We start from the raw sequence: 144,179 nt of genomic DNA on the forward strand, positions 1-144,179 counted from the left end.
GCACCCAGACATGTATATGCACGGCTATGGACCTGAATCCAGATGTAAATACATCCATGTGACCAGCAGAAGTACATTCTCACAGATATGCCAACAGATGGATCTGCAGACATGAGCCAACATGTAGACACACAGCAGACAGACTCAGTCACACACAAACTGCTCCATCTTTAACCCCTCATTTATCACAGCTCACTCACCTACAACTTGACTCCGTGAATTTCATGGCGCTGTTGAGCTGGCGAGGCATTCAGCACATGCCACCCTGGTGCTATACACCTCTCTCCCACAACTCGCTCTCCCTCTGTCTCCTTTTCTCTTTCGATATTGTGTGCCATTAAGCTTCAGCATTTTGTAACTGGAGACTGACTGTCTGGCTAGTATAAGCTAATGGAGAAGAGCGAGTGTATAGAGAGGCTATAGGAGAGACAGTCTTGCCTCCTCGCATGCTGCTGTCAGAAAGCATACGGCCCTGATTAACGACAACAGCCACAATAGCTCTTTATGCATTCTCTCCCCACTGCTGGCCCGCTGCCAACTCACCCTCAGGGAAGGAAAGGTATACACACTGTGAGAAGTGCGTGCACACATGTGTGTGTATGTGTGCACGCAACAGAGACAGAGCGGGGAAGGTGAGGTATGTTTAATGTTCTGGTTTTGTGTGAGTATGAGAGATATAAGTGCAAAAGGGACCATTCAAAAAGTCCTAAAGAGAATAATCCGACCCTGCAAATCTGCTTCACAACTCTTTTGTCTCCCATCCTCGCTGCGAAATAACATAAAAAATAAAGAGCTACTTGCTGCAGCATATTATATCTAATGTCTATCAACAACTCTCAAAACAACCTTAATGTAACCCTTGTTCTAAGCAGTAAAACGAGAAGGGACTGTTGTACCAAATATAATTGGGAGTCAGATGAAAATAGCCCTAAAACTTTACATCTCTTTTAGGTTGTGTTTTGGGTCTCAAGTCTACACAAATGCTGAATACTTGTGGGTGCGTGTGCTCACTTGTGCATGTGTAAATGCATGTGTGGCTAGCTAACAGCTATCTCCCCTCGCTCCTAACACAGAAAGGTTGAGAAGAGCCATCTTTCATCTCCTCTGCATCATCACAGCGTCTGCATTATTAATGGCCCTGATTACTGTAATCAAAAATTCTTATTTATTTGGAGGAGTCGGAGGAGGGGGAGGAGGAAGCGAGGCCTGGGCTTCTCTCTCCAGACAAAAAACCTTTGGTCTCTAGCTTTAATTTTTCAGAAATAGGAGATGCTGCAGTGCCCTATCTTCCCCAAGTTCGGAGCTAAGCTAGTTAGGCGCACATAAACATGCAAATACGGAGGCGCAGACATTCAAACTTTTCTCTCTCAGTCTTTGAGCATCACGTACATTTAGACACACAAACACGCAGCCACGCTGAGATGCATATAAGCGCACACACAGAGAAGTAACTGTCAATAATAGCGTCTTAACGAAGACAATCATCTAGACCTCTAGACAGCCACCACGATAAAAAGAAGAATGCACTCATCCCTGCCTTTCATGTGGTTTCTCTCCTTCAGTAGAGTCTGCCTGTCTCCTTGCTTTCTTCATTCTCCTCCTCCTCCTCCTCCCTTGCTTCCTCCACCATTCACTCCACCCTGTCTAATCTTTCCAGGCACTGCCATTTGCATGCAAATAGTCCATTACCCAGTGGCAGGGAGACACAGCCAGGAGCTCACTACGAGGTAATCAAGGACAAAAGAAGTGCAGGGGAGATGCAGGAAAAAAGGGGGGAAAGAGAGAAAGACAGCGCGGAGAGAGCAGTGAAAGATCACAGGTGAATTAACATTAAGAAAGAAAGGCATTGAGAATGAGGGAAAGAAAGAAAGGAAAGAGTGGTGAGGCAAGGAGAGAAAAAATACAGTGAAACCAGCAGTGAGGTGATATGTTTGAAGAGGCGATTGGAGGCGAGGATCTTTGTAATGTAAAAGTTACAAGTTGATGACTAAAATGAGTGCAGCAGCAGAAGGATCAAAGAACACTTTATTGCAGCTTGTCAGCCTGTCAATCTTTTGTAGGTTTATGAAAAAAAGTCTGTTACCCTGAAGTAAGCATCCAGAGGAAAGGTTTCCCCGTACATGTTTTGTCTGCTTTTTTAAAAGCAACTTCCAACAAACAGTTTGTCACTTTGGCAGTGCCCATAAAAGGGCAAATTTGTAACGTTTGAAAAAGGTACATTGGAAAGCAATTAAAGTCATACCTTGACATTTTGAATATGTTTGGTTATTTTTGTCAGCAGATATTTTTCACATTGAGGAACCACGCTGCAGTTTCTGCAAATGGTGTTCACACTGTTAACATTCATACAATCTTTTTAACAGGTTTTTTTTTTTTTTTTTTTTTTTTAGCAGGCTCAATTCGTGATGATCCTCAAGGACAAACGTAGAGACATTTATTCATGTTGGGCCAACTGTTGCTGAAAACATCTGTCTAAAATGTCAATGTCAAATAATGTCAACCCATCCCTTTAAAGTACAAATTTGTCCCTTTAGGTTAAGTATCTCTAATGACATTCCAGTATTATGGATACAATATGTACTCCAGGTTGATGAATGTTTAAACCCAAAGATACTTAGATTATTATCATTTAATCTCAGGAAAAGCACAAATACTCTCAGAAGCAAATGTTTGCATTTTTGCTAAAAACAATTATAATTATAAGTGATAAATGCATAACATGAAATTGAAAATCTGTTTTATTCAAAAGACTAAGGACCGGATTTACAGAGGGTTAAAATTGGAGTAATATTGCAATTCCAAAAATCCAGAGCGGAAGGTTTTTGGGATGATCCACTGACAAGAGGTTAATTCATAAACACAGAAGCCAGTTCATTTTTTATCATGACCAATGCAATCTACCATGATCAGTGTAAATTAGCAGTTCAAAAGCAAGCAGACCAGATTAGATGAGTAATCAGCTAACAAAAATACAGTGTAAGTTTTATGCATGTGTTTCTCTCTGAAATCAGCGTGGCATTTCAACTCAATGGGAGGCAAATCATGGAGCATTAATATTTTCTGATATAAGGGCGAACCCCTCTTAAAAATTTCTGGGGATTGTCTGGGGTCTTGGATAGGTGCCCTATGGATAAACCTAACATCGAAGACAGATCGCAAGATTTATCCAGAGGAAGGCTGCCTTATTACAGACCAAAAATCTGTGTACAACAGCTATCCTATGGGATGTGCAATAGACATTTACCATCAGATACCAACCCAACTGCATGTTAAAAAAAATGTACTTTTACTGTGCAATGTGTTTAAATGTGCTCATAGCTCTTATTTTTTTTCCTGCAAGTTGTATAAAGTCAATTTTTGCAACATTCAGAAATTGATCGTCCACACTTCAGATGTCTGTTCATTTGATAGCTCTAATAATATGTAATATTTTTAATATTACAGACAAAAAATATCTACAAGTCTTTTTGTGATGTCTCAATTTGTGCAGAGCTCTGTGTGAATGTGTGCTGATGAGGAAAAGTTTCACAGATGCTTTTGCGCTCTCATTAGTTTTCTTTCTGCACTAGTATCTGTGTGCAAACCTTAGTAAATCACATATGTATAATTTATTCAAATACTCTCCTCCCAAAAATTTGCACTGTGAAAGGGCAACTCAAGGTTTCTAGGGAAACTAGAAATATTTATACAATGACGCCAACCACAAAAGTACTGTGCATTTAACTAGTGCCTCTTACGGACAGCAGTTTTGTTTTAGTTTTGACCCTGACCCTAAAACTGTATCACTAAACTAGCATCTTTGGGGTAGCAGTTTGCTAACCTTAGCAGGTGAATATAATCACAATGACAACTCTAGCCTTTTGATTTATAGAAGGTGTAATACTTAACTTGTTATTTTTGCCTGTTAGACTTAATTTTAAGACATTTCAGGATGAATCAGAACAACGCGGCCAATCCTAGAGCTATGCAGTACTTACAGGTTCCAGGATTTGCTATATTTCTCTATTTTATGCTATCTGCCTGACTGTTTAATCTCTGCTATGTCTGACAAACTTCTGCACAGTGTGCACTCACACGTACATGCACAAAACTGGAAGATATTTAGGGTTCAGTGTCTTACCCAAGGACTGTTCAGCACATAGATGGAACTGCCAAACCTGGACAAACTGCTCTAGGCTTCCCACTGTGCCACAGGTATTGGAGTTCTGCTGTTTTTTCCTTCTTGCTTTTCACACATTTTAAATGGTAAAATAATAAAACTTATTAGGAGATCCAGATAGCGACCATGTTTTCCCGTTTTTCCTAAGTGTATAAATTTTTTCTTCTTGTCACTGAATTTGAAACTATTCCAAAATAGCACAAGAAGCTTTCCCACCAGAACAGCTCCACTTGCAGGGTCGCTGCAACAAAAGCTCCTTGAATCCAAAACCAAAATCACTCTAGCTTGTCACTTGCACGGAAAATAAGATTGCCTTCTAATTATGAAAATGCTGCAAAGAGATGATGACATCTCAGGGAAATATCTTAAAAAGTTGAGGATTTCAGTCTGCTGCCCCGCATGGTCCGTACTTCCGTCCTTCTAATTTACCGGCAATCACAACCTATGTAGCCCCTCCAGGCTTTTGTTTCGTTTGCATATATCTTTATCACCCAACACCTTGTCTGGCATTCAGTGCTTCTTTTTCTCTCAATAGATGCTTAAAGTACCTAAACTTCTTCTTATGAGTGAAGAAGAAGTGCATGAACGTCAAAGGAAATGAGCCCCCACTGCCGGCACCACCTCGGAGCCCCTCCTGCCCCCCCATTCCTCCTCCTCACTGCGAAGCGGTTGATTGCGGCCCGTTTGATGTCCTAAACGCAGCGTGCTAAGATTTGCTCTCTGTTCCTCGCCGAGCCCGTTTGAAGCTCTGCATGAGCGACACACATTTTCAACGTTACACTCTGCTAAAACGGGCAATTATTTTTTTCCCCCTTTTTTTATGTTCGGCTTTGGAATCGCAGCGCATAAGGAGGTGGTAGAGGAGAGAGACAGGGAGCGATGACTTGCACCCACACATTCCTCTAACTAAGACGTAAATATGCATGGTGCAAAGACCTTTCTTCTAAGACAGGCACTTCACCGTTTTCTAAACTTTTTTGCTTTTTTCTGTTACAAGTATTACTGAAATTACACCTCCTGCAGATTTCACCAGCATGCACCTATTAAGACCCATATATTACTGTCAGTAGTGCTTGGTTGAACCTGCCTCAACCACTTCTCAGCATCTCTGCGCACTTTCATAAGCTTCCTGTGTCAGTCGTGGGAATATAAAAGATTTCTCCGTGATACAAGTTGTTGTAAAGGGGTTTATTCAATGTACGAAGCGCTGCTGAAGCCGCCCCAGGCTCGGTTCTTTCTACACCCACTACAGCAGCTCCAAGACAGTGGCTTGGAAAAAAAAAAGCTCTAGCCTTGGACCTGCTCCTCACCCACCCACTCATCTCCATGTGAAGCAAGGTTACCATTTATGTATCTTTATCAATTTACAGACTTGCATTTAACACATAGTTGATCCACAGCACTTTCAGACTGTGATATCACCTTGGTTGGAAATTCAGCTTGACATATTGTGGCACACTGGTAACATATGCCAACACACACACGCTCATGCGCACGCACCCAAGAATGCATACACTGAGACACACAATTCTCTCAGCGCTTGGCCATTGCCCAGCATTGCACTCCCCTTTTATGACCTTGCTTTATGGTTTATTTAAAAAGTAACAGTCCCTTTATAGGTCATTAAAGACAAAATAAAAGACAGCAGACGGCTTGCAGTGGATAGAGGAATGAGCAGACGCCAGTCGGATTGGCTTGAAACACACTCACACTCATAAACACACAAAAACAAGTGTATACAAGGGTGCATCCAAGGCCGAGGGTTGTGACCCTCTTGGTGAGAGTGAAAGGCTGAACATCACTACTTTGCACATCATTACCCTGGTCTAATATTGTGTCATGATAAAGTGCAGTACAGACACACATGCAGAATTACATATATCACCGGCACTTTTTTAAAAATGGATAAGTACAGCAAATAATATACAAGAGGCTGCTAACAGAAGACATCGTGGCTGGCACTCACAATTCACATGCAGTTTCATCCTTTTAGGTTGTATCTCTCTCTCATTCTCCCTCTCTTGCCCTCTTCTCATTCACACACACTTTGACCTGTACGTGATGGCAAAATGGGCATGATTAACTGTACAGAAATGTCAGCCGAGAATAATGGCTGAAATGTAATTACTGAGTGAATACGGTCCGTGGAGAGATGAGTAAGACGCAGAGGAAAGCAGAGACAGAGAGCGAGAGAAATACAGAGGAAAAAAAAAATAATGCAATTGCATTCATTGAGTATATTAGGTCTGTGAGTGAGTCTCTTTGTTAGAACAAAGTTATTAATACATGGTTAAACCCAATTTTGTGATCATTTTTGCTTCATTCAAGGTTTATGTGCTAGGAAATACATATATTAATGTATTCATACATAAAATCGGTAACATTTATTTATGCTCACGCATTCTGCTGCTTTGTGTATTTCCAAACAAGCATGAGCACTTGTTTGAATGAGTTACAGAGATCTGTTTGAACTGCTCCCTATATCCAATCAACTACATCATTGAGGGTGACTCAGCAGTGTTGTTAGAACAACTTAAGTTTCTTTCTGCCATTGTTAATTATAATGCATATGCTCAGTGATATACACATATACTAAAGTGATTCGCCACTTATAAGGGATTATCAAGCACAGTGCACTTTTGACAGTAAGTAGGGAAAATAATTGTGCTGGTTTGTATGGAAAACGTTAGTGCTGCCTCAGATATCTTTGTGACTATATATAAATCTCTGTCTCATTAAGTGTAATGTAGTGAGATTGATGTGTGAAGAATGGTGGTGTGTATACATGCGTATCTGTCTGAGGCAAACACGTGCGAACGTTTTTGTATGCATTTCACATTGTAAGTTTGTGTAATAGTGCACCGTTTAATGTGCAGTATTGTATGTGTGACAGTGATGAGAAAGTAAAGGAGAAAGAAAGAAAGGCTTAATTGCAGAGGTGATTATAAAAAAAATCATCTATACATGAGAAACTGCATAATTCAATCAATCTCCTTTTGAGACCTTTTTAGAGTGACAGTGTGAAGTGAAGCTTTGCTATTGGTGTTTAACGGTTGACATTTGTGTGTGTTGTATCAACATGTGTCAACGCATGCACATGTGGACCTTTTTTTTTTTTAATCGTTTGCATTCAGGTGCAGAGCTCTCTGCCGCTCTCTCCCTCTCGCGCACTCTCACTCTCTCTGATCACCTCTCTCTCATTTAACCGACCATAGAGAGATGGGGGCGGGGGCGGGGGTTGGTGGTGGGTGGAAGCAGGGAGCAAGGCCATAGTCTTATTAGTGATAATGAGAGAGAGCCACTCTGCCAATTTACATCCGTAATCTGATATTAGCTGCTGCCACCCGCACTAAGGGAGCACATACACACATAAGCACACAGATGTACACAGGCGTGCACACATTTGTAGGCAGACACAGAGGCGCACATTCTCACACATTTGGAATTAGTTATTCATATTTATGAAAAAAAAAAGAGCAGAATAGCTTTTAAGTGAACACTACAGTGCAGAGGACAAAGGAAATATGCTCCAACTTCTGAAATACACCAAAACTACACACACAAACACACATATATATAGATATATATATAGATATACGATTATGATATGGTCTCCTTTTCAGTTATGATGCCAGCAAGGCTAAAATCATTGCTTTCCACTACAGGTTCTCTATTGCCGCATCATTTCAATAGAGATTTCATACTCCAGTCATGCCTAGCTGTCTGCTTTAAGTGCCATATGGATCTACAAATGGCAGTGCACAGCATTATCCTATAACAGCACATCTTGCTCTGATATAATCTACTTAGTTCCTCGGCACATCTTTCTTAATGCAAATGAAGTGGAATGATGACTGTCATGTAACTGTGCAGGTTTCAGTTTATTTTATTGAACAGACTGTCACCTGTTTGCAGTTCTTCAAAAAGTGCAAATGAGGTGACAAATATACAATTCTAATATGATTTTGTTTATATTTGATCATTCCTACTGAATAAAGAAACTGTGACAACTCTTAAACGATGATAGCAAGCAATTAACAGTAAGGATGTCTAATGTGCACAAAAGCTGTCTGCCTTTTGTACTTGGTACGCACATCTTATTGATGTTGTGCATCTGTGCATTGAAATCTAAATTTAGTGTAGTTATTTTGGCATGGAAAGCATAAATGCCTGGTCTGGTTATTAAAATGTTGATATTGATCAGGAGTCTGTATGGAAAGGAGGAGATCTCACTTTTTGAAATGTGTAAATTAAATGTGGTTTTATTTATAAATGTGTAAAATATGCCTAGTATAGCCACTAAATATGTGTTCCTCTGAGATAAAGACTAATTCCCCTTTTAGTTATACCTGCCTTTTATGTGTGATGAAGAGTTGATTGAACAGAAATTTTCTGATTTCTGCTGTAATAATCGAAAAGTGTTAAAAATTCTTTGGCTTAAAAATACAGGAGGAGAAATCTCGTAGGAATCATGTAGGAATCTACATAATTTATTTAACTTCTGTCCGAGTGTTACAGTAATATGCAAAGGTCTTAGAAAATTATACAAAAACTGCACTGACAGTCAGTGGCAACAGGCCAGACTTGAATGTTTTTGATTGTCAGTATGTGTGGAGGAGATTAGGAGAGATACAACAATGAGTGCTACAGCCTAAAGCCTGGAGAGCTGTTCCTGAAGACATGACATGAGAGTTCAGGACGAGCATTGAAGCTCTGTTGAAGAATAAAGGTGTTTTATATATATATATATATATATATATATATATATATATATATATATATATATATATATATATATATATATATATATATATATATGTATATATATAGATATATGTATATATGAAGAAATGAGGGGTACTGTATTTTTAATTAATTAATTAATTTTTAAGTACACGTGATAACCCTAGTTTTCTTTATTTATGTGTAACTAGTAAATATTTTTAGGTTGCGGTTAGAGAAAATAAGCAATATGAGGAAATCTGAGCTATAACAGGCTAATTGTGCCATAGTTTTGTAAAATTTTATAGCTCAACATGCTTGGTATGTCTTTAAAACAAAACAAAACAGAAAAAACAACAACAAAACAATTTCCTTAATATCTTTCTTTTTTGTTAATGTATTGGTAAATTTAACCAGATCAGTGTTTCCCTTGGTAATCTCATGAAGCAAAACCATTATTTTTTATTTCAGTGATGATGTTATATATAATGGAAAAACCTTTTGATCCAAAAGAGCACGCGTCTTGGAGGCTTTCCAGTCTCCTGTCAGCTTTCATCTCACTGCATTTATTTTGGACCATATGTAAATATGATATATGTGGATAAAGATGTCTAGTCTTCTGTCAGGGTGCTGAGTCAGAATCTGGCTCCAAATTGGGAAATCTATCATGTAAGAGAGAAAAACACATTAATTGGATTTAAAACAAATATGGTACAGTTTGAAGGATAGTAAATAACTTAAAGGCTCTTTCCTGAGCAAAAGACAACAACCAGCTAAACTTTAATTGCATTCCAGCTATTCAGGCGGTATTTTTTTTCCTCTAATATAGGGACCGCATTTTGGAATAATCCCTGAGACCTTTAAGCCATTTAGTTTTCCCTCTATCGCCTCAGAATTTGTCTCAATCTAACAGTATCTTTTTTACATTTTCCTTTTAGCACCGACTCTGGCTGCATTAACATTACTTAGTGGCTAAACCCTCTTACCTTTGAGTGTGGCGAAAAATACAGCCAGTCTGAGCATTGTGGTTGTTTGTGCGCTGCATTTTCTATTTGACTAAGAGTGACTTCTACTTCTCCTTTTCAATATTGTGTGTATCGTCTCCCCTGCACACTGCCAATGTACTGTACTCTTTCTCACCAATTACCTGTCTGTATCTCACAGTCTGCGCCGTGTGATTGAGAGAGGGTGTGAGGTGAGGAGAAAGTGAGAATGTGTGTGTGTGTACCTGCATAAGAGAGTGAATTCACGTGCATGTGTGTGCGTTAATGTGTAAGAATGTGTGTCCACGTCTCATTCTTCTGCCTCTTTCCCCTCCGGATCTCATGTATAATTTATGGAACCTCTCATGAATATGCTAATTAGCCGACGTGCAGAGAGAGGTGAGAGGGCTTCCCCTGTTCTATTCTTACATTCCTCTGATGAGAGAGGGGGGGAAAGAGGGATGGAAAAGATGGAGAGGGAGATAGAAATGGGGGAGAAGCTAAGAAAGAGCGTGTTGCATCTATAGAGAAAAGGAAATAAGCGAAAGAGGGGAAAAGACAAAGGGCAAAGGAGGAAAATGCTGGGAGGAGAGAGTGTGGAAATACATTTATGAAATCCTCAGCATTCAACAAATAAGTATTGTGACAATATGGACTGCGGCGAGCCCATGTTGTGCTATATTGTGTTGGAGACAAATGAATCACCCATGCTGAGGGGACGTGGCGAGGCGAGATTGGAAGAAGTAGTGAGAGAAACGGGGAGATGAGAGGGGGGGAGAAAAAGGGAGAAATAGTTGTCATTGTTCCATCAGCATTTCAGTCGTGTTTTTGAAAGGCTAGACAGGCGGGCAAATAGCAGCGTTATTCCAGTTTCAATTGCTTCTCCCATAAATAGATGATAGGTGCCAAGTTTCTGAAGAGACACTGAAAAACACCCTTCCGTGTATCATTCTAGACAAAGGCAAAGAGAGGGTGACGCAAGCTCCGAGCACTAATCAGATAAATTGCAGGGAAAGAGAGGTAGATGGTAGAGAGATTAATCCAATAGCTAACAAACTAGCAAACTAAACATCAAACGCTTCATCTTCAAAGTTGCATAACATGAAAAGCCCTTTAAACCACATCTAAACCTTCACAGACAGCTGAGGGAAGATCTCACTCTTCTTTCTTCTCTCTCCTTTTCTCTTGAACTCTCTGTCAGTCTATCTGTAAGCCTGTCTTTCTTTTTGTGTCACTCTCAACCTCTCTCACACTTCATCACTCTCTCTCTCGTCCCTCTATTTCACTTCGTCTCACTCTCTCTCTCTTTTACATCTTCCCTCTGGAGTTGAGGACTGACTCCCATGTGAAATAGTGCATGACACACAGTATGTGTGTGTGTGTGTTTGTACACGCATGCCATTGTGTGCACAGTTTTTGCATGAATGCGGACAGATAGCCAAGTGTATGTATGTGCATTTTTCAGTAGTGTGTGTGTGTGTGTCTGTGTGCGTGCACGAGTGCATGTGTGCATGTGTGTTGCCTTTCCTCCTGGCACCCTCTGGGTAGAGAAAGCATTCCAGCGGGCAGCTGATGATTCAGCATCTGTCGCCCTCCTTATGTAAGAGAGCAGACACGGCCAGGATGGCTGACTAGCCAAGTTAGCTGACTGACTGGATGAATGGCTAAGTTATTGACTGATTGACCAACTGACTCAGTAATATGCTGGCTGATTTACTGACTTATAAAAACTCCCTGACTCAAGTAACTGACTACCTGTCTGGTTTCGGATGGGAATAAATGTCAAGATTTAACTTTGAGATATCAATTTCCATGAACAAGCACATAGTTTTAAATCTTAACAGTTAGAAGGCAAAACATATTAAGAATACAAAAGTAAAGATAATAACACAAGATAGATTTATTATGTGTTTAGACAGAACTTCAGGCTTATTTTACCAGCTTGGCAGCACCATTACATTAGACACTAATGCACTCAGAACAGTGTTAAAGTGAAGTAACAATGTTTTATCTTGACTGCAAAATGAGTTATTTTTCCAGTGCTAAAAGGAGACATTAGACAGAAATAACAGAAATACATCAGTAATGATAAAGAGCTAGTGTACACTGGTCGAATGGAGTATCTAAACATAGGCAATCCTTTACTTTCTCTGCCATCCTGCAAAAAAACCAAAAAACTAAGTGCACCTTGAATGGTTCATAGGAACTGAGAGGGCAAGTACTGCTAATCATTTCCATTTGATTAATTGATCACCAGCAAGTGCTGGCCCTCTATAATAGCCAAAGTGTCAAAAGCGAAAATCATCCCAAGAGGCGATGTACCAGCAAATTCAACCCAAGATCAGACTGTGCAATATGCAGAGAAACTGCAAAAAGCCAAAGAGCTACTCAGACTCTACAGGCCTCAGTTAGCATGTTAAATGTTAAACCTCGTACCAGGAAAATAAGAAAAAGACCAAACAAGTATAGTTCGTTTGTCAGGCAGAATCCTCTTGTCTCTGAAAGAACATGGCAGCACAGTTTAGGTTTGCAAAGTTGCATCTGAGCAAATTCCACTACAAATGCGGAGATGTTCGGTCATAATGCAAAGAAAACCAAACACAGCGTATCAGCACAAACACCTCATACCAACTGTTAATCACGATGGTGCAGAGGTGATGATTTGGGGTCACAAGACATGGGCACCTTGTAGTCCCTAAGTCAAACATGAACTCGAACAAAGTATTCTAGAGTCAAATGTCAATCTGTCTGACAGCTAACGCTCAGCTGGGTCATGCAACTTGACAATGACTAGAATGACTGAAAGTGAAAAGAATCTAATGTAATGTAGGGTTCTAAGTCTAGAATCATGAGGCGCATTTATTTTTTCATAAGACTGCTTAAAAAACTTTCTTTCCACATGACTGTATAGCTTGTCTGTCTTTGTACTGCATTAGCTTAGTTACACAGAACATACATTAAAATTATGATCAATTTAATCTGGGATTTGTTTCATAGCATGTTCATTGTTTTATCTGTGAAATGTCAGAAAACAGTGAAAATGCATATTGTTCTGATAATGCTCAGTATTCAGTTCAGTCCCATCAGAAACACAAAGAAAAACAGAAATTAGCAAAGAAAATTAACCAAAATCTTCTGCTGCTGATTAATGTGATCACTTAATAATCATCCTTATTAGCCAGCTAATTGTTGCTGCGTACCACGTAAACTCTACGTTTGTTTTCATTCCAATGCAGACCAATCCTGTATTTTATTCCTCTATTTTTTTCTGCTGCTTGTTTATTGTAAAATCATCAAATCTCAACTAAAAAATGGAGAGAATGTAAGGAAAAAAGTTACAGACAAAATTCTGTAACTTGTGATTCAGTAAAAAAAAAAATAAATAAAAAATGGACATTTGTGGAAAACAAAGTTTTTGCCCAACTTTATGCTAATGTTTGCAAGAGGTGGTAAGAAAATTAAGGTAAACTCTGCAGAGAGACTCACCGGGGAGAGGACTTTATAAAACAGCACAGATGAAGTGATGGCTCTGCAGTGAAATCCTTACCTGATTATAAAATAATACATTCTCCCTTGTGAAAAGTAACATTTTTTTATAGTTTCCAATCGAGATTTTTTTTCCCCCACTGCATTTCCAATTCCAGTACTTTAAAATGAATGTGTAAAATGTACTCACTAAGTAGTATTAAAGATGCTTCTTTTCAAACACCATACACTGCAGTATTTATTTTCCCCACAGTCAACACCAAGTCCAAGACTTAATCTATAACTGAATGAACAATTACACCCATCTAGTGAATTAATCAGCTTGGTATTTCTGACCAAATATCTACCCTTACTCCTGGCATGATAGTTGGCCAACTGACACTGCACAGTGGTTGCATAGGTGTCTGATTAAATGACTGATTGGCTGGTTGCCTGGTGCTTGGAGTCAGGCGATGAGTAAGAGAGAGGCGGAAGAGAAGAAGGGGGAGCACAGAGGCAAACCTGAGTTCATTACAGTAAACTTGGAGAGGCAGCGGTGACAGGCTGAGAGAGAGTGCAGAGACGGGAAGAAATTGAGAGTGACATGAATACTCTGAGCCCCCATGCAAATAGATGCAGTTACCTAGATGGCCTGCTCCTTATACAGCAGAAGAATCACAAACATGCACACACAATGGAAAGCAGCTGGCAAACAAACACATGGAGGAAAACATCTACGGTGCAGGGGCATGTGTGAGGCTTGATTCTTAGGTTGGAGGTTTCTTCTTTTTTTGGTGGCCAGAGGTGGAGGGCATGGCACTGTGTGTGTTTAAGGATGATAAAAAAGAAAGATCAACAAGAAGCAGAGAAAAGGGAAAGAGCATGAACAGAGGAGATGCTGTTCAGCAATGTGACCTTCAGTGTTGGGCTGTGGGGAGGATCAACCTCTGGGAGACATGGGCTGCTTGGCAAAGTCACTCCCACACAGGGCTAACTGGCAGACAGGGTCAGGACAAACAAACATGCAGTACACATAATCTCACAGAACAACCTGACACCCAGATCCAGCTTGTAGCAGACACCCGGCCAATAGATATGAGGTGCAATAACACCCAATGTGAGTGGGCTCCTCTCATTACCTTAAAAATAAAAAGAAAGAAAGAAAGAAAGGAAAAAAACACACACACCTCCAACAACACATCCACACATGTACACTTTGCAGTTTTCAACTCACACATCTCACTTTAGTGGCCACAGACAGAGGGAGAAGGGGGACTAAAAGTAGAGGATGAGGAGGAGGGGTGACAGCGGGAGTGAGAGAGGAAGAGAGAGAGAGGGAGAAAGCAGGAGAGGTGTCGCCTCTCCTCACTGATCCCTTATGCTAAGAGGGATTTGCATACATTTTTAATCAAAGCAAATTAGATCATAACCAAATTAAATCACGCTTTCCAGCCGCCCCCTTCTCTGTCTGCCTCCTGTTCCATCCACCCACCTATTCCTCATCACTTAATTATAGTCACTAATAGGTATGGTTAGACAAAAAGGAGAAAAAATACCCACACATATAGAGCTAATCAACTATATATATACATATATATATATGTGAAATGTGTCTCTGTGGCTTTTAAGTGAATAACATCAGAACTTTATTTCCACACTCAGTGGGCAAAACTCATTTCACGTTGACTGCAGGTTTACGTTTGTCTTGGCAACAGGCTTTGCTACTGTAACTGTCAAATGTGTAACAACAAATTCATAGCAATAAATCAAATAAAAACACACAAAGCGACCACGCACGTTGGCTAACAAAACTGTCACCCACAATAGAAACTAGACACCTCCTCCTACATTCCACTCCACACCCTATGTTGCTGAACAGATTGATATCAGCCCCCAGTGCTAGCCCATTACACAATGGCTGCTGTTAAATACACACATTTTTTTCATGATTTTTATGATCTAAATCAGTCTAGTTTGATATTTAGGGTCAACATGGGGTGAGATTTTAGCATTTTTGCTTGTGCCAAGATATTTAATTCAGCATTTAGTTTGATATCCATTTATCTCTTTGGTAAGTGTTTGGTAATGTCAGTGAAGGTGGGTATTTATTGTCTGTTTAGTTGTATAGTTGCCATCATTCTGGCATTTTAAATTGAAAAATTAAAAAAAATGTCAGAATGCAACCAGTTGAAATTTCAGTCAGTCTGTGCTCTGTTTATTCTGATTAAGGCATTTATTGGGGGCAGTGTTATTGTCTTTGGACATTAAAACCGATTATAATTGGAAAAACAGGCTTCATGTAAACGTAGCCAGAGACTTTCCCACAGGAAATCATGTGGTCCAACTCTTCATTCCACCAAACATGCCATGTCACAAACATAATCTATCATGATGTCATAATCATTTTATGATATGTGATGAAATTAGTTCTTCCACCTACGCTAAATGAACAGTAACTGGCTACCTACACATACGCCTACAGGAGCTGCTGCTGGAAACCAATGCCACGAGGCTCCCGGTGAACGGTTTTTGTGCTGATGTTAATGTCGGAGGGGGTTATTGAGTCACCAGAGCATTGGCGTCCTTTAAGTGCTCAAAACACAGCAACCCTGCCCTGTAACTTAATGTGGTCTCACACAGACACGCACAAAGGTACCTATTTCTGCACCAAAAATTCAATAAGCTCTTTAAAACAACACATTCTCTAACAAATGTTTGTAAAGACAGCTGTATGGGTAGGTGCTTGATTTGCATCTGTCACAGTGGGATCAAAAACACCTGAATTCAAAGATTAAGAAGTGTTGCCCCATCCTTTTTTCCATTTTGTGTATGTGTAAATGCACATGTAGCAGTGCATACACGCAGACCTTCTCTCATTAACACATAAAAGTTGTGTCTGTGTGTTTAAGTGCATTCGGCTTGTTACTCTGTCACATATATATGCATGCTAGCAGACTGAGGCAACACGATGAAGCAATCACCACAGCAAGAAGGTTCCTGGTTTGAATCTCAATGTGTCTTCACCTGTCTGTGTGTAGTTTGCATGTTCTCTTTGTGGGTTTCCTCAGGGTACTCTAGATTCCGCCCTGCATTCCAAAAACATGGATGTTAGTTTAACTGCTGATTTTAAATTATCAGTGAATGTGAGTGCAAATATTTATCTGTCCCGCTGTGATAGCCCTGCTATAGATTGGTAACTTGTTCATGGTGTACCCCGCTATTCACCCTATGACAGATGGGATAGGCTACAGCGACTCTTAATTGGATAAGTGGTTAAAAAATGGATGGATGGGTGTTCTCACCACCTCTGTGATCTATGGTTCTTGCCTAGCTTTAGTACTGCCAGTGACAGAATTTTAATGCGGATAACCAGACATGATCAAAATGCACCACAGGAATCCTTGTTCGCCTTGGATTTGTCTTTACTTTTAATTATATGGTTTAGAAATTTAAAGACAAAAGTCCAAGATGATGTCTAAAAAGTTTTTTCTTAGTCCAAACTTCAGTGATATTCAGTTCAGTTTGCTGTTGCGTGTGATAAAAGCAGCACATTCTCACACGTTAGAAGCAGAAAACAATTACATGTTAATAATAGTTCAAAAATTTATTCTGACAGATGATTAAAATATGTATTGATCAGACAACAAAGTGATTACATGCATTTCAGCCATGGTTTAAACTCACCTCAACTATATGGTTGTAACATCACTCATACTGCTGGATTAGCTGGATAAAAAAAAACACTGTGTCAAGGACACGCTAAGTAACTTTGGCCTTACAGTATACATGACCATCTGTTTTTTTTACAATGAAGATGGAGCATCACACATTATGATTCCCCAGCATGAAATATCACAAAGGCAAAACTGCAAAAGTTAAAACAACAGACATTCTAGCAGAAATATATAGAAAATGTCTTCAGATTTTCCCCTTTAAGATCTTTGAAACGGCAGATTTAACAGTTAAAAAGCAAAATTGCCCCATAATGTACAGCAAAATAGTTACATTCAAGAGAGTAAAGTAAAAACTAGTAACAGTATAATATCAAAGCGAAACATTTATGAGTCAAGCCTCAGAACAAAGCAAGAACTCGCTTTGTGTAGCTTACCATTAGGATCGTCATTAGCAGGTGAAACTCACCTGGAGTTGTCACCTGCTGCCTTAAGCCATCTGGATTCCATTAAGATGAAGCTCAGTTCTGGACTCATTTCAGTTCTGACCCGAGGGATCAATATGAGACAGAAATCCGTAGGGCATAAACTGTGATTTTCACATCATATTTAAAGCAGTACAAGCACTCAGAAGACCTGGTAGATATTTTTTAATGCTCACATCAAGGCACTTTAAATGTATGTAATACACCCATGGTGATAATCATAAATTATTTTTTTTCCTCTTAGTATCTAGCAGGTATGCGAACTTACAAAGATGACTAGAAGCTTTATCTATGGATGTACACTCACCTGTCACTTTATTAGGTACATCATTCCAGTTTTTTACGTTCATAGTTGCCTTAATACTTCATGGCATTGATTAAATAAAGTGCAGCAAACAATTCTCAGAAATGTTGGCACATATTAACATGATAGCGTCACATAGTTGATGCAGATTTGTCAGCTGCTCATCCATAAGGGGCTACCACATGCCAAAAGTGCTCTATTGGATTCAGATTTGGTGACTGTAGAGGCCGTTTGGGTACAGTGAACTCACTGTCATGTTCAAGAAACCAGTCTGAGATGCTCTTAGCTTTGTGAGATGGTGCATTACCTTGCTTGAAGCAGCCATCAGAAGCTGGGTTCACTGTGGTCATGGTCAGCATGTCCATCCCTCAGGTAGACTTGATGCGTTGTGCATTGAGAGATGCTCTTATGCATACCTTGGTTGTAATAAGTCGTTATCTGAATTGCTGTTCCCTTCCTATCAGCTTCCTATCAGTCTGGCCTTTCTGCTCTGATCTCACATCAGCAAGGCATTTTTGCCCAGAGAGCTGTGGCTTTCTGGATATTTTCTTTTTCAGACCATTCTCTGTAAACCCTGGAGATTATTGTGTGGGAAAATCCCAGCAGATCAGCAATTTATGAAATACTCAACAACTATGCTACGCTCAAAGTCACTAAAAACACATTTCTTACCCATTCGGATGTTGCTCAGTTGGAACTTCAGCAGGTTGTCTTGACCATGCCTGCATGCCTAAATTCACTGGGTTGCTGCCATGTGATTGGCTGATATTTGAGCAGTTGAGCAGGAATATATGCAGTCAGCAGTCTGGAGTAAAGTCCAAAAATATAACCAACAGTTTTTTTTTAAAAAAAAGCCCTGCAGCTTCTCAGCCTTTTTTGTCTTAAACGATCTTGAGCTGAATTCTTGACAAGCAATTTCAAGATGTTATAGAAGAATAAAATAACCAACAGACAAAATGATCAACAAATTCATTAATTGGAAAATGTATTTTTTTTCCCAGCCATTCCTCAAACAGTGTTTCCTGGCAATCAGCAGCAGCACAAACTCCCGACCAATCCATCGCATCATGGCTACTTTCCTCACAGAGGCAGTAATTATTACTTTGTACAACTTTAACCCTGTGACTGGAAGAACTATGTAACCCGAGAAGGTTTGTATGTAATATACACCTCCCAGATATACACCCTACTTCAGGAAAACAATCATTTAAATATAATAATGTGCTGGCAACCAAGTTATTTTTAGCTGTAAGAGAAAACCTCATGTGTTCCTAAATTTAGCTCTGGTTTCATCTTTAATTTCTGCACGTACTGAGTGTTAGAAGAAAAGAGAAAAGTCTCCTTCAAATATAATTACCAACCAGATTGCTTCATGATTTTGCTGAAGCAGTCACTAGTTGTCTTCCGTGGTAACAATAGTCAATCAGCTTTTGGTTATAGGTGAATATCTTTTAAAGAAAAGTAAAGGTGTTGCAGCTAGAGTTCAACAATGATCTAATCTGAAAAAAGCCTAAACGACTCGTGAATCTATGAAATGCTTTCATGTATATATATGAGTATATCGAATTATAAATGGGCTGCCTTTAAATTTCAGTTATTCACATCCTGTCTTTTTGTCAAATGTAAATTTACTCAAACTGTAGTAAATCTTTTATATCCAGCTCTTTGTGATTTCTGCAGTTTGTTGAAATCGCAAAACTGATTTCACAAAACTGCAGAGGTCTTTTTCAGAGGTCGTGAAGCTGTCAAGAGGAAATATATTGTTTAGCTATAATAATATAGTGTCCACTCCAGGCCAGTTATGAAAATAATATTTAAAAGACATTTCCTGGTTTGCTGTTGCTGGAGGAACTGACTCTAGGGGTAATATATCAAGCACCCAGTGAAACACTGTCTGATTTTGCATGTTTCATTATCCTGTAATAAGGTTTGTATTATATGAGTTCTGGTCTGAAATCCTTTTGGTTGCTTTTATGAAATGACTTCTTTCCTCTTTCACATGTGTGGTACTTAGTGAACCATCATTTGTTTATTCCAGCTATAAATCAGGACAGTATAGGGATGTAGGGCAAGTATTTGGCAAAGTGCAACATGTCCGAGATCAGCTTTTATATGTAACAGTTACAGGATCTTGCAGCAAATATCTGAGAGTTTTTACAATGAGTTTGTGAGAAGAAGTGAAGGGGTTCCACTGGGAGATATGTGTACTCTTTGCTGAGGTGAGTGTGCGCGTGTGTGTGTGTGTGTGTGTGTGTGTGTGTGTAGAAGAGAGAAGTGTGTTGAGTGGCGGAGAGAGAGCAGGGAGTTGGCTGATGGGCAAAGGCACGCTGCCTGCAGGTTCAATCTGCCCGCGAGTCAGGCATCAAACTTTCACATCCACACATCAATTATTCAGTGCCCTGCATTGTCAGAGTGTTAGCATGCCACAGTGGCAGACGACAAACCTGGATGAGGGGAGAGAGAGAGAAGGAAATTGGAGAACTGGGATTGGAGAGAAAAAGAAAGGGGGATCGGTGAAGGAAGAAACTGATAATCTGAGAGATGCAGGGTTAAACTGTGAACCATCTGAATGCAGGCATTGCAGAAAAGTATAGAAGAATGACTGTTTATTGTATAATTTACATTTTGGATGAGAATATATACCCTAATTTACAACATAAGACGGAGTCTAATTAATTTAATATTGAAAGACTGTGTTAAAGAAAATATTAGTAGCATGATTTAACACAAAAAGGGTAAAATACACTAAAGTTTGCTGTGAAGTTAGCCAAAATATAAACTGTCCAATCTACTAACTCAGCACCAGGACTTGGATGTGCAAAATATCCAATATTTCTAGTGAAAATAGCAGCAAAGGGTGTGAATCTGTCAGAAGGGCAGAATGAGCAGGTGAAAAGTTATAATAAAGGACATCATTTACAGATGCTTTTCTTGCTATGCAATGCTTATTATGCTTTGACAAGTCAGAGTGACCATTTAGCAGGAAAACATGGGGACTTTGCAACTGACACCAATGCTCCTTTGAATTTTATCAGACGGTATCATCGGAATGCAAATTACAACTCCAAAGAGCCTGCAAAACCCTTTAATAGTGCATTGTAAAAAAATAACAACAAAAAAACCATATATATCAAGAAAACTAAAAAACACATTTCTCCTGTTTACTCAAGAAAACAAGAGAAATATCGTTAGGTTTAAGGGTAACTGGAATATGGCAAGTGCAAAGTATGTGCTAAATTCATGTATGGTAACTTAACAGATCTGGCCATTTACAGAGTAATTAGCTAATTTAATATATATGGTCTAATCATAGTCCCTTCAACTGTATGTGATTTAATTAGATCTTGGATTGTGTTGTTGGTATGTGAAAGCTGGTCTTCATTTGCCTCTGCTTCTTTCTTCTTTTTACACATATACACTGTTATCATCCCTAATGGTTCATAGTTTTATTTCACATGAAGTATTTCCCAGCACAGATCCGCCCAGCTTTGACCTAACTAGAGGTCTAATCAGCAGGGTAATTGAAAGCACTTGTGTGGTAGTGCATGGCCTTTAAAGCAGATGTAGTTTAATTTCTACACTCTGTTCTCTGGGTATTTTCCACCCTAAGCATGTTGAGATCCTAAATAAATGAGGAAAAGACGTTAATGATATAGTGGCTTGCATGAGATTTATTATATTTGTTTTTATTATTGCAGTAGAGAGTTACAGCATATGGAAACATATGCAGCAAAGACACGACAACATATATATTTTTTAAAAAGCAATGAAGCTTCCACACAGTATACAGAAAAGCTGATAATACAACAACAACAACAACAAAGATGAAGAAAAAAGGTATTGGACAGTGACACCAAGCACTCTCTACTATCCATCTGTTTCCTTTCGGCCACAGCCCGACTTTCTCCTGGAGCTCACTACATTAATTTTCTCACACTTACCTGTAAAGAAAAGTATGACTGATCTGGATTCTTACAAATTATAATGTGACATTTGGTGGAAAATGCACTGCAGATTCCGATGAGGGAGATAATGAGATTTAAAGGGGCTTAACACTGCTGGAGTGGGCCAGAATGGCTTTCCACAGCTCCACAATTGACTGCATGGCTGACCTCAGTGTCAGCTTATGTCACTTATCATCTGTAAAAGGGCAAAATTGAGCATGGGTATTCCATCTAAAGTAAGATCTCTTATTCCCTGACAGAGTGAGCTCTTTCACCGAGCTACACACAGAATTGTTCCATTGTACCGGTTCCACAATGACGCTCAGCTTTTTCAGCTGATCATGCACAAACACACATGTGCTCCAACAGTCAAGTACATCTGCACACGAGAGCTGAGAAACACACACTCGTGCACACAATAACACACAGGCATGATTTCCCACTTGCGTGTGAGCCCGCCATCGGAGCGAGCAGGGAGACGACTGACAGCCAAGGCAAAGTGCTGATGGTAAGCAACATTTGCCAGGAATGCTCGAAAGCTGGGACAGTAGGTCATGTGTATGCACTGGAGATACCCACTTTAGGACAGCTTTACAAGTCTAATGCTTAATTGTACTTTTTGAAAAGATATTTGTTTATATATGGAATCTATCAGAATCACTTGATTTGAAATGAAGTAAAGGAAATTATTCGAAAATTTGATTATTTGAGAAAGATAGATGGATTAAAAGAGCAGAGGAAAGGACAGAAGAGTTAAGGTTATATTGCAATTGCCCAGTAAATGTTATGTAGGCGTGTTTTGTGTGGAGTTCACGGTGGAAGCTGTCCTACATCCGTCCCCTAACACTGGCCTTAAAGCAGCTCTTTTGTGTGTTAGTGAACTCTTCATCCTTCTCTGTCCTCAGACAAGCACATACATAAAAACACCTTTACAGACTAACTTCCACTTGTAACACAGCAAACTCAGCTGTAGGGCCTTGAACTACAAAACTCACCCCACACAAGCATTCTGAATCCACACATAGGCATTGAATCTAGTGAATCCACAGAATGATGACTTGTTACCCATGTTTGTGTACTGGCTCTCTCGTGCTTTTGAAAATGACCGTTTGATGTGATTTCCACCCAATCTGGACCATGCTTTGTAAAGATGATTTAAATTTTGCACTAAATGTCACAAGAGAAATGTGTCTGACCAAAAAAATAATAATAATAAGCAACATTCATTGGACACCTGTCCTAAAGCTGACTGTACAATAAAGTTACAGCTAAAAGCTGATTAGCTTGACAAAGGACAAAGGCTGAAAGCAGGGAAAATAGCTCGGCCGGCTCTGAACAAAATAAAGGTAACATCTGCCTTCCAGCACTTTGAAACTCACTTATTAACACCTTATATTAAATTTGTTTCATAAGTGAAGTGTAAAATTGGCCCAGTGGAGTCATACGCACTCCTTAGCAGCGCAATATGCCAGTTTTGAGCTGTTTGTGCTAATATAACTGGCTGCTGCTCTCATAAAGCTTTCAAGAAACCAAATAAGCAAGTAATATCTCCAAAATGTTACACTATTAGTTAAAGTTTGAAAGAGAAGTCGGAAATGCTACATGCCCATCCACTAAACTCACCTTTTTATCCTCTCGGCTAGATAACTCTGTGCCAGCAGTAAAATTAACAACTGCATATTCATTCAACATCAAAATCATTCTTAGTATACTGCGGCACTGTGTGCATCCAAAATCCATCCGCTACCAAAACGATGCAGTGTATTTGACCTCGACTGAGACTGCCAGTCAGAACTTCTCAACATTTTCCCACAGCCTCGTTTGCCACCCACTAGTACAGTGGGTGGCAAGTGCAGTGTCACCCAAATTTGTCAACAACACTGTGAGAATTTGTGTGTGCGCATCCTTTTGGGTCATATGTTTCCAGTTTACTACATTTCATCCCATCACATTCTTGCCCACGATAACTTCTTGGTGGTAAAGATGCTCCTTCTGATGTGGACAGTGTTAGACAACATTCAGAATAAATAAAAAAAAAAATTTTTTAAACACACAACCTCAACTTAGATCTAAAATTGTATGCAAAGAAATTTTGACTAAGTAGGAACACACAAGCAGATATCCTTAGACACTTAAAAAAATATTCTCTCCTTTCCTCAAGTCCCTTATTACTGTCTACTGCAGTCATGCAAGACTACTTTCTTCCTTTCTGTCCATTTCTTTGCCTCACACACTGACCATCTAGCCTGGCTGATCATGCCCATTGGACCATCCCTGATATACCTAGTGTGAAGCGGGGCATGCACATGCCAACACGGCGTCTGCATGCAATCTTGATCTCGAGTCACTGAAGCGGGCAGACGGAGGACATGAGGAACACTGGAACAGAGGTAGAGAGGGAGGCCGAGGGGTGGCCACTGTAGAGATGATCTATATTTTATGGACCTCTCAATTAGTGTCAGTGTTCATGGGTGAGAGGTTAGGGAGCAGTCCCTGTCTACTCGGCCCGCTTGTCTGCTCACCCTTAGCCTGTACTGTGGAACCCCTTACCTTTTCCCTCCCCCAGCCCCCCTGTACACAATAGGATTTCTGATTTTAATTCACCTCGGGGCTTTTTCAAATCTTAATGAATGAGATGCCGCTGCAGACCCCTGACAGCACTTTGAGGTAATAAAATTTCTTATACAGTATGTTATAATGGTGTTATTGTAAATGTGAGAACAAGAAGAATAAGTAAAGATGTAGTGGGATGCCTCATTCTGCACAGATGGCACTGAAGACTTAGATACATGAAAAAATAACAGTACCAGATTAGCCCTTTTGTGTGATTTCAGCTATTGTTTCAAACTGAATCATCTTAACACATAAGTGGTGTGCAAATGTATATCTCAAGGCATAAAAAGCAGCATATTTTTGGTTATCTGTATCAACATGCCTCATCTTAACCTTTAAAAGTATACCCATAGTCACCATATCATCACATGTACAAGATACATAGTTTCTCCAGCTTCGTCAGCAGAGTGATCGAGTCATTCACTGGTTCAGTCCTGCACAATTTGTTCATACCGTATGACTAACATATTCTATTATTTCTTCCAATTATTAGATTTTTACTGAAGAACAGTTATATAGTGCAAATGACAGCTTTAGGCTACACTGAAATGCAGGGATGTGCTATCATGCTGAAGTTAATAGCTTTTTGTGATTTCAAATATAACCATCCCCAAATGTGTTTCAAATTAAAGTAGTAATTGGAAGCTAATAAGATGACATATGACTTTAAGAAATTGTATCTGGGAATCTGTCATCAGCTTAATTTCCATCAGGTTAGGAGACACAACAAGAACTATGAGGAAGTCTGTTCACATATATTAGGTATGCCTTTGGTGTGGTTCAGGGACCTGTCTCATGCAACCGCTTTGTAAGCAGTGCAGTCAAAGGGACTATTTTTGACACATGTGCACAATTTGTGCAAAATAATAGACGGAGTAAATCCCTGGATATGGTCCTTGCTTGTCATGTGGTCACACCCTGATGGGATTAGAAGTGATTTTTTAAGTTTCCAGGGAACCGGTGAACAAGCAGAACAAAGTACATATAACAGAAAAGGCCGCAATGAGAGTTTAGGTTCCGGGAATACGAATTAATAAGTCTATTATTTGCTTCTCCGTATACCTTACTATTTTATAATCCCCGTTAATGCATGCGGTCAGTGAAGAAGTATTTTCTACACAAGACAAACAGACTGTAGCTTTAAGGTTTATTAGTACTGATGCATCTAATCCCACTGATGGGTTTAGTTTCTTTTTTTCCCAGTAAAAGATGCAACAAGTGAGACCCAGCTTATCCTTTGTATTTCCAGTATAAGGCTCTACTTTTGCCTCAGCATGTAGATTACTATTACAAGATTCTGTCTAATTCTGTCTGGATTCTGACTAATCTGTTTTTTCAGACAGGTACCAGACACCTAGATAATGTGTTTCCTCTCCACAGCATTGTGGTTTGTATCGGAGTACTACAGCTCATATATTTGGGTGTTCTAAAACTGTGAAAGACTGGTATAGAAAACTGTAAACATGGTCTATGACATACTACGAAAGGTGTACAAACATATTTGACTTTAAAGATAAGGACCTTTTCTTGTGAGCCCTTCTTTGCACTATCTGTACAATTACAAGGTATGGTTTCTCTCTTTCTCCTTCTAACCCAGCTGGAAGCTCCATCTGCTAGGTTAAGGCTTGTCTGATGCTCCCCTGTGGCTCATTTAACCAGGGAAGGAAGCAGAGGATAGAGCAGAGGAGAGGAGAAGTGGATATAGAGGCTGAAGTAATAGACAAATAATTAAAGGGAGGTTGTATAAGGTTCTGTTAGTGAAATAAAAAAATAAAAAAACAACCACCAATCAAAACACAATTGTCTAAAGCAAGCTGGATAGGACAAGATCTGGTCAAATGGAGAGAATGAGTACACTTACATGCACAAAGGAAACCCAATTATAGAGCGAAATCTGGTTATTGTGTGCATGGATGTGAATGTTACAAACGGTTTACTGTTAAGCAGTGGAAAGAGACGTATATAAACTTTTCACTTTTACTCAGACTTTGAATTGAAGGACACATTACCCTGATTAATGATCCTTCCTTTCCTACAAACAGAGCTGCTACAGTGTATTCTTTGTGTCTGATGTTTTTGTCTAAATCCAGTCCAATATAGACGAAACCACAGTCTAGAAATTTGTAATAAAAACACGTTAACTATCTTTGTCTTCACCGCTCATTCCACCTTAGCAGTGCAGGTTTCTCGCAATGTGGCATTTAAGATAATCAGGTTACTGCTCAAAGCCGAGAATATCCATGCAAATCAAATGCACTCACTGGGATAGATAGGCCAGGTGGTCTCTAAGGGGAGCGATAAACATTGTGAGTGTGGATACCTTATAGGAATTACTACGTGGCCCACTTGGTGGTCACAGGGGTTAAAGGTGAAACCTAAAGGCCAATAGTGATTAGTTCCCCAAGGAAGGATGTAATACACGGATGGCCTTGAGCTCATCCAAGCATTTTTCCTCCTCTGTCTCCCTTTTACACACATCGTGGAGCGACCTTGAGAATGCCTGCTGAATTTCTTGCTTTTTTTGTTGCTTTCTTTGGCCCGACCAAGCTTCCTCAAACTCACTGAACAATTACTGCTATAGGAAGCACAGAAATGAAGGAATCTCTTTATCTCTATTTCTGCTGTGGGAAGAGACCTGGTGCTCAGGGGTACAAGATAGACTGTGTGTGTGAGAGAGTGTGGGTGGATGATGGTAAACCTTGGGTCAGGGCCCGTTCTCTCTTCTTAATGCTTAAGGAAGCTAGCAGGAATAGCTTCAGTGAGCACTTAAGGGTATGCCCTGGGCTAGGATTACCATGGGCTGGGAATTAGGGAGGAAGGCAAAGGTCGGAGGGCTAAGTGTGTATGGGGGTGTGTGTGTGTGCGCTCGTGTTTGTGTTTAGATGCTGATGTAAGGAGAGATTAAGTGTATTTTGTCATTAGAGTGCAACGGGTTCAAGGAGTAATTCATTTTATTACAACCTGGTTGTTAGTGTAGTAGTTTTATATTATTCCATTTTGTATTGACTGTGAAACCATGACAAAGTCTGCTGCTAAAACTGGGAAAACAGCGACACTGGAAAGAGACACAAACGTATGATTGGACAGGCTGCGCACAAACCAGCAGTTTACTTAGATTATCTATACCACTTCATTTAGAGGGAAAAAAAACAGTAAATGAGCACATGTAAACAACATCCACATCCAAATTACACATAAAAACTGAATGTGTGCATAATTAGTACACCATACACAGTCAATGTTGATTATTGGAGTCAGTCTGTAAGATGTGGTAGAAGTACACTAGCAAATTCTAATCATGGGGTTTATGCACTTAAAGATAAAAGGGATGATAAAGCAAAATGCACGTGGATTACACTCCTCAACCTTAGCAGGAGAAAGCGCCGTATAATTTGTCTTTCATTCATGCACAGCTGACTGTAGCTCAGGTGCTGCCTGGATGTCATTGTCTCATTTAAAAACAAATTTCTTTGTTATGAAATACCTGACACTCTCTCTTCATATAAGAGCTATAAGCTTGGATTAGAGACCTGCAAGGGATCACTAATGTATACGAGGAATGGTGTGGGCTGTATTTTAAAGTATGTCCATCTGAGTGCTCCTGTTGTTCAATAAAATCTTGAATTTAACTTAAAAGAAGGATTTCCCAGTTATAATTAAGCAGAATAATCCTTTAATATCCACCAACATTCAGTTGCTTTCGTTTCTAAGTGAGGTAGTTTAAGAGGCATTTTGTAAAAGTTTGTTTCTTGTGGAATTTCCTTGGATTTCTTCGCATCAGGTCTGGCACACAGATGAGGTGGGTGGCACTGGATCAGACTTGGAAAACAATCTGATTTGAGTTCAGGTCATTTGAATTTGCCACACACTAAACAGAGCATCAGCTGACCTCCGTAAAGCCACAGCGCCAGGTCTAACAGTAATTTATGCAACTGAAACTGATCTAAGTGTAGATCTATACCTCGTGGCAATGTCACAGAGTGGGCCTACCTTCAGCAATAATTTGAGGCCTAACAAAGTATAAGCAGAGATGAGCTGCTGTAGCTCCAAGGCAATGGAAGTGCTGATCTGAGAGCAGTCTCGGAGGCCGGCTGAGGAGAGCTACAGCTTTGGGCTCTGGTGAGTAGTGAGAAATTAATTAAGAGTGAAACAGCAGCAGGAGGGAAGATAGGAGGGAGGGTAGCAGAGGGATTGAAGGAGAGAAAAAGCATGAGAGAGACAGAAAGAGAAGGAGAGAGAGAGAGGGAGAAAAGGAGCCTCTGGGAGTGGGCTTCCTGGAGGATCAAGACTATTATTGCTATTATCATTGTCTAATTTCCCCTCCTTTGCTCCCTCCTCCCATCTTCCTCATTTCATTTGCCTCTCCCTCCTTTCTTTCCATTACAATTTTTTTTCTCCTTGTCTCCTTTTCTCTCCAACCTTTCCTCTCCTCCACCATCCTTCTCCTTCTTTCTCTCTCCTTTCCTCTCTTTTCTGGCCTTCAGTGTGAGGACAGGCTGCTAGCCAACGGGTGCTTCAGAGGAGAGAGAGAGCAAGCGAGAGCCTAATGAGATGTCTATCGCCTCCGTCTAGACTGGACCAATCCTCTCAGCAAAGAATCACCACCACCACCACACCGCACTCCACTGTACGAGACACCGTATCCTGTCTGCCTGCCTGGTGCTGCTGCTGCTGCTCCAGCTCAGGGAATAGCAAAAGGCAAGGTTTGTGTGTGTGGACAGCGTGTGACTGAAGGGTGCATATGAGGCAGTGTGTCTAGGAGGTGTGTGGAAGCAGTATGGAAAGGCATTGGTATACCCACTGGTATATGTGTGTTTCTGAGGGGTACTTGTGGGGAATGACTGTGTGTTTCTCCTGTTTGTGAGTGACAGTGTGTGCCGCTGTCAGTGTGCTATCCCTGTAATTCAAGTGTGTGAGAAACTGGCCCTTAGGTAGACAATATTATGATGGATGCCCTCATACACACACCCTCCTCTGCTGTGATTGCCTGTTAGGGCTCTACTCTCACAGACTGAAAAAAAAATCTGCCCTCCAAATCCACAAGAATACCCACTCTGCTTGCAGAGGCCCCATTTCATGTCCTGATAGGCAGGCCTATGGCAGATCTCCAACACAGGAACCTCTAACACCAGGGGGGCCGCTGTTGTTTTGAAGAGACCTCTCCACTGGCAAAGTCACTAGAAATACCCAGTTTGCGTGTTTGCTAATATGCATTTCCACTATGTTTTAGTTATCCTATAGGATGCTTCAGCATTTCCCAAATTAAAAGTAAACATCCACCAACTACACGTGTTAGATATCCATATTTGACTCCCCAAGTTCCCACACTGAAAATTAGTTCAATCATTTCAATAAAATGATTGGATAAATGAGAGATTTATTCATATGGAGCTTATTATAGATCAGCTCAAAGACCGTCACTGTTTAAATCTGTACAAGTGTACATTCTTTTAAATTTATTATTTGTCTTTTTTTATTTGTTGTTGCCAGTGTCAGTTACAGTCTTCTAGGGATCTGCAGCTCAGGGCATAGTTTTTATTTCTATTTTTTTCTCCCTTTTTTTGGTAAAGAAAATAATAATTCTGTGATGAATAGTGCTCTTAAACCCATATTCACAATGAATATATAAAAAAGATGCATTGTCAACAAGACAGCTTGATAGAATTCAGCAGACAGACTCAGTAGTTTCCATTCATGATAACAACATAAGTGAAAACATGTAACCCATGTCGTGAATTAGCATATTTTTGCGAATGCTCGGTTGCGTCTCTACATAACATGAAGTAGATTTATTTTTTCCCAGTGACACTCTTAAAATTAAATAAATAAATAAATCGTGTCATATTTTAATTGTATCATATTTGCTAGTAAGGTGGGGCCTTTTTTTTGCAGTTTATAGCTTAAAAATGCTTTCTGCAATTTATTTGAGTTTTTTAGGGGAAAACAAATCACACTGATGACGCAGAAGTCTCAAAAACTCATAAAAACTGATGTATCAACTATGATACACTTGGCGTTAACAGGTTAAGGAGCCACTGAAGGGGCAGCTGTTAGCGTCTAGCATGCTCCTATGGAGGCAGCGGGCTTCATATCGCCTGTCAGCTCGGTTCCCTGTGGGGTTGAGCTGTGAAAAGCGGTAGCTTATCTCACCAGAGGCCTTCCTCTTACTCTTTCTTTGTCTCTTTACATAGGTTTTATAATAAGAAGCTCTTGTCAGGCATCTCTTATGGTAACCTGGTCACTGAATGCACACTCTCTGTTCATTAAAGTGCCACTTTGGAAAGGTCAAAGAAACGAAGGGGTAACGAGAGAGAGAGAAATGAAAGGGAGCTGTGGGTGAGAAAGGGAGAGAGTGGAAGAGAGACAGAGAGCTTGTTAGCAGCCATGCTGAAAGTCTGCTCCAGTTATTCAGCTGACTGAGAGGCGCCGCCTTTTTTTTTTTTCCAAAAACTCTTCCTCACTGTCTCCGTTTTATCCCCAACACCCTCCCTCCCGCCCTCTCTTCTCCAAGGCCCGTTGGTTCCAGGTGACAGGATGACTGAGGGTCAAGCAAGACTGCACATTGGGTAACTCACCTCGCTCACATGAGAACACACACATTTACTGTCTCTATCTCTCTGCGAGACACACATACACACACAACGTGCTCGCTCACTGGGCTTTCGACTGCAGGCCTCATTAACTACACTACAGCTGCCCCTGTTTTAGAGACGCTCCTCAGCACGCTGTCTCTCTCTCTCTCTCTCTCTCTCTCTCTCTCTCTCTCTCTCTATCCCTGTCTCCCACAACCACACACATATTTAAGCTTCCTCTGTCTTTGTCTCCTGCAGCTAAATACACACACACTGCCAAAAGCACAGATATTGTCCTTCACAGCATCGCTCTCCTCCCTCAACTTTCTCTCATAAAGCTACAAGTAAAATAACGAATAACAGTAATAACAAAATTCATGATGTTAGTTTTGCTACAGATTTTCAGATTATCAGAAGAAAAACAAAATACATGCTCTAAACAAAATGCTTCCAAGTTTCAATAATGGTGGGAAATTGTGAACCACAAATAAAATCTTCAAATCAATTTGATGGAAAAGCAAATTTTCAACAGACATAACATCACAGACTCCTCAGCTACCATACCAAACCATGCTAAATATATGTGATGATTATTAGACCAGTCTTAGTATACTTATGGGTTCGTTTCTTGTCATCTAAGTTATTTAATAGACTTGTTTGTCTTGAGGGGGTTAGCTAAAGTAAAGAATATGTTTTGTACACAAACTGCATTGACGGCTGCATTGAACTACTGGGGTGTCCTCTATGTGTGAATGGTCCATTTGATGTTGAAGTCCAGGTTTTACGTATCTGGATAAACGCTTTTTATTCACCACATTCAGTCTGAAATAAATGTAAAGAGTCTTATATTCAGTTTTTATCTGGGCAGGTTTATGCCACTATAGCCTTAAAGTAAAAGAAAGAAAAACATTCAAAAGCAGTCCCAAACCTCATAAACTGGAGTGAATTCTTCCATCCATGTTTTTATTGTACTTTTTTTTTTTTGTCCAAAGTACTGCATGTGATGTTCACCTGCAAATAGTGCCAAAATAAGCTTAAAATGGCAATGAAATTGTGTAAAAATAATAGGCTACAACTTGTGACCTTCAGGTGATGAGGTTCTTCACACACTGGGAATGCTTTCCAACATCTGGTTTGAACTAAAAGCTATCAACTATCCAGCACTGTAAAGCAGGGCTGTACACTGAGTGCTTAAAACTTACCACACATTAATTTTTCACTCCTCCTTGGTGATTGGTTCAGAAAAGGACATCGTAAGATATGTTATTTATCCAGAAATCAACTCAGCATCGTGCTCCGTGAATACATTAACAGTTTGCATCTGTGCGTGACTGTGTGCCTGTATCTATGCTTGTCCCCTGGGATCTCGCATGGCCTCAGCAGAAACAGCGCTTATCTCCTGCGATCGAGTCTGAAGCTCTAAAGCTGCTGCCATCAGCCACAAACTCATTAATTACTCTTTAGTATCAAGCCATAATTAGAGACACCAATCAGGCCCCCGCTCTGCCAGACCTCCCCCCCTCCCCCCAACGCCTTCCATTCCCTATTAGCACTCCACACCTTACTGTGTGCAAGTGAGTTAAGCTAGTTGCTGCGCAGTAGCACAATGCTGCAATGAGCTCCCCCATGTGTAAGATTAGGCCGCATGCGGTTAGATAGGAGAAGAAGAGGGAGGATGGATGAATCAGGCTCGATGTGTGTTGGCAGGAAATAACGAAGTAAGAGAGGAAGGAAAGCCAGAGATAGTGAGGTGAAGGTGAGAAGAAATACAAGAGGGAGATGAGGTGATGTTGGTGCTCAGGTGGAGCATTAATTTGCCATTAATTATGTCATCATCGCTTTGGGTCACCCCCCTGCTGCACACGCACAGCTCTCCTTGTCTCCCACTCCTGATGAGTGGATCACGGCAGAGGGGAAGAGAAAACATCTGATTAAATCTGTCTTGTCTGTCTCTGCACTTGGAAGAGGGTAAAATGGGGACAAGAGCTAAGAGTTAGGAGGGTGATGGTTGGGAGTTTTAAGGACGGTGATAGGTTTAATAATGTGTGAAGGAGAGCGACAGGAGGATTTCCTGGTAGGTCATTTTCCTTTCATCACACAAAAAAAAAAAAATCTGTAGTCTAAGACACCCAAGGGATGTTTGACGTGTTACATAATCAGTTTTATTTTTAAAGGCACTTTGAAATTAATTTATGGAGGCTATTTTTGAGATATAACTAATGGCAATGTGGCCTTTGAGAGAGATTGGAGTCAAAGTGGAGAACTGCTGTTATTATTTGAGTGATTTGCACTTTTTAGTAAGATTGTAGGTCTTCTGCTTACACGATGGGTACAGCTTTAGATGGATGGCCATGCAGCAAACTAAAAACATTTCCAATGATGAAAGTGACTGGAAGAGAATTTCAACAAACTAGACTGGCGTCGCCTTTTTAAACACAATAGCGAAAGTAGAGAAGTATACAGTATAATGGCTGCACTCGACTTAGTGGCGATCCTGGTTTTTTTGCATCACTATCATGGCGTACAGGGACCCTTAATGAAACTGAGCCATCATTAATTACACCTGTAATTTATTTCTTTTCGTACTGTGACACGACAAAATAAAGTATCTGCTGTGTTAAAAGGTCTATTAGCACAGAAACAAGGAAACACAGATCATCCAGCTTGATGACGATATGGGACAACTTGTGTAAGTGTTCCTGAAATGAATGTACAAGTGTGTTTGTTTGCTCTTTAACAGTATACTTGGAAAGTAGCTGTTAAACTTTTTTTTTACTGATCATTGAACCCAGAGCCCACCCATGCCCTACAGCAATCATAGAGAGGTGAGCAAGTCTTCAGGGATCCTGTAGCTTTTAGGAAGTCAGGATCTTAGTTATGGACACTCTCGCGAGGGGAATCTTAGACTTTGAAGTTTAATGCAGATTGTCAGCTCTCTAAGCCACACATTAAACCTTTACTTGAAGACTTCTGGAACCTCTTATGCACACAATGTTTCATATTCATCCTTTTGGATTTAATCCAAACTGCAGCAGACTTCTTATACAAGCCTTCAAGCAACGGTTGAAGTAGTTTGCACACTGCCAAAATGAATTTAGAAAAGACAATATCCTGTTTTAGAATGAGATGTCATTTGTTTCTCATTAAAGATAAACACTGTTATCAAGCTGTTTCAAGATAATTGGTCTTGAGATATCTTAGAACACTATTCAATTTATTTTTTTAGCTTGAGGCCGTTTATTTGGTGGTCAACACTGTGATATCCTAAAATATCTGATCTTGAGACTTACTTCAAGAAAAAGTTCATTACCTGTACAGATTTAGTCTTTGTGGTTATTGCTGAAACATAAAAGAAGAAGTAGATCCATAGCCAAAAGCACAAGCACTGAAAAGTCCCATTAAAACTCCCAAATTGATTGACAGGTCTTTTAATACAGGGACCAACATTAGTCAACAACTGAATCCAAGTTATTAATGTTTGCTGGTGCTGAAAGGTTTGTTTACATCAGTATGAGGAAAATTGAAGCCATCCCAAGTAATGCAAAGACCCCTCTGCAATGTAGTTTATAGAGCCTAAAAACTAAACGGTGAATCATTGCATGATTTCTGTGAGACAAGCTGGACTAAAATGACTTCATATTTATTGCATTAAAAGACGTCCACCTTATCACCTTTAACATGTTGTCTTACTTTTGTCCAGGTCTCTTCAGCACCAGAGCTGTTAACTGTCCTTTCAGTAGTAAATCCAAGGACTTACTTAGAACTTCTGACAACACTAACCTTTTGCCTTTGCTCAGCCCCAGAGATGTCTCTTTTTGGTGAACACCTGTTCTTTGACTGCACACTTTGATCCTCTGCTTGCATCTTGTAACAGCTAATACACATTTCCAGTGCATATTATAACCTTTCAGGCATCACCCCCTTGTGAAAACATTGAGTACTGAGGCATCTTATGGCCTAATCATTAGCGTTCAGCAGACCTTGTTGGATCTGCTCTTGGTTCCTGTATCTCTGTAGACCAATACAGACAAAAATGCGACTTTTTTTAAAAAAAAAGAAAGGACCATGTCTCAAACCTTTGATCCTTTGAATGGTGGTTGTCTCGAAAATGTCTTACAGTAGTGCTTAAACTTAAGGGCAAATCATAGCTTTCAGAAGGATCTTAGAAATACAGAGCACAAAGACTGCTTTTGGCTATAGCTTACCAACACATTCAAGCAAAATGCTTCCATTTTAATTCCTTAATATCAATGTACCTTACAACTGTCCTTGCTCTTCACTTTGTCTGGGGTGAAACATGATGCTAACAAAACTTAATGGTTTGTCCTTTCAGATTTTCATCAGTTTTACCCCTCAGTTTAACAGCTCTGCAAGCAGCAACGTTGGTTTGGTGACCTTTTGGAGGTGTTTTTTTTTTTTTTTTGCTGAACAGTCTTTGGTCACCTTCAGGACAACACTACTACTGACCAGCAAGATGTCACAAGATGTGTTTTAATCCTGTCTTTGCGGATCATTCATCGACACGTTATGCAATCTGTATACTTTCAAAAGGTTTAACCTTTGAATTAAGCATCATTTTATGTATTTTTGGAGCCTAGCTACATCCTAAAATGTTATAAGTATAAATGAATTAACTGACCCTTTTTTTTCGAACAAATTTGAACTCATATTTGGAAAAGTGAAGTCCTAGTAATGGCTAATGATAAAATTGATGTGGTTGGGGTGGCTAATAATAGGTCTTATTCTGGAGGCATCGCATAAAACTTCACACTAGTGGAAAATTAATCATTTCAGTGACCAACTGAAATTTGGAGATATAGCAGTTTTCTTTTTCTTTTTTTCTCACTTTGCAGCTCAGCCAGAAAGTGAGAAGTGCTGAATCCTCATAAGCACTCAAGGACATCTCTACCCTGGAGCTTTGCCTGGGTGGGTCTGTCTGTTAGCAGTTAGTAGTGTCCCCAGCCAGCCTTTAGCTCCAAGGGCGGTCTCTACAACGATATCACTACTCCAAGTAAGGAAGGACCTGCTCCCAGATGCCTGAGTGGATGAATAATGACACTGTAACACAGTTTCGCTCTCCCCCTCTCTGATAATGAGGAACAGAAGAGCAGAACCTCCCCGAGGCGCCGCACCTGGACTGGACTGCCTTCCTGTCTGCCCTAGCCGCCATCCCTCTCAGGAGATATGCAGAGAACAGTGAGACACTGGCCTTCTGCCAGGTTCTCAGTCTTAGTTACACTCAATCACACTCAGTTTAGGCTAATTGTGAAATTATGAAACATCCTATAAGGATACCAAACTGTGTTGGACTGCTGTTTTAAAACGAAATAATTTTTGTGGGTCTTTTTGTCCTTTTTCTTGCACATTTAGCTTTTATATAAGCTGTCTGACTTCCTCACCTCCACACCTATATTTTTCTCGTTCTCTCTACTTCTCACATTTTTCCCTCCAGAGAAGCTTTGCCAAGTGGAGTCAATTAAAACTGTACATCTAAGTGAGAATTGTCTAAGTGTGTATGTGTCTGTGTGTATGGTTTCATAACTGTGCTGTGTGCTTCTTTGTATAAAAGTGTGAATCTGTGGTATTTTCAAATTTGTGTGTGTGAATGTGCATGTCTGTGTGTGTGTGTGTGTGTGTGTGTGAGAGTGTGTGTGTGTGTAAAAGAGTATGTGTAGAGGTAGAGGCTCCCTTGGGGCCTGGCAGTATGGCGCTGTAGCGCTGCACACTCCTCCTGTGAAAACGCCTCCAATGGGACCAGGACAGCTGTGGCCAACCTATACTGCTTTGTGGGCCATAACAAGCATTATGACACACAAACACACACATACACGCACACACACACACCTATTACTCCAATCCTGGCAACTCTGTCTGGCTGCCTGGGTGCCTCCTTGTTTTGTCTGTCAGGAACTATCTTTCTCTCTCTGTGTTTCGTTCTGTCTCTCACTCACACACACACACACACACACACACACACACACACACACACACACACACACACACACACACACACACACACACACACACACACACACACACACACACACACACACACACACACACACACACACACACACACACACACACAAACCTTCACCCTATCTCTCGCTTTCTCATCCATTCTCTACCACAAGTGATGCTTCCCTGCAATTGTGATTTTACATTTCCCCCCCCCCCATTTTTGATTCATGGTGCCCACTTCCCACACACAGTGACTCGTGTCCTGGTCAAATCCTGCCAACCGGGGTTGTCACCCCTTTGTGAAAAGAGTTGTATGTTAATAACAAAATAAGGAAACAAGGAAAAAATGAATTTGCAAGCAGCTCACACATATTCGACTTGTCAGTTACTGCACAGAAGCAACTGACAAACAGAAGTAGCTCAGGAAAATCCTCCTTCAGACTCACTAAATTGCAAGGAAAAGGTCACTTTGTTGTGTTTTTGTGGGGGGGAAAAAAATCATTCTACATGGTCATATTTAAACAAATGTGACAACAGAGACATTGTTTTCTTCGCATTTCATTTATTTAACAGTCACCAGATGATGAGATACATTCTTTTAAAAAAAGAAATAGACAACAAAACTGATATTATTTTGAGATTTTAAAAACTATTATACAATTTTTTTTAATATATAGATTTTGTACAAAATAAAAGTCAGTAAAAGGGTCAGAGGGAGTGACATCTTAAAAAACAGACAAAAAGAGGAAGGGACAGGCGTTGACTCAAACGATTACCACATTTAGGAGTGACAAAGACCAATCTCTTTCATAAATAAATAGAGGAAAATTAGACATCATATATAGCTATCTTTCCAATAGCAGGGCATTGATAAACGTCTGTAGCATAGGATATAACATAACCGCTTTGTGAGGCCCAGTTGCTTATAAAATTTCACGCATTTTCCGCTCAGAGATTAAATGGAACCAGTGCGCTAAAAGCCCTGAAATAAAGGTATTTACCTCAATAATGGGTCTGATAGTCTGTGCCATGCTTGACCTTTGGCTCTAACAATAACCCCCCCCACCCCCACCCCTGCACTCCTTCTTTTCCTTTGTGTGCCGTACTTTGTACAGACCCAGTGCAGAGAGTCTCCTTGAGGGAATTAGAGAATAGGGGTGTCCTCTTTTCTTCTCTCTCTCAAGGCCAGTGAGAAATTAACTGCAGACTCCCCCACTCACAAACGCAGAAACAACTGAGCAGAGCAGAGCACATACGGGAGGGGTGCACGCTGTTGAAGCTTTGGAAGGTCATACTGCGCTACCAAAATAATTTCACCAGTGGATTCCACCCTTACACTATGGATATTTCAGCACTGTCTTCATCAGTCCTTACAATTTCAACAGTACAACAACAACTACAAGACAACAGAATAAACACACAAAAAGTGGATGCGGATGGCTGTGAAGCATTACAACCCTATCAGACACAGACTCATGCCACTGAGATTGGCTGATTGTTTTCTCCTTAAACATCCCCCTTTTTACCTGTTTGAATATTTGAAGTGCAGGGTATAAGCACTGAAAACATGGGAACTAAATGGAGACAATGGAAACGATTTACAATAGGAGTACATGACCTGTTTTGAGACGCACACATCCAAGAGGAATGGAAACTAAGGCTGATGATTGATCCCACTGCAACAACAGGCTTTTGTTCTATCCTTGTCTCCGTCTTTTCTTTTTGTTTACCCATTTTGAGCAGGCATGTGGCCAGTGACATTGGCCCTTCTCAGAGCAGGACAGCAGGCAGAGTGACTTGGCGTTAATCACCATTTTGTCTCACTTTCTTGGCGCATTAAGCTGAAGAAGAAAGAGGTGGCCCGGGCAGCCGAGGTGAGAGATGGGAGGACAACACGTTAGCCTCTCAATAATGACACATCTCTGCCGCATCACTTTGGAGATTAAAAGCAAGATGCTGAATTTCAATCAACCTACATTAATGGCTTGGTGTGAGGAATGGTCACTTTGTCTCCACTCGCAGACGGAGACGGAGAAGGAGAGAGAGGGAGACTAGCACAAGAGGCCCAGGTGAGACAAGGTGATATGACATTTTAATTCACCAAATTGCGCGCTGGCCACTAATGATAGAATCCATTTAACAGCACGATGACAATATTCTCGAACCAATTGCAAAGAAGCTGAACAAAAAAATGTTGCATCCGAGAGAAAAGTCAAAGCGCAAGACTATAGCTATAAACAACAGGGCTGCTGATGTAAGATAATTACGTGGAGCTTATGAATGAGTGAATGTGAATGTCTTTCAAATGATGAACTGGCTTCTGATCGTAACTCTGTTTAAGTCTAGTGTACAATTGAATTTCAGCCAGTCTTGAGGGATATTGCATTAAATAATATATTAAATTGAGGTATAAATAAGTCATAAGAAATGCCTATGATCTTAAGGTACCACTAAATTTGAAAACTCACATGTAGCTGAGAAATTTTTCTGTCAAAAACAGTTCTCCTGAACTTTAAAAATGACAGTATATAAGCAAACGACTCCAATTTTATCAGTTCATAAATCTGACACTTTATTAGCAGGGCTTGTTATTCCTCATTTGTTCTTGTCAAATACTGAAGCCACCTTACAAAACATGCCAAGCTCTGCCTGAGCTGCTCTGTGAAGGCATTACACCGTGAGATGTGACCCACTTGCAATAAAGTGCATTCAGAGTTCAGTTCTCATGGTAGATGAGAAGCGATGTTGGGCAAGCACAGCTGAGAGATTGTCATCACAGTATAGCTGATTTGAGGAAAAACTTAATGTGACATGAACTAGAGGGGGATCGTTTAAAAAAAATGGGGGAGGGGGGATGACAGTGGAATTGTCAAGACAACAAAGAGACATGGGAGTGTGGATCCTATAGTCTTTGTGTCAAATCAGGAATGTCACAGTTGAGCACAGTGCTTCATGAGGAGGGTCGTTCTTTCTGAGGGTTAGACGTGTTGTTCTTGACTTTACCCAGGCACCCAGCTCTGGTTGCTATGGGCTTGCTGTGGACCAGCCAGTCCACTCATTCCCATCCCCATCCCCATAGTCACACCCATTCCCATACCCATGCCGATGCCCACACCTTGGGCTAAGGAGCAGTCAAAGTTGAAGTCCATCTCCTCCCCAGAGTCCATGATGTCATGGAGGAGGATGGACTCCACATCGCAGTCTAAGCTGCCATGGAACATGTCAATGTCCAGGTCAGCTGGTAGTCTCTCATGGGGGTGAGGTTGGTGATAGCCGTGGTAGTTGCTACCAGCGGTACCACTGCCCATCCCGAGGCCATGGTGATACGGTCCATTACTCATGCCTTGGTGTTGTGGGTCTGGGTAATGGTTGTGACGTGGGTGGGGAGCTGTGGCAACATGGCACGAGTCCTGGGGCATGCCGAGCATACCTGCTGGATTTGGGGGGAGGGTGGTAGAAGCAGGAAGGTGGGCATGTGATGGGGGGCTGTACAGGTAAGGAGCTTTGTGGTTGTAGGTCTGCAACTGATTGCTGCTGCCACGTGGGGTCAGGGCTGCAGCCCGGGGTGGTGTGTGGTTATGGCTCTGGCTGAGGCTGTGACCATTGTGAGTGAGGCTGTGAGGTGAGTTGTGGTTGGTTACATTGTTGTGATTATGACTGGGAGTATGGCTGTGAGTTCTGTTATGGCTATGAGCTGAGCTGTGACTATGCGGTCCATTGTGGCTGTGGCCATTGTGGAGGCCGGGGTGGTGGCTGTGATGGTTCGATCCAACTCCATTTGTAGCTTGATTCATCAGAGAATGGCTTTCCCTCTCCTGTCCCAGCATCATGTCCTTGGGACAGTATTGCTGTCCAGCTGGACCCCCTGTAAGCAGACTCTGAAGGGCATTAGTGCTTGAGTATGCCCGCATGGTTCCAGAGAAACTGGCTGGTTTGTTCTCCTGAATGGTCTGCATGGGTGAGTGGTGACGCAGCATCCCCATGCCTGTTGCCCCATAGACACTTGAACCATAGGAGCCCTGTCCCTTCACTCCAGAGTTGTAGTGATAGACAGCACTTTGGTGCTTATGTCTGCCAATAGCTTGATGCTGCTGGTGTTGCTGCTGCTGTGAACGATGATGATGATAACCATCCTCCATCATCTGCTCATCCAGACTGATGGCACCCGTCAGGTTAGCCAGCTGAGGCAGCTGCTCAAGAGGAGGACAGTGATTTCCAGCACCCATGGATGGAGAGCGTGCACTAGTTGGCGACGGGTAGAGGTGAGGGGAGGTGGAACAGGACAGGCCGCCCTCCTCTGGTTCCTCTGGTTCTCCCTCTGCGAGGATGGGTGACAAACGCCCACTAAGGGTAGATGCTGATGAACTTGCCCTGGAATGGAGGTCTGTCCAAGCATCAAACTCTCCATCTGTTCCAGATGCACCTCCGGCTCCTGGGAGGCCTTTCCGTGAAGGGCTGCCATGATCAGGGGAGCTCTGGAGCCCCACACCAGCAGACCCAGCTCCAATCCCAGGGCGGCCAACCCTCTTGCCTCTGATCCGGCCTTTGCTTTTTAGGTATTTTGTGCTGTTGTCCATAGAAACTGCTCGTCTCCGCGGGGCTTTGCCCATTTTTCCTCCATCTGGATTGAGCATCCACCAGGAACTCTTCCCTGTGCCCTCATTCTGCACCCGGATGAAGCGTGTGTGAAGGGACAGGTTGTGTCGGATTGAGTTCTGCAGAAAGATAAAAGAGAAAGAAAAATATCAAACTGTAATATGTTGTATGTCATTTCAATTACTATTTATGTAAAAATTTAAACAATTTAAATAAGGGAAACGTGCATAAGATGTAGATTAAAAAGTTCCAACTGAAAATAAGATTATTTTTATTACATCAAGTATTAAAGTCAACGTTCAAGAAAACCCTAACCACAAGCACAGCTGTCAGTATTGCATATAAGCCATCCAGTCCATACATGATGAGTCACAGAAAATTGTCCTAAATTATCAGGTCGCTTCCATTGCCAATATTAGATGCACAAAACACACAGAAGTAGATACTCAAACCTCTGTGCAATCAGTGTCGACTAAAATCAGGAAATTTAGAGCTCACTGAAAAGCACAAACATGCTCAAATAACAGCTACAGCTGGCATAAAGCAACACCCTGTCAGTCTTATCCCACCTGAAATGACCGAAGACTCAGACTTTAGACATTCTCCCTATGTACGTCAATCCTCCCACTTTCATTTCCATCAATCCATCTGTCCTCCTCTACTTCTGCTTTTAGCTGGCCTGATGTAAACCACTGAGGTTAGCTGTACTGTATGTTTGAAGTTGGTGCCAGTCTGGCTTAGTGCCAGCTCTGTCTCTTTCCTTCACGTAGGTTGAATGGGGGGATGTATCCCAAGATTGAGCCGGGAGGAAGGAGGGCTAATGGATGTATCTCACCCTCTGACAGACCTTCACTGTCTATCTCCCTTTCCCTCCCTTGTTCTCTCTTTATCACAGTCCTGTATTTCTTTTTTGTCACTAAATGCTTCATATTTCAACTTGTCTCAATTTTCCTTTTTCCTATTTTACACACTTCTTTGAACGCAAGTCATTTCCCACTTCTGCCTTCAATCTCTATGCCTTCAATTATACAGTGTGCCACCAATTACTTTCCCATTATCCTCTACACTGGCATGGGTTGGGCTTAGCCAGTGACTCGGTCATTCAAAGAATATAGTTTCTTTTTTTTTAATCATTTATATCTCAAGGGTTGGTGAATAATAACGATTTCCGAGTGTCGGGGAATCTGTTGTTACAATTCTGCTGTTTTTTTGCTGCATAAGTAATTTAGATGCTCAAGCAGGACAATATCAAATCAAAAAGCATCTCCTGCAGTTTGGAAATATACACATACAATGGATTGTTTCGGACTGAGGGGTACTCACACCACCATCTTCATTATGTTGCACATTATTTATATTCAGAGCGAATTGCACGGCAGGGAAACAAATCAAATTGCGACGGTGAACATATAAACGGGAGGTGAGCTGAATTCAGGTGATCTGTGAATGCCTCCTTGGGTTATCTCGCCGTGACACCTCCAGAACTGGGTAACCATGGCAACCGGGTAAACGTGCAATGGCAGAACTATATCATATTGTGGTAAGAGTCAAGAGAGTCAGAGAGAGAAATGGAGGGAGAGTGGGGGATGGGGGAAAGGATGCAAGAGGAGGCGGCTGTTTGATGCTGCTGCTCCAACACTAAACAGCCTTTCATCTTGGCAGTGCAAGTCCGCAGGGGATGCCCGCTCCCTGCTTCTGACGGCTTCTCTACGTGCCGCGCCAACTCCCTGTCTCACCCTGGCTGGCTCATCCACCTATCATACCACTCCAAATCATCCCCCCATCAAGTCCGGTGCATGCCTGAATTAAAACATATGTAAGCTTTCATGCCTTTCCATCGCGGCCGGTGGTAAATGAGGCATCTTTCAGAGAGCTGAACCACTTCATGCCACAACTCTGTGTGACCTGTCTGATTCAAATCTCGATTTATCCCCGTATGAGGGAAGAGCAGCCCCATTGAACTTGGAGGGATTTGTCATCATCCCAAACCCTCTTTATCTGATGAATCCACCTGCTAGAGAGATTTGAGAGATTTCGGATGGAGGCCAGCAACGGCATCATCATCATTACTGGCTGCTGGCTTTCGATACTTTTCCACCACATGTTTTTTGCTGTCATCCTGTTTGCATGTATCTGTGTGTGTGTGCTAGAATTTAAGATTACAAAGGTTGCAGGTGGTTTCATGGTGGGTGTGGTTCTGTCTGCCTCCTGTTCTCTGAGTCAGGGGCAATTTGACCAGCCTCTGGCCCTCACGCCCCTGAAACAGGCAGTCACTGCTAATCCCTCTCCATCCCCGAGTAATCCCAGACAATCCTGGGCTAATCCCAAGTTGATTCAGGGGCACTCCCAGCTGGGTGTCTCACACAGAGCTATGCCAGGTTACCACATACACAGCAGGCAGCTTGGATATGCTATGATCCTATAGTAGCAAAAAGTAAGGGGAGTTTGATGTGGGAAACAGGGACACTACAAAAACCTTATAGGATATAGTTATAAACTACTCCAAATGTTCCTGTGTGTATTTTTACCGGATGATTTTTGAGGCAGGTGTTAACTATATTTTTAATTTCTCCAACAAATCAACTACCTCCAGTTTGTGCTCTGTCCTTGAGGGTTGGCTTTGTGACATTCTTTAGCCCTATGGGTTAAAGAATAGAATAAAATTGAAAACTTTATTATGCATTAAATATTCATAAAATGGAAATTCTCTTTCAGCCCCCTGGCTTGCTGAGACAGACCGATGAAGCCCACAGAAACATACAATGACAGAGGAACACACATCACATGCCTGGGTTCAGGACGCTACTTCCTATTCAAATCATACGCCTTTAATACAATGAGGCTAGTGGAGAAGGCTCTAAATAATGAATGAACCAGTGGGTCATGTGGAGACATCCAGTGCTGGTACCATAATGCTGGAACGAACAAGATGGAGTCATAAGAACTGATGTGACTTCTTTGTTTCATAATCAAAATTTTCAGTTATTAGAACTGAAGAGGCCCTTAGATGAGAGGTGAAACCTCACAAACCACAAAAAAAAGTCAAGTTGCCTTTCATTAAGAATTGCATGACCTGGTTGACTGAGAACCCGCCAGACATATAAAGAGCATCCACCCTCATCAAATACTGCTAAATCAGGCTGTAAGGAGTTAATTTGGCCACTAAGTAAAAGAGGCTAAGGGTGATAGTTTATGGACCAATCAAAGCCAATTAAGGTGAACAAGGCTTTTGTGACTGCAAGGAAACAATCAGCTTGGGTTCAACTGTCATTAAGGCCCAAAACACCTGATAGCTGTTTTAGACATTTAGACAAAAGCAACGGGATAGGACTCTTTGTCCTCAGATTAAAAGATTATGTTCTTTACGAGCAAATCTCCCATGTTGACACTTTTTCCACCCTGCACAGGTGGAATAAGCAGTTGGGGGTGGGAGTTCAACTGGTTTTATAACAGATACAGAAATCTATAAATCAAATCTAGCAGGAACATCTGTATGTGTTCCTCTTTCCTAACGTCTTCAAGAACCATTCATTTGGCTTTTGGAAATCTCACAACACCAATCAATGGCTCTACAGTTCTCCCTCCCTTCTTCCACATGCAAACTCAGTTTGATTCAGAGACTAGAGAGGCCTACTTAATGCTCAAAATCAATGAAGTTTAATGCCTGTCAGTGCGCACATCAACATCTGACTAACTACACAATCCACCTGCAATATGAGGCCAATATGGGTGCTCAATATTCCATGTCCCCACTGGTCATATAACAATGTTAAATCGCCACAGGCTTGTGAGTTAGCTGTCTTTTCCCACTTGCACAAATTGGCTTAATGCCCAACATATCCCTCTGTTGCCTCTCCCGAGATGTCAGTCAGGCATTAACATTGGGAGTAGCTGTAATATGGGGGTAGGGGGTATTGTGTTGGATGCAGTGATTCATCTGGGATAACCTGATTGACTGGCATGGGTTCAGCTGTGCTGGGGGATACAGCAGGAGGTGAAGGGTCCTGGGTATAAGGGGCGGGAATATAGCAGTAGCACAAGGGGCCCCTCTAAGCCACACAAATGGGTGCCCTCAAAATGCCCCCCACTTTCCCCATCCCCCTCCATTAGGGCAACATCAGAATCCACTCAGGGTTTTTTCCCGCTCACTCACAGAGGAGTGAGGAAACAGGTCAAATGGTTTATAAGACCCATCTTGTGGTGAATGTGCACTCATTCAAACAGAACTTAGTGAGAAACTAAGGACTGTGAATGAGGTCTGGGAACCAGCAAAAAGAAACCACTCACCCGATTCAAACAACCTCAAGAGTGAAGCAGTGTGGTGCGCTTGCCCAGCTAAGAACACAGCAGCTGTTCTTGTAGTGGCACCGGGTAAAACCGTTTGCCACACTCGACTGGTATTACCAAACCATTTCATGCAGAATGGAGCCATTATGTATTGTCAAAGGGTATCCCTCTATGGTGCACATTCATTTGATAAGCCTAAATCAAGGGGGAGTAACAGAAGCGCTAACTGTGTTTATTGTAATGCTGTTTTTGCCTGTGCAGAAGGCAGGAGGGATCAGGGGGAGGGGAGGTTTCAACACAAGCAGTTTTGTTCAGCACAGGAATGAGTTTTGTCAGCTAAGCCTGTCTCCAGGCTATTGGTGGAAATTAGCGCCAGCTAAATATTCGCTTTCCGTGATTGATGTCACGGCTCGCGTTGTCCCTTTGAAGGGAAATAAAGAATTTAGAGCCATGTGGATTAATAGGGACAGGGTTGGGGGAATTTTATGTGTCTGAGGGGGACTTGAAGAGCGACTGAAGGGCCTAATGGCGGCACAGATATGGCACAATGAAGCTGTGACGATATGGTGTGTCAGAGAGAAGGAAAAGACAAGTGAGACTATGACAGTGAGTACAAGAAAGAAAATTGGAAATTGTTTGCGCGGGTGTGTGTGTGAGAGAGAAAAAGAGAGATGTAGCTATTTGCCTGAGAAGCCCAGAGTCAGATGATTAAAATCCCTTTAGGAGGCTTCTTTAAGAGAGACAGATGGGCAGACAGGCCTGTTTTGGAATGCAATCAAATTGAAAAGATTAAAAAGGAGTCTCTTTTATTAGGAGGTGAGAAACAGTTACTTCTCTGCCACATGCCATCATCGCCTCCACAGCAGTGGTCACGACTGCATTGGCATGCAAGGCACATTGCAGCCCTTGTTGAAGAAGAAATAAACCTGGGATTAAGAACTGCTTCTATCTCCGTGTATCACTGCGGGATCTCTGAAGATTGGCAGCTTTTGTAATTTCTTGTAGAACAGCTATGCACTGTAAGAAAAGTCAGAAACTTCAGGTTTCAATTTTTCTATCATCATTACAGGAAAGGCTAAATGCTAACTCATCAACTCGCCAATGACCATCGTTTTACAAATAGAACTTTAACTTAATCCAAGCACCAAATGTGAACAGGTACAAATCAAATGTGCATTCCCTTGGCCGCCATTGTACTTGAATAGACCGAGTTTGCACAGTAGAGTGATTCAAGCACTGTGAAAGGTGCTCTGTACCCGACCCCATTATTCCACAACACTGCAGGAGTGCCATTTATAAAAAGGCTTAAAATGGAAAGCAAGTGTGTTGTAGTGTGTCTGGTAGCCTCAGATCAGGAAGTGGCTGTGAAGAGGGATGTAATGGAGTTGGTAGGGGATTCCTGCCTGACTGTGCACTAATTGCAGCCAATGGCTGGCGACCCATCAGCCGTGCCCACCCTGGTGGGAAAGGTTGGCATTGGGGTGGCAGGGTGTGGGATAGAGAAGGGCTGCTGCAGCTTTGATGGGTAAAAATAGATACTAACAGATTAGACGAGCATCTGAGACCCGGATAGGAGATCGGAAAATCCGCTCGGCTGATGCCAGGGGCAGCTGAGTGTTTCCGGTGGGCACAAAGGGGACACAATCTGGGCATCACGTCTAACTCCCACGCACGAAACGGGGGAGCCGTGTGGGCACACAAATGGGCACGTGCCACAGTATAGCATGGGTGTGGTTTTTCCACTGGGACCTGCAAGGTAGGCAAAGCTCACACCCTCCCACAGAGGATTCACACAACAGGTGTTAGGGCTGGGCCACCTGTGGGGCCGGCCGCCTGCTCGCACTTCACACCTCGTCTAGGGAGCAAACTAACATTTTCCACTGGGCTTGCCATGCTTTTGTTAAAGAGCAACACGTTTCTGGAGAGGCTTTTACAGCTCTTTTTTTACAAGATCTGCAAGATATGCGTGCGTTCAAGTGTGTGCAAGTCAATCTGCATTTATGTGAGTGCCTGTGTGTCCATATTTGTGTATCAGTCCATTTAATAGCCAACAGGCACAGTGTGGATTTGATTATATTGAAACCTCCCTCTGTTATATACAAAGAAACTGTCAGCCAACAATGGAATCAATGCGGGCCCGGGCTTTTTTTCCCCACACTCAGCTTCCACATAATCTCATTCATAACAATGAGAATCTCATTTCCTACATTCTAAAGGTCAGTGCACACCTCTGATCGCACTTTAATAAAAATCATTCTCAGCATTTAATTTAATTTCAGCAGAGCAGGAAACTCATAGGCAGCCATGCACATGGCATGCAAAATTAATCGGATCGTCCCTTTAATTGCTTCAATTTCACAGTATAGAGAAGAATGACCACAATCTCGAAGAAGAAAAATAATGCACAAATCCAGACCACAGCCACACATCTGTAGAGGCGCTTACTCAGACAGAAAAAAAAGACGACAAGTGGAGTCATGTCAGCTGAAGTGCCAGGTTTGGTCACATTTCAATATAAAAAAACATTTTTTTTGGATGCTCAGCAAGGACTGCCTCCATATCTTTTTGTCATCACACATTTTAAGTCTCACCTAAATTGGCAAAGTGTACTCAACAGCCACACGTTCATTTTCAAACACACGCTCACACACACACCTGTACACACACTCACTCCATCTCTCACACACGTACATTGCACACACATGCCAACATGACACAAAGCCTGGCACACCGGGCACACTCATTACCGCAATGCCAAGCTACCAGTTGCTAAGGAGACCTGTGGGAGAGGGAGGGTTCCTTGTTGTTGCCATAGCAGCCGGCTTGCTCCCTGCCAACTCTCTCCCTCGGGGAGAAACAAGGCAAGAGGTGGGGGGTGAAGTGGGTAGAGGTAGGGGGCAGCAGTTTAATAGGGCTATGAGGTGCAGAGGAACTTCATTAGCCATCACTGTGCAGCGCACCAACCACTGTTTCCCATGAATGCCTACCCACATGCTGCACTTCAGCCTGCAGACTTCCACTTACTCACGCACAGCCCATAGACCCCCACTTATTCATACACCTATATGGAGAAGAAGATGAGAATTGCATGCTTAGAATGAAAAGCACAGTTTATCTGCACAGGGGAGGGGTTGAGAGGCCAGAGGTGGGTGAGACACAAAAGAAGTGTCTTGAATATAGGGGCCTATTTGGAAGAGAAGAGTGGTAGGGATCTAAATCACAGAGGCTTAGATAGTTAAAGGCTGTATGGAGACAATTTCCTTTGCGACTGTGTCTCCCCTGAACCAACTTTGACCTTCGCTGACACCCTTTGTCCTTCACAGTACAGAATAGCACTATACAGCCAAACAAAGAGTTTTCAATGCACTACTGCATACTCTTTGTATGTACAACAGTATGTATAGTATAATATAGCGTAGGGTATGTAGTATATGCAGACTTCACACTTGAATTCAATCATTTTAACAAAAATATTACAATGTTTAGGAATTAGGGGATTTTTTTTTTGTTCAGATGCTCAAAAGCCATTTAAATAGGTTCAAGTAGCATAATTGTAAATATAAGGATCATTTTTTAATACTTGTATAAGAGCCCTTTGCAGTTAATAAATATCTGAAGTTTAGGTCCCAGGGACATAAGGATAGAGGAGGCTACTTTGAAAAATAAAAATCAATGATGTAACCCACAGATTAAGTCCACTTTGATTTCCTTCTTGCGGACATCACCCAGACTTTCACTAAGTAACAGTATACTGAGTCCTCAAACGTGTTGAACAATGGGCTTTTTCTCAGGAAGGAAAAGGTAAAAGTGATTGCACCGACATCGTGTTCATGGGGGGGGAAAGAGGTACTAATCCTTGAACTGTCAAGTGTTTGCGGTTTAAGAGTCAGAATATTGAATGAAAAACAAAATGTAACAGATTTTTATCAGTTTATCAAAGGTACACTCCTGTTATTTAAAATCACTGCTTTATAATAGATCTGAAATCAAATACAAAATGAATCCAGGCTCATGTGAACATGGCTTTAAAGCAGGATACTTGTGGAATCAAGGAGAGGAGAGCTCTGGTGTAGGGTCAGGGTGATTTCTGTATTCAGGAGCAGTGCTTCGAATATTGACATCCCAGTAACCCATGATGCACCTGGCTGTCTCAAATTCTCATATTTTAAGTGCATGTGTACAGTATGAATGAGGGAGGCTATTGATTTGTTCTGAATGAACTCAGTTTGTGTATACAGTGAGGAATACCACCCATCTCAGCCTTTCCACGCGACCACAGAAGCTTGGCCAATTTCACCGTAAACCCATAAGGACGTGAAACGAAGGATGACGAGAAAAAGACACTCCTGTCCAACTGAGAGGAACGAGGAGATGGGGGACAAGAGAAGAAGGGATTTACCCCTCCTCCATCAAGTCTCCCCCTCCTCCCTCTGTTTTGTGAAACAAAAAGAGACCAACTAAGTCAGTTTGAGTTAGGGCTTTATGTGTGTGCATATGTGTGTGTATGTAATGAGCACATATGCAATAAAGGGAAAAAGAGGAGCCAAAATACTGTAAGTTGTACACAGCCTGTGTGAGAGTGGAGCAGTGAGGGGGGGAATGGGCAAAGGTTTGCTGCTTTTTTGGGTTTTTTTGAGTGTGGGGTGGGGGTTATATGATGGAAGCTCACTCTCTCTCTCTCTTTTTCTAGCCTAAGAGGGCCAAACTTGCTTTCAGCTCCTCGACGGGAGACGCTGAAATATTAATCGCCACGCTCCAGCCGCAGACTAGTGAACACAATCGCTTCAAACTCCCACCCTAATGAGTGTGTTCATGAATGGCTAATGTGCACAGATGGGGGGCTGATGACTGGATAGATCGCAATGGGGAGGAGACGGAGGGAAATGAGGAAGGGAGGGAAAGTGAAATTTTGGCGGGGTGGGCTAGTGAGGGGGTGCAGATGCATGCCATGACCTTTTAAGAGCCTCCTGAAAATATAATTAACACTAGCCCTATGCTAGTGTTTCTTTCTTTTATTGCCTCTCCCCCCCCTACACACACACACACACACACACACACACACTCTTGTTCACACAGACTATGATTCCTTATTCTCATCGTCTCACCTCCGAGTGTTATCCTATTGTTTACCCCTTGCCCTTAGCACATACGCTCCGTTGAGCTGATGCACAATCGTTTTCTGGGGATTAAACTTCAAAATGATTCACATACTTTCAGGGAACACCTCAGCGTTCCCTGCCATGTTTTCGCAGACGTCCGGAAATAAGTAAAAACATGATTCAACATTAAAACTGCAGAAGCGGTATGTTTTTCCTGGCCCCCTACATGGATACATCACAGAAAGGGGATGGAATGAATTCACAGGGCGTGGAGGAGCAAGGTGAAGACTTCTTTCACCTTTAATACCTTTTATATCCACGGAGAATTTAGAGTTACATCACACATGGTTGGTTTGACTCTTAAATGAATCTTAACCTGCTTGCAACAAGGGGCGCATAGACTAAAACACTCTCTCAGCTGGAGGTTGTTGCATTTGAATGTTAATGCATTGCATGCAGATTTTATGGCTTTATCTGACCCACTGGTTTTAAGCTGGGGACACATTTATCTCAGCATATTCCCATCCTCATCATCGACTACTCTCCTAATGATGTTGGATAAGATGTGAAGAATAGCAGAAATGTAAAATAATGCATCTTCCCAGGACTCTCCATTAGGCCCCCAGATTAAGAGCACCCATGTCAACGCATATACAGACGCACACCAATGCATTAACATGCATAGACTCTCAGCATATAATTAGAGGGATGAGATGCTGTGACCTAATTCCAAAAGCGCTCCATGGCAGTTAGGATAAAGGATAAAATAAAGTAATGATTCAACACATGCTTTCTCCTTTTAAAAATGAACAACACTGAGGTAGCAGACAGTGAGACAACCTCCACCATAGATCCTGTACAATTATGTACCTCACTAGGATGCTTCCATAAATTTGGAGCACAGTCAAATATTCCAATTTGAAAACTGGCAGCATCACAAACCTGCTCATGCTCACTGTACTTTAAGTGGCTGATTGAAAAAGATACTTTGCTGTCAAAAAATCAATTTCTGTCTCACTAATTCCCTCAGTTCTGTCAAATTTGCAAAATAATGTGGATTAACCATGCAGTGTGACACTTGATGCTGTACCTGCAGAAACAAATGGAAAAGCCTGTTTAGCCAGAGGAATTCTTGATTAAAAACTATGTTATACAACATATGTCTGTATTGGCATCTCAAGTTTATTTGCCATCAAGCTGACAAGCTCAAAGACATGTTGGTTGCATCGTTAACTAGCTAGCTACCCTGTGATTACCTTGATGGCCCGAGTCTATCCGTCATATAAAAATTCCTGAGGACAGATGCAGCTCAATGAGGGCATATTTATAACAAGTGCATGTCCGTGAGCAACACTTGGGGGAGGCTTGGGCTTGCGTGCAGAGAAAGCATTGGTCACATACTCATTCAAATAGGCACAAATACACATCTGCCAGCATTTTTCAATGGGCTGCTACGTGAGTGTGAAGCAGTGCTACACCTCTATATGTTTTTGTGTGTCTATGTCACGACACTCCTGGAAGGGGGCTGCAGCGTTTCCGCCTGAGCGCGACTGTCAGTGGGCATCACTCAAGCCTGCAGTGTGGCAGGACGCGAGGATCATTAGTGGAGACGGAGGGAGCGAGAGAGGGAGCAGAATGGAGGAGAGCAAAGGAGAAAAGGGGAGAGAGGGGCAGTGACTGTGCGAGTCGGGCAGTGCGTCTCTATATCCGTCTTGAGAGCATTACACACAGCAGTGCACTTTCCCTCTCTGTCACGCAATCACCCCACCACAAAGACCCCAGAACTGCCCCCTTCTCTGTCATACCCCCCTCCCCCGTCACTTTCCTTCCCTCCACCCATCTTACCCTCTTTCACCCTGCATCTCTGATTGACCCTCTCCATTCCTGCCCATCTCTCTTGGGCCATGCCCTCACTTAAGCATGGTGCGCTGCAGCTTTTCATTTCCCAAGCTCCAGATTTATCCACCTACTTCCCTCCTTCAGTTACATCTTTCCATCTCAGCCCATTGCTCCTACTTTCACGCACTCTGCATGACACAGATGATCTTTTCCTAGCACTAAGCATCATTGCTACTTGACCTACTCTTAACCACACCAAGGAGAAACAACTGTTCCACATGAGCCCATTTTTACTTCTTTTTCCCTTTTGCTTTACTGCATCTCAGCGCGTCATCGCTTGCAGGTATTTGCACCAGGCCTTTGCCATTTCATTCAGCAGATTATTCATCGTTTAGCCCGCAATCCTTCGTTCCTCTGACACTTTGTGTCAGTACGCTTCTTGTCCACAGTCATTTGCGTAACCCGCCAATAGCCTCCCTCTCTATCATTTCCTTCGCTCACCTTCTTTAGACAGAATGATCCTTATGATCTTCTTCTATCTCTCCAGGTGTGCGACCTGTGCTGCGAGGCCCCGTACTGAATACCAGAATCAACATGCCTGACATTTAAACAAGCAGAACAACTTTTATATAGATTGCTATGTTGGCACAAGCGCTAATTCTCGCCTTAGTTTGCTTATTCAGGAGGTCTCCAGGTTCAGGCATCCATCTGTGTGCTTTACTGTCGTAGCATTTATCACACACAGATTAGGCCTATTCTGTGATACATTTGTCCCCAATGAAACATTAGTAAGCCTGGCACAGGCGGTGAAAGCAGTTTAGCAGTACAGCCAGGCTAATGACAAGAGTACAACAGTGTCTGTATCATAAGGTTTTTGTCTCGCCATTCATTTTCAAATAAGGATTATTAATTCTGTGCTGCAAAATTGAGGTTTTTTCCCAAGCCACCATTTGTACATAAAAGAGGAACAGTTATACAGCTTGTATTGTGTAAAAATTTGCCATAATCTCTTAAGCAAAAGAAGAACAAATTTAACACAGATAAAGTAAGACATTTAAATGCCACCCCTTATTCTTTGGGTGCAATTAATGTGATTCCCCCGATGTTTTCATTTAATATGCTAAACAGTTCAAAACAATGCAAACCTTCATCGATAAAACAATAATTAAATTAACGACTAACACACATAGATATTTTTAAGTAGTAACTTAACAACTTCTAGACCTTTAAGCACTTACTCCAACAAACAAAAGAAAGGGAAATGGCTTCCACCAATTTTATTTTTATTTATTTTTTATTTATTTTTTGTTTCTTCTAAGACATTCAGAATTTTGGAGAGGTATTTACAGATATAGGAAAGACGGGAGCTCAAAGGTGCATTTGCACACATGATACCCTGACCACAACGCCATCCCCTCTGCTGCCCCTCTTGCACCTCCTTGCCACTCATCTAGATCTCTCCCCAGCCGGTCTTTGGGCAAGGATCACTTGTAAGGATTTGAGAAAAGACTTCACTAAGCTGATTGCTAAAGGGAAGGGGCAAATTACCATTGCACAACGGCGTAAAAACCTTCTTGGGTCATGATTTGCCTTATGTAATAGATTGTGTGTACGTGTAACAGTGTGTATGTGTGTCTGTCTGTGTGTGTTCCCGCAACACCACCCCTCCCACCCACCACTCCTACCCCACGCCATTTACCCATTTTGCACTAATTGAGGGATCTTTTTTCGGAAGCTGTTATTGCACGCATTTAATTATTTATTTTGACGGGAAGCAATCTGGTGGCTAGTGAAGGGATCGCGAACATGGTGTGTGTGTGTGTGAGACAGAGAGAGAGAAAGAAAGGGAAAAAGTGAGTGGGAGGGCAAAGATGACCAAGACTAGGCCAGTATAGCTTTTTTGGCAGGGGGGGGGGGCTTAAATGTGTGTGTGAGGCCAAAGCTACTGTAAGCTAACTATGATGTATGTCTGTAGGGCTTTGCATGTAAGAACAGTATATAAGAAATGTACTGGTTGTGAATGACTGTGTGCATATGTGTGTGTTGCATCTCAGAGTGCACGGCTTTCTGAGTGCAATGGGACTGCACTAATGGACGCACACTTGAGCTGAAGTGTGCAGAGTGTAGCTGAAGTGCAGCCAAGTCTAGCTTCCAGTCCTGCTTGGAAGCCCTGTAATCTACTCTCTACTATTCTAGCTCTCTTTTCTCTCCCTCCCCATTTTCCTCTCTTCTCACTCCCCGTCCTTCTATCGCTATCTAACAATTTAATATTTTCATCCCTTCTTCATTGACTGAGCCAGCTTCCCCTGTCTCCCCACTGTCTCCCTATTAAATCTCTTTATCCTGGTTCTGAAACTGGAGAGACGCAGATCAGCAGCATCACCGACTGGCTTTGGACTTTACTTTTCTTCTCCTTCCCCTCCTCCCTGCCGTGCAGTGAGGAGAATGAAATAAGGGAAGACGACATGTAACCACCAGTAGTCTTGACCTTTATCAAGCTCCAGTGCCTGAGGCAGGGTGAATGAGACATTAAGAAAATGACTGAGCATTATTAACCCCTACTTACTTACTTACACACACACACACACTTGGCACACTGTCTGGTCTGAAAAATGGCTCTGATGTCTCTATCCTTGACTGATACTTTTCTGACAGTTAAGGATAAGCTAATGCCAATTGATCAAACTGTGAATAACACTTACATATTCTCTGTCACGTCACTTTAAAAAGGGAAAAAAAAAATGGCAAGACCGGCCCGGCCTGCCAGCTCAGATTGTTTAACTGTGATTGATCCCAGCACTTCTGAATGCCAAGTCCTGTGGAGAATTGATGTTTCATTATAAACCAACTGCACAAGTTCTTCAAATAATGCATCAGCCTCGAAGACTAAGCTAGACCTGTGAGGGCTAGACGCTAACCTTGACAGATGCAGTCTCAGCCAATCTCTATTTCTAATGAGAGATCATTTTATCCTGTCTCCCTCTTCTTTTCTCTCTCTCTCTTTTTTTTTCTCCGCCTGTGTGCACGAGCATGCGACTGGCACATGTGCATGTGTGGCCATCCTTCTACTCCAGTCAATCAATGAGCAGAGACAATTCCCCAAGTGACATTTACGGAGAAGAAAGAGAGCCATTTATCACTTTAGTTTTGGGATAATAAAAGAATGACTGAATGAGCCAGTGTGTGTGTATATGTGTGTGCGAGGTAGAGAACAGGCAAGAGAGAGAGAGAGAGAGAGAGAGAGCGCTAAAGATGAAAAGGGGATTTCAAAAGCACATGAAAGGAGCAGGAGAAATGAGCGAGGGAAGAGGGAAATGAGTGATAAAAAGGCTACTTTGTGAGGAGGACTGAGAGTGTGAAATAGAACAAGGGAGGAGAGAAGAGAAGGCCATGAGTGACTGACAGTGAAAAAGAGAGCATGAAAAAGCAGGGTGGTGGCGGGGGGAAGCCTGGAGTAAGGAAAGGGAAAAAAATGCAGAGACACAGGAAAAGAAGATAGAAAAGAGCTCTTGGCACAGAATTGGAAAAAAAAATGAAAGTGAAAGATGGGGGGGTGGCAGAAGTGGAAAAAACGGTCCAAGAGAAAGACAGAAAGGTAGAGGAGAGAATAAGGAGACAACGAGGCAGACGTGCTGGGTTCATTCAGGGATATGAGCAGACTCGGAGTTCAGACCTCACACGGTCAGCATACTAAACACCGGACCTAGTGTCCTGACCCAGATTCATGCCACTGACATACAAATCCAAATAAGGACGGAAGACACCCCCCACCCACCCACCCGATTTTCCATAGCTTCCATCAACACAAAAAGACACAAACTCCCTCCCCCTCATTCCCAGCTGGTCTCGCAGTCACCTCATAACCCAACAACCTCACTCCAATCCTGTAACCTCCCCACACATATGCTGGCTCCCACACACATTTGCTCACACATGGGTTGTTTTACACATACAAATGTAGAGGCCCACAGATTCACGTATCTTTTTCTTTCCTTCCCTCAAGGTTAGTTTCAACTTTTCAGCTCAGGTGAGCCGACACCACAGCTCAGCAGGGTGCTGACCAGTGGTTCCCCGGGATGACCTCCACAGCTCCATCCATCAGCTCCATGGTCCAGCCACGGCACACGCACCAGCCATTAGCATAAAAAAAGCATCTTTCCTGCACATAACTGTTGCAACTCCTCCTCACAGCTGCCATCCTTTTTTTTTTCTATCCACCTGCTCATATCAGTCAGCGTTAACTACATTTCCCTTTGTGAGGCGGCTCCCTCCATCACTCGCCGGTTCCGCCGACCTCAGGTAAAGTGATCGACGGCCCTTACGCGCACCACTTTCCCCTCCCACAGTCCTTTGGCTCGTGACAGGGGCTTGATGGACAGGCACACAGAAGCGAGAGACCTGGCACATGGCTGCCAGGAAGGGTCTGGAGATTGGAGCGTTGTGAAATACTCCGTTTAACTCGACGTACATCATCTCTTTCTCGGGGACAGACACGGCAATCTTCATGCACCTAAGCACACACATTTACACACATGCACATGCGCACGGCCATCAATCCCCTGCATACAGGAAGAGATATCAGACGAAGGGAAAAAATTGAATTAGGAAATATGGGCACAGTGATTTGTGAGAAGCCAGTTTTGAGGCTAGGAGAGAAATACAGCTTGGAGCGCACTTCATCTTATAGCACCAGCAAAGAGGAAGAAGCATCTGTGTTGTTTATCTAAAGCCCCCATCTACTTACAATGGCTTGATTTGAAATATTCATATACATGTATGACAAGATCAGGCCCATTATGTTGCACTCTCTGCGGGGCTTCACTGAATGGACTGAATGGAAACCCATCAGTCAGTGTAAATTATGAAGACAAGATACATTACATAAGCCTATAGATGGGCATGAAGAGGAGTATTATTGTAGCGTCATATCAATCATGGCAACACACGTTCGACTGTGTCATCAGTATGATAATAGGCTATAGGCTATTTCAAGGATAAACCCACCATTATAATAATTCACAAAGCCAATAACAAAAGGAAAACATATTAGGCTTTGTGTAGTGTGCAACATAAGGCATCGCACTGCTCGTGTTTTAGATGGATCTGTAACTATACCCCCAGTCATAATGAATCACACATCATATATCCTACATGGGCTCCAACCAATGATTGTTATTTACTCATAAATTGATGTTACCATTATGGTAAATCAGAGAATTGTTTAGTATGGAAAGAGTCAGAAAGCTGCACCCCGAGGCAGCATCTTTAAGCAACCTCTTTTGTCTGACCAAGAGCGCAAGTTTTATCTAATTTAGGATTACGATATAATGCCGACAAGATAACTAAACTTCTCATTTAAGAAGCTGGAAACAAAACAATATTTTTTTTGGACTGTAAATGACAAGACTGAGAAGTATTTTTCTGCTAAACTATGACTTGAACAACTTACTGTTTCAGCTCCACAGTCTGCCACATCATCTGTAGAGGAATTCTAAAATAGTGTATGCTCTGTATCTAATCATACACACATATAAAGGCACATTTTTAAGTACATATCAAAATAGCATGTTCATAGGATGTTATGCTATTAAGGCGTTCAATAATGTGAAGCAGGCTAGCCGAGGGCCATCTTGCTGTGACATGGGTAAGTACTGGAGACGGAGCAGAACAGAATGGAGCAGACCAGGCCATGTAGTGGTGGAGAAAAAGACAGAGAGAGTCAACCCAGCGTGACTACCGTCTGCCTGAGTGGAGCAGCCTGCCTGCAATTAAGGTGGAATCAGGGAGAAATCTGCGCTGCCTTGATAATGAGCCTCGTCTGAATTATTAACGAGAGCTGTTCCCCCGGGACCCGGGCTCCCACTGAGCCCATCAACCCCCCTCCCCCCTCCCCCTCCCAACACACCCACATGCACACAGAGACACACAAACACGCACTCACACAAGGAGAAGAGCGAGAAACACACTCTGAAACATCCATATCCGCACACCACAACAATGACACATTGTGCACGCTGACACACATATGAGCAACAAGCATGCCGCTACACACGGAGAGCAAAATTTTTAGCACCACGAGGGCTCAAACATTTTTATTCACAAGCTGAAGTGATATCCAAAGCCATTTAATACATTTGTAATACAAACATTTCTCTAGGACATAATAACTCCATCCTCTAGCCATCAGATCAGACGTGACACACTTTTCTCTGTATTAGAATGATTTACTTTGACATAGCGGTTGAAAAATCCCAGAAATCTCAGATATTAGAAAAACTATTGTGTGAATCCTATCCATTCAGCCTATACTACTGAATCATGTACAACAACTATTTTCTAAACCACATCGGGGAGCACCATACTGAGGCATTTCATTTCAATCCCTGTTATTATACGATGAGTCACTTATTGTGTATTAGTCATTTTGGAAAGTGTTTATGGCCTTAAATGAAAAATGTTTCATTCTAAGAAGTTTATTCTAGGAGTAATAATACTATTAATTCCACCGACCTCCTTTTATTCTTGTTCAACAATCCCTCTAAACTAACAGACTGTAATGGTGAATATATTTTATTAACAAGACCACAAGTCACAGGGTTCCCTGTGTCAGTATAATGTGGTGGGAAGGTTAACTGAGCAGGAACATAGTGGCTTTTACTCACTTTTACTGAAATGTGGGCACTGTAGGTGTATGCTCGGGGACTCACTGTGTGCCCAGCAGCACTACCATGACATAGCTTCACTCTGTTCCCTTCCCCAATTTCAGTGCGGGTTCCATGGAAATAAAAAGAGATATGTCCTAATCACAAAGCACTGATGTAACACTCAAAGCCCCCCGCTCCCCATCAAATCTCCATGGCATCAACCTTACATGGCCTCAGAGAGAAACACACACCACATTCTGTCTGTGCAGCTGTGAACAGTTTGGCCAAAATATCCGCGGAGAGCTTACCAAACAGAGCCACGCCTTCCTTATGAGCCAATCACCACGAGTCAGACAGCTTTCAAAACAAATCAGACAGCAAAATGGAAGTACAGAAAGTAGCTTCCTCACTCGGGTCAGCCCCCTCCTCTCCCAAAAAAAAAAAAAAAAAAAAAAAAAAAAATGGTTCACCCCACCCAAGAACAGAGTGTTCCTCCATGGGTGGTTTGAGGAGGCACAAGTGTGTTGTGTGTTCCGTGCAAATGTGTGTTTCGTGCAAATGTGTACGCCTGAGGGAATGGTGGAAACCATCACCCTAAATAGTGCAACGGGAAAAGAATGACAATTTCTTTATGCTTCACTATGCGTATGGGGAAGAAAAGGGAACCGAGTATTTAATATTTTGAGAAATGTCACCAAAGAAGAAACGTACAAAAAAAAAAAAAGGCAAAAGCGTGGGTAATAGCCTTGGTATTAAAAAATGCTTCAACTGTTGAAGTTCAACTGAGAACGGCATCCAAATTAATTCAACCCTGTCGAATTGGGAACTTGACGGCCTCATCCTCCAAAAGACTCAGAAGCTGAGACGAGCTGTGCTGGGTAAAATCCAGCATTGTTATCCTATTATCTCTGAGATAATGTGAGATATGAGATTTCCCTTAGATAAGAGGAGGCATGCTGCTTAAGGCAGTCTAGATCACTGGTAGGAGACTGCTAAAGCTCAAAATCCTGACGCCATAGCTCCCTTGAGAAAGACTCCACACCTCAACTGGCATTCGTACCTAAAACCACTAATGAAGAAAGAATGCATAGAATGTATAATGAATAGATGGATAGACAGGCTAGAAGAGAAAGGCAGGTAGATAAAAGAGGTGATAACATGGGTGTCTGGTAGAAAGAGTGATAAGAGAAAGCAAAGTAATATCAAAGGCAAAATTATATTGTTTTTCATATTACTGTCTCCTGATTGCTGTCTCCCATATTTGAATGCGTGCCCATGCTTTGGTAATTTGCATGTACATTAATCATTTTCACTGAGAAATGAACTGCCACGGCTGCCTGAAGGCTGCAGGGGAAAATGCAGTGAGAATGGGCTTCTTGGCATCAGATACCAGGTTCAAGCTGAATATACTGCCTGAATGCAACCTGGCTCCGGGTGAAGGAGGCACGGGGAGATGTAAGGTGTTCATAATCCTACACCATAAATCTGTCCAGCATGCATCATATGCTCTCATTTTGTGAGTGTGTGTGTGCCTGAGTGTCTGTCGCACTCTCAAATTACTCTGCTCCCCTGAGCCAAGACAGAGGATAAAATATGAATCAGCTGAATTCTAGGATGGTTTCCAGTCTTCCCAGACTCTCCTCGGCCATCATCAGGCAATACAAGCGTACGCACATATAACAGACGTATGCACGCAACTCTACACACACACATTTGAAGTTTCAAGTCTTTCCATATTGTGCTTAAGAGTCTGTCACACATTCTCTGCCATACATTTGACATTCATATCCCTCATATTTGCCAAGTGTCGCTCAGCAGCTGCTAAAGCGTTTGTATTGTGACAGGATTACGAGAGTCTGTCTCTCTTTACCTATAAATCAATTAGATAAAGTGATATAGTCATACTCTGTTATAAATACTACTGTCTGTGGAGACAGGGGTTATGCGCCTTTACAGGAGATAAGATTATACATATACCTAGAGACATTTTTCCTTGCTTTCCTCTTCATTTCTCCATATGCCATTTGTCTTTCCTTTTTACTGCTGCAGTCACTTTTCTGTCACACCTCCTGCTTTTTTTCTTGAGAGCAATCTTTCAGGCAAACCATCGATGGTTTGACTGATTTTTTTTTTTTTCCTTTATCTTTTTTTTGTGTGTGTGTAGTGCATGAACTTTTGCCCTTGTGGCCCTGCACAGACCTCTACCTAAATACACTTTATAAATAACGGTCTAATTGCTTTGGATTAAAGTGTCTAAGTGACTGCTTTGCACCCTTGCCAACTTGCTGCACAATCCCCTGGTGTCTGGCCACTCCAAGTATGAGAAAATTTCCTGGCAGAGCACGCACGTTGAGGAAAAACTATATGTTTAAAGTAGGCGGAAAAAGAAAATTATTCCACATCAGTGCTTATTAGTTGCAATTACATACAGAAATAAAGCATACTTAACATACTTTAACATACTTAATACACCAAAAGCATTGCTGTATTATGGATTTGTGAATTCCATAACCACCCATGCTGGCTTATACAATAAAACAACACCCCAGAATCCAAATGGCATCTTCTAACACCCTTGATGTTAATGAACTTGTGGGAGCCTAGAGGGCAATCCCGACACCAAGTGGTACCCCGCCATTAGAGGCATTATGAAGTCAAGAGCAAGACTATATACCATTCACCGCAGTGACATGCTGTCAGACCAATCAGCGGCCCCAAGCACACACTCCAATAGAAGTAGACAGCCCCTCCCCCTGCGCTAGCCCCCACAACACTACCAACCCTGACGCTTTGTTGCAATTGACATGTGCTTCTCCCACGCACAAATGCAGAATGCATCCACATGCACTCACGGATGCTTGCACTCAGATGTAAGTAGCCTTGAATACATAAAGAACCCACATACATGGAGGAGATTCAGTATCAGTAACTAACATCAGTTCAAAATCCCATTAATTTCTGGGTTGGATCAGTTTATGTACAGAAAACTAGAAAATGAAAGCCAGTGAAGTTGCCTCTAATCTACAATGAACTTAGCGTAATAGGGTTCACAAGAACACAGTTCTATCCTCCCTCCACTAAGGAGCTGATTAGGAAGCCGTGACCTCAGAATACTGCAGCCTTCCTAGAAGTCAGAAGCCATTAGGTATTTATAGGAGCTTAATGGCACTGTCTAGGTGTACTGGCTGTCTACTACCAAGCATCAAGCCAGCATCACATCCTTTCCAATTGCAGTCACGGCAACACAATCTGCTCCATAAGATTTTTCTAGAACTGCTATGTTCAATAACAACAGTCTCGAGAGATTTCCTTGCCTTTAAGTTGGTCATCCCCCCAAACCATGACCACTCCTTTCAAGAAAACCAACCTCCACCTTTGAACTTCGCATTGAAACTGCAAACTTGTACCACTTAATTTCATTTGATTGCATCACCGTATTATTTTTGTTTTGTTTTCCCTGTTTCTCTGTCACAATAGAAAAAAAAGAGCGTTTTACATGAAAAGCTTTGCTCATACAATATTGTTGATTGGGATGAAAATGTCATGAATACTCCCAACTCACAAATGCTACTGTCAAATTTAATTGCTTGATGTGATTGTAAAATTATATGTATCAGAGTGCACCTGTTTTATGTACACGTACAGTAAGAGAGGAGGCAGATGGATTTGGGGTCCATGTGGCTTCATACTGACTTATTTATTATGGATTGGACATCCTGTGATTTCATATGCAACTCTTAAATATTGAGCCACAGCTACAACAAACTTGGAGATGAATGTTGTGTTGCATGTACACTACAGGTATGCTCCTGGGCGGCAGTATTCCACCAGCTGTTTGCTTGGTTCCTTTAGACGAGCTGCACATGTGACTTCTAAGTGTATGTTTATATTACCTCTCTGTCTCTGACCAAAACCAGGTCAGGCCTGTTACTGACATTATGGCTGCCTGCTGTAAACGACTTACCTAATCCCCCATCATTACCTGGAATGGGCCCCACGTCTCGCCTGTGGCCTGAAATAGCACAGGACCTCAGACTGCCACTGTCAACACCCTTAATTTGCAGTTTCATAAATAGCATAGTAGGGCTTTGGCGCGAAAGATAAAGAGGCCCTGTGGTTGCTGGTGTAAATGGAGAGCTAATGAAGAAGTCTACCTGAGGCCACACCTTTACAGTCAGTTCAGTTTAACAGGACAGGCTTAAGGTGCTACAGCTTTGGCCCCACCCCAAAAAAAAAAAAAAAAGAGAATCAGCTCTGGTGACAGACTATGTTATGCAACAGCAACTCAACAAGTTTTCACAAAAGGTTAATTCCTCAGAAAGATAAGACAAATGCAAGTTGAAGTCATGCCATTACTTTGATGTTTGATAATATGTCATGGTGTAAATGGCACACCTTGTGGATGAATAGAAATAATGTGAAAGTATTTAACGAGATAAATTTAGCACCGAGCATTAGGTTGGAAGAGAAGTGTGGTTGCTTAACATGAAGTTAATGTGAAAGATCTCTTATCTTATCTAATCATCTTGCTAACATACACATAACCTACAGACCCGGGAATGAGTAACATTCTAGTGACTAGCACTGCATCCACAAAAAGCCATCACACTCAGCCAGTCTTTTCTGTATTGACATGAAAATCAACTAACATCTAGTCTCAAAGCTCAGCTCTGCAAAGTTACACCATCAGGACAAGCACTGCTGCCCTGCTGATCCCTCTGCCCCCTCTCGCTGTCCTCAGCTGCCTATAATGAATAGAAACAAGATGAGGCTGGGAGCAGGGGCTGATAACATGGGCAGATGTCCAGGAGGTTACTCTAGGCTCTCAGCCAGACAGGCGGTGGTAGTGGACTGTGGTCAATTGTAGACGCCCCACTAAATATTTACATGGTGGTCAGTTGACCTGTGATCTCCTACAAGTGTCACTCCATTGATTCTTAGATATGTTTTAATCATAACTAAAAGATCCGGACTTTCTCTCTGCATGAAAATGCATGGGATAATTTTCTCTGTTTATCTATTATTAGCAGCATGTACTGAGACTCATCATGAACCGCTGTGGTCCTGTTCCCACTGAAGGGATTTTATGCGCTATTATGAACACTGCTGCCCATCATGACCAGGCTCTCTGCAGCTGGGATGAGAAAAGCCCCTTTTTTCTTTCCCCTCTCCCTCTCTCTCTCTCATTTTTTTTCATTTTTTTTATATAAAGACGTAACAAGTGATTCCACTCCACTCTATAACAATTTGCCTCAGTGATATATTAAAATGACTGACGGCAGTAATGAACTAAGACAAGATAACGCATGGCACCATTCATGCGTAACAGACGCGGAATCCCACGGTAACGTGTAAGTCACGCGGGGTGAAAGAATCATAATAGCTTAGTGAACAGGAATAATAATCGATATTATCACTGTGATTATCACAACCTTGTCACGCTGGCCCGGCTGCTTTATTTCTTACCTTCCAGCCAGCTGAGCTGTTACTGTCGCCCTTATCCTTGAAATAGGGCACATAACGGACCATCCAGTCGTATATCTGTGACAGTGTGAGTCTCTTTTCTGGGGTGCTCTCAATAGCGCGGGTAATGAGATCCGCGTAGGACTGGTTCCCCCACGCGTTTCGCCGCGAGGATTTGGCTTTGCGCAGGGGTCCGGTGACATCCAGAGCCGCGCCAGCCAAGCATGGGTGCGTCGCGCCTGTGGGTGCAGGGGCGCCGGCTGGATGCTTCAGCTCTCCCGGCGTTGCGCCCACGAGCCCCGCTCTGCAAGCGGGGATGTCTTCCGGTTCTACCTTGATGCTGGCCAGTGGAAGACCTACGTTCACCTCGTGTCCACCGGGGAAATCCTGTGGACAAGGCAGCGGCCAGGTGCATGAGCGAGGTCGGCTTTGAGGCTCGAAATCCGAATCAACCTGATGAGCGTCTAATTCGTCGTCCTCCATCATCAACATTTACCCTTCAGTTGAAAAAAGAATAAATCAAACGTAGAGCAAGGGTGGGGAAATACCTCCACGATTCACGTATCCCGCTGTCTTCAATATCGCTTCACGTAGGAATTTGCCTTGTAATATGGCTATTAAGCTCAGTCTGAATCAATAATGGGCAATTCAGCGGAGTAGAAGAATCATGATGAATGAAAGCAAAATCATAGCCTCGCGTGTAGAGATAGCAGAAGTAATAAAAGTAATAATAATTTCTTGTCCATTTTACCTGAAGTAAATTCTCTAATGGTGACTGAACTATTTATTTGGCAGTCCGCATCACCTTAAAACATTCAAACCCGTGTCAGTCATGGGGGCTTCTCAATCCAGTTGCAGCAACAGATGATCTTTCAGATAAGGAGAAAAGCAGCCGTCGATAAATCCGCCAGAAGACAACAGGAAGAAACGGGAAAGAGGGGGAAAATCACCAGGGCTGTGTAGAGAGCATCCACTGAGGCGATAATGCGTGATTACCGTGAATTATTAAATCTTCCAGTCTGCACGGATTAAGCTGGCAGCGCCACATTCAAGTCCATTCAGCCTGAACAGCACCCAACTGTCTGCAATTATAATGAAGAGGCGTGCGCTTGTGACGAATCGATAAATTCCCTGTCTGAAAAATATAAAGGAGGGAAAAATAGTCCGGCAATCAAATCTCGTATCCACTCGTCGGGATGATAAAATTGGCTTTTATCACACCTCCTCTTGCTCCCCTCGATCACCCCTTGCCTTTTCTCACTCACTCAGATCCCACACATGTTCTCATTTGCTTACAACTCGTTCCGTCGATGTGAACCGAGGATGACGCGCCGGCGCTGTATAGTAGAGATGCTGCCAATTGGAGTGCGCTCACGAAATCAATACTCTCCAAACATGATTACAGCGAAATCCCGAACTCTCTCTCTCCCTCTTTTCTCTGCTGCTCTCCCTCCTCTCTCCTGCGCCTCAGTTAGGCTACTAACGAAGGGGCCAAAACCCCCAAATTCTTAATCAAAACTCCGCATAATGATCTTTGTGGCGGAGCGTCACATGGCGCTCTGTGTGCCAGCCTCCGTGTCCACCCCTAATAAAACAAGACAATGTGTAACGCAGAGAAAGGAAAAAATTCCTGCACAATTGCGACATGGGTTTTTCTGTTAAAAAAAAAAAAAGTCTGAGCGTAACAAATTGTCGCGTGCACGGTGTGCAACGTCCAAATGCCCTTCAGGGAGAACTTACGGCGCCCGGCTCCGCTGATTATTTGCGGGCAATACCTCAGTGAGTGTAATTTTCTATGCCGATTAGACAGATTTAGTTCAGATTAACCGAGATTAGTTAACCCTAGATTTTAATCCGGGGAGTCGGGGAGGGGTGAATGGTGCTTCAGATGCCAGAATGAAATATATATATATATATATATATATATATATATATATATATATATATATATCTCCTCCATACTTCACAGAAATGAGGGTAAACAAAAGACTTACATATTATCATTTCAAAACGCATTTGCCTCAAAGACACTCTGCCCGGCGCATTGAGCTCCGGTCAGACCCGTGTGCGCAATTCTTCAGCTGCACTGACCGAGGGGTCGAGGTGGTGGGGGTCTCCGATCCTTTATCCTACCACCTTCTTCTAAGAGCTGACGGCTGGGCGGGGACAGAGTCACAGGTGCTTGAATCCGATTGGCCATCTCTCCTTATAAACACTAGGCTACCTGACCCTTTTACCTGTATCAATCTAAGAAAGAGTTGTGGAACTTACATGTTTACAGAAACACTGCCTGAGAGCTTTAGGCGCACTCACGCATGCTGTGTTGATGGTTGCTGTAGGGAGAGTATTACTTATTCACTTATTCATACTTTAAAACAGTCCTGCTTCTGCAGATTCTCACTTCCTGTAAAGAATAAAAAAATAAATAAATAAAAACTAATATTATTTAGAAGTGAGGCAGCCACTCCAAGCAAGCATTTTAACAGCTATAACCTGTGGGGGCTTTTTGCTGTCAATCCATTGCCATCAAAATATTCAAAAGAGGAAAAATGCATTTCACTACAATTATACATCATCTACAGACCCTTGGACCCAAATTTCGACGTGTGTATTCTAGTCACTACACTTTAGTTAAAATAAACACGCTCATTTTCAATGACACATCCATCATCAAAACAGCCCCTGTACAGAAAGGTGTCTCAAACTGTCTGAGGACTCCACCTTTTTCCTGCGTTCAACTGTGCATGGACAGAAGCAGTACTTAAAAGTTGCACAACAAGGCCACACTGTGCACTCAGACATGAGTGATGTTGAGAAATATGCGTCAAAAATAGCACGCTTTTAAATGTGGGAGGATGTGTCATATAGTGTGTCACGGAATGACAACGTTCAGCATCAGTACAATCACATGGTTAAAATGCCATGTTGCTAATAGTTTGTGTGTAATAAGCCTACAAACCCTATTCTGACTACAAATATAATTAATGGGTGATGGTTTATTGTATTTTGATTATTGCATGCCAAGAATTTCAATCAAACCAGAGTTGGAGCGAGTCAAGCCTCTCGTAGCCTCTAGTCTCCGAGACAAGGTTCTACTTGAGATGCTTCCCCTGGAACACTTATGAATGCCACAATTTTGGTGACACTCGAGAATACACAATGTGTCTTGATTACAAATGAAGCGAAAGAAAAGTGATTGTGACTATCAAAAAAAGGCAAATGATCAGATCCAGCAACCCACAGCAGGAGTGAGTCTCAAGAGAAAAAGGGAAAAGGGAAGAACTAAGAGTCAAAGACAAAGGCTCTGGCAGCACAAGTTTAAAAACTACAACTTCAGTCCCTTCCAGGCTGACGGCTAAGTTGTCCCCATACCAGACATACCAGAGGCAGCAAGGCTGGCTTAAAGCACTGGATGGCTGATCCTAGAACAGCATGTTCTGCACAGCAATAATCACCTCAGTCAGCCACAAGCAAGGCAGAGCACCACATGAACAACAAGTCAGAGCTTTGTGCCTGTTATTTTGCATGGTTAGAAACTGCTCTGGAATTTCTTTCAATAAGGAAAGGGACACTTTCTCCGCCCCCAACTCCCCAACTATTTCTTTAATACCTTTCCGTATTTCTTTGGCCCTGGCATTTTAGCCATCACTCACAACCTCGTGGTGTTGTGCAATTTATCCCTGCACCCCATTCTGCCCAGCACGGTTAGAAGTAGAGGAATCCAGAGAAGCCACAAGAACACCCTAGGGAGATCTATGTCTGTCTGGGAAAGCACCTCCTTTGGTTCTCCCTCCCCTCTCAGCAAATAACCCACACTCTCTAACAAGCATATGGGTTCCCAATGACACAGGAAGGAGAGGGCTCATATCCAAGTATTGGGAACATTTCTGAGTAGGCGACGCTGGATTTCACCCCTTCTTGGCTTTGACCCAAAGTAGGCTGACTTGAAGACTTCCTGCCCCGAGCCAGTGCCAGATTTCTGTGGCATCTTGGCGTCTTCACTGCCAACTATGAACAGAGGCAGCGAAGACAATTGGTGCCAAGAGTTTTAATTAAGACTGTGTTGTAAAGAGGAAAGTAAAGGCATGTGCAGGTAATGGCTTCCATCCCTGTTTCAGAGGGCTAACAGAATATGATTAACTAACACAATCTTAGCCTTAGCCAATTAATTATATTTAACCGTTAAAAACAGAGAACGACCAAACGGTCCAGAGAGGGAAATCAGCATGCACCGCTCTCATGCTCAAAGCTGAAGAGAGTGTAATTGTGTTATAATAAACTGATGCCAAAGATTATTAAAGGCTATGCTTGCACTAAATTAATAAACTGAAAATACAGGTTTCAGACAAAATGCACATGTACAACTAGAAGAATAAATTACCTTTTTCAGTTAGTGTCCACAGTAGAGTCAGTCATTTTAATGGAGGGGATCAATTATCACTTTGAAAATTAAATACTGTCAAACTTTGGTCTGTTGGTTAGAAACAAATAAGCAATAATGGCAAAACAATGTTCTTTGGAGAACTTCAATGAGACTTGTACTTTGTTTTCTTTTTGTTATTCTTTTCTGACATTTTACAGACAGGATGATCCATTAAAAGAAAACTGATATTCCTGGAGCTGGGAGTAAGCGATGAAAAAGAATATACCCTTCTCTGCGTCGTCAAATTGAAAAATTAATCGATGATGAAAGTATTTCAGGCTTCGGGCATTATGAAATAGTATTAACAACCCAACAATGAAAGTGAATAAGATTAATAATCATTCGAGTACTGCAACCTTAACCAGATTATGTTCTGAAAGGGTGTCGCTCTGGTCTCAGTTTCTTGAAATAAACCACAGAACAGATCATATTGCTTCCAGCAATGAGTTAAATCTCTTACTTGTGCAAGTCAGTGGCTGGCTACATCCAGAATAGCCAAGTAGGCTTGATGCCAAGACACTGATTAGCCTAACTATGCCTCTGTTCTCCAGGCAATGCAGTGCTGAGTGGAGGTGCAGTGGGAGTCTAGCTCATCACCAAAGAGCACTGTGCTAAACACAAGTTTAAGTGGAAGAAAGCCAGTAGACTGTAGTGTATCCATGCTGGACATATAAAGCCTTGGGCAAGGAGGCATCTGCCTCTTTAATACATAATTCACTCAGAGCTGAAACATCATGCTTTAGTCCTAAGGGCCGGCAGTCTGCTTCTGGTTGTTGGAACATAAAACTGTCTCCATCAGATAATCCAGTCTCACTGACAGGCAACTCCTGTGTACCAAGTAGCAGTTCAATTTAACTTTAACTTCAAAACAAGATTAGAAAACTACAAATTTTTAACATATTACTAAATATTCAAAGTTCGTTTTGTTTTGTTTTTCAACTTGCAACAAATCTATGTGGAAGAACTGCCATCTCACCTTTCCACTTCAGTGAGTTTGTCCTCATCAGCCATGATACGCAGGTAGGTCAACATGTAGAGACAGCCATCTGCCCTGGAGCTCTCCCCCTCAGACATGCACGCGGTCACTTTACATCTCAATCTCTGCAAATGCATCTTCCTGTAGGGGTATTATTAGAAGCACTCATGCCTTATTACCAACATTATTATCATAACTGACAGGATGTGCATTAGTTACTTTGGTCTCCGCAGTTAGATCGGGCCATAATGTTGACACACTACTGCATGGGCCTTTCTGGATTTCGATATTAACAGTGGAGAACCTGAAGCAGATGTAGTGCTTTCATGTGTAATAGTCCCAGCTCATGTTCCCATGAAAGAGGCACTAATGGGTTAACAGTAGAAATGAGAGGGGAAAGAGAGGGAAAATCAATGCTTTTGTTGAGGGGAAGAAAGGAAGGCTTTCACAGGTCTATGTATCATTAAGCAATTGAGAAAGCTAATTAGAGTGGGGGGAAAGATGTGCAGATCTCACAGCTAATTATTTCCATGGCAACCACAGCTCATGTAGATGATGTGAGGTAGCATCCAATTTGCTTCAATCAGGATATTTACAAGAAGAGAAACAGAGACCCCTAGTGGGATGAAGTGAACATATCCATGAAAATCAAAGCTGAGTGTTGAAAAGAAACTTTACACATAAGGATTCCACTACACTGAAAAATACTCAAAATCATACATCTCAATTTCCATTGTGAAAAGTTGATACATGAAAAATATTATCTAGTTTGTTATCATGTGTACTGTATTTATTCTTATCTCATTTATTCTAATTTTTCCTTCACAACTTTTGCACTGTCCACTTCCTGCTGTGACAAAACAAATTTCCCACGTGTGGGACTAATAAAGGTTATCTTATCTTATCTTATTTGTAAAAAATACCGTTAAAAAAATAAACCACTAAAATCATTTTTCGTAGCACAGGTATAAGACTGCCTACATCCTAATTTATAGAACCTTGATTTGGTAGAAATTAGTAGAATGATGTTTAACAGTATTAGCTGAAATGTTCTCCATCTCATTAAAAGTTGACCAAACAGTTAACTGTTAAATCAAGGCTATATATAGTCTCCATTTCATTTTATTAAAAAAAGCAAACAAACAAAAAAAATACAATGTTTAAAAGCTAAAGGAATAACAAAAAAATATTTTGTTCACAGAACTCTGACAGTTGAGCTGCTTTTTTCACCTAAGCAGCTGACAGCTGGCTGTCTTAAAACCTGCAAAAATTATGCACATTAGTTCTCTGAAGAAGTGACAGGTGTTTTTAAAAGTGGGGCTTTATAGTTGATAATGAGGAGGTTACATATTAGGCATCTATGTCTCTTTTCCCTGCTCTTTGTGTCATACCTGCAGGTCAATGTCTCTTTGAAGCACACAATAAAGTAGCCACAGAGGACAGGATGAATCTTTGCTTCCATTTACACAAAATCTGGAAATTCCACAACTACCCACATGGCTTTTTCTTCATAAAAGTGTGACCATGTTTAATTTTGCTTTAGAACATAAGCATTGTGAAACAATACAAAAAGAAAATATTTTATTCCTCTAACTCACCACTTTGTTTAGTCCCCCCAACCTCTTTTATTCATAAACTATCCCACTTGACAACAACCTCCCTCTCTATAACATCAGCTATAGCTGATCAGGCAGTTAAATAAAATAGTGGCAGGAGGCTGCTTGCCCAATCAGTTGTGTTCAATGCTGCAAGCCCCAACACCAATGTTACTGAATTTTCAAAACATACTGCCCTGAGAAGGAACTTTTTTGAGAGTGAAATAATTCCCTCAGAAGTTGACTTAGACCTAGTTCCTCTGGTGGAAACTCATGGAGTCCCTCCCAAGGTTCCCAGTCACCCGGAGAGAGTTCCTTTTTGTGGAAAACTGGCTAATGTCTCTGTTTGCTAGGGTCAATCTTTTCCAAGTGAACCAGGGGTTTGAGTTGTTCAGCAAAGCTGCGCATGTCCTCTGACACAGTGTCTTGTCCTGCAGGAGCCAACACACTCAGCTCCACCAGGTATGAAAGTGATAGATGCTCAGTGTTTTCTGTATTCCCTGGTACAAGTATGCGTGACAGCTTGCTGACCACAATTTTCATTGCACCTTTACGAAATATGTGTCCATTGCTGACAAACTCATGGTCCATGCGGAAGCCCATCTCATTGAGGAACTCCGGAAGGCTGTGAGAGGCAGCAACATCAACGCAGTTGCGTACCAAAGCGTGGCGACTCTTGTCTCCCACTTCAGATTGACCAAGGTAGCGTAGGTGCCATGGAGCAGTTGGGTGGGAGAGGGAACGGCGGGCACGCAAAATGAAGGGGTTTCCTTGCTGGCCTTTGAGAAGGTAAACCAACTCATGATCGGTAAAAGTCTCAGGTTCCATGTTGTCGCACAGACCTCGAAGGCGATGCAAGAGGCTTTCCAGGGCCTGGTCTAACACACTCCCTGATTCAATAAAGTGCACAAGGAACAAATACAAAAAATTACATTTGATCTGATGGCTAGGACTCTATACATATTATATTTATAAATACAGTCTCCATTAACATTTCTCAGAGAAAATCAACAGCTAAGAGCTCCCATTTTAAACATTACAAACTCAAATCATAATATTTTTAGAGACATTATGGGCTTAACTATCTTAGATCGTCCATAGTTTGTACATATATAATGATTGCTTTGACATTTTTGCTTCATATATCAAATACCTCAAGGATTTTCCTTTAAAGAAAAAAAAGAACCAACACATCCACCCACTTTCAGGGCACATGCAGTAATATTTTAAACCTAGTGTAAATTGTAAGACAGTTCAGTAGGTCATGAAATACTCATTTTGATTTATTAAACTTATCTCAACAAATCAAAATATTTTTTACTGTTGTAATTAGAATACCATCTGAAACCTCCAGAATTTAGAATTTTGGTCTATTTGGGTTAAACTATGCATTACTATTTTTCGTTTTTGTGGTACAACTTCACATTTGCTCAATGCAGCATGAAATTTAAACCCCCCCAAAAAGATTTTTTTCATTTTTATAACTAAGAAATAATTTTCCATTTTGCATTATTGTGAAATTCAATTGTATACCATTAAAAATTGGTGTGGGTTTAAATATGACACTTTACAGATTGGATCTGCAGATCTGGATATGGAAATCATATCCTTTTATCTTTATTATCTTTAACAGATATTTGTGTTCAAACATCTGGTTTCAAAGTATGACAAAAAGTTATTAGTTATTTACCTGCTTACTTGCTTCAGCGGATGCATGATATCTTACCTTGTAACAGATACTCCATCATGTTAATTGTGCCCCCAGTGACAGGCATTACAGTAACAGGTGGCGCCTCCATCTTTCCTCGGGTACTTTGAGGTTTTTGGGCCTAAAGAAAGAAAATTATATGCAGATACATATATATACATGTCGGAACATCTGATGGAGCAATGCCATCATTAACAAAAAATTTCCACCTGTCGCCATAGGTAACAGAGTTTGTAACTTTTAGCTCGCTAATAGCCGGTGGTAACACTAATCTAAGTGCAACTCACTCGAAACAACAGTTTGCACTATTGTCTACGAAACCACGAAGAGCAGTAGCCGAGGAAAACCGGGTAAATGTTTTAAGTGTTCGTTCTCGATAACGTTTTAATACTATTGACCAAAGGCCTAAACAGGGTTCTAAACACACGGCTACTACTACTACACGGCTACTACTACACAGCTACTCGGTTTGCTAGTAGCTAACCGCAACGTTACTTAAGCTACCAGGCTAAGCGTTTCAATGTTATTACAGAAACATTAAAAATATATTACCTTTCAAAAACAAAGAAGCGAACGCGGAAAGAAATAAACGTCTTTTTAGTTATGAAAGAAAAAGTGAACACAGTTAGCAACAACAATGAATGAGAAGCGTCTTCCTTTGGTGTGTCAAATCGGTAGACATCCAACTTTGAGGCTCATTACAGCCACCTACTGGTAGTGCTAAAAATATCGACAGCAGGTCATCTGTGCATAAAATAGAAAGAAATGGACATGGACGTCATGGACAGACAGGCTTTTTAGACTATAGGTACTCTGGTTTTATTAACACAGGCTATACGAATGGATTATCAGTACTGTGGAAACTATTACTGTTTTCACAGTACTGTGAAAAGTATATATTACTGAGCATTAAGTTTAGAGGTTTTATTGGCATACATACAGTGGAAATAAAAGCAGTAGTTTACACTTAATTTTGCCAATCTCTTGACACAAAACAAACATAATTATTCAAATAAAATAAAAATAAAGAATCCAGAAAATTTACAAAGATTGCAAGTATTGAAAATGCAAACACTAAAATTAGTTTTAAAAACAGACCTGAGTTTGAAAACCCGAGTTGTACCTGCTTTGTCCATATTTGCAAGCCGGTCTTTACAAATTTATGCCATAGCAGGTAATAATAATTACACTAATAGTCAATAATATTGATGGGGTAGAAGAGAGGCAACACTGACTGTCTTATTCATGAGTCTGATTTGAGACTTACAGTCTTTGATTTCAGACTCCTGTTGCATCTACCTTTAGCATCTACCACATACCTGTTAACTGGTGGTGTTGTGAGTGTGTGTTGTATTTAATGTTGATGTGGGCAATGCTGACAGCCCTGGTGGTGTAAATGTCTTATACTAATGAAAAGATGATCCTGTGATTTATTGTGCAGTTTTTCTCGCACACTGAAGTCTTCCTGTCTTGAGTAGTGCAGCTGAGCCCTGTCAGTCATCTTAGAAAGTACAGTCAATGTGCTCTTCACTACCTGCTGGGTGTTGTGAGACCAGGTGAAATCCATCCTCATGTGTGTCCTCTACCTCTGTCTTGGAGTGTCTTTTCCTCAGATCACCTTGCTCTTATCTACATTTAGGGCAAGATTATTTTCCTGACACCAGGCCACTTGTCATTTCACTTCTCTTCTCTAATGCCATCCCTGCCAGTAATCAGCCCAATTACTTTAGTTTCATATGCAAATTTTATAATTCTGGTATTGATTAGGGGGATGCTCACACTCATATGTGAAGAGAGCATGTGGCAGTGGACTCAGCACATGCCCCTGAGTAATACCAACGCTCACAGTTCTGATGTTTCATGTCTGGTTTCCAACTCTGACTGAGTGGGGTCTATCTTACAGGAAGTTCAGAGCTCAGTTACAGAGAAAGGGTGTGAGTCTGACAGCATTAAATGCAGCTTCAGTCAACAAACAGCATTTTCACAGATGTGTTACTACCTTCTAGTGGACTGATTCTGTATGTGTGCATAAAGTAAAGAGTCCAAGGTAGCCAGGATGGTCTTTTTGATCCTTTCAAAACACTTCATCACAATTGATGTAAGTCCAAAAGGATGATAGTCGTTTAAGCATGTGGCAGTATGTTTCTTGGAGAGGGGCACACTGGTAATGGACTCAAAGCATAGGCAGATTGTATATGTCTATGAATGCACCATCCAGCTCTGATGAGCAGACCCTGAGTGCATGCCTGGGGATATTATTTGGGTCAGCTGCCTTATTTGGGTTTGTTTTCCTTAGAGCTGTGCACACTGCCACCAATGACAGATCGTGATGTAGTGGTTTGTCCTGCGTGTCATGTCCTGTCTGTCTCTGTGGGTTGGTGTTGTGGTACTCAAATTGTTTTCAATTTAGGCTATTCGGAGATGACTGCTATTAATACTGCCACTGTTATTTTAATTTAGGATATTCCACCCTTGATTTTGATGTTATTTTAGTTTTCAGGGTGGATTTTCTGATTTCAGTTTGGTTTTTAATTGTTAAATGTTAAGTTTGCATTTTATTAGTTTCTGTGTTGGTGTTTTTGTTTTTATGATGTGGGTGGTATTAGTGACATAGGTCAAATTTAAGTAAAACAGTACAGTACAACACATTTGACTCACAGTCATTTTCACCAGAGCCTCCTCTTTGTGTTTCCATCTTTGACTAAACACCAAAACTTAAAACATTTCCTTTATATTTTTTTATTGTCTGTTGCCTTTTCAAACAACGCATTTAGTGAGTTTTGCTTTATTTTTTAAGAATATTTTTCTGTTTTCACTTTTTTTGTATACTTTACTTTGAATAAAACACTTTAACAAATAAAAGGATCCAAGATATTATTTTCAGTGACTATCCTCACCAAAATGTCCTCACAGTATGAACACACATATTGCTCACAGTAATAATCATACTATAACCTTTTATCTGCAGGGTGTTATTGTTTTACTATCACTGATGCTCATTATTGATTAACACTGCAGACGCAGTACTGCTGCGGTTTTAACACTTTTAACAGCCTTCTTCATGCAACCTTTTGCTTAGATGCTGTTTTACTGCGGTCATATTTTATATGGTGATTATATAAAACCTAAAACTGCAAAGCAAAATACAGCTGTAAAATAAATTTAGTGTAAAAAGTATTTTTTCTTTTAACAAAAAAAATATAAATTGTTTGTAAATTTGTAAATTTGTTTTAATTGCTGAGCTCGAGTAACTTAATGTACCTGATAACGTTCCTCTTTGTGAAAGCAGCATTTAATTGCTGTAACATTTTGAGGTCAACTTTACTTCTTTACCTACATTTGTTTTATCTTAACTTGATCTGCAAGGTAACCAGAAACTGTGCTTTCATGCAGTTCATAAATGGACCTCACCTCTGTACTGAGCAACAACAACAAAAAAATGTTGTTACATAACATCTGTATCACACTCAAAGCCTCTCATTAAAATTATCGATCCATGTACTTTAAAACACCCAGAATCAGAATCAGAAAGGGTTTTATTGCCAAATGTTGAGCAGGTTTACAACATTAGGAAATTGCTGCGGTACTTAGTGCAAAACATACTGTCAAACAACGCTTAAATAACCATAAAAATAAAAGTTAAAAGTGCTAAGTAAATAGATATATACATAGATATATACATCTGCCCTGCCTTCAGAGAATTAGGTAAAAATTCAGTTAAAGATTCGATTAGAAATCATTCCTTTGTTGGAAAAAGAGACTCATGGTTTCAGATTTTCCCTTGAGCAACATGTGGGTGAAGTTACAATTTAAGTAATTTGAGGAATTAGTTACTAAATCAAATGACAGCAAGGATGGAAAGTATAATTCTAAACAGTGCCCTTTAATGACCTTACCTATTTTAACAGTCAACTGAAAAGCACTTTGGACCAATCCATATTGTTTTAAAATGTTCTATATAAATAAAAGTGACCTCACTTATCCTGGACTTTTTTTTCTCTATACTTTTATTTCACAATAAACACAATCACTAGAGGTCATGTGATTAATTCTTTTGCCGGGTGTCCTGATGATAATTGATGAATAAACCACTGAAGACTCCTCTTCCACCTGCAGTACAAAGCAATAAATTTCATTACCCAGACAAAGCAACACGCACACACTTCATTTCTGCATGAGAGTTTTAGGTTACACCTCAATGTCAGCACAGATACTTACCCTGCTATTCAAGCCACAGCAACAAATTTGAACAGGAAATGCTTTGGTGAGACAGAAGCAGAAGCATATTCAGAATCATGGGGGGAAATTTTTCAAGCAAACCATTAAAACAAAACAATAAAATACACAGGAAGTGGAAGTAAGGCGCAGCTGCATAGACTACCTGAATGTAATCTTGATTTGAAGCAAAAAATGAAAAGTGCCATTAAAATGACACATGATACTGATATACCACAAATAAGTGGGATCCAGTCTTGAGGCTCTTTTTGAAAACCTGTGAAACCAAAAAATAAATATTATTATTTCTTTGATTCAGGTGTAAAAGGTTCACAAACAGCATATGGCTAAACACCCACCTGTTGTTGTGCTAAATGCGTTTGTGCTAAATGTGGGACTCATAGTAACTGTAGTGTATCCATCAAACACTGAATCTATATTGCACTTTAGGGACCCGTCTGAATGTACATGCACAGATGTAGTTGAAGTTCTGTTTGGATTATTGGATTTCATGCCGCACGTCCCAGCACAAGATGCAGATGAATCCTTACTGTCATATACTGTAAGTAAAGATCAAAAGGTTACATCAGGTTATCTTCTACTATGAAACAATGATGTTTGTGTGTTAGTTTCTCACCTGTGACTACACACAAATTGATAGTGACTAGCTTAATACTGTGTCCGACACAGTTACTCATCCAGCAGGTATATTTCCTAGCATCTTCTCTTCTGACATTTCCAATATATATAGTCAAATTGTCTGTTGTTGCTCTTAGTTCTGATTTCCCGAGAGCAGTCGTTGCTTCAAAACTCCATTTCATTTTATCAAGTTTACTTGAACATGTGTGCTGAAAACTGTTGCCAGCAACAATGTAAACTGTCATATTGACTTCTTTCCACGTCTCTGAAAAAAGAGAGGTAAAGGATTGTGAGAATAATCTTTGGGAAATTTAAAAATCACATAAGCACAGGTAGATTCTGCCTTAGCAGAAAAAAATATGACAGCAGGACAAACCTTTCTTCACTATGATGTCAGTGGACTTTTGGCATGTTTCTTGGCAAGTTTCACACCAGTACACACCTTCATCATCCTCAGTAAAAGAACTGATGACCAAGGAACGACTGGATCCAATTTTCAATTTGGGATTGGACATTTGATGATATTGCACTCCACTCTTATCTTGTAAGAACAACTGAACCTGCTTACTACTTTGGTCCTTCTTGTAAAGCCATTTGAAAGAGTCTAAATGATGGCTGTAATGGTGACACGGTATCACTGCTTGACATCCCAGCGAAAAATTAAGTTGTGCTGCGACTGGCAAAATATCACATTGCTGATTTGTATTAACAGTCACAGTCACAATATAAAACATTCAAAAGTCAGCTCATGAATTGTATTTTAAATACATTGTATTTAATTAAGAAATTTGAATAATGAATTTGGTTAAGTAATGATTTGATTAGCTACTCACTGTTTCCTGAGAAAGTAGAGAAGTTCCAAACAAGTAAAAAAGTGAAAATGAAGCCTTTCTGTTTCATATTGGAGAAATTCCTGTCCCCGCAGAAATAAAACCCAACATGAAGCATCCTGGCTGTACCATTACTGCTCATAAAAAACACAGATCACAAACTCATCCTCTCAGCAAAAGGTTTTAGATTGAGTTTAACAGCTTAAATGAGCCTGAGACATCGGAAGTGGTCCAACAGCCAGTACAGAGGAAATTTAGCAAGGTTGTCACCCACACTGTTTTTCTGATGTGGTCTGGCATATCATTTACTTCTTACATTTAGTATGGGTGTTAAGACACAAAATGTGCATCGCAAACCAGTTTCTTTTTTAATATATAGATGCCAAATATGTGCTCACATTTTATGCTGAGATAATGTTTGTGGGGGTTGAACCAAAACTGTGATTGAGCTGTTTGTAAAGTTTATCGTACGGTTAAACTCACTGGAGTTTGGACTTCATGTGCAAACAAAGCACTTGTAACCAACTTATTGACTGCCAAGGGCAACAACTGACACAATTACACTTTTATTATGTGAGTTTAAATTCTAATGAATATCATAAACGCTCCAAAAGTGCTGGTCTGAGTACTTTAAAGTTTCTTAATTTGTCATAGAGCACAGTCAGGGTTGGGCAATTAAGTATGACAGTACTCTGGAGTAATAAAAAAAAACATGAATATAATCTGCACAGATTGTATTTAACAATATAAAGTCAGAGGCGTTGTCAAGGATTTCCTTGCTTGTTGGGTTTTTAAATCACAAAGTCAATTAAACAGACTTTGTTCATAATTCTTAAAATAAAATCAAAGTATTTAGTAACTATACGAAGAAACAAGTGTTTGACAGGCAAACAGAATACCAAAAGGAAAACCTACATTTTTGCGTGTGATGTTCACTTTACATAAGCAGAAATTCTTTCGGTTAACAAACAAAGTCATTTTTGATAGAATTTATAAATATTTGTCTTAACCGCACATTTCTTCATAATCTACTTTTTAATTTCATACTCTAAATTTCCCATATTAGCATCTTCATCATCCCAATTCTCATTTACCGCGTTAACGATGTTGCTGTTGACGTTGCTGCGCTCAAAACGCCGACAGTTCCGTCGGGACATCAAGTCATCGTTTTATTGAGTGTCAGATTCCCCGCCTACCGGAGACACCACTGAAAACCTCGCTTTACCTCCAGCACTTAGGAAGGTGAGCTCAGATCACCTTTTGCGCTGTGTTGAGGAGGTTTTCCTGCAGGGGGAAGCGGAAGACACTTGCACCTGCGAGATGAAACTAACTAAAGCTTTCGCGGAGTTTCAGCTGGGCTGGCCTCACATGCATTACGTCTTTGCTGTGCTCTGTCTTTTTGTCGTGGTGTATAAATTAACAATTCTACTTGCGAAAAGAAGGGAAACACTGCGAAACTTCCAAGCTTTTGGGGGGCCGCCGCCACACTGGCTGTTTGGACATGTTCTCGAGGTAACTGTCTCAACACACTCGCAGCAGCTGTAACATATGTAACCGTCCAGTAAAACTGACCACACCATGTTGGAGAACACCATTCTGCAAACAGAAACACACAGTTGACAAACAACCCGATTTACACGTGTAAAGTCTGCCTGCTGTGATGTCTTTCAGTTGTACTTTTTCTCTTTCAGTTTAAACAAGATGGGACAGATATGGACAAAGTAGTGAAATGGGGACAGGAGTATTCATATGTTTTCCCAATCTGGTTTGGCCCCTTTGTCAGTATCATCAATATTCAGCATCCAGATTATGCAAAAACTATCCTGACATCATCAGGTGTGAGAAATGTTTTGCGTTGTTCCTGTGCTGATGCACATTTATAAAAGTGTAGTAAAGTTAAAAGTCCCTAACGCCGTTTTTATTTGTTTTGTTTCCTAACAGAGCCAAAAGATGATTTTGGCTACCGGTTTATTGAGGGTTGGATTGGTAAGGCTCATTTGTCTCCCTCTTACAGCATTTCAAGTGCAGAGTTGTTTGTTTTGCTGCTTTCCTCACTCGTGCACATGTTCTTCAGGAAATGGGTTGTTGGTGTCAGAAGGTCAGAAGTGGTTCCGTCACAGAAGGCTCTTAACGCCAGGTTTCCATTATGATGTTTTGAAACCATACGTAAAATTGATGTCAGAGTCTGCTCAGACTATGTTGGTACGTTAAAGACAATTTAGTTGCATAATTGATAAATAAAAAGTCAAAGTCATGATGTGTTGTACAACACATGTCAGTAAATATCAGAGAAGTAAAGCAGGAGCAGTGTCTGTATCCTGCAGAGAGATCACATCTGTTCTCTCATTGTTGGCAGGATAAGTGGGAAAGTTATGCAAGCACAAATGAGCCTTTTGAATTGTTTAAACACGTGAGCCTCATGACACTGGACAGCATTATGAAGTGTGCCTTCAGCTGCTACAGCAACTGTCAGACAGAGGGGTGAGCCCAGATGAATCTTGTTAAAGAGTCATTTACAGTGTCAGTTTTATGTTGAGTCTTTTGTTGTTGTAAATCTGCATTTAATGTTTGCCTCCTTTGTCATTTCAGTGGAACAAATGCATACATCAAAGCAGTGTATGATCTCAGTTTTCTAATTGACCTTCGGCTCAGAATGTTTCCGTACCACAGTGACCTCATTTTCCACCTTAGCCCACATGGTTTCAGATATAGAAAAGCACGTCAGGTGGCCCTCAGTCATACAGGTAAGCTTTGCTTTACTGACTATTACTGTGAGCCTCACATTATAGTGTCAGATCAAAATTCTTACATTCTATATTCTTTTCTGAAGAGGAAGTTATAAGAAAGAGGAGAGAAGCACTAAGAGAAGAGAAGGAGCTTGGACAAATACAGGCAAAGAGATATTTGGACTTTCTGGACATCCTTCTCTTTGCAAGAGTATGTTATGTGTCATCAGTTTCAGCCTCTTACTTCAACACATTTCACATTGTAGGATTTGCTTAATGTATAGGCAAGTGACAAACTGGGGTTTTCCTGCATAAAGGTCATACAGAAAATAAGACAAGTGCCAACTTGAGATCATGTCACATATCTGAAGTATTGGCATAAAGCTGAAATAGCATATGCATGCAGCAAATAAGCAAAGATGCATGCTGTTACCAAGCTGCATATTAATGTCCTCTGACACAAAGACAGTGATCAGCCTTTTCACCCTCGTGAGCAGCAACCTAAATACAAGATCTCTTTTGTGTAGAGACTGATCAACACTGTTTAGTGTTTTGTCCAGTTTTTTTTTCCAAAAACTTCTCTAAACTGCAGATTTTAAGGGCTGTCTCAGCTACCATGTTTATTCTCTTAGCTTTCATGAGATGTAAAAAAAAAAATAGGTTCATGCTGTAACTCACTCTTCATTTCAACAAAGTTTAAAACACATTAAAACACATAAAATGATCCAATTTTTATTTATTTTTTATTTTTATGCATTTTAACTGAAAATCACAGAAATCGAAAAATCTTATTTATATCACTTAAATACATAATTGTGTAATAATTGTATAATATTAATATAATCAACCAATAATGGAAGAATAGAAAGAATCCTTCCTTTATGAGTATATCATAGCAAATTGTTGTCCTTGGCAGGAAAAATTAAAATCAATAATTAACTGCATGGCAGGTGTTTGCTTAAAAAAACAAACAATTAGTGCTATATATGGCTTAAGAAGAACAGCGGACCTTGATACTTGGCTGCTGAATAAATTCCCAATTTTATAAAGGTATCTGTATAAGGATGCATGTTATCCAGCTAAAGCTGAGTTGAAGTCGGGTGATGCAGTAATATAATGAGCCTGAACAGTAAAAGTAACAAAGCACTTTTATTGAGAAGCCCAGTTAGAGTATAGTGCAGTCCATTCTGTCTTTTATCAACTGTAAATATCCTTTATTTCACCGCCAGGATGAGAACCAGCAGGGTCTGTCAGATGAAGATATGCGGGCAGAAGTGGACACCTTCATGTTTGAGGGCCATGACACCACAGCCAGTGGCCTGTCTTTCATCCTCTACTGTCTGGCCTGCAACCCAGAACATCAGAAGATTTGCAGGAAGGAGATAATGGAGGCCCTGCATGACAAGGAAACCATGGAGTGGTAGGCTTATGAAAGGACAACATTGCAATAGGGAAACAAGTTGGTGCCATTCTGTGGTACCAAAACTTTATTAGGAGACATACAAACAAGATAACTTTCTTATTAGTTGACTTCACTAACACTGCATGCCTGTCTCATTTTAAGGGAGGATCTCAGTAAAATCCCATACACTACCATGTGCATAAAAGAAGCTCTCCGCCTTTACCCCCCTGTACCAGGAATTGGCAGAAAAACCACCAAAACTGTAACCTTTTGTGATGGAAGAACTGTGCCTGCAGGTCAGTGATTTTACTCTGTTGTTATGATCAAAGAGTAAACATTAAATGTCTTCACTTAACAATGTTTTTTGAAACATTTCATGCTACATGGTAAACACAAACTCTTAACCGACTTTGTTTTTCTTTACATACATAAGTTACATTTTTGTACATTTCCATAAAGGACCTATATCAAATTAATACTTATTACTTTATTATTCTACAAGGGTACATTGATATTATTTGATTGTATTGTCACATACAGTATCTTTTCTATAAGCTAGTATAAATCTCTTAAACATGTGGTGTAATTGCTTTGTCAGTGCGGCATTCTTCCAAATGGGAGTATTTAAATGTTGGCACCAGATTATTATACATTATATGGGCAGAAAGTACACCGCTGCCTAGACATTACACTCACTGGAACTGGTCAGCCATGGGAACCCATGAGCCACGAAGCTCCAGGCACACAGTTTTTGTGCTGATGTTGATGCCAGAGGAGGTTTGGATCTCTGCAGTTACTGAGTCAGCAGAGTGTTGGAGATTTGTATGCATTTTGCAACCTCACTGTACAGAATGGTGCACGTCAGTTTAATGTTGGGTTGTGCTACAATAGTTATCCTCGGTCAGAAAGAGAGGCTGACATCCAGGGAGTAGATTGTAAGAGGTGGAGTTTATTTATACTCGGATTGATGGTACAAGGAGATATGGCATGGGGTAGGAGGATGGGGAGGGGTGATATGGTGTGGTTTCTGCAATCAAGAACAGGAAATACAGTAGAACATGAATAAAGATTAAAGGGTAATAAAGCTGGCCACAAATTCCTCCACAACAACTCTGCTAAGGCAGTGCATCATCTTGATACCGCTTCTTAAGAGCGATCACATTTATTAAAACACTACCCAAAATGGGCCACAAGATGGTACTCCAACACAAGAGATGAAATATTTATATTGAGCCAGTTGTTCAGCAGCCAGTCCTCTAGGTAGCCACTACGTAATACACCCATGTTACAGCATACAGCATCACATGAATTGGTAAAGGGAACAAATAAAGCTGGAACAAGGCCAGAAACTATCCAATAGCTGGGCCACCATAGCTATAGCTAACTAGCACATATGCCAAAGGGAGCTAGAACCAATACGCACAGGGTAAAGTATCGTAAAAATGGAATGTTAACTCACGTTTATGTGACACACCATTTACAACAAACACAGGGTGGGCTATTTGCTTTTCTTCCCAGCAGCTCTCCCCTCTTCTCTCATCAGCCCAGGAACTAAGTCAGGCTATCTAGCTCAGGAGTCCCATGAATCCCATGACTGCAAAGAGGCTGCTGGGTAATGTAGTTCACGCTAACCCAGACTTTTCTACACTCACTCTGCTACTTTACATGGTCTGGCACTTCATGGCTGAGTTCCTGTAGTTCTTAAACACTTCCAATTTGCAATAATACCACTTACACTTCATCACGCTGCATGGCTAGCTGCTTGATTTTATGTTTCTGTGCCAACTGGACTTAAAACTCCTGCATTTGGATTATGAGTTGTGTCTCAATACATTTTTCCATATGGTGTATGTTTGTTTAGTTTGTAAGATAATGTTCAGCTACACACACCTTATAATCTTTTAATAATAATAAGCCAAGTACACATTTCTTTCAAAATTGTAGGTTCTGTTGTTGGAATAGGTGTATTTGGAATTCACAGGAATGCATCTGTCTGGGAAAACCCTAATGTAAGTAAAGACAATTTTATTCCCAGCACAACTTACCACATAGAAGACATCATCAATGGAATCTATGACAAAATAAAATTGTGAAGTTTGTCAGCACTCTGCTCATAAGGCTGCATACAATATGTCAAATAACTGAAGAAGCAATCATGAAACTGGTCCATTAAATTAATTACTAGTGCTGTATTTCTGTATTAGGACAGATTCAAGCTGGTTTAATGACTTACTATATTATGTGTGTCAGAATGCAGTTTTCTCTGTGCAAGTGATAAGGGCGATAAGGTTCAGAAAATAAGTAATACACATAACACTGCTCTCTTTCTTTGTCCTGTATTACATTAGGTCTTTGACCCTCTGCGTTTCCTACCAGAGAACGTTGCCAAGAGATCTCCTCATGCTTTTGTGCCCTTCTCAGCTGGGCCAAGGTTTGTCCTCACCTGAAACTATATTACTGTATAGAGACCGCTTGCAGTAGTCTCAAGTATGTGAATGTGTAACTTAGCACTAACCCCATTTCCATCAGCAAACTGGCTTTATGATGGGCTAGAGCAGTGGTTCCCAAACTTTTGTTGCTAGCCCCCCCATTGTTTTACCCAAATATCCTTGGGCAAGATACTAACCCCAGGTTGCTCCCCGATGCATCCATCCGAGTGTGAATGTGTATGTATGAATGTTACTTAGATAGCACGAAAAACTTAGAAAAGTGCTTGTTTGTGATTGGGTGAATGAACGAGTTGTATGAAGTGCCTTGGGTGCTCAGATAGAGTAGAAAAGCGCTATATAAGAACCAGTCTATTTACCATTTACCATGTTCTGGTCTTTGGCTTGGAAGGAAGTTGGTTTGGAACCATATTTGGCAATGCTTCATCCTCTGCTTTGCGTTTGTGTGGGAGCCCTGTCAAAAACCTGTCCATTATGCTAGCAGTGTCCAAGCATTCTTTGTTTTTTGTTTTTATTCATACCATGCCCGGCCCCTTTGGGAACCACTGGGCTAGAGCAAGTAGGGGAAAGGGTGAACTCACTGTAATCTAAGATTGATCTCATTTAAAATACAAGCACCTTTGGCCCTGAATGTTAAAAAATAACATACTATACTTATCCCTCCTGTCCTTTTTCTGCATGTCCTAATCTCAGAAGAATCAAATAATTTTCATTGTTTTTCAGGTCTTTCTGTATTTCTTACATTTTATATATTTTGCAGAAACTGCATTGGTCAGAACTTTGCTATGAATGAGATGAAAGTGGTGACAGCTCTGACACTGAAGCGATACCAGCTCATAGCGGAGCCCACTATGAAACCCAAGATCATCCCCCGACTGGTTCTCCGCTCACTCAATGGCATCCACATCAAGATCAAACCTTTAGACACAGAGAGCTAAAGTGCACTAACTGCAAGAACTGCTCAAAATTACTGTATTTGGAACGTAAAAAATTTATGTTGATTCTACCTTCTACCATAACTGAGCTTTTACTTATAATTTAATGAACTCTGTCGTGCAGTTTATGTTTTGGGAGAAATTAATTGTTGAAAAAAATCTGCTTTTTACACAAAAACACTAAAGGAGAAGCTTGTGCAAAAAGTACTAGAATTTGTTGTACATAACAGATTTGTAGTAAATGGCATTGCACTTACATCTTTACCTCTGACTGATATCTTTGAGTCCACTTGTCCTTTAAGAGGGGAAGGTTACCAAAAATCAATACAAGGTTGTTCTGAGTGGTCATATTAATCCAGTGATGAGGCATTTCTATCCTCTTGGGGGCAGGGCTGCCACTCACAGGGCACGAGGGGCCACTGAATAATTCGACTAAAAAAATGATCTTAGGTAGATGGTGTGGCCTTTGTTGTCAGCATATCCCTGACACCATCTACTGCAGAGCTTTTATTGTGTTCACAATTGTGTTACTGCATTTTTACAGTGCGGACAACCAAGATGACATAATTAGATAGCAAATGCAATTAAACAACATCAGTTTACACTGGCGCCTTGTTCAAGCCCCCCCTCCATGACCTCGTCAACATCCAACCTGGAAAAAATACACAAAACAACATTCAGTTGCCTCGACGTGGAAACAAACCTAGAGAAGGGACACGAAAAAGGACAGCATAAATACAGAGGAGAGAGGGAGATAAGAGAAGCTGGAGGACAAAGCTCCAGATCCGAACATCAGTAACTGACAGACAAGGGGGAGAGAGAGGTCCCAGGATGGTTGATGATCCAGAACATAGAGACCTGAGAGGAAGAGTAGAGGGAACATCAAAGCAGTCGAACAAACACAAAGGTTATTCCAAATGTAACGCATCAGTTTTTAGCTGCCAAGAGTTAATGTACACTGGTCTCTGTGCTGCATATGCTGTCAAATACACGCTGATATCCAGCAGGTAAGATAAGACATTTGCAGCTTTAGTGAGTGCAGTTTCACCGGAATGACAGACCTTGGAAGCAGGCTGGGGGGAAAAAAAGTTGAAAATGATTTCTGTTCCCTGTGAGGGCTCATACACTACCAGTCAAAATTTGGACACACCTTCTCATTTCATGTTTTTATTTATTTTCATGTGTTTTTTGGATTCTCACTGAAGGCATCAAAACTATGAATGAACACAAGGAATTATGTAGTAAACAAAAAAGTGTGAAATAACTCAAAAGGTTTTATATTTTAGATTCCATAAAATAGTCACCGTTCGCTTTGATTACTCATTTCCAGACTCTTGGCATTCTCTCACTGAGCTTCATCAGGTCATCACCTGAAATGGTTTTCCAACAGTTTTAAAGGAGTTCGCAGAGATGCTGAGCACTTGTTGACCTTTTGCCTTCAATTTGCAGTCTACCTCATCCCAAAACATCTCCATTTGGTTTAGGTCAGGTGACTGTAGAGCCACAGCACTCCATCTTTTTGGTCAAATAGCCCTTACTGGTAGCCCATGGTGGTTCAGTGTACTTTCAGTTTTGAATAAATTCCCAACAGTGTCCAGTGACCAGCAAAGCACCCCAACACTATCACACCTCCTCATCCATGCTTCATGGTGGGAACCATGCATGTAGAGACCATCCGTTCACTTTTTCTGTGTCGCACAAAGACACGGCGGGTGGAACCAAAAGTCCAAGACATTTGTTTGGCCCAAACAAATGTCTTCTGCTTGTTGCTTTTCCTTAGTTGTGGTTTCTTAGCAGCTATTTGACCATAAAGGCCTGATTTGCACAGTCTCCTCTTCTGCACAACACAACTGATGGCAAGGCAAGGCAAGTTTATTTATATAGCACAATTCAACAACAAGGTGATTCAAAGTGCTTTACAGAGACATTAAAAAACAAAAACAAATAAAAAGCATGATTTAAAATTGGAAAAAAAAAGGAAGGAACAGTAGATAAAATCAGTAGTTAAAATGTAAGTTTTGAAATTTAAGCTTAAAAGTGTGGATTTGGTGTTTTATTCAAATGCAGCTGAGAACAGGTGAGTCTTCAACCTGGATTTAAATATACTGAGTGTTTCAACTGATCTGAGGCTTTCTGGGAGTTTGTTCCAGATATATGGAGCATAAAAGCTGAATGCAGCTTCTCCGTGTCTGGTTCTGACTCTGGGAACTGATAAAAAAACAGTTCCAGATGACCTGAGGGATCTGGAAGGTTCATACTGGGTCAGGAGGTCACTGATGTATTTTGGTCCTAAACCATTCAGGCAGCCAGTGTAAAGACTTCAGAGCTGGACTGATGTGGTCCACTCTTTTGGTCTTAGTGAGGACTCGAGCAGCAGAGTTCTGAATGAGCTGTAGTTGTCTGATTGATTTTTTAGGTAGACCTGTAAAGATGGTGTTACAGTAATCAAGCCTACTAAAGATGAATGCATGGACTAGTTTTTCCAGGTCCTGTTGAGACATCAGATCTTTTATTCTTGATATATTCTTGAGGTGATAGTAAGCTGATTTTGTTATTGTCTTAATGTGTTTTTCTAAGTTTAGGTCTGCATCCATCACTACACCCAAATTTCTCACCTGGTTTGTGGTTTTTAGGTGTATAGATTGAAGTTCTCTGGTGACCTGTAATCGTTTTTCTTTGGCACCAAAGACTATTACTTCAGTTTTGTTTTTGTTTAGCTGGAGAAAACTGTGGCACAACCAGTCATTAATTTCCTCAATGCATTTACCAAGAGCCTGTACAGGGCCTGGTGACATTGTGATATATATTTGTGTGTCATCTGCATAGCTATGATAGTTTATTTTGTTGTTCTTTATAATCTGTGCCAGTGGGAGCATGTAAATGTTAAACAGAAGAGGTCCCAAGATGGAACCTTGGGGAACTCCACATGTGATACTTGTCTGCTCAGATGTGAAGTTACCTATTGATACAAAGTATGTCCTGTTTTCTAAGTATGTTTTGAACCAGTTTAGTACAGTTCCTGAAAGACCTGCCCAGTTCTCCAGTCATTTGAGTAATATGTTGTGGTCATGTCACGGTCCTGGGTCGGTTCGACCCAGCATTTTGAGTTTCTTATGTTTTAGTTTATTTTCTGCATTATGGATTGTTCTTTATCCTCTGGTGCTTTGATTGTGATTATAAATATGTCTTATTCTTGGTGAGGGATTAATTCTTATGTGTATGGTTTTTCTCGGGATTGTTAGTTATATGCTGTTTCTTTGTGATACTGTTTTGATTATAATTATGTTCTGATTCTGTAGCTATCTGATGATGATGATGATGATGATGGTTATTATTTCTGGTTTAGGTTTTGTTATCTTGCCCTCATGTTTAGTTTTGCTTGTGCTTAGTCTTCTCTGCCCGTATGTCCCTCTGTCTGTCCATGGTGTCTTGTCTGGTCCTGTGTCTGTTAGTTTCCTGTTTTATTCTGAAGGTCCTTGTCTTACGTGAGTATGTTCAGTTTACGTTTCCCCTGCCTCGTCAGTTCTGATTTTCCCCAGGTGTGTTTCCCTCCTGTCTCTCATCCCTTGATTACTGCCTCAGTGTATTTAAGCCCTGTGTTTTCCTGTGCTCACTGTCGCGTCGTTAATGTCTGTTCACCCTCACGTTATCTGTGTGTTCCGTCTGCCTGTCTGCTTGCTTAGTTTATTTCTGTATCCTCAGTTTGGTTTAGTTTCGGCTTCTCCAGCAACAAAGCTGTGTATTCTGAGTTCACGTCTGCCTCCGAGTTTCGCATTTGGATCCTCCCCTCCATCCGCCTGCACACAGACCCTTGACAGGTCAACTGTATCAAATGCTGCACTGAGATCCAGTAAAACTAAGACTGACATTTTTCCACTGTCTGTATTCAGACATATGTCATTGAACACTTTGGTCAGAGCGGTTTCAGTGCTGTGGTTCTGTCTAAAACCTGACTGGAAGGCACCATAGCAGTTATTCTGTTTTAAGAAGTAATTGAGCTGTTGAGAAACTGCTTTTTCAGTGATCTTACTTAAAAATGAGAGATTTGAGATCGGCTTGTTGTTCATTTGTGTCTTGTCAAGATTGTCCTTTTTCAGTATAGGTATAATTACAGCAGTTTTTAGTGGTTCTGGAAACACACCTGACATTAAAGAAAAGTTGACTGATGGTCCCAACCCCATTGAGAAGACAAGAAATTCCATAATTGAACCATGACCAACCACACCTTTAAAGTGAAAACCATGTCAGGTTACTACATCATGAAGCTCACTGAGAGAAGACCAAGGGTTTGCAGCACTGTCAACAAAGCAAAGGGAGCCTACTCTAAAATATAAAACATATTTAGAGTTATTTATCAACTTTTTCTTTCCTACATAATTCCATATATCTTGCTTCATATATTTGATGTCTTCAGTATGTATCTACAATATAGAAAGTAGTAAAAATAAAGAAAAACCATTAAATGAGAAGGTGTGTACGAACTTTTGCCTGGTGGTGTACATTACCAACACATTCAGAAAGACATGACTGGTCGGTAATCAGTAACCAACAACCAAGACTGCTTAATTCAAAGATACTGCAAACCACAACAGTTTCAACGTTAGGAGGGAGTAGTTTCACATTTCATCAGTTACTGAATGCAGGTCAGAAAACTGCAAATTAATAACTAAATGGGAGCTTCAGGAGATCTTTAAAAGGTTAAGTTGCCACGGCCATCTGATAAGTTTTTAAGCAAGCACCTATAAGATAACATTTGAAGTGAAGCAGTCTCAGAATTTGTTAAAGTCTATCTGCAACAGGATTCTTAACAGATCCTGCAGAAGCTGGAGACAAAGCAATTTTATATAAACTTTTATGTCAAAAGGGTGAGAAACTGAGCAATGGCTTCCCTTAAGTGTCAAAAACACACGATAAAACCAGAGAATTATGCTGTTCCAGCAACGAGCGGAGCACACTTATCATTCAGTTCAAGTGAAAAGTTTCTGTTTTTATTTACACCTTTTGTGCACCGGTCTCCTGCAGGCCTGTTAGACAGGAAGTGTACGTGTTTCTGCAAACCAGAAACCCGGTTCACCATCTCGCTTTAGGTAGGCAGAGATGCAAGTGAATATGGGGGGCGAGACTTTAGTTTCACTGCATATCTCTGCTGTTAGACAGGCCAGGTGCTGGAGCAATTTCACAACAAGAGTCGTTAAAGCGTGTGCAGAAGTGTCACAAAGACACGCTATAATCCCCTTCTGCAATATGCAGGTTCAAGCACAACTGGGTGAAAGTATCAAGAAGGGCCAGAAAGGCTCATGAGTCAAAAGTACTCTTTTATTTACAGTCATATTACAAAATCCACTCAAAATCCACACACCCACAAGGACAAAAAGTCACCAGTACAGGTTGTATAAAAATACAATGATGTCCTCTTTCTTATGATCTCAGGTACAAACATTTGCTACAAATCTACATCTGTTCTGTCCACATTTGAAAAGAAAAATCCAAACCACTATATTATATAAGATGTAACACAATTTAATGGTCCACCTAAACTTGGCCACAGTCTTTATTAACCAGTTACAGCCAGCTGATTACATGTTTGACACAGAGACCTTATAACCGTTACTGGATTTGTTCAAAACAGTAGTATGTTGTATAAACTGCACTGTACTGTTTCATGTGAGAGATGCTAACATGCTATGTGACATTTAGAATACTCTAATTCCAAATTCTCTTTTTATTAACCTTTTATTTTGCCTTTTAAGCTGGTATTTGTTCTTGTGCTAGTGTATACTCAGCTGTATTCTGTTATTGCTTAGCAAAAGTTCACTTAAATGCCGAGCAGAACAAAACTGTGAGAGTACACCTGTGGTGGAAAAGTGAGCAACAAACCATTTTAAAACTGACATCCTTGAAAAAGTCAATGAACAAATACGATCAGAATACTGTGAAATTTTAGAAGCCTGAAGCACCACTTTCATGTGATACCACATATGGATAGCACAATATGGCAAACGATGTAAGTGTGTAGCCAAGATGCTGACCTTTGTGTACAAGCCACCACCTAGTGGCTTGTTGGAATAAATGCAAGACAATTTGGTTCATATGATGCTGGTCTAACATATGGAATGAAAAGCTTGCAGTGAGTAATACACTTGTATTATATGTTTTCATGATAAAAATCAGCCCTGTGTTTTGACACAAAAGTATGTTTTGCTTTCCTTTAATAGTATTTTCAACATTCAAAAGAAGTGAAAAAAATATTGAAATTCTAGAAAAAATACAACCTTACATCAAATTTGTCAAAAACATAACTCGATGACCCACCATATCTTCGTAACGAATCACTCAGATAACCATACCTGCCACTTTGAGCCTCAGATGCTAAGTCCTGTAAATGTATTTTAATCCTCTTTGCGATCAGTATGCTTTTACTTATCAGCTACCAGTTTAACAGATGTAGACATATCTTGTGACAGACCAAAACAGAACTTGTGTGATGACATCGAGAACACAACAAAGTAAAAGAACAAACAAAAACAAAATGGAAAACAAAAAAATGGAAGTGAATGCCTCCATCAATTACTCACCCGTGCAGTCTCACTGCAAACCTCACTGCAATCTGAATGGTGCAATTTACCCATTTCTTGGTATGTAAAATACCATAAAACAAGGAACCAGTCAATGGCAGTCTATATGCTTTTACTGACTGTGAAGCACTGTGGTCAACTTTGTTGTTTTTAATATGTGCTATATAAATAGATTTTGATTTGATTTGATTTTTGATAAACAATAGTAAAACAACAACAAGGCTACAACAAGACAGCAGCAGTGTGTAGGCCTGTAACAAAACAGGGAAAACAGTCATCCAGGGTCCCCCCTACTAAACATCAAATTGTAGATAACTCATGAGGATCCCACTTACCACCCTTTAGCAGTTCCACAAATTCAGCAATTGACAGGGGAAATGAGTCCAGTCTGTAATACTTAACAGCCTGTGAGCTTTGCCACCTTGAACAGAAATGAGTGCAAGTTGCCAGAGCTCAAGAGTAGACCACAGATGTTCCTCATAACCAACATCTGATTAACAGCAAAGGGAGGAGTGAATCTTCATGCTGCGTTCACAGACACCATGTATGAACCAACAACCTACTACAATCTACCCCTGGGGTTTGAATCGTCGTCCCAACGATTGACACTCACTGCCAAGGTCTAAACAGGGTAGATGTATTAGGCACAGGTGCCTGGGAGTTCACAGCCCCTATTGTTCTACTTCCTACTACCTGGGGCAGATGATGCCGTCCCAGCATTAGCACGAGTAAACCTATGTAAAGGAGCAATATTATTTTGAACACCAGCCGTAACTGGCAGCTGATCGGTGCAGACCAGCACCACAGAGGACGTTGAGGGTTTTCAAAAGCATGACGTAGCCGAGTCTGATGCTCTGCAATCCAATGATGGATGCTACCAGCCACAGGCTCCTGAATCCTACCCAACAAAAAGTCAACAGGTAGCTGGGGATCTCAGCCAAACATCAGAGCAAATGGTGACTCACCAGTAGACTGATGCACTGTGGTGTTATATACATGTGCATAAAGTAAAGAGTCCAAGGTAGCCAGGACAGTCTTTTTGATCCTTTCTAAATACTTCATCACGGTTTGTGTGAGTCCAAAGGGATGATGGTCGTTTAAATCCACTACCAGTATGTTTCTTGTAGAGGGGCACACTGGTAGTGGACTCAAAGCTTAGGCAGATTGTATATGTCTATGAATACACCATCCAGCTCTGATGAGCAGACCTTGAGTGCATGTCTGGGGATATTATTTGGGCCAGCTGCCTTATTTGGGTTTGTTTTCATTAGAGGTGAATAGTGCCATTGTTATTTTACTTTACGATTTTAAGTATAAGTTTTTATTTTATTAGTTTCTGTGTTGGTGTTTTTGTTTTTATGATGTGGGTGGTATTAGTGACATAGGTCAAATTTAAGTAAAACAGTACAGTACAACACATTTGACTCACAGTCATTTTCACCAGAGCCTCCTCTTTGTGTTTCCATCTTTGACTAAACACCAAAACTTAAAACATTTCCTTTATATTTCTTTATTGTCTGTTGCTTTTTTAAACAACACATTTAGTGAGTTTTGCTTTATTTCTTAAGACTGTTTTTCTGTTTTCACTTCTTTTTTTTGTATACTTTACTTTGAATAAAACACTTTAACAAATAAAAGGATCCAAAATATTATTTTCAGTGACTATCCTCACCAAAATGTCCTCACAGTATGAACACATATATTTCTCACAGTAATAATCATACTATAACCTTTTATCTGCAGGGTGTTATTGTTTTACTATCACTGATGCTCATTATTGATTAACACTGCAGACGCAGTACTGCTGCGGTTTTAACACTTTTAACAGCCTTCTTCATGCAACCTTTTGCTTAGATGCTGTTTTACTGCGGTCATATTTTATATGGTGATTATATAAAACCTAAAACTGCAAAGCAAAATACAGCTGTAAAATAAATTTAGTGTAAAAAGTATTTTTTCTTTTAACAAAAAAAATAAAAATTGTTTGTTAATTTGTTTTAATTGATGAGCTCAAGAAAATTAATGTACCTGATAACGTTCCTCTTTGATTTTGAGATCAACTTTACTTCTTTACCTACATTTGTTTTATCTTAACTTGATCTGCAAGGTAACCAGAAACTGTGCTTTCATGCAGTTCATGAATGGACCTCACCTCTGTACTGAGCAACAACAACAAAAAAAATGTTGTTACATAACATCTGTATCACCCTCAAAGCCTCTCATTAAAATTATCGATCCATGTACTTTAAAACACCTGCCCTGCTTTCAGAGAATTAGGTAAAAGTTCAGTTAAAGATTCGATTAGAAATCATTCCTTTGTTGGAAAAAAAGACTCATGGTTTCAGATTTTCCCTTGAGCAACATGTGGGTGAAGTTACAATTTAAGTAATTTGAGGAATTAGTTACTAAATCAAATGACAGCAAGGATGGAAAGTATAATTCTAAACAGTGCCCTTTAATGACCTTACCTATTTTAACAGTCAACTGAAAAGCACTTTGGACCAATCCATATTGTTTTAAAATGTTCTATATAAATAAAAGTGACCTCACTTATCCTGGACTTTTTTTTTCTCTATACTTTTATTTCACAATAAACACAATCACTAGAGGTCATGTGATTAATTCTTTTGCCAGGTGTCCTGATGATAACTGATGAATAAACCACTGAAGACTCCTCTTCCACCTGCAGTACAAAGCAATAAATTTCATTACCCAGACAAAGCAACACGCACACACTTCATTTCTGCATGAGAGTTTTAGGTTACACCTCAATGTCAGCACAGATACTTACCCTGCTATTCAAGCCACAGCAACAAATTTGAACAGGAAATGCTTTGGTGAGACAGAAGCAGAAGTATATTCAGAATCATGGGAGGAATTTTTCAAGCAAACCATTTAAAAAAAACCCAATAATATACACAAGAAGTGGAAGTAAGGCGCAGCTGCATAGCCTACCTGAATGTAATCTTGATTTGAAGCAAAAAATCATAAATGCCATTAAAATGACACTTGATATTGATATACCACAAATAAGTGGGATCCAGTCTTCAGGCTCTTTTTCAAAACTTGTTAAACCAAAAACTAAATATTATTATTTCTTTGATTCAGGTGTAAAAGGTTCACAAACAGCATATGGCTAAACACCCACCTGTTGTTGTGCTAAATGCGTTTGTGCTAAATGTGGGACTCATACTAACTGTAGTGTATCCATCAAACACTGAATCTATATTGCACTTTAGGGACCCGTGTGAATGTACATGCACAGATGTAGTTAAAGTTCTGTTTGGATTATTGGATTTCATGCCGCACGTCACAGCACAAGATGCAGATGAATCCTTACTGTCATATACTGTAAGTAAAGATCAAAAGGTTACATCAGGTTATCTTCTACTATGAAACAATGATGTTTGTGTGTTAGTTTCTCACCTGTAACTACACACAAATTGATAGTGACTAGCTTAATACTGTGTCCGACACAGTTACTCATCCAGCAGGTATATTTCCCAGCATCTTCTTTTCTGACATTTCCAATATATATAGACTTGTTGAAAGTCAAATTGTCTGCTGTTGCTCTTAGTTCTGAAAAGTCTCAACATCTCTGAAAAAAGAGAGGTGAAGGATTGTGAAAATAATCTTTGGCAAATTTAAAAATCACATAATCACAGGTAGATTCTGCCTTAGCAGAAAAAAATATGACAGCAGGACAAACCTTTCTTCACTATGATGTCAGTGGACTTTTGGCATGTTTCTTGGCAAGTTTCACACCAGTACACACCTTCATCATCTTCAGTAAAAGAACTGATGACCAAGGAACGACTGGATCCAATTTTCAATTTGGGATTGGACATTTGATGATATTGCACTCCATTCTTATCTTGGAAGAACAACTGAACCTGCTTACTACTTTGGTCCTTCTTGTAAAGCCATTTGAAAGAGTCTAAATGATGGCTGCAATGCTGACACGGTATCACAGCACGACATCCCAGCGAAAAATTAAGTTGTGTTGCGACTGGCAAAATATCACGTTGCTGATTTATATTAACAGTCACTTGAAAAAAAAAATAAAACATTCAACAGTCAGTTCATCAATTGTATTTTAAATATATTCTATTTAAGCAATTTAAATAATGAATTTAGTTAAGTAATGATTTCATTAGCTACTCACTGTTTCCTGAGAAAGTAGAGAAGTTCCAAACAAGTAAAAAAGTGAAAATGAAGCCTTTCTGTTTCATATTGGAGAAATTCCTGTCCCCGCAGAAATAAAACCCAACATGAAGCATCCTGGCTGTACCATTACTGCTCATAAAAAACACAGATCACAAACTCATCCTCTCAGCAAAAGGTTTTAGATTGAGCTTAACAGCTTAAATGAGTCTGAGACATCGGAAGTGGTCCAACAGTCAGTACAGAGGAAATTTAGCAAGGTTGTCACCCACACTGTTTTTCTGATGTGGTCTGGCATATCATTTACTTCTTACATTTAGTATGGGTGTTAAGACACAAAATGTGCATAGCAAACCAGTTTCTTTTTTATTATATAGATGCCAAATATGTGCTCACATTTTATGCTGAGATAATGTTTGTGGGGGTTGAACCAAAACTGTGATTGAGCTGTTTGTAAAGTTTATTGTACGGTTAAACTCACTGGAGTTTGGACTTCATGTGCAAACAAAGCACTTGTAACCAACCTATTGACTGCCAAGGGCAACAACTGACACAATTACACTTTTATTAATGAGTTTAAATTCTAATGAATATCATAAACGCTCCAAAAGTGCTGGTCTGAGTACTTTAAAGTTTCTTAATTTGTCACAGAGCACCATGCAGCATGTGCAGCATGACAGTCAGGGTTGGGCAATTAAGTATGACACGTACTGTGGATTATTGATTCAAATTACAAAAAATTACATTATATAATCTGTGCAGATTCTATTTAAAAATGTAAAGTTAGATGCGTTATCAAGGATTTCCTCGCTTGTTAGGTTTTTTAATCACAAAGTCAATTAAATGGATTTGAGTGTGTTCATAATTCTTAAAATAACCTCAAAGTATTTAGTAACTACATGAAGAAACAAGTGTTTGACAGGCAAACAGAATAGCCAAAAGGAAAACCTACATTTTTGCGTGTGATGTTCACTTTACATAAGCAAAAATTATTTCGGTTAACAAACAAAGTAATTTTTGATAGAATTTATAAATATTTTTCTTAACCGCACATTTCTTCATAATCTATTTTTAATTTCATACGCTAAATTTCCCATATTAGCATCTTCATCATCCCAATTCTCATTTACCGCGTTAACGATGTTGCTGTTGACGTTGCTGCGCTCAAAACGCCGACAGTTCCGTCGGGACATCAAGTCAGCGTTTTATTGAGTGTCAGACTCCCCGCCTACCGGAGACACCACTGAAAACCTCGCTTGTCCTCCAGCGCTTCTCAGAAAGGTGAGCTCAGATCACCTTTTGTGCTGTGTTGAGGAGGTTTTCCTGCAGGGGGAGGCGGAAGACACTTGCACCTGCGAGATGAAACTAACTAAAGCTTTCGCGGAGTTTCAGCTGGGCTGGTCTCACATGCATTACGTCTTTGCTGTGCTCTGTCTTTTTGTCGTGGTGTATAAATTAACAATTCTACTTGCGAAAAGAAGGGAAACACTGCGAAACTTCCAAGCTTTTTGGGGGCCGCCGCCACACTGGCTGTTTGGACATGTTCTCGAGGTAACTGTCTCAACACACTCGCAGCAGTTGTAACATATGTAACCGTCCAGTAAAACTGACCACACCTTGTTGGAGAACACCGTTCTGCAAACAGAGACACATAGTTGACAAACAACCCGATTTACACGTGTAAAGTCTGCCTGCTGTGATGTCTTTCAGTTGTACTTTTTCTCTTTCAGTTTAAACAAGATGGGACAGATATGGACACGGTAGTGAAATGGGGACAAGAGTACTCATATGTTTTCCCAATCTGGTTTGGCCCCTTTGTCAGTATCATCAATATTCAGCATCCAGATTATGCAAAAACTATCCTGACATCATCAGGTGTGAGAAATGTTTTGCGTTGTTGCTGTGCTGATGCACATTTATAAAAGTGTAGTAAAGTCAAAGGTCCCTAACGCGGTTTTTATTTGTTTTGTTTCCTTGCAGAGCCAAAAGATGATTTTGCCTACCGGTTCATTGAGGGTTGGATTGGTAAGGCTCATTTGTCTCCCTCTTACAGCATTTCAAGTGCAGAGTTGTTTGCTTTGCTGCTTTCCTCACTCATGCACATGTTCTTCAGGAAATGGGTTGTTGGTGTCAGAAGGTCAGAAGTGGTTCCGTCACAGAAGGCTCTTAACGCCAGGTTTCCATTATGATGTTTTGAAACCATACCTAAAATTGATGTCAGAGTCTGCTCAGACGATGCTGGTACGTTAAAGACAATTTAGTTGCATAATTGATAAATAAAAAGTCAAAGTCATGATGTGATGTACAACAAATGTCAGTAAATATCATAGAAGTAAAGGAGGAGCAGTGTCTGTATCCTGCAGAGAGATCACATCTGTTCTCTCATTGTTGGCAGGATAAGTGGGAAAGTTATGCAAGCACAAATGAGCCTTTTGAATTGTTTAAACACGTGAGCCTCATGACACTGGACAGCATTATGAAGTGTGCCTTCAGCTGCTACAGCAACTGTCAGACAGAGGGGTGAGCCCAGATGAATCTTGTTAAAGAGTCATTTACAGTGTCAGTTTTATGTTGAGTCTTTGGTTGTTGTAAATCTGCATTTAATGTTTGCCTCCTTTGTCATTTCAGTGGAACAAATGCATACATCAAAGCAGTGTATGACCTCAGTTTTCTAATTGACCTTCGGCTCAGAATGTTTCCGTACCACAGCGACCTCATTTTCCACCTTAGCCCACATGGATTCAGATATAGAAAAGCACGTCAGGTGGCTCTCAGTCATACAGGTAAGCTTTGCTTTACTGACTATTACTGTGAGCCTCACATTATAGTGTCAGATCTACAAATGCTTACATTTTATATTTTTTTCTGAAGAGGAAGTTATAAGAAAGAGGAGAGAAGCACTAAGAGAAGAGAAGGAGCTTGGACAAATACAGGCAAAGAGATATTTGGACTTTCTGGACATCCTTCTCTTTGCAAGAGTATGTTATGTGTCATCAGTTTCAGCCTCTTAGTTCAACACATTTCACATTGTAGGATTTGCTTAATGTATAGGCAAGTGACAAACTGGGGTTTTCCTGCATAAAGGTCATACAGAAAATAAGGCAAGCGCCAACTTGAGATCATGTCACATATCTGAAGTATTGGCATAAAGCTGAAATAGCATATGCATGCAGCAAATAAACAAAGATGCATGCTGATACAAAGCTGCATATTAATGTCCTCTGACACAAAGACGATGATCAGCCTTTTCACCCTCGTGAGCAGCAACCTAAATACAAGATCTCTGTTTAGTGTTTTGTCCAGTTTTTTTTTTCCCCCAAACATCTCTAAACGGCAGCTTATAGGGGCTGTCTCAGCTACCATGTTTATTCGCTTATTAGACTTAGCTTTCATGAGATGTAAAAACAAAAGATTCATGCTGTGACTCACTCTTCATAACACATTAAAACACATAAAATGATCCAATTCTTATTTATTTTTTATTTTTATGCATTTTAACTGAAAATCACACAAATTGCAAAATCTTATTTATATCACTTAAATACATAATTGTGTAATAATTGTATAATATTCATATAATCAACTGATAATGAAGGAATAGAAAGAATCCTCCCTTTATGAGTATATCATAGCAAATTGTTGTCCTTGGGAGCAAAGATTAAAATCAATAATTAACTGCATGGCAGGTGTTTGCTTAAAAAAACAAACAATTAGTGCTATATATGGCTTAAGAAGAACAGCGGACCTTGATACTTGGCTGCTGAATAAATTTCCAATTTTATAAAGGTATCTGTATAAGGATGCATGTTATCCAGCTAAAGCTGAGTTGAAGTCGGGTGATGCAGTAATATAATGAGCCTGAACAGTAAAAGTAACAAAGCACTTTTATTGAGAAGCCCAGTTAGAGTATAGTGCAGTCCATTCTGTCTTTTATCAACTGTAAATATCCTTTATTTCACCGCCAGGATGAGAACCAGCAGGGTCTGTCAGATGAAGATATGCGGGCAGAAGTGGACACCTTCATGTTTGAGGGCCATGACACCACAGCCTGTGGCCTGTCTTTCATCCTCTACTGTCTGGCCTGCAACCCAGAACATCAGAAGATTTGCAGGAAGGAGATAATGGAGGCCCTGCATGACAAGGAAACCATGGAGTGGTAGGCTTATGAAAGGACAACATTGCAATAGGGAAACAAGTTGGTGCCATTCTGTGGTACCAAAACTTTATTAGGAGACATACAAACAAGATAACTTTCTTATTAGTTGACTTCACTAACACTGCATGTCTGTCTCATTTTAAGGGAGGATCTCAGTAAAATCCCATACACTACCATGTGCATAAAAGAAGCTCTCCGCCTTTACCCCCCTGTACCAGGAATTTCCAGAAAAACCACCAAAACTGTAACCTTTTGTGATGGGAGAACTGTGCCTGCAGGTCAGTGATTTTACTCTGTTGTTATTATCAAAGAGTAAACATTAAATGTCTTCACTTAACAATGTTTTTGGAAACATTTCATGCTACATGGTAAACACAAACTCATAACCGACTTTGTTTTTCTTTACATACATAAGTTACATTTCTTTACATTTCCATAAAGGACCTATATTGACTTAGTACTTATTGCTTTATTATTCTACGAGGGTACATTGGTATTATTTGATTGTATTGTCACATACAGTATCTTTTCTATAAGCTTGTATAAATCTCTTAAACATGTGGTGTAATTGCTTTGTCAGTGCGGCATTCTTCCAAATGGGAGTATTTAAATGTTGGCACTAGATTATTATCATATACATTATATGGGCAGAAAGTACACCGCTGCCTACACATTACACTCACTGGAACTGGTCAGCCATGGGAACCCATGAGCCACGAAGCTCCAGGCACACAGTTTTTGTGCTCATGTTGATGCCAGAGGAGGTTTGGAGCTCTGCAGTTACTGAGTCAGCAGAGTGTTGGAGATTTGTATGCACTTTGCAACCTCACTGTACAGAATGGTGCACGTCAGTCTAATGCTGGGTTGTGCTACAATAGTTATCCTCGGTCAGAAGGAGAGGCTGACATCCAGGGAGTAGATTATAAGAGGTGGAGTTTATTTATACTCGGATTGATGGTACAAGGAGATATGGCATGGGGTAGGAGGATGGGGAGGGGTGATATGGTGTGGTTTCTGCGATCAAGAACAGGAAATACAGTAGAACATGAATAAAGATTAAAGGGTAATAAAGCTGGCCACAAATTCCTCCCCAACAACTCTGCTAAGGCAGTGCATCATCTTGATACCGCTTCTTAAGAGCGATCACATTTATTAAAACACTACCCAAAATGGGCCACAAGATGGCACTCCAACACAAGAGATGAAATATTATATTGAGGCAGCTGTTCAGCAGCCAGTCCTCTACCACTATGTAATACAATGATATTACAGCATACAGCGTCACATGAATTGGTAAAGGGAACAAATAAAGCTGGAACAAGGCCAGAAACTATCCAATAGCTGGGACACCATAGTTACAAAGCTGCTGGGTAATGTAGTTCACGCTAACACAGACTTTTCTATACTCACTCTGCTACTTTACATGGTCTGGCACTTCATGGCTGAGTTGCTGTAGTTCTTAAACACTTCTTAAACACTTAAACACTTCCAATTTGCAATAATACCACTTACACTTCATCACGCTGCATGGCTAGCTGCTTGATTTCATGTTTCTGTGCCAACTGGACTTAAAACACCTGCATTTGGATTATGAGTTGTTTCACAATACATTTTTCCATATGGTGTATGTTTGTTTAGTTTGTAAGATAATGTTCAGCTACACACACCCTATAATCTTTTAATAATAATAAGCTAAGTACACATTTCTTTCAAAATTGTAGGTTCTGTTGTTGGAATAAGTGTGTATGGAATTCACAGGAATGCATCTGTCTGGGAAAACCCTAATGTGAGTAAAGACAATTTTATTCCCAGCACAACTTACTACATGGAATACATCATCAACAGAATCTATGATGAAATAAAATTATGAAGTTTGTCAGCACTCTGCTCATATGGCTGCATATAATTTTTCAAATAACTGAAGAAGCAATCATGAAACTGGTGCATTAAATGAATTACTAGTATTGTATTTGCTTTTTTTTGGTTTTGTTTTGTTTTGTTTGTTTTGGGGGTTTTTTGTGCTGTATTTGCTGACATGGGTAGGTCCCCGGTGCCAAAGTGGACCTCAGGACAGATTCAAGCTGGTTTAACGACTTACTATATTATGTGTGTCAGAATGCAGTTTTCTCTGCACAAGTGATAAGGGTGATAAGGTTCAGAAAACAAGTAATACACATAACACTGCTCTCTTTCTTTGTCCTGTATTACATTAGGTCTTTGACCCTCTGCGTTTCCTACCAGAGAACATTGCCAAGAGATCCCCTCATGCTTTTGTGCCCTTCTCAGCTGGGCCAAGGTTTGTCCTCACCTGAAACTATATCACTGTATAGAGACCGCTTGCAGTAGTCTCAAGTATGTGAATGTGTAACTTAGCACTGAACCCATTTCCATCAACACAATAAAAACTGGCTTTATGATGGGCTAGAGCAAGTAGGCCAAAGGGTGAACTCACTGTAATCTAAGATTGATCCCATTTAAAATACAAACGCTGTTGAACCTGAATGTTAAAAAATAACATACTATACTCATCCCTCCTATCCATTTTCCTCATGTCCTTATCTCAGAAGGATCAAACTATTTTCATCATTTTTTAACTCTTTTGAATATTGCCTTGTATATTTCTTACATTTAATATTTTCCTCCCTCAGAAACTGCATTGGTCAGAACTTTGCTATGAATGAGATGAAAGTGGTGACAGCTCTGACACTGAAGCGATACCAGCTCATAGCGGAGCCCACTATGAAACCCAAGATCATCCCCCGACTGGTTCTCCGCTCACTCAATGGCATCCACATCAAGATCAAACCTTTAGACGCAGAGAGCTAAAGTGCACTAACTGCAAGAACTGCTCAAAATTACTGTATTTAGAAAGTAAATAATTTACGTTGATTTGAAATACTTCTACTATGTAACTGAGCTTTTACATATATATTCATGGACTCTGTCATGCAGTTTATGTTTTGGGAGAAATTGTCATTGAGAATATGTGTCACAATACATTGTATATAATATAACCAGGTTGTTTTTTTTTGTTGTTTTACAAGAATAACAGAGATTGAAACTTTACTAATAATTTGTCAAAGGAAAGAAATATTCTCGTTCAAAAATGTCTTGTGACAACCGCATTGGCTTATGGAATGATGATGTCACAATGAAAGTGACATCATCACAGTGAAAATGTAAGCAGTAAAAGTAAAAAGCTGTTGAAAAAATGACTACTCAAGTAAAGTTCAGGTACCTGAAAATTCTACTTAAGCACAGTAATGAAGTATTTGTACATCGTTACTTCCCATCTCTGCCTAGTGGTGGCTCAGGTTCGCAGTATCAGTTTCTCAATGACAAGATCTCCACTCAGATTAAAGAGAAAAAAAACCCTCAGCTGGAAATGGCAGTGGTAACATAACCATTCTTATTAGCACAGCCTAAAACATCTGCACACCAGGGATGTTCCTGGCAAGTAATAGCTTAGTCAACTAAACGGGGGGGGCGGAGACTAACCAAGTAGTCTAAAACTAAGAAACACTCAAAAATTAAGTTAAATTTGAAAACCATTTAATGGAAAATTTCAAAAAAATGATAAAACCATTTTAAACCGTTTTTTACATTCTTCAGTAATGACTCATGTGGCACCTTGCATTGTGCATTATCAACATTACACATTATACTCCAGAAAATTCAGAAGAAAAACACTTCAAACAAACTGATGTTATATATGATATGAAAATATAAATATAACAGATGTTCACTTATTACTAAAATATGACAAGTTAACATTGGAAAACAAATCAATTGCAACTGAAAGGCCCAGAACTTAAACGATTTCAAGTACTTAGTTGTTTATTTGTACGTAGTTTGGGCAGTTCATAAAACCCACAAAAACAGGAATTAGAATACTGTGAAGACATCAGCCCAAATTTTACAGGTTTTCCCAGGTGTCATCAAATTGCTTCACTTTGGTTCAATTGTTCCAGTTAGATTCAATATGGGGAAGACTGCAGACTTGACAACTGGCCAGAAGAGAATCATTGATACCCTCCATTGGATGGGTAAGCCACAAAAGTTTATAGCTAAGGAGGCTGGCTGCTCACAGAATGCTGTGTCCAAGCATATCAACGGAGAGTCTAGTGGACGGGCAAAATGACCAAGATGACCATGGCCTTCAGTGGATTATCAACCAGAGAAGATTCAAGAATCTGGCAGAGATCCAGAAATGGTGGAATGAGGCAGGAGTCACAGGTTCAAAAATCACCACATTCAGACGCATTCGGGAGATGGGCTACAACTGTTGGGTTCCTCGGGTCAAACCCCTTATGAGCCTGAGCCAACGTCAGAAGCGTCTCAACTGGGCCAAGTAGAAGAAGGACTGGAGTGTTGGCCAGTAGTCCAAGGTCCTCTTTTCCGATGAAAGTGTGCCTTTCATTCAGGAATCAAGGTCCAAAGTTTTGGAGTAACACGGGTGAGGAATAGAACCCAAGCTGCTTGAGGTCCAGCTTGAAATATTGACAGTTAGTCAAGATTTGGGGTGCAAGTGTTGGTAAACTCTACTTTCTTAAATCCAAGGTCAGCGCAACAGTCTACCTGAATGTTTTAGAGGACTTCATGATTCCTTCTGCTGAGGATCTGTATGGAGATGCAGATTTCATCTTCCAGCAGGACCTGGCTCCTGCCCATATCGCCAGAAGCACCAAAACCTGGTTTGATGGCCATGCCATCACAGTGCTTGACTGGCCAGCCAACTCGCCAGAACTAAACCCCATTGAGAATCTATGGGGTATTATCAAGAGTAAATGAGCTCCACCAGATCCAAAAACAAAGAAGAGCTGACAGCAAGCATCAAGGAAATCTGGGCTTTCATAACTTCCAGGCAATGCCACAGGCTGATTGCCTCAATGCCACGGCACATCGAGGCAGTGATTAAAGCAAAGGGATTCCCAACCAAGTACTGAAGATTGACATATGGTTTTGAAAGTACCACATTTTGATTGATTTGATGTGATCCTAATTTCTTTATTGTTTTCCCTTCAAAAACTGAGAAGTAAAAGGTGATGTCTTCACAGTAATTACATCTTTGAATTCCTCTTTTCGTGGTTGTGTACATATACATATATATATATATATATATATATCTCAAATCATATTATATATTTTGGATTCCATAAAATAGTCACCGTTCGCTTTGATTACTCATTTCCAGACTCCTGGCATTCTCTCAGTGAGCTTTATGAGGTCATCACCTGAAATGGTTTTCCAACAGTCTTGAAGGAGTTCCCAGAGATGCTGAGCACTTGTTGGCCCTTTTGCCGAGGACTCTGCGGTCCACCTCATCCCAAAACATCTCCATTGGGTTTAGGTCAGGTGCCTGTAGAGGCCAGGCCATCTGGCACAGCACTCCATCACTCTCCTTTTTGGCCAATTAGCCCTTACACAGCCTGGAGGTCAATTCAATTCAATTCAATTCAATTCAATTTTATTTATATAGCGCCAAATCACAACAAAAGTCGCCTCAAGGCGCTTTAGTATTGTACAGTAGATAGCACAATAATAAATACAGAGAAAAACCCAACAATCATATGACCCCCTATGAGCAAGCACTTTGGCGACAGTGGGAAGGAAAAACTCCCTTTTAACAGGAAGAAACCTCCGGCAGAACCAGGCTCAGGGAGGGCGGGGCCATCTGCTGCGACCGGTTGGGGTGAAAGAAGGAAAACAGGATAAAGACATGCTGTGGAAGAGAGGCAGAGGTTAATAACAGATATGATTCGATGCAGAGAGGTCTATTAACACATAGTGAGTGAGAAAGGTGACTGGAAAGGAAAAACTCAATGCATCATGGGAATCCCGGCAGCCTCACGTCTATTGCAGCATAACTAAGGAAGGATTCAGGGTCACCTGGTCCAGCCCTAACTATATTCTTTAGCAAAAGGAAAGTTTTAAGCCTAATCTTGAAAGTAGAGATAGTGTCTGTCTCCCGAATCCAAACTGGAAGCTGGTTCCACAGAAGAGGGGCCTGAAAACTGAAGGCTCTCCTCCCATTCTACTTTTAAATACTCTAGGAACAACAAGTAGGCCTGCAGAGCGAGGCGAAGTGCTCTAATAGGGTGATATGGTACTACAAGGTCATTAAGATAAGATGGGGCCTGATTATTTAAGACCTTGTATGTGAGGAGCAGGATTTTGAATTCAATTCTGGATTTAACAGGAAGCCAATGAAGGAAGCCAAAACAGGAGAAATATGCTCTCTCTTTCTAGTCCCTGTCAGTACTCTTGCTGCAGCATTTTGGATCAGCTGAAGGCTTTTCAGCGAGTTTTAGGACATCCTGATAATAAAGAATTACAGTAGTCCAGCCTGGAAGTAATGAATGCATGAACTAGTTTTTCAGCGTCACTCTGAGACAGGATATTTCTAATTTTAGAGATGTTGCGCAAATGGAAGAAAGCAGTCTTACATATTTGTTTAATATGTGCGTTGAAGGACATGTCCTGGTCAAAAATGACTCTCAAGGTTCCTCACAGCATTACTGGAGGCCAAGGTAATGCCATCCAGAGTAAGAATCTGGTTAGATACCATATTTCTAAGATTTTCAGGGCCGAGTACAATAACCTCAGTTTTATCTGAATTAAGAAGCAGAAAGTTAGCAGCCATCCAGGTCTTTATGTCTTTAAGACATTCCTGCAGTTTAACTAATTGGTGTGTGTTACCTGGCTTCATGGATAGATAGAGCTGCGTGTCATCTGCATAGCAGTGAAAATTTATGCTATGTCTTCTAATGATGCTGCCTAAGGAAGCATGTATAATGTAAATAGAATTGGTCCTAGCACCGAACCCTGTGGAACACCATAATTGACCTTAGTGTGTGAAGAGGACTCTCCATTTACTTGAACAAATTGGAGTCTATTAGATAGATATGATACAAACCACTGCAGTGCAGTACCTGTAATACCTACAGCATGTTCTAATCGCTCTAATAGGATATTATGATCAACAGTATCGAACGCAGCACTGAGGTCTAGCAGGACAAGCACAGAGATGAGTCCACTGTCAGAGGCCATAAGAAGATCATTTGTAACCTTCACTAAAGCTGTTTCTGTGCTGTGATGAGCTCTGAAACCTGACTGAAACTCTTCAAATAAGCCATTCCTCTGCAGATGATCTGTTAGCTGTTTGACAACTACTCTTTCAAGGATTTTTGATAAGAAAGGAAGGTTGGAAATTGGCCTGTAATTAGCTAAGACAGCTGGGTCTAGAGATGGCTTTTTAAGTAACGGTTTAACTACAGCCACCTTAAAGGCCTGTGGTACATAGCCGATTATTAGAGATAGGTTGATCATATTTAAGATTGAAGAATTAATTAATGGCAGGACTTCTTTGAGCAGTTTTGTAGGAATGTGGTCTAAAAGACACGTTGATGGTTTGGAGGAATTAATTATTGAAGTTAACTCAGAAAGATCAATTGGAGAAAAAGAGTCTAACTTAACATCACTGGTACTAAAAGTAGCTGTAGATAATATTACATCTGTGGGATGATTATTGGTAATTTTTTCTCTAATGATAAAAATTTTATTTGTGAAGAAGTTCATGAAGTCATTACTAGTTAACGTTAAAGGGATTGTTGGCTCAGTAGAGCTCTGACTTTTTGTCAGCCTGGCTACAGTGCTGAAGAGAAACCTGGGGTTGTTCTTATTTTCTTCAATATGTATCTACAATGCAGAAAGTAGTAAAAATAAATAAAAACCATTAAATGAGAAGGTGTGTCCCAACTTTTGCCTGGTAGTGTATATTACCAACACATTCAAAAAGACATGACTGGTCGATAATCAGAACACCTGTAAGACAACATTTGAAGTGAAGCAGTCTCAGAATTTGTTGAAGTCTATCTGCAACATAATTATTAACAGATCCTGCAGAAGCTGGAGACAAAGCAATTTTATATAAACTTTTACGTCAAAAGGGTGAGAAACTAAGCAATGGCTTCCCTTAAGTGTCAAAAACACACGATGAAGCCAGATAATTATGCTGTTATCATTCACTTATCATTCAGTGCAAATGAAAAGGTTTTTGTTTTTATTTACACCTTTTGTACACCAGTCTCCTGCAGGCCTGTTAGACAGCAAGTGTACGTGTTTCTGCAAACCAGAAACCCGGTTCACCATCTCGCTTTAGGTAGGCAGAGATAGAAGTGAACATGGGGGGCAAGACCGCTGCACTTAAGTCCCGACTTCAGTTTCACTGCCTATCTCTGCTGTTAGACAGGCCAGGTGCTGGAGCAATTTCACAACAAGAGTTTTTAAAACGTGTGCAGAAGTGTCACAAAGACACGCTATAATCCCCTTCTGCACAATGAGTGAAAGTATCAGGAAGGGCCAGAAAGGCTCATGAGTCAAAAGTACTCTTTTATTTACAGTCATATTACAAAATCCACTCAAAATCCACACACCCACAAGGACAAAGAGTCACCAACACAGGTTGCATAAAAATGAAATGATGTCCTCTTTCTTTTGATGTCAGATTGCCAACCTTTCGCTGATTTAAAGATCCTATTAACTGATCACTTGAATTTCCTGTGAAAACTCCTAAAATGCATTGCATCTTTTGTCGCTGCCTTATAAAGAAATAAACTCAAGCTGATGGTTTAACTTTTTGGCCGATGTCAGACCAGGCACCACATCAAAAAGAAACAACAATTTTATGTGGCACCCTTGTGGTCAGAATGCATGCTGCGCTGAGACCACAGCGTTTAATCTGCGATTCCAGCTAGGAACCTTTGCTACAAATCACTAACCCTCTCCTCTCAATTACTACTACGTCTGTTCTGTCCACATTTGAAAGAGAAAAATCCAAACCACTATACTATATAAGATGTAACACAATTTAATGGTCCACCTAAACTTGGCCACAGTCTTTATTAAATAGTTACAGCCAGCTGATTACATGTTTGACACAGAGACCTTATAACCGTTACTGGATTTGTTCAAAACAGTAGTATGTTATATAAACTGCACTGTACTGTTTCATGTGAGAGATGCTAACATGCCACGTGACATTTAGAATAGTTTAAATCCAAATTCTCTTTTTATTAACCTTTTATTTTGCCATTTAAGCTGTTATTTGTTCTTGTGCTAGTGTATACTCAGCTGTGTTCTATTATTGCTTAGCAAAAGTTCACTTAAATGCCGAGCAGAACAAAACTGTGAGAGTACACCTGTGGTGGAAAAGTGGGCAACAAACCATTTTAAAACTGTCATCCTTGAAAAAGCCAAAGAACACATATGATCAGAATACTGTTTGGACAGGGCAGATAGCTTATCAGCGACATGTGAACGTTTAGAAGCTTGAAGCTCCACTTTCATGTGATGCCACATATATAACAATGATTTCTGCAAGTGTGTAGCCAACTTCACTGAAAATGACCTCCACGCTTCAGCTTGAGACCCTCCAGATGCTTTCCACGGACCTCTCTCCCCTCCCCTCAGTGATGCTAACCCGGACTGGCACAGTAAGGCAAACTATTCTCCAGTTTCTAGTTATCAAGCTCCAGTTTTCTCTTCAGATTATAACTACCTCTCCCTCTGTTACAGAATATTCCCTCGGCTCTCTGACCTCTTCCCCATTCCTGCAACTAGCCTTATTGGGCCCCCCTCGTCACTTTAGGTCACTTTTCCAAATAAATATCACTATAAAGCATTCCTCGCCCGTGTTTGTCTACATTTTTGGGTCCACTTTCCTGGGTGAACCTTTTGGTTCATGACAGTTTTCATGATAAAAATCAGCCCTGTGTTTTGACAGAAAAGTACGTTTTACTTTTCTGTTGTGTCCTTGGGCAAGACACTTCACCCGTTGCCTACTGGTGGTGGTCAGAGGGCCCGGTGGCGCCAGTGTCCGGCAGCCTCGCCTCTGTCAGTGCGCCCCAGGGTGGCTGTGGCTACAACGTAGCTTGCCATCACCAGTGTGTGAATGTGTGTGTGAATGGGTGGATGACTGGATGTGTAAAGCGCTTTGGGGTCCTTAGGGACTAGTAAAGCGCTATACAAATACAGGCCATTTACCATTTACCATTACTTTCCTTTAATAGCATTTTCAACATTCCAAAGGAGTGAAAAAAATATTGAAATTATAGAAAAAAATACAACCTTACATCAAATTCGTCAAAAACATAACTCAATGACCCACCACTCTTCTCTATCCCGTCTAGGGCTGTGCGATATGACCAAAATCTCATATCCCGATATTAAGACATCTATCGTCGATATAACGATATAAATTACAAAAATGTAACATTTCCTGTAAATTCTGTGAATCTCGGGCATCTCGACTTGCGTGAAGTGTTTCCAGCTGGGCGTCGTGTACCTGGAGTCCAGTGTTTTAACTGATGCATGGAACTATACATTTTTAGACGTAAGTTGTAACGGCAGCCGTTTTCTTTGTGAGTATTTATTACACAGCGTGCTGCGGAGAAAAGTCTGTTCTAACGTTTGAGTCTAAGGTTTATTTTTTAGCACCTGGCGGCTCTTTTTTGCTTCTCATCCGTTAATACTCTGCATCTTTCACGTGACTTGTTTTATTTTGAAAAACCTCAACAGGATCTTGAGCTTTATTGTGAAAGGTTTATGTGGAAAATAAACAAGCGGACACGCCGTGGTTTTACCGTCGTTGTTGCTAACGAAAACGCATAAAAAACAAGCGCTTGTCCGTCCGTAGTGTGGTTATATTAAATATAAGAGAAAGAGAGAACTTTAAGAAATTAATATAGCCACTACAGTGACCATCAAAATGATGAAAAAATATTGCCGTAAACAGTTTATTTTGCGACACCACGAAACAAACGATAGCGTAAAATGAAACGATAGACGTTTTTCTATCGTCATCCGATATATATCGTTATATCGAACAGCCCTAATCCCGTCCCTACCAGTAATCAGCCCAATCACATATGCAAATGTTATAATTCTGGTATTGATCAGGGGGTGCACACACTCACATGTGAACACAGCATGTGGCAGTGTACTCAGCACGTGCCCCTGAGTAATACCAGTGCTCACAGTTCTGATGTTTGATGTCTGGTTTTCAACTCTGACTGAGTAGGGTCTATCTTACAGGAAGTTCAGAGCTCAGTTACAGAGAAAGGGTGTGAGTCTGAGTAACAGCAGCTTCTCAGAGAGTCTGACAGTATTAAATGCAGCTTCAGTCATTTCACAGCATTTTCACAGATGTGTTACCTTTGATTGGACTGATTCTGTATGCATGTGTGGTGGCGTGAAGGTGGAAAACTGGTAAATGTGACTAAATGGTGTTGATAACGCCACCCAGGGAGAGAGTTACACCCCAGGAGAGATTACAGTAGCTAGTGCAAATGTTGTACCAGTTACAAAAGCCCACAGGCTCGTTATTAGCAAGCAGAAGTGAGGACAAAACTACTCAAAGCATAGAGCAGGAAAAAAAATGCTTTACGTAGCAGGGCTGGCAATACAGCCCTGCTACCTTGTTCTTTAATTAAAATTCTTTATTAATAGATATTATTTAAAAGAACAAGGTTCGCTGACACAGTGCTAGCCTAGTTGAAAATAAAGTAAAAATAAAATAATGAAACGAAATGGTGGTGACCGCCCACTTGGGGAGGCAACCTACAGGGAGGAGTGCCACCAATTACTCACCTGTGTAGTCTCACTGCAAACCTCAATGCAATCTGAATGGTACAATTTACCCATTTCTCGGTATGTAAAATACCATAAAACAAGGAACCAGTCAATGCCAGTCTATGAATAATAGTAAAACAACAACAAGGCTACAACAAGACAGCATCAGTGTGTAGGCCTGTAACAAAAGAGGGAAAACAGTCATCCAGGGTCCACCCTACTAAACATCAAATTGTAGATAACCCATGAGGATCCCACTTACTACCCTTTAACAGTTACACAAATTAATCAATTGTCACGAGAAATGAATCCAGTCTGTAATACTTAACAGCCTGTGAGCTTTGCCACCTTGAACAGAAATGAGTGCAAGTTGCGAGAGCTCAAGAGTAGACCACGGATGTTCCTTATAACCGACCTGTGATTAACAGCAAAGGGAGGGGTGACAGTTCATGCTGCGTTCACAGACACCATGTATGAACCAACATCCACCAAATGTAACCCACTACAATCTACCCCTGGGGTTTGAATCCGGACCAGGGCCCACAGCAGCAGCACCACCCGGCCCCACAGAGTCCGGGGCAGCCCACCCGACCCCACCTCAGAGAAAACTGCACCCACCCCATCATCCACTCTTCTGCCAGACTACACAAGACAATAGACACCCAGGTTGAGTCATTCTCCACCTCTCCAATATCTCTCCCCCACCTGCAGAGTGTGCTCCTGTAGAGAGGAGACCTCCTGCAAAGATGTAACAGCCTCCCCACCAGTTAGAGAGCCCTCCAGTTGGGCCGATGCACCAGAGGTCCCCCGCTCCGGGGCTGAGCCCCCATGCACCCACCTGCCCACCACCCCGGCAACACAACAACCAGGACCCAAGGCCCCAAGGCCCAGCCAGAGCCCCAGCCTGGGGGCGGAGCACCCCCAGACCCCCAAGCCTCCACACCCATCCCGGACCCACCCAGGGGCAGCCAGGCTACCAGGCCAGTAACCAACGTCTGCCAGCACAGACCCTCCCCCATCTCCGCTGTATGCAGCCACAAGGAAAACACCATCTAAGAGCCACCAGAGCCCCTAACCAGGTCATGGCCACAACCCCTGCGTTAGGCCCTCCAGGGAAAATGTCCCTAGGGAATCCCTAGATGCCCTAAGGCCGTCCCTACCCCCTTCCGCAGGCACAAACATCCTCCACTGCAACCACTGAATATCCAAGGTATGGACATCGAGGCTGTGGACAGCTACAGGTACCTTGGTGTTCATCTGAACAGCAAACTGGACTGGACTCATAACTCAGACGCCCTCTACAGGAAAGGGCAGAGCAGACTGTACCTGCTGCGGAGACTCAGGTCGTTTGGAGTGGAGGGCCCACTCCTGAAGACGTTCTATGACTCTGTGGTGGCCTCAGCCATTTTTTATGGTGTGGTCTGCTGGGGAAGCAGCATCTCTGCTGGGGACAGGAAGAGACTGAACAGGCTGATCCGAAGGGCCAGCTCTGTTCTAGGATGCCCTCTGGACCCAGTGGAGGTGGTGAGTGACAGGAGAATGGTGGCTAAGCTGTCATCCCTGATGGACAACATCTCCCACCCCATGCATGAGACTGTGAAGGCACTGAGCAGCTCCTTCAGTGGGAGACTGCGGCACCCACGGTGTGGGACAGAGAGATTTCGCAGGTCTTTCCTCCCCACTGCTGTCAGACTCTACAATAAAGACTTTTGCAGCTGATCAAACACACAAACCCACACATGTGCAATAAGACTGCTATATGTGCAATTCTTCTTCTGACGAAGTTGTGTTTTTGTATTTTCCTACTCAGTTGTATATAGTATTTGTATTTCTATTTTATTCTATTGTATATATTATTCTATTCTATTTTATTCTATTGTACATAGTATTTTATTTTATTTTATTTTATGTTATTGCATTCCAGTGTTTTCTAATTTCTGCTACATAACTTTGCACTTTTGCTGTAACAAAACAAATTTCCCACCTGTGGGACGAATAAAGGCCATCTTATCTTATCTTATCTTATATCAAACTGATCCATTTTGTTCTGGGGCCTTTAGCACTTTATACACCACTCCAAACATCCTAAATTTTATGACGGCCTCTAAGCCCAACCTCCTTAAGGTAAACCAACTGACCTTCTTCCAGGGGAGCATCCCTCACATGCTGGTTGTGATGTGTCTTACGCCAATTAGCTGCGGCCTCCAAGCATTTATTAGCATGTTCAAAAGCATGACGTAGCCGAGTCTGATGCTCTGCAATCCAATCATGGGTGCTACCATCCACAGGCTCCTGAATCCTACCCAACAAAAAGTCAACAGGTAGCTGGGGATGTCGGCCAAACATCAGAGCAAATGGTGACTCACAAGTAGACTAATGTACTGTGGTGTTACACGGATATGCATAAAGAGTCCAAGGTAGCCAGGACAGTCTTTTTGATCCTTTCTAAATACTTCATCATGGTTGTGTGAGTCCAAAAGGATGATAGTCGTTTAAGTCCACTACCAGTATGTTTCTTGGAGAGGGGCACACTGGTAGTGGACTCAAAGCATGGGCAGATTGTATATGTCTATGAATACACCATCCAGCTCTGATGAGCAGACCCTGAGTGCATGTCTGGGGATATTATTTGGGCCAACTGCCTTATTTGGATTTGTTTTCATTAGAGCTGTGCACACTGCCACCAATGACAGATCGTGATGTAGTGGTTTGTCCTGTGTGTCATGTCCTGTCTGTCTCTGTGGGAGGGTGTTGTGCTGTATAAAAAAAAGTGGGTGAGGTACTCAAATTGTTTTCAATTTAAGCTATTTGGAGATGACTGCTATTAATACTGCCATTGTTATTTTAGTTTAGTTTTCAGGGTGTATTTTCTGATTTCAGTTTGGTTTTTAATTGTTAAATGTTAAGTTTGTATTTATTAGTTTCTGTGTTGGTGTTTTTGTTTTTATGATGTGGGTGGTATTAGTGACATAGGTCAAATATAAGTAAAACAGTACAGTACAACACATTTGACTCACAGTCATTTTCACCACAGCCTCCTCTTTCTGTTTCCATCTTTGACTAAACACCAAAACTTAAAACATTTCCTTTATTTTCTTTATTGTCTGTTCCTTTTTTAAACAACACATTTAGTGAGTTTTGCTTTATTTCTTAAGACTGTTTTTCTGTTTTCACTTCTTTTTTTTGTATACTTTACTTTGAATAAAACACTTTAACAAATAAAAGGATCCAAAATATTATTTTCAGTGACTATCCTCCCCAAAATGTCCTCACAGTATGAACACACATATTGCTCACAGTAATAATCATACTATAACCTTTTATCTGCAGGGTGTTATTGTTTTACTATCACTGATGCTCATTATTGATTAACACTGCAGACGCAGTACTGCTGCGGTTTTAACACTTTTAACAGCCTTCTTCATGCAACCTTTTGCTTAGATGCTGTTTTACTGTGGTCATATTTTATATGGTGATCAGAGATGGGCAGTAACGCGTTACTGTAATCTGATTACTTTTTTCAAGTAACGAGTAATGTAAGGGATTACTATTGCAAAAACGGTAAATAGATTACCGTTACTTTCCCGTAGGAACGCTGCGTTACTGCGTTAATAAAACCGTGATTTTTTTCGAGAATGTCTCATGACAGTGACGTAAAACGAGTGCGACGTTCGTGACAACAGCTGTCTGCAGATCAACAATGGATAATATATCGAGTGCGGGAGTATGAGCGTGCAGCGTTTAAAGCGTGGAAGTACTGACCTTATTTTGAGTTTGATTCCATAAAAAGTGACAAAAACATTAGTGTCCATTGTGCGTGGGAAGAAACCTAAACTTCCAAGCAAGCAGCGAGTGCGCTACGACATATGTGAAACTCACAGAGAAACTCGCGGATTCTTCCACTGACCGCCGCGGCACACCTGCACCAGGGTAAACCTCCGCCTACCCCAGTCCTGCTTTACAGGTGAAAATAGAGCAACAGGACCGCTGAGTCTTTGATTTTATTTATTTTCTGCTGTGTTTTACTTTCATCTATTTGAAAGAGTGAATGTAAACACAAAAAAATATTTTATTTTATGTGCTGGAATGTGCAGAAAATAGGTTTAAATGTTAAACAAATTTCTTCCAGTCAGAGAATGTTGCATATAATTAAGTTTTTGCTTGATGCATAAAGTTAAAAGATTTAAAGTTTTAAAAAGAGACGTTTCCATTTGATTACATTTTGTATGATGGATTATGCAGAAAAAGTAGAATTGGGCTGAAAGATCTATCGCTTTATCACCTATTCAGGTTGTAAATTGTGTTTTTAAAAAGTAACTAAGTAACTAAGTAATTAATTACTTTTGAAAATAAGTAAATGGTAAATGGCCTGTATTTATATAGCGCTTTCTAGTCCCTAAGGACCCCAAAGCGCTTTACATATCCAGTCATTCACCCATTCACACACACATTCACACACTGGTGATGGCAAGCTACGTTGTAGCCACAGCCACCCTGGGGCGCACTGACAGAGGCGAGGCTGCCGGACACTGGCGCCACCGGGCCCTCTGACCACCACCAGCAGGCAACGGGTGAAGTGTCTTGCCCAAGGACACAACGACCGAGACTGTCCGAGCCGGGGCTCGAACCGGCAACCTTCCGATTACAAGGCGAACTCCCAACTCTTGAGCCACGACCCCCATAAAGTAACGGGATTACTTTTTGGGGGAAGTAATCAGTAATTAGTAACTGATTACTTTTTTCAAGTAACTTGACCAACACTGATGGTGATTATGTAAAACCTAAAACTGCAAAGCAAAATACAGGTGTAAAATAAATTTAGTGTAAAAAGTATTTTTTCTTTTAACAAAAAATAGAAATTGTTTGTTAATTTGTTTTAATTGCTGAGCTCGAGTAAATTAATGTACCTGATAACGTTCCTCTTTGTGAAAGCAGCATTTAATTGCCGTAACATTTTGAGGTCAACTTTACTTCTTTACCTACATTTGTTTTATCTTAACTTGATCTGCAAGGTAACCAGAAACTGTGCTTTCATGCAGTTCATGAATGGACCTCACCTCTGTACTGAGCAACAACAACAAAAAAAATGTTGTTACATAACATCTGTATCACCCTCAAAGCCTCTCATTAAAATTATCACTCCATGTACTGTAAAACACCTGCCCTGCTTTCAGAGAATTAGGTAAAAGTTCAGTTAAAGATTCGATTAGAAATCATTCCTTTGTTGGAAAAAAAGACTCATGGTTTCAGATTTTCCCTTGAGCAACATGTGGGTGAAGTTACAATTTAAGTAATTTGAGGAATTAGTTACTAAATCAAATGACAGCAAGGATGGAAAGTATAATTCTAAACAGTGCCCTTTAATGACCTTACCTATTTTAACAGTCAACTGAAAAGCACTTTGGACCAATCCATATTGTTTTAAAATGTGCTATATAAATAAAAGTGACCGCACTTATCCTGGACTTTTTTTTTCTCTATACTTTTATTTCACAATAAACACAATCACTAGAGGCCATGTGATTAATTCTTTTGCCAGGTGTCCGGATGATAACTGATAAATAAACCACTGAAGACTCCTCTTCCACCTGCAGTACAAAGCAATAAATTTCATTACCCAGACAAAGCAACACGCACACACTTCATTTCTGCATGAGAGTTTTAGGTTACACCTCAATGTCAGCACAGATACTTACCCTGCTATTCAAGCCACAGCAACAAATTTGAACAGGAAATGCTTTGGTGAGACAGAAGCAGAAGCATATTCAGAATCATGGGGGGAAATTTTTCAAGCAAACCATTAAAACAAAACAATAAAATACACAGGAAGTGGAAGTAAGGCGCAGCTGCATAGCCTACCTGAATGTAACCTTGATCTGGAGCAAAAAATAAGTGCCATTAAAATGACACGTGATACTGATATACCACAAATAAGTGGGATCCAGTCTTCAGGCTCTTTTTCAAAACCTGTGAAACCAAAAACTAAATATTATTATTTCTTTGATTCAGGCGAAAAAAGGTTCACAAACAGCATATGGCTAAACACCCACCTGTTGTTGTGCTAAATGCATTTAATGAAGTTTGACTGGTAGTGAATGTAGTGTATCCATCAAACACTGAATCTATATTGCACTTTAGGGACCCGTCTGAATGTACATGCACAGATGTAGTTGAAGTTCTGTTTGGATTATTGGATTTCATGCCGCACGTCACAGCACAAGATGCAGATGAATCCTTACTGTCATATACTGTAAGTAAAGATCAAAAGGTTACATCAGGTTATCTTCTACTATGAAACAATGATGTTTGTGTGTTAGTTTCTCACCTGTGACTACACACAAATTGATAGTGACTAGCTTAATACTGTGTCCGACACAGGTACTCATCCAGCAGGTGTATTTCCCAGCATCTTCTCTTCTGACATTTCCAATATATATAGACTTGTTGAAAGTCAAATTCTCTGTTGTTGCTCTTACTTCTGATTTCCCGAGAGCAGTCGTTGGTTCAAAAGTCCATTTTATTTTATCAAGTTTACTTGAACATGTGTGATAAAAACTCCTGCCGGCAATAATGTAAACTAAACTGTCTTACTGACTTCTTTCCACGTCTCTGAAAAAAAGAGAGGTAAAGGATTGTGAGAATCATCTTTGACAAATTTAAAAATCTTTACATAATCACAGGTAGATTCTGCCTTAGCAGAAAAAAATATGACAGCAGGACAAACCTTTCTTCACTATGATGTCAGTGGACTTTTGGCATGTTTCTTGGCAAGTTTCAACCAGTACACACCTTCATCATCCTCAGTAAAAGAACTGATGACCAAGGAACGATTGGATCCAATTTTCAATTTGGGATTTGACATTTGATGATATTGCACTCCACTCTTATCTTGGAAGAATAACTGAACCTGCTTACTACTATGGTCCTTGTAAAACCATTTGAAAGAGTCTAAATGATGGCTGCAATGCTGACACGGTATCACAGCTCGACATCCCAGCGAAATATTAAGTTGTGTTGTGACTGGCAAAATATCACGTTGCTGATTTATATTAACAGTCACTTGAAAAAAATATAAAACATTCAACAGTCAGTTCATCAATTGTATTTTAAATACATTGTATTTAATTAAGAAATTTGAATAATGAATTTAGTTAAGTAATGGTTTGATTAGCTACTCACTGTTTCCTGAGAAAGTAGAGAAGTCCCATACAAGTAAAAAGATGAAAATGAAGCCTTTCTGTTTTATATTGGAGAAATTCCTGTCCAAGCAGAAATAGAAACCAGTAATGGCTGTACCATTACTGCTCATAAAAGAAGCAGATCACAAACTCATCCTCTCAGCAAAAGGTTTTAGATTGAGTTTAACAGCTTAAATGAGCCTGACACATCGGAAGTGGTCCAACAGCCAGTACAGAGGAAATTTAGCAAGGTTGTCACCCACACTGTTTTTCTGATGTGGTCTGGCATATGATTTACTTCTTACATTTAGTATGGGTGTTAAGACACAAAATGTGCATCGCAAACCAGTTTCTTTTTTAATATATAGATGCCAAATATGTGCTCACATTTTATGCTGAGAAAATGTTTGTGGGGGTTGAACAAAAACTGTGATTGAGCTGTTTGTAAAGTTTATCGTACGGTTAAACTCACTGGAGTTTGGACTTCATGTGCAAACAAACCACTTGTAACCAGCTTATTGACTGCACACATGAGGTGATCAGGGTAAGTGGAGACACCTGGGGAACAGCTGAAACAAATGAATCATAATGACACCACAGGGGAAGTGAAACTAAAGCAATGAACACTGAATACAAGACCCCTTCAAAGTAAAACAGAAACCCTAAATAAGACGTAGACCTGACATGAGCTAGACAACATGAACTACGCAGACAGGAGACATGACTTACCATGAAATATAACTGCAAACTAGGTCTGACAGAATGTAACTAGATAAGCTGAAAAGAAACTAGAATACAGAAGAATAAAAAAAATATCATGAAACACAGAAACACTGGGTCACATGACCGAAGACCATGACAGTATCAGATTCCCCGCCTACCGGAGACACCACTGAAAACCTCGCTTTACCTCCAGCACTTATCAGAAAGGTGAGCTCAGATCACCTTTTGCGCTGTGTTGGGGAGGTTTACCTGCAGGGGGAGGCGGAAGACACTTGCACCTGCAAGATGAAACTAACTAAAGCTCTCACAGAGTTTCAGCTGGGCTGGCCTCACATGCATTACGTCTTTGCTGTGCTCTGTCTTTTTGTCGTGGTGTATAAATTAGCAGTTCTATTTGCAAAAAGAAAGGAAACACTGCGAAACCTTGAAGCTTTTTGGGGGCCGCCGCCACACTGGCTGTTTGGACATGTTCTCGAGTTAACTGTCTCAACACACTCGCAGCAGCTGTAACATATGTAACCGTCCAGTAAAACTGACCACACCATGTTGGAGAACACCGTCCTGCAAACAGAGACACACTGTTGACACACAACCCGATTTACACGAGATGTCGAAGTCTACATGCTGTGATGTCTTTCATTGTGATGTCTTGTACTTTTTCTCTTTCAGTTTAAACAAGACGAGACAGAGTTGGAGAAGGAAGTCAAATGGGGACAGGAGTACTCATATGTTTTTCCAATCTGGTTTGGCCCCTTTCTCAGTATCATCAATATTCAGCATCCAGATTATGCAAAAACTATCCTGACATCATCAGGTGTGAGAAATGTTTTGCGTAGTTGCTGTGTTGATGCACATTTATAAAAGTGTAGTAAAGTTAAAGGTCCCTAACGCGGTTTTTATTTGTTTTGTTTCCTAACAGAGCCAAAAGATGATTTTGCCTACCGGTTTATTAAGGGTTGGATTGGTAAGGCTCATTTGTCTCCCTCCTACGGCATTTCAAGTGCAGAGTTGTTTGTTTTGCTGCTTTCCTCACTCATGCACATGTTCTTCAGGAAATGGGTTGTTGGTGTCAGAAGGTCAGAAGTGGTTCCGTCACAGAAGGCTCTTAACGCCAGGTTTCCATTATGTTTTGAAACCATACGTAAAATTGATGTCAGAGTCTGCTCAGACGATGCTGGTACGTTAAAGACAATTTAGTTGCATAATTGATAAATAAAAAGTCAAAGTCATGATGTGTTGTACAACACATGTCAGTAAATATCATAGAAGTAAAGCAGGAGCAGTGTCTGTATCCTGCAGAGAGATCACATCTGTTCTCTCATTGTTGGCAGGATAAGTGGGAAAGTTATGCAAGCACAAATGAGCCTTTTGAATTGTTTAAACACGTGAGCCTCATGACACTGGACAGCATTATGAAGTGTGCCTTCAGCTGCTACAGCAACTGTCAGACAGAGGGGTGAGCCCAGATGAATCTTGTTAAAGAGTCATTTACAGTGTCAGTTTTATATTGAGTCTTTGGTTGTTGTTAATCTGTATTTGATGTTTGCCTCCTTTGTCATTTCAGTGGAACAAATGCATACATCAAAGCAGTGTATGAGCTCAGTTTTCTAATTGACCTTCGGCTCAGAATGTTTCCGTACCACAGCGACCTCATTTTCCACCTTAGCCCACATGGATTCAGATATAGAAAAGCACGTCAGGTGGCCCTCAGTCATACAGGTAAGCTTTGCTTTGATTCATCTGAACCGTTGCCAAATGTCAGTGAGCCTCACATTATAGTGTCAGATCTACAAATGCTTACATTTTATATTCTTTTCTAAAGAGGAAGTTATAAGAAAGAGGAGAGAAGCACTAAGAGAAGAGAAGGAGCTTGGACAAATACAGGCAAAAAGATATTTGGACTTTCTGGACATTCTTCTCTTTGCAAGAGTATGTTATGTGTCATCAGTTTCAGCCTCTTACTTCAACACATTTCACATTGTAGGATTTGCTTAATGTATAGGCAAGTGACAAACTGAGGTTTTCCTGCATAAAGGTCATACAGAAAATAAGGCAAGCGCCAACTTGAGATCATGTCAGAAGTATTGGCATAAAGCTGAAAATAGCATATGCATGCATAAGAGGTCATACAGAAATATATCACTTAAATACATAATTGTGTAATAATTGTATAATATTCATATAATCAACTGATAATGAAGGAATAGAAAGAATCCTTCCTTTATGAGTATATCATAGCAAATTGTTGTCCTTGGCAGGAAAAATTAAAATCAATAATTAACTGCATGGCAGGTGTTTGCTTAAAAAAAAACAACAATTAGTGCTATATATGGCTTAAGAAGAACAGCGGACCTTGATACTTCGGCTACTGAATAAATTCCCAATTTTATAAAGGTATCTGTATAAGGATGCATGTTATCCAGCTAAAGCTGAGTTGAAGTCGGGTGATGCAGTAATATAATGAGCCTGAACAGTAAAAGTAACAAAGCACTTTTATTGAGAAGCCCAGTTAGATTATAGTGCAGTCCATTCTGTCTTTTATCAACTGTAAATATCCTTTATTTCACCGCCAGGATGAGAACCAGCAGGGTCTGTCAGATGAAGATATGCGGGCAGAAGTGGACACCTTCATGTTTGAGGGCCATGACACCACAGCCAGTGGCCTGTCTTTCATCCTCTACTGTCTGGCCTGCAACCCAGAACATCAGAAGATTTGCAGGAAGGAGATAATGGAGGCCCTGCATGACAAGGAAACCATGGAGTGGTAGGCTTATGAAAGGACAACATTGCAGTAGGGAAACAAGTTGGTGCCATTCCGTGTTGCCAAAACTTTATTAAGAGACATATAAACAAGATATGTTTCTTATTCTTTTACTTCACTAACACTGCATGTCTGTCTCATTTTAAGGGAGGATCTCAGTAAAATCCCATACACTACCATGTGCATAAAAGAAGCTCTCCGCCTTTACCCCCCTGTACCAGGAATTGCCAGAAAAACCACCAAAACTGTAACCTTTTGTGATGGGAGAACTGTGCCTGCAGGTCAGTGATTTTACTCTCTTGTTATTATCAAAGAGTAAACATTAAATGTCTTCACATAATAATGTTTTTGGAAACATTATTGCTACATGGTAAACACAAACTCTTAACCGACTTTGTTTTTCTTTACATACATAAATTACATTTCTTTACATTTCCATAAAGGACCTATATTGACTTAGTACTTATTGCTTTATTATTCTACAAGGGTACATTGGTATTATTTGATTGTATTGTCACATACAGTATCTTTTCTATAAGCTAGTATAAATCTCTTAAACATGTGGTGTAATTGCTTTGTCAGTGCGGCATTTTTCCAAATGGGAGTATTTAAATGTTGGCACTAGATTATTATCATATACATTATATGGGCAGAAAGTACACCGCCGCCTAGACATTACACTCACTGGAACTGGTCAGCCATGGGAACCCATGAGCCACGAAGCTCCAGGCACACAGTTTTTGTGCTGATGTTGATGCCAGAGGTTTGGATCTCTGCAGTTACTGAGTCAGCAGAGTGTTGGAGATTTGTATGCACTTTGCAACCTCACTGTACAGAATGGTGCACGTCAGACTAATGCTGGGTTGTGCTACAATAGTTATCCTCGGTCAGAAAGAGAGGCTGACATCCAGGGAGTAGATTATAAGAGGTGGAGTTTATTTATACTCGGATTGATGGTACAAGGAGATATGGCATGGTATAGGAGGATGGGGAGGGGTGATATGGTGTGGTCTCTGCAATCAAGAACAGGAAATACAGTAGAACATGAATAAAGATTAAAGGGTAATAAAGCTGGCCACAAATTCCTCCCCAACAACTCTACTAAGGCGGTGCATCATCTTGATACCGCTTCTTAAGAGCGATCACATTTATTAAAACACTACCCAAAATGGGCCACAAGATGGCACTCCAACACAAGAGATGAAATATTATATTGAGGCAGCTGTTCAGCAGCCAGCCCTCTACCACTATGTAATACAATGATATTACAGCATACAGCGTCACATGAATTGGTAAAGGGAACAAATAAAGCTGGAACAAGGCCAGAAACTATCCAATAGTTGGGACACCATAGCTATCTATAACAAAGCTGCTGGGTAATGTAGTTCACGCTAACACAGACTTTTCTACACTCGCTCTGCTACTTTATATGGTCTGGCACTTCATGGCCGAGTTCCTGTAGTTCTTAAATACTTCCAGTTTGCAATAATACCACTTACACTTCATCACGCTGCATGGCTAGCTGCTTGATTTCATGTTTCTGTGCCAACTGGACTTAAAACTCCTGCATTTGGATTATGAGTTGTGTCACAATACATTTTTCCATATGGTGTATGTTTGTTTAGTTTGTAAGATAATGTTCAGCTACACACACCCTATAATCTTTTAATAATAATAAGCTAAGTACACATTTCTTTCAAATGTAGGTTCTGTTGTTGGAATAAGTGTGTATGGGATTCACAGGAATGCATCTGTCTGGGAAAACCCTAATGTAAGTAAAGACAATTTTATTCCCAGCCCAACTTACTACATGGAATACATCATCAACAGAATCTATGATGAAACAAAATTATGAATTTTGCCAGCACTCTGCTCATAAGGCTGCATATAATTTATCAAATAACTGAAGAAGCAATCATGAATCTGGTGCATTAAATGAAATACTAGTGCTGTATTTGCTTTTTTTGTTTTGTTTGTTTTTGTTTCATTTTGTGCTGTATTTGCTGAGATGGGTAGGTCCCTGGTGCCAAAGTGGACCTCAGGACAGATTCAAGCTGGTTTAATGACTTACTATATTATGTGTGTCAGAATGCAGTTTTCTATGTGCAAGTGATAAGGGCGATAAGGTTCAGAAAATAAGTAATACACATAACACTGCTCTCTTTCTTTGTCCTGTATTACATTAGGTCTTTGACCCTCTGCGTTTCCTACCAGAGAACATTGCCAAGAGATCCCCTCATGCTTTTGTGCCCTTCTCAGCTGGGCCAAGGTTTGTCCTCACCTGAAACTATATCACTGTATAGAGACCGCTTGCAGTAGTCTCAAGTATGTGAATGTGTAACTTAGCACTAACCCCATTTACATCAACACAATAAAAACTGGCTTTATAATGGGCTAGAGCAAGTAGGCCAAAGGGTGAACTCACTGTAATCTAAGATTGATCCCATTTAAAATGCAAGTACCTTTGGCCCTGAATGTTAAAAAAAAACATACTATACTCATCCCTCCTGTCCACTTTCTGCATGTCCTAATCTCTGAAGGATCAAATTAGTTTCATAATTTTTCAGTTCTTGAGAATATTGCCTTGTATATTTCTTACATTTAATATTTTCCTCCCTCAGAAACTGCATTGGTCAGAACTTTGCTATGAATGAGATGAAAGTGGTGACAGCTCTGACACTGAAGCGATACCAGCTCATAGCGGAGCCCACTATGAAACCCAAGATCATCCCCCGACTGGTTCTCCGCTCACTCAATGGCATCCACATCAAGATCAAACCTTTAGACGCAGAGAGCTAAAGTGCACTAACTGCAAGAACTGCTCAAAATTACTGTATTTAGAAAGTAAATAATTTACGTTGATTTGAAATACTTCTACTATGTAACTGAGCTTTTACATATATATTCATGGACTCTGTCATGCAGTTTATGTTTTGGGAGAAATTGTCATTGAGAATATGTGTCACAATACATTGTATATAATATAACCAGGTTGTTTTTTTTTTGTTGTTTTACAAGAATAACAGAGATTGAAACTTTACTAATAATTTCTCAAAGGAAAGAAATATTCTCGCTCAAAAAAATGTCTTGTGACAACCGCATTGGCTTATGGAATGATGATGTCACAATGAAAGTGACATCATCACAGTGAAAATGTAAGCAGTAAAAGTAAAAAGCTGTTGAAAAAATGACTACTCAAGTAAAGTTCAGGTACCTGAAAATTCTACTTAAGCACAGTAATGAACAGTGTTGGTCAAGTTACTTGAAAAAAGTAATCAGTTACTAATTACTGATTACTTCCCCCAAAAAGTAATCCCGTTACTTTACTGATTACTTATTTTCAAAAGTAATCGATTACTTAGTTACTTAGTTACTTAGTTACTTTTTAAAAACACGATTTACAACCTGAATAGGTGATAAAGCGATAGATCTTTCAGCCCAATTCTACTTTTTCTGCATAATTCATCATACAAAATGTAATCAAATGGAAAAGTCTCTTTTAAAACTTGTTTTATTAGTTTTAATCTTTTAACTTTATGCATCAAGCAAAAATAAATTATATGCAACATTCTCTGACTGGAAGAAATTTGTTTAACATTTAAACCTATTTTCTGCACATTCCAGCACATAAAATAAAATATTTTTTTGTGTTTACACTCACTCTTTCAAATAGATGCAAGTAAAACACAGCAGAAAATAAATAAAATCAAAGACTAGCGGTCCTGTTGCTCTATTTTCACCTGTAAAGCAGGACTGGGGTAGGCGGAGGAGGTTTACCCTGGTGCAGGTGTGCTGCAGCGGTCAGTGGAAGAATCCGCGAGTTTCTCTGTGAATTTCACATTACGTCGTAGTACACTCGGTGCTTGCTTGGAAGTTTAGGGTTTTTTTCGCTGTAAAAGAAGTTTTCTTCCACGCACAACGGACACTAATGTTTTTGTCACTTTTTATGGAATCAAACTCAAAATAAGGTCAGTACTTCCACGCTTTAAACGCTGCATGCTACACTCTGTCCCGCACTCGATATATTATGATCTGCAGACAGCTGTTGTCACGAACGTCGCACTCGCTTACGTCACTGTCATGAGACGTTCTCGCAAAAAATCACGGTTTTAGTAACGCAGTAACGCAGCGTTCCTACGTGAAAGTAACGGTAATCTAATTACCGTTTTTGCAATAGTAATCCCTTACATTACTCGTTACTTGAAAAAAGTAATCAGATTACAGTAACGCGTTACAAGTAACGCGTTACTGCCCATCTCTGGTAATGAAGTATTTGTACATCGTTACTTCCCATCTCTGCCTAGTGGTGGCTCAGGTTCGCAGTATCAGTTTCTCAATGACAAGGTCTCCACTCAGATTAAAGAGAAAAAAAACCCTCAGCTGGAAATGGCAGTGGTAACATAACCATTCTTATTAGCACAGCCTAAAACATCTGCACACCAGGGATGTTCCTGGCAAGTAATAGCTTAGTCAACTAAACGGGGGGCGGAGACTAACCAAGTAGTCTAAAACTAAGAAACACTCAAAAATTAAGTTAAATTTGAAAACCATTTAATGGAAAATTTCAAAAAAATGATAAAACCATTTTAAACCGTTTTTTACATTCTTCAGTAATGACTCATGTGGCACCTTGCATTGTGCATTATCAACATTACACATTATACTCCAGAAAATTCAGAAGAAAAACACTTCAAACAAACTGATGTTATATATGATATGAAAACGTAAATATAACAGATGTTCACTTATTACTAAAATATGACAAGTTAACATTGGAAAACAAATCAATTGCAACTGAAAGGCCCAGAACTTAAACGATTTCAAGTACTTAGTTGTTTATTTGTACATAATTTGGGCTTCCAGTTCATAAAACCCACAAAAACAGGAATTAGAATACTGTGAAGACATCAGCCCAAATTTTACAGGTTTTCCCACGTGTCATCAAATTGCTTCACTTTGGTTCAATTGGCAACCGTGGCTCAGGGGGGTTGGGAAGCGTTCGATCCCCGGGCTCTCTGTCCTGGTCGTTGTGTCCTTGGGCAAGACACTTTACCCTACCGCCTACTGGTGTTGGCCAGAGGGGCCGATGGCGTGATATGGCAGCCTCGCTTCTGTCAGTCTGCCCCAGGGCAGCTGTGGCTATGATAGTAGCTTGCCTCCACCAGTGTGTGAATGTGAGAATGAATGAATAGTGGCATTGTAAAGCGCTTTGGGTGCCTTGAAAAGCGCTATATGAAATCCAATCCATTATTATTATTAATTGTCCCAGTTAGATTCAATATGGGGAAGACTGCAGACTTGACAACTGGCCAGAAGAGAATCACTCATACCCTCCATTGGATGGGTAAGCCACAAAAGTTTATAGCTAAGGAGGCTGGCTGCTCACAGAATGCTGTGTCCAAGCATATCAACGGAGAGTCTAGTGGATGGGCAAAATGACCAAGATGACCATGGCCTTCAGTGGATTATCAACCAGAGAAGATTCAAGAATCTGGCAGAGATCCAGAAATGGTGGAATGAGGCAGGAGTCACAGGTTCAAAAATCACCACATTCAGATGCATTCGGGAGATGGGCTACAACTGTTGGGTTCCTCGGGTCAAACCCCTTATGAGCCTGAGCCAACGTCAGAAGCATCTCAACTGGGCCAAGTAGAAGAAGGACTGGAGTGTTGGCCAGTGGTCCAAAGTCCTCTTTTCCGATGAAAGTGTGCCTTTCATTCAGGAATCAAGGTCCAAGGTTTTGGAGTAACACGGGTGAGGAATAGAACCCAAGCTGCTTGAGGTCCAGCTTGAAATATCGACAGTTTGTCAAGATTTGGGGTGCAAGTGTTGGTAAACTCTACTTTCTTAAATCCAAGGTCAGCGCAACAGTCTACCTGAATGTTTTAGAGGACTTCATGATTCCTTCTGCTGAGGATCTGTATGGAGATGCAGATTTCATCTTCCAGCAGGACCTGGCTCCTGCCCATATCGCCAGAAGCAACAAAACCTGGTTTGATGGCCATGCCATCACAGTGCTTGAATGGCCATCCAACTCGCCAGAACTAAACCCCATTGAGAATCTATGGGGTATTATCAAGAGTAAATGAGGTCCACCAGATCCAAAAACAAAGAAGAACTGACAGCAAGCATCAAGGAAATCTGGGCTTTCATGACTTCCAGGCAATGCCACAAGCTGATTGCCTCAATGCCACGGCACATCGAGGCAGTGATTAAAGCAAAGGGATTCCCAACCAAGTACTGAAGATTGACATATCGTTTTGAAAGTACCACATTTTGATTGATTTGATGTGATCCTAATTTCTTTATTGTTTTCCCTTCAAAAACTGAGAAGTAAAAGGTGATGTCTTCACAGTAATTACAGTTTTGAATTCCTGTTTTCGTGGTTGTGTATATATATATATCAAATCATATTATATATTTTGGATTCCATAAAATAGTCACCGTTCGCTTTGATTACTCATTTCCAGACTCTTGGTATTCTCTCAATGAGCTTTATGAGGTCATCACCTGAAATGGTTTTCCAACAGTCTTGAAGGAGTTCCCAGAGATGCTGAGCACTTGTTGGCCCTCTGCGGTCCACCTCATCCCAAAACATCTCCATTGGGTTTATGTCAGGTGACTGTAGAGGCCAGGCCATCTGGCGCAGCACTCCATCACTCTCCTTTTTGGCCAATTAGCCCTTACACAGCCTGGAGGTGTGTTTGAGGTCATTGTCCTGTTGGAAAATAAATGACGGTCCAACTAAACTCAAACCGGATGGGATGCGTGTAGCTGTAGGATGCTGTGTTAGCCATGATGGTTCAGTGTGACTTCAGTTTTGAATAAATTCCCAACTGTGTCACCGGCAAAACCTCCCCACACCATCACACGTCCTCCTCTATGCTTCATGGTGGGAACCATGCATGTCGAGACCATCCGTTCACTTTTTCCGTGTTGCACAAAGACACAACGGGTGGAACCAAAGATCTCAAACTTGGCGAAGCACAAATTTCTGCTGGGCTGATGTCCTTTCCTTGTGCCCCTTGGCACCAAAAAATCTGTTCTGCTTGTTGCTTTTCTGTGGTTTCTTAGCAGCTATTTGACCATAAAGGCCGGATTCACACAGTCTCCTCTTCTGCACAACACAATTGATGGTCCCAACCCCATTAGAAAGACAAGAAGTTCCACAAATGAACCCTGGCAAGGCACATCTTTAAAGTGAAAACCATGTCAGGTTACTACATCATGAAGCTCATTGACAGAAGACCAAGGATGCAGCACTGACATCAAAGCAAAGGGAGGCTACTCTAAAATATAAAACATATTTCACTAGCTGGGCTCCCTTTTGCCTGGTAGTGTATATTACCAACACATTCAAAAAGACATGACTGGTCGGTAATCGGTAAGAACACCTGTAAGACAACATTTGAAGTGAAGCAGTCTCAGAATTTGTTGAAGTCTATCTGCAACATAATTCTTAACAGATCCTGCAGAACCTGGAGACACAGCAATTTTATATAAACTTTTATGTCAGAAGGGTGAGAAACTAAGCAATGGCTTCCCTTAAGTGTCAAAAACACACGATGAAGCCAGATAATTATGCTGTTATCATTCACTTATCATTCAGTGCAAGTGAAAAGGTTTCTGTTTTTATTTACACCTTTTGTGCACCAGTCTCCTGCAGGCCTGTTAGACAGCAAGTGTACATGCTTCTGCAAACCAGAAACGCGGTTCACCATCTCGCTTTAGGTAGGCAGAGATAGAAGTGAATATGGGAGGCGAGACCGCTGCACTTAAGTCCCGACTTCAGTTTCACTGCCTATCTCTGCTGTTAGACAGGCCAGGTGCTGGAGCAATTTCACAACAATTCTTAAAACGTGTGCAGAAGTGTCACAAAGACACGCTATAATCCCCTTCTGCACAATGAGTGAAAGTATCAGGAAAGGCCAGAAAGGCTCATGAGTCAAAAGTACTCTTTTATTTACAGTCATATTACAAAATCCACCCAAAAAATCCACACACCCACAAGGACAAAGAGTCACCAACACAGGTTGTATAAAAATGAAATGATGTCCTCTTTCTTTTGATCTCAGATTGCCAACCTTTCGCTGATTTAAAGATCCTATTAACTGATCACTTGAATTTCCTGTGAAAACTCCTAAAATGCATTGCATCTTACACAGTACACCTGTGGTGGAAAAGTGGGCAACAAACCATTTTAAAACTGTCATCCTTGAAAAAGCCAAAGAACACATATGATCAGAATACTGTTTGGACAGGGCAAATAGCTTATCAGCGACATGTGAACGTTTAGAAGCTTGAAGCACCACTTTCATGTGATGCCACATATATATATGGAACGCCAGGACAGCCATAATGAATTAATTAAATACACCATTAAGGCAGCACGGTGGCACGGTGGTTAGCACTGTTGCCGCACAGCAAGAAGGTCCTGAGTTCAATTCCACCATCAGGCCGGGGTCTTTCTGTGTGGAGTTTGCATGTTCTCCCCGTGTTTGCGTGGGTTCCCTCCGGGTACTCCGGCTTCCTCCCACCATCCAAAGACATGCAGTTTGAGGGGATAGGTTAACTGGATAATCCAAATTGTCACTAGGTGTGAGCGTGAATGGTTGTCTGTCCCTGTGTGTTGGCCCTGCGACAGACTGGCGACCTGTCCAGGGTGTACCCCGCCTCTCGCCCTATGACAGCTGGGATAGGCTCCAGCGCCCCCCGCGACCCTGGAAAGGATAAGCGGAAGCGAATGGATGGATGGATACACCATTAAATAATTAATTAAATGTGGCAATAATTAATTAAAATGTGAAATACATAAATAATTGATTAAATGTGTCAATAATTAATTAATTAAACTTGTCAATAATTAATTAAAATGTGAAATACATAAATAATTAATTAAATGTGTCAATAATTAATTAATTACATGTGTCATAACTATTTATTTAATTCATTCCAATTTTAATTAATTATTACCACATTTAATTAATTGTTTAATGGTGTATTTAATTAATTCATTATGGCAGTCCTGACGTTCCATATATACAACGATGATTTCTGCAAGTGTGTAGACAATTTCACTGAAAATGCTGACCTTTGTGCACAAGCCACCACCTAGTGGCTTGTTGGAAAAAACGCAGGACACTTTAGTTCATATAATGCTGGTCTAATATATGGAATGAAAAGCTTTCAGTGAGTAATACACTTGTATTATATGTTTTCATGATAAAAATCAGCCCTGTGTTTTGACAGAAAAGTATGTTTTGCTTTCCTTTAATAGTATTTTCAACATTCAAAAGGAGTGAAAAAAATATTGAAATTGTAGAAAAAATACAACCTTACATCAAATTTGTCAAAAACATAACTCAATGACCCACCATATCTTCGTAACAAATCACTCAGATAACCATACCTGCCACTTTGAGCCTCAGATGCTAAGTCCTGTAAATGTATTTTAATCCTCTTTGCAATCAATAAGCTTCTACTTATCAGCTACCAGTTTAACAGATGTAGACATATCTTGTGACAGACCAAAACAGAACTTGTGTGATGACATCGAGAACACAACAAAGTAAAAGAACAAACAAAAGCAAAATAGAAAACAAAAAAATGGAAGTGAATGGCTGCATCTCGTCCAGGTCACAGTCCCTGATGTTTCTGAGAGTCAGCAGCTTTGAGAAACTGTTAGATGTGTGTCCTGATGAATTTAAGGCTTTCACCAGTCCTATCCTTCTCTATCCCGTCCCTACCTGTAATCAGCCCAATCACATATGCAAATGTTATAATTCTGGTATTGATCAGTGAATCAGTGATCATGTGAAGACAGCATGTGGCAGTGTACTCAGCACGTGCCCCTGAGTAATACCAACGCTCACAGTTCTGATGTTTGATGTCTGGTTTTCAACTCTGACTGAGTAGGGTCTATCTTACAGGAAGTTCAGAGCTCAGTTACAGAGAAAGGGTGTGAGTCTGAGTAACAGCAGCTTCTCAGAGAGCCTGACAGTATTAAATGCAGCTTCAGTCATTTCACAGCATTTTCACAGATGTGTTACCTTTTAGTGGACTGATTCTGTATGCATGTGTGGTGGCGTGAAGGCGGAATACCAGTAAAGGTGACTAAATGGTGTTGATAACGCCACCCGGGGAGGGAGTTACACCCCAGGAGAGATTACAGTAGCTAGTGCAAATGTTGTACCAGTTACAAAAGCCCACAGGCTCATTATTAACAAGCAGAAGTGAGGACAAAACTACTCAAAGTGTAGAGCAGAAAAAAAAAAAAAATTTATGTAGCAGGGCTGGCAATACAGCCCTGCTACCTTGTTCTTTAATTAAAATTCTTTATTAATAAACATTAGTTAAAAGGACAACGTTCGCTGACACAGTGCTGGCCTAGTTAAAAATAAAGTAAAAATAAAATAATGAAACGACATGGTGGTGACCGCCCACTTGGGGAGGCAACCTACAGGGGGGAGTGCCACCAATTACTCACCCGTGTAGTCTCACTGCAAACCTCACTGCAATCTAAATGGTGCAATTTACCCATTTCTCGGTATGTAAAATACCATAAAACAAGGAACCAGTCAATGCCAGTCTATAAATAATAGTAAAACAACAACAAGGCTAGAACAAGACAGCAGCAGTGTGTAGGCCTGTAACAAAAGAAGGAAAACAGTCATCCAGGGTCCCTCTTACTATACACTAAATTGTAGATAACCCATGAGGATCCCACTTACCACCCTTTAGCAGTTCCACAAATTCATCAGTTGTCATGGGAAATGAATCCAGTCTGTAATACTTAACAGCCTGTGAGCTTTGCCACCTTGAACAGAAATGAGTGCAAGTTGCCAGAGCTCAAGAGTAGACCACAGATGTTCCTCATAACCAACATCTGATTAACAGCAAAGGGAGGGATGAAAGTTCATGCTGCGTTCACAGACACCATGTATGAACCAACAACCTACTACAATCTACCCCTGGGGTTTGAATCGTCGTCCCGACGATTGACACTCACTGCCAAGGTCTAAACAGGGTAGATGTATTAGGCACAGGTGCCTGGGAGTTCACAGCCCCTATTGTTCTACTTCCTACTGCCTGGGGCAGATGATGCCAATTTATGTGCATCCGAGCATTAGCACGAGTAGTCCTATGTAAAAGGAGCAATATTATTTTGAACTCCAGCCGTAACTGGCAGCTGATCGGTGCAGACCAGCACCACAGAGGACGTTGAGGGTTTTGGCTCACTTGGTATGCAGGGGGTAGGGGTCTCCTGTCTTTGTTGGCAATTGCTTGGGGCCGGAGTAGGTTCAGAAACCAATAAAAACCACTCACCACTTGCATAGGTTCTTCTACAGGGACAGTTTCTAATAGTTCGATTGAAGCACTGGGAGCACAAGTAGTCACATATTCCACCTTATTCTTTAGTGGTGAACAGTGGACATGTTTCATGTGACCAAGGTTATCCGACAGAGTAACAGTGTAAACTGATCCATTTTGGTCAGGGGCCTAAATTTTATGACGGCCTCACAGCCCAACCTCCCTCCTTAAGGTAAACCAACTGACCTTCTTGCAGGGGAGCATCCCTCACATGCTGGTCATGATGTGTCTTACGCCAATTAGCTGCAGCCTCCAAGCATTTATTAGCGTGTTCAAAAGCATGACGTAACCGAGTCTGATGCTCTGCAATCCAATCATGGGTGCTACCAGCCACAGGCTCCTGAATCCTACCCAACAAAAAGTCAACAGGTAGCTGGGGATCTCAGCCAAACATCAGAGCAAATGGTGACTCACCAGTAGACTGATGTACTGTGGTGTTATATACATATGCATAAAGTAAAGAGTCCAAGGTAGCCAGGACAGTCTTTTTGATCCTTTCTAAATACTTCATCATGGTTTGTGTGAGTCCAAAGGGATGATGGTCGTTTAAATCCACTACCAGGATGTTTCTTGGAGAGGGGCACACTGGTAATGGACTTAAAGGATGGGCAGATTGTATATGTCTATGAATACACCATCCAGCTCTGATGAGTAGACCCTGAGTGCATGCCTGGGGATATTATTTGGGACAGCTGCCTTATTTGGGTTTGTTTTCCTTAGAGCTGTGCACACTGCCACCAATGACAGATCGTGATGTAGTGGTTTGTCCTGTGTGTCATGTCCTGTCTGTCTCTGTGGGTTGGTATTGTGGTGTATAAAAAAAAGTGGGTTAAGTACTCACATTGTTTTCAATTTAGGCTATTCCATGATGACTGCTATTAATACTGCCATTACTGTTTTAGTTTAGGATTTTCCACCTTTGATTTTGGTGTTATTTTTGTTTTCAGGGTGTATTTTCTGATTTCAGTTTGGTTTTTAATTGTTAAATGTTAAGTTTGTATTTATTAGTTTCTGTGTTGGTGTTTTTGTTTTTATGATGTGGGTGGTATTAGTGACATAGGTCAAATTTAAGTAAAACAGTACAGTACAACACATTTGAGAAGATCTGGCGTTCTGGTTCGACTGAGACGGCGCACTAACAGACCACCGTTACCCAGCTTATTACTGGCTAATGTGCAGTCTCTGGAGAACAAGCTGTGCGAGCTTCGGGCACGGATCTCATTCCAGCGAGAGATGCGGGACTGCTGCGTGATCTGCCTCACAGAAACCTGGCTATCGGACAAGGTACCGGACTCCGCAGTACAACTACCGGGGTTCTCTGTGCACCGCGCGGACAGGTCACAGGAGCTTACTGGGAAAAGCAGAGGCGGTGGTGTGTGTTTCATGATCAACAACAGCTGGTGTGATTATGCGAACGTGCACCGGTCAAATCCTTCTGCTCACCGGACCTGGAGTACCTGATGGTTAAGTGCCGGCCATTCTGGCTACCGAGGAATTTACAGCAGTGATTATTACGGCTGTTTACATTCCCCACAAGCCGACACTGACCGAGCACTCAGGGAACTGTACAGCGATCAGCAGTGAGGAAACCTCACACCCAGAGGCGGCGTTTATCACGACCGGGACTTTAATAAGGGTAACCTGAAGAAAGTCTCACCAAAACTCCACCAACACATCCATTTCAACACTCGTGGAGACCGGCTTCTTGACCACTGCTACACCTCTTTCCGGGATGCGTACAAAGCCCTCCCCGCGCCCCCATTCGCCAATCAGATCACCGCTCCATCCTGCTTCTACCCGCCTACAGGCAGAAGCTGAAACAGGAAGCTCCAACCCTGAGGGCGGTGCATCGTTGGTCGGACCAATCGAGTCTACGCTGCGGGACTGTTTTGATCACGCGGACTGGGAAATGTTTCACGTGGCTGCTAAAGACATCGATGAATACACAGACTCAGTCTGTGGATTTATCAGAAAATGCGTGGAAGATGTCGTCCCATCCAGAACAGTTAAATCCTTCCCAAATCAAAACCCTGGATTATCGGAGATGTTCCAGACGGCGCTAGCGGCACGGAGCACCGCTTTTGCCTCCGCGAACACATCGGACTACAAACACGCACATTACCAACTCCGGAAGACGATCAAAGCAGCCAAACGTGAGTACAGGGACAGGGTGGAGCAACAGTTTGACAACCCTCGGAGTATGTGGCAGGGACTAAACACGATCACAGACTTTAGAGGAAAACCAGCACACCGCAGACCACGGCCTCTCTGTGTGAGGATCTAAACGTATTCTACGCTAGATTCGACACAGCGAACACCAGGAGACCGGACAGTGTGCGCACCGCTGGATGACGCCAGTGCGCACACTGTGTCTGAGGAGGATGTGCGGAGGTACTTCAGGAGAGTGAACCCACGCAAAGCTACTGGTCCGGACGGGATTCCCGGCCGCGTCCTCAAGTCATGCGCGGCTCAGCTGGCTGGAGTGTTTACACATATCTTCAACCTTTCCTCTCTCTGTCTGTAGTCCCAGCCTGCTTCAAAATGGCCACCATCGTCCCTGTACCCAAATCCTCCACCATCTCATCATTGAACGACTGGCGACCTGTAGCCCTGACCCCATCGTGAGCAAATGCTTCGAGAAGCTGGTCAGGGACTTCATCTGCTCCGCACTACCCGACTCACTGGACCCTCTACAGTTCGCATACCGCCACAACAGGTCCACTGATGATGCCATAGCCCTGACACTCCATGCTGCCCTGTCACACCTGGAGAAGAGAGACACGTATGTGAGAATGCTGTTTGTAGATTACAGCTCAGCATTCAACACCATCGTTCCTCGAAGCTGGACAGGAAACTGCAGGATCTAGGACTGAGCAGCTCCCTCTGCAGCTGGATCCTTAACTTCCTGTCTGACAGACGCCAAGTGGTCAGACTGGGCAGCACCACCTCATCCCCATCACACTGAACACTGGTGCTCCACAGGGTGTGTACTGAGCCCTCTCCTGTACTCACTCTACACCTCGACTGCACGGCCACTAACAACTCCAACATCATTGTGAAGTTTGCGGACGACACTACAGTGGTGGGTCTTATCACCAACGGTGATGAGACAGCCTACAGGGAGGAGGTCAGCGCCTGACCCACTGGTGTCAAGACAACCATCTCACCCTCAACGTCGCAAAGACAAAGGAGCTGATAGTGGACTTCCGGAGGTGCAGAGGAGTACACACCCCATCACCATCAACGGCGCCGCTGTGGAGAGAGTGAGCAGCTTCCGCTTCCTTGGTGTACATCTGGCTGAGGATCTTACGTGGTCAGTACACATAAACAAGACAGTGAAGAAGGCGCAGCAGCGCCTCTTCTTTCTCAGGAGACTGAAAAGATTCGGCATGAGCCCCGCATCCTCAGGACCTTCTATCGCTGTGCCATTGAGAGCATCCTCACTGGATGCATCACCACCTGGTATGGCAACACCACCGCTTACAACCGCAAAGCTCTCCAGAGAGTAGTGCGGTGTGCTGAACGGATAATTGGAGGTGAGCTTCCCTCCCTCCAAGACATCTACAGGAAGCGGTGCCTGAGGAAAGCGGGGAGGATCATCAAGGACTCCAGTCACCCCAGCCATAAACTCTTCAGACTACTTCCATCAGGAAGGAGGTTCTGCAGCATCCGGTCCCGTACCAGCAGACTGAGAGACAGCTTTTCCACCAGGCCATCAGACTGCTGAACACGTCATAGACACCTCACCCTCACTACTGGAACTTCAACATTATGCACTCCATACTGTACATTAATGCCACTGTTTTGCACATACCTACCTCTGTATATTTTATATTTTATATATCTTATTTTATTGTTTATTCTATTTCATTTGTAAAACATGTATATACACACTCACACACACACACACACACACACGTAGAAAAACATATTTAGTACACACATTCAGTAATGTATATACCTTTATATATGGTACATATATTTATTACTTTTTAGATTAACCATTTTTATATTTTGCTTGTTGCACGTTATTGTATTTTGCACAACTCTGTTGCTTGTGAAGCTTGCACACAAGAATTTCACTCGCATGTACTGTACCAGTGTACCTGCACATGTGATGTGACAATAAAGGTGATTTGATTTGATTTGATTTGACTCACAGGGTTTTAATAGTTTTGCAATTTTCATTTGTTTTTATTTTTATTTAGTTTTGACTTGAGATTTTCAATTTTATATCAGTTTTAATTAGTTTTTACCATTTGTTTGCTAGTTTACTTTAGTTTTTATTTTTTGAAAATCCTTAGTTTCAGTTTAGTTTTGATTAGTTTTAGTTATACTTTTAGTCGTGTTTGCAATAATTAAGTGTAACAAAATCCCAGTTTCATCATATCAGTCATGCTCTTCTGCTTATCCTTGGGTATGTTGCTATTCCAGCTACCATACCCTGCACCCTGGACAGGTCGCTAGTCTGTCGCAGGGCTATCACGCAGAGACAGACAACTCACATTCCCACCTATGGGTTCTTAAAAAAAAAAAAAAAAAAAAAAAGGGCAGATGAACAACCATTGATACCAGGCAACTATAAAAGATATATCTTGGCCCCAATGAGACTATTAACTCTTGTAGCACCGGGTGTTCGTAATTTTGGTTCAAGTGAATTGCTAAACTTTTTGAAGGCAATTGACTCACACAGTTGTGTAGATATCCCAGTCTCAATAAACATATTCACCAACGCTTCCTCCCGCTTGTGATGTTCCTGCGAATTGACCAACCAGCAGCCATCGGGTCGCTGTTGGAAGCACTGCATTAATGTTTTTTGTGGAGTTGTCTCGGGATGCATCACGCTGGCTTGCCTGGGGTTAGCTTCTGTTTCTGGGGATGAGGGTTGGGCGTTGTTAGGTCTAATTGTTGAATGTTGCCATTGTGTTTCTTAAATTTGTACGGTCTTAGTTCAAGCAGTAGGATCAAAGCCATTCCTTTGATCCTAACCACCCCTCCAACCATGCTGTGCTGGGGGAGGTTTTATTGTAGATACATCCTATCTGAAAGATCTGTTTCTTGTGTTGTAAGCTTCCTGCTTTTATGAACCTTTTGGTCAGCAGGAGGTCACACAAACGCACCCCCATGACACACACACACACACACACATTCTTACTTACATACAGAAGTTCACACACATACATACAATGCCTTGTCTTAGAACAATGTGGGCATTGCTTTGCTGTGATGTTTTGTGTGAACTGTCTCTCAATAAAAGGCAGCGGGAGGAGGCCGGATTTGGGGTCATTTTCGTGTTAGACACAGACGAGGCGTCCCTTGCAAGTAAAATGATCAATCGCTGACTGTCTTGTTTTCTTCATGATGAATAAGTCTCTAGAACTAGTGGAAACACAGACCCAACAGGCGTGTTCCCTTACCTTCTCAAGGTAAGCTAGGTTAGCCTTCTTGTGCGAGCTTTTCAAGTGCACTTTAAGGTTTGTGGGATTTTTTTCCCTTTAGAAATGTCCCGCATAATTTGTCTCTTTCCACAACAAGACACTTGCTTTATCTAAAACACAATCATATTCAAAGTAATCCGAAATTGGACTCTGGCAATTTCTCCCGACTTTTGCTGATGTGATTCTGTGTGGGACGGAGCAGCAACACAGACGACTCGACTAACATACTTGCCACCTGCTGGCATAATGAGACACACCAAGAAAAAAACCTGGAAACTACACTTCATTTTCACCCTAGACCAGGGGTCGGCAACATGCGGCTCCGGAGCCGCATGCGGCTCTTTAGTCCTTAAAGTGCGGCTCCGCCTGGTTTGGGCAAATAAATTAGAAGCATTTAGCTGAAGTGTATTTTATTTATGTTAGTTCTTTTTAACTCGGAGTTCTAAATTGGAAGATTATTGTGATATTGAAATATAAAAATAAAATTATATTCTATTATTTTTTCATCGCTCAAAATAAGAGTCACACTCGCGAAGCGGTGTACCCGCCAAACGCCGTGCATTTATCGAGACTTTCAACCCCAGGTAGGCCAATTATGGATCTTCGGATCCACATTATGTCAGCAGCTGTTCTCCACCGTGAACTATGTTAAAGACAAACACCGTTCACGCCTGACAGATGACAGCTTACAGTCCTGCGTAAACTGCCTTCGTACAGCCCCCGATTTGCGGACTCTGTGCGCAGAGGTTCAGGAGCAGAAGTCCCATTGTAAACAAATCACGGCAGACCCGACGATGTTTCCATGAGCATGCTTTTGAGCATCTCTTTATTGGGCACTTTTCTTTTCACACACGGTTGCTGTCGCATACAGCCGGCTGTAGCTTTTCAGCTCACAGCCCGACATACACCACCAACAGAGCACAGATAGCGCAGGCGTAAAAGGCAGCGAGGCGTGATTGCGGGTGTCGCTCAGGTGCGTCCGCCTCCCCTGCAGCGGCGCCGCAAACCACGCCCCCGCCGCACGCATTAACCAGGTAAAATACATAATTAGGCAGAATTTTGCAAATATCTATTTTTCATCTTTCAGCAGCATAGTGCTTTTTTCCAATTATTTTTAAGAGTCAGGTCAAGGCTCCAACAGCCCAAAGGCGATATAAGGGTGGCGGCTGACAACAGTTTTTGTTTGCTACATGGATCATTTTAGTTCAGCTGGGTGTCTTTCCTTTTGTTATATTTCTTTAAGAGTTCAAAATGTGTTGATTACATAAATATAATTTAATTTTCTCTGTAGCACTTCATGGATTTCATAAGCAGCACACCTTAGTTGTTCACACAAAGCATAAAGATAAAAAACAATATATACAGTGTTATCTTCATTTTAGATGTCAAAAAGTATTTGCGGCTCCCAGTGTTTTCTTTTGCATGGAAACCGGGTCCAAATGGCTCTTTGGGTGTAAAAGGTTGCAGACCCCTGCCCTAGACTATTGTATGACACACACACATCAATGAAAACTAAACACATTTTCGCTATAAATTCAGTTAATTTTAGTTAGTTTTGTGAACACTCATTACAGTTTTAGTTAGTTTTCCTTTTTTTGCAAGGTCTTGTTTTTATTTTTATTTCCGTTAACGAAAATGTTTTTTCACTTCTAGTTTTCGTTATTTCGTTAGTTTTCGTTAACGATAATAACCTTGACTCACAGTCAATTTCACCACAGTCATTTTCAAAACTTAAAACATTTCCTTTATTTTCTTTAATGTCTGTTGCTTTTTTAAACAGCACATTTAGTGAGTTTTGCTTTATTTCTTAAGAATATTTTTCTGTTTTCACTTTTTTTGTATACTTTACTTTGAATAAAACACTTTAACAAATAAAAGGATCCAAAATATTATTTTCAGTGACTAGGGATGCAACGATACCAATTTTTTCAAACCGATCCGATACCGATACTTGGATCTGAGTACTTGCCGATACCGAGTACAAAAACCGATACTTCTACCACACACAAGTTAAACTTAACCAGTAGTAAAGAAACGACCCCAGACAACTCTTTAACCCAAATGAAACGTTTACTGAACGTAAGGGCAGAGACAAATACTGTACAACACATCCCTTTTTTAAACTCAAATGATATTCCAATTCCTTAACCAAATGAAATACACTGTATAAATGACATAATTCCCTTTCAAATTATATTAAACAACCCAACTTATGTTATCATGTTTTGGTAAGTGACTCACTAATATACACTCCAAAACAAAATCCACTAAACACACAATATTCACACATGGGCTCCACACACTCACACTTGTTGCAGGCCTGTTTGCTGCTCACGCCGGACGATGGAGAAAAATCCTCTTCTCCCCAGTAAGAGCACAAAAGTCTGACTTACAGTTCCGTTGCTCGGTAGGTCGCCGTTCACCAGTCCCACACTAAATCCACTCCCTGCGGACCTGATGCTGTCTCTGCTACAGCACGTTAGCGAGTCACTGTCCAGCTCTCTGACAGTCCATAGCGGCTGCCTCCTTGGCGAAGCCAAGCAGTCCGGGCTAGCCTTTAGCCTCGGCGGTCGTAGCTGGAAACACAGCACGGTGGTGCGACCATTGAAACAAAAAGTCACTTCACCCACACTCTGTTGTGAAGCTCTCACACGGTCAGCTTTCTAGTCACACACTCTTTTGTGCTAGTGAACCTCAGTAAAACTAGCTGAGTCTCTCACTTTGGTTCAGCTAACCTCGTACATCTCTCCATGCCGATACACAGGTCCCGTTTTATGCTACCTTCACGGGCCTCCAGAAAATTAGAACTCTGAAAAATATTTTAACTCCCTTCAGAGTTACATACCATAAAATAATACTTTTATGATTAACATAACAGTTTGATTGCTCTAATTACCTGTATTTACCTTGTGACATATTACAGGGCAAATTACATAGAGTTACATCACATAACATCAACTGTGAACACCTTATGTTACTGTGGCGTTTAAGTCCATGGGAATTATGAATATTCCCATCCGGGCTACATTAGTATCGGTTCATGGTATCGGTTAACTTTTACGAGTACGAGTACGCACACATTTTACAGTATCGGCCCCGATACCCGATACCAGTATCGGTATCGGTGCATCCCTATCAGTGACTATCCTCACCAAAATGTCCTCACAGTATGAACACACATATTTCTCACAGTAATAATCATACTATAACCTTTTGTCTGCAGGGTGTTATTGTTTTACTATCACTGATGCTCATTATTGATTAACACTGCAGACGCAGTACTGCTGCGGTTTTAACACTTTTAACAGCCTTCTTCAGGCAACCTTTTGCTTAGATGCTGTTTTACTGTGGTTATATTTTATATGGTGATTATATAAAACCTAAAACTGCAAGACAAAATACAGCTGCAAAGTAAATTTAGTGTAAAAAGTATTTTTCTTTTAACAAAACAAATAGAAATCATTTGTAAATTTGTTTTAA

The 144,179-nt window shown here is 40.9% G+C and overlaps 6 protein-coding genes and 3 long non-coding RNA genes across 17 annotated transcripts; 3 read left to right on the top strand and 6 right to left on the bottom strand.

The window, feature by feature from the left end:
- Positions 1-37,434: 37,434 nt before the first annotated feature.
- LOC116313747 (forkhead box protein O1-B-like) lies at positions 37,435-66,252 on the bottom strand. The gene is made up of 2 exons (XM_031731526.2): positions 64,811-66,252; positions 37,435-41,594 (listed from the first exon to the last, which is right to left on the bottom strand). The coding sequence occupies exons 1-2, from the start codon at positions 65,297-65,299 to the stop codon at positions 39,879-39,881; spliced, it is 2,205 nt and encodes a 734-aa protein (XP_031587386.1). The 5' UTR covers positions 65,300-66,252; the 3' UTR covers positions 37,435-39,878.
- A 5,455-nt stretch (positions 66,253-71,707) lies between these two features.
- med18 (mediator of RNA polymerase II transcription, subunit 18 homolog (yeast)) lies at positions 71,708-74,214 on the bottom strand. Of its 2 annotated transcripts, none has more exons than XM_031731610.2 (3): positions 74,062-74,214; positions 73,528-73,630; positions 71,708-72,691 (listed from the first exon to the last, which is right to left on the bottom strand). In XM_031731610.2, the coding sequence occupies exons 2-3, from the start codon at positions 73,598-73,600 to the stop codon at positions 72,135-72,137; spliced, it is 630 nt and encodes a 209-aa protein (XP_031587470.1). In that variant the 5' UTR covers positions 73,601-73,630; positions 74,062-74,214; the 3' UTR covers positions 71,708-72,134. The 2 variants fall into 2 exon arrangements, with proteins under 2 accessions (XP_031587470.1, XP_031587471.1); XM_031731611.2 differs by lacking the exon at positions 74,062-74,214 and adding an exon at positions 73,797-74,033.
- A 2,877-nt stretch (positions 74,215-77,091) lies between these two features.
- LOC116313805 lies at positions 77,092-80,381 on the bottom strand. Of its 3 annotated transcripts, XM_039620012.1 has the most exons (8): positions 80,288-80,381; positions 79,197-79,276; positions 78,740-79,039; positions 78,362-78,628; positions 78,084-78,284; positions 77,891-78,001; positions 77,728-77,768; positions 77,092-77,619 (listed from the first exon to the last, which is right to left on the bottom strand). In XM_039620012.1, exons 2-8 carry the CDS (start codon positions 79,261-79,263, stop codon positions 77,509-77,511), a joined length of 1,098 nt encoding a protein of 365 aa, XP_039475946.1. In that variant the 5' UTR covers positions 79,264-79,276; positions 80,288-80,381; the 3' UTR covers positions 77,092-77,508. The 3 variants fall into 3 exon arrangements, 2 of the variants coding, with proteins under 2 accessions (XP_039475946.1, XP_039475945.1); XM_039620011.1 differs by having other exon boundaries at positions 79,197-80,297; XR_005614911.1 differs by lacking the exon at positions 78,740-79,039 and having other exon boundaries at positions 79,197-80,297.
- A 34-nt stretch (positions 80,382-80,415) lies between these two features.
- On the top strand, positions 80,416-86,967 carry LOC116320924 (cytochrome P450 4B1-like). Its single transcript, XM_039620010.1, has 12 exons — positions 80,416-80,705; positions 80,885-81,029; positions 81,135-81,179; positions 81,268-81,395; positions 81,550-81,674; positions 81,783-81,937; positions 82,024-82,130; positions 83,149-83,339; positions 83,484-83,617; positions 85,266-85,330; positions 85,670-85,752; positions 86,529-86,967. The coding sequence occupies exons 1-12, from the start codon at positions 80,514-80,516 to the stop codon at positions 86,704-86,706; spliced, it is 1,548 nt and encodes a 515-aa protein (XP_039475944.1). The 5' UTR covers positions 80,416-80,513; the 3' UTR covers positions 86,707-86,967.
- LOC120442770 lies at positions 83,176-84,903 on the bottom strand. Its single transcript, XR_005614912.1, has 3 exons — positions 84,781-84,903; positions 84,018-84,348; positions 83,176-83,313 (listed from the first exon to the last, which is right to left on the bottom strand). It is a non-coding gene; the product is annotated as an uncharacterized LOC120442770 (long non-coding RNA).
- An 8,497-nt stretch (positions 86,968-95,464) lies between the features above and the next one.
- LOC120442833 lies at positions 95,465-98,709 on the bottom strand. 3 transcript variants are annotated; one of them, XR_005614964.1, is made up of 6 exons: positions 98,573-98,709; positions 97,444-97,523; positions 96,988-97,326; positions 96,705-96,876; positions 96,070-96,627; positions 95,465-95,961 (listed from the first exon to the last, which is right to left on the bottom strand). It is a non-coding gene; the product is annotated as an uncharacterized LOC120442833 (long non-coding RNA). The 3 variants fall into 3 exon arrangements; XR_005614963.1 differs by lacking the exon at positions 98,573-98,709 and having other exon boundaries at positions 95,468-95,961; positions 96,070-96,110; positions 96,234-96,627; positions 97,444-98,385; XR_005614962.1 differs by lacking the exon at positions 98,573-98,709 and having other exon boundaries at positions 95,466-95,961; positions 97,444-98,454.
- Positions 98,710-98,762: 53 nt separating this feature from the next.
- On the top strand, positions 98,763-104,848 carry LOC116320925 (cytochrome P450 4B1-like). Its single transcript, XM_039620149.1, has 12 exons — positions 98,763-98,993; positions 99,173-99,317; positions 99,423-99,467; positions 99,556-99,683; positions 99,838-99,962; positions 100,071-100,225; positions 100,314-100,420; positions 101,408-101,598; positions 101,743-101,876; positions 103,320-103,384; positions 103,812-103,894; positions 104,247-104,848. The coding sequence occupies exons 1-12, from the start codon at positions 98,802-98,804 to the stop codon at positions 104,422-104,424; spliced, it is 1,548 nt and encodes a 515-aa protein (XP_039476083.1). The 5' UTR covers positions 98,763-98,801; the 3' UTR covers positions 104,425-104,848.
- A 13,845-nt stretch (positions 104,849-118,693) lies between these two features.
- On the bottom strand, positions 118,694-120,939 carry LOC116320934. Of its 3 annotated transcripts, XR_005614969.1 has the most exons (8): positions 120,880-120,939; positions 120,409-120,488; positions 119,954-120,288; positions 119,555-119,838; positions 119,280-119,477; positions 119,089-119,196; positions 118,926-118,966; positions 118,694-118,817 (listed from the first exon to the last, which is right to left on the bottom strand). It is a non-coding gene; the product is annotated as an uncharacterized LOC116320934 (long non-coding RNA). The 3 variants fall into 3 exon arrangements; XR_005614968.1 differs by lacking the exon at positions 120,880-120,939 and having other exon boundaries at positions 120,409-120,802; XR_005614970.1 differs by lacking the exons at positions 119,954-120,288; positions 120,880-120,939 and having other exon boundaries at positions 120,409-120,802.
- A 308-nt stretch (positions 120,940-121,247) lies between these two features.
- Positions 121,248-126,878, top strand: LOC120442838 (cytochrome P450 4B1-like). 2 transcript variants are annotated; one of them, XM_039620177.1, is made up of 12 exons: positions 121,248-121,607; positions 121,800-121,944; positions 122,050-122,094; positions 122,183-122,307; positions 122,462-122,586; positions 122,695-122,849; positions 122,953-123,059; positions 123,704-123,894; positions 124,039-124,172; positions 125,598-125,662; positions 126,078-126,160; positions 126,513-126,878. In XM_039620177.1, exons 1-12 carry the CDS (start codon positions 121,263-121,265, stop codon positions 126,688-126,690), a joined length of 1,698 nt encoding a protein of 565 aa, XP_039476111.1. In that variant the 5' UTR covers positions 121,248-121,262; the 3' UTR covers positions 126,691-126,878. The 2 variants fall into 2 exon arrangements, with proteins under 2 accessions (XP_039476111.1, XP_039476112.1); XM_039620178.1 differs by having other exon boundaries at positions 121,248-121,337.
- The last annotated feature ends 17,301 nt before the right edge of the window (positions 126,879-144,179 follow it).

Source organism: Oreochromis aureus, linkage group 11, assembly GCF_013358895.1.
Source record: "Oreochromis aureus strain Israel breed Guangdong linkage group 11, ZZ_aureus, whole genome shotgun sequence".
NCBI classification, from domain to species: Eukaryota; Metazoa; Chordata; class Actinopteri; order Cichliformes; family Cichlidae; genus Oreochromis; species Oreochromis aureus.

What these genes read in the sequence shown, in the direction of transcription:
- LOC116313805 (XM_039620011.1), bottom strand. Translation starts at nt 79,335, where the DNA reads ATGAGCAGTAATGGTACAGCCAGGATGCTTCATGTTGGGTTTTATTTC. An exon ending in CAATTTGTGTGTAGTCACAG is followed by an intron (nt 78,285 to 78,361) that starts GTGAGAAACTAA and finishes CTTTACTTACAG; the next exon opens with TATATGACAGTAAGGATTCA. An exon ending in GCTGTGGCTTGAATAGCAGG is followed by an intron (nt 77,620 to 77,727) that starts GTAAGTATCTGT and finishes TTTGTACTGCAG; the next exon opens with GTGGAAGAGGAGTCTTCAGT.
- LOC120442838 (XM_039620177.1), top strand. Translation starts at nt 121,263, where the DNA reads ATGACAGTATCAGATTCCCCGCCTACCGGAGACACCACTGAAAACCTC. An exon ending in ACATTCTTCTCTTTGCAAGA is followed by an intron (nt 123,060 to 123,703) that starts GTATGTTATGTG and finishes TTTCACCGCCAG; the next exon opens with GATGAGAACCAGCAGGGTCT. An exon ending in GACAAGGAAACCATGGAGTG is followed by an intron (nt 123,895 to 124,038) that starts GTAGGCTTATGA and finishes TCTCATTTTAAG; the next exon opens with GGAGGATCTCAGTAAAATCC.
- LOC116320925 (XM_039620149.1), top strand. Translation starts at nt 98,802, where the DNA reads ATGAAACTAACTAAAGCTTTCGCGGAGTTTCAGCTGGGCTGGTCTCAC. An exon ending in TGTTTGGACATGTTCTCGAG is followed by an intron (nt 98,994 to 99,172) that starts GTAACTGTCTCA and finishes TTTCTCTTTCAG; the next exon opens with TTTAAACAAGATGGGACAGA. An exon ending in TGGGAGAACTGTGCCTGCAG is followed by an intron (nt 101,877 to 103,319) that starts GTCAGTGATTTT and finishes TCAAAATTGTAG; the next exon opens with GTTCTGTTGTTGGAATAAGT.
- LOC116320924 (XM_039620010.1), top strand. Translation starts at nt 80,514, where the DNA reads ATGAAACTAACTAAAGCTTTCGCGGAGTTTCAGCTGGGCTGGCCTCAC. An exon ending in AACTATCCTGACATCATCAG is followed by an intron (nt 81,030 to 81,134) that starts GTGTGAGAAATG and finishes GTTTCCTAACAG; the next exon opens with AGCCAAAAGATGATTTTGGC. An exon ending in AGCAACTGTCAGACAGAGGG is followed by an intron (nt 81,675 to 81,782) that starts GTGAGCCCAGAT and finishes TTGTCATTTCAG; the next exon opens with TGGAACAAATGCATACATCA.
- LOC116313747 (XM_031731526.2), bottom strand. Translation starts at nt 65,299, where the DNA reads ATGTTGATGATGGAGGACGACGAATTAGACGCTCATCAGGTTGATTCG. An exon ending in ACAGCTCAGCTGGCTGGAAG is followed by an intron (nt 41,595 to 64,810) that starts GTAAGAAATAAA and finishes ATCTTTCTGCAG; the next exon opens with AACTCAATCCGACACAACCT.
- med18 (XM_031731610.2), bottom strand. Translation starts at nt 73,600, where the DNA reads ATGGAGGCGCCACCTGTTACTGTAATGCCTGTCACTGGGGGCACAATT. An exon ending in GATGGAGTATCTGTTACAAG is followed by an intron (nt 72,692 to 73,527) that starts GTAAGATATCAT and finishes TTATTGAATCAG; the next exon opens with GGAGTGTGTTAGACCAGGCC.